At 38.2% G+C, this 144,179-nt stretch overlaps 1 protein-coding gene and 1 long non-coding RNA gene across 2 annotated transcripts; one reads left to right on the top strand and one right to left on the bottom strand.

Moving 5' to 3' along the window:
* Positions 1-239: 239 nt before the first annotated feature.
* CDYL (chromodomain Y like) lies at positions 240-106,653 on the bottom strand. The gene is made up of 7 exons (XM_083855780.1): positions 106,303-106,653; positions 59,021-59,687; positions 11,882-12,138; positions 11,124-11,296; positions 7,980-8,190; positions 3,685-3,828; positions 240-2,643 (listed from the first exon to the last, which is right to left on the bottom strand). Exons 1-7 carry the CDS (start codon positions 106,324-106,326, stop codon positions 2,485-2,487), a joined length of 1,635 nt encoding a protein of 544 aa, XP_083711906.1. The 5' UTR covers positions 106,327-106,653; the 3' UTR covers positions 240-2,484.
* LOC310918282 lies at positions 91,442-101,798 on the top strand. The gene is made up of 3 exons (XR_014591639.1): positions 91,442-91,543; positions 93,551-93,741; positions 100,622-101,798. It is a non-coding gene; the product is annotated as an uncharacterized lncRNA (long non-coding RNA).
* Positions 106,654-144,179: the final 37,526 nt, after the last annotated feature.

Consider the following 144,179-nt stretch of genomic DNA (forward strand, 5'->3'; position numbering starts at 1 on the left):
ATGCATGAAAACATAATTTGTTAATAGTGTCAATTCAGTTACTGACAGTGCATAGGAAGTGGCCTGAATGACTTTTTCCAGTCAGACAGGAATTTAAAAGTCAATAAATTATTCACATCTTGTCATGCAAACTGTAGGCAGCATAACAGCCTGATAGCAACACAAAAAAATGAAGTAGAATTATTTTTTGAATTGCCTTCAACTGATTTAATTCTAAATGTCTCCATTGTAACAGTTCTTTCATGTTTAAAGAAAGCATAAATAATCCCCCAGCTGACACATATATATGAACACTTTGGCCTTAGAGGTGCCAGAAAAGTGATCTTTATACAAAATTGGAGTTGAACTCCAAAAGGTTTAACATTACAGAACTTGTAGATAAAGACATCTTTTCTTCTCCTTTTCACTAACATCAAATTCAACCAAGGAATTCTAACTTAGCCCCCATTATTGTAAGGAAAACAGTATTTTTTAAGAGATTGCAAAAAAATATTTACTGAACATTAGTTTGAAATCTAACAAAATAATTAAAAGTAGAATGACTTCCTATGTCTTCTTTCCCCATCTACCTCCTGTAAGAGGAAAAGTCTATAAAATTTACATCAATAAATTAATATTCAAGTTTTCATTTGAAGAAAATGAAGAGCTTTTTAAACAAAATAAAACAAATATTAAATCCTCTAAGTTAAAAGATTTCTTTCAGCAACTTTAAAATTAGAATGGAAGTGTCTTTGAAAAAGACAACTCTGTGAGAGAGCCACATTTAAAATGTGTTAAGAAATATTAGTTTTATTTAACCAGTTTTCACAGCTGAATATTTATTCTATAAAAACTTTACAGATTGTACAGTTTATATATAGTTCAAACTACTAGAACAAAGAAGTAGGTCCCACAGATGCAAAAATACTGTACCAATCCAAGGTAAAGGCAGATTTACACACTGTACAGCTCTCCACTGGGAAGGGGAGGTGGGTCAGTTCCAAGTAAAAAGTTCAAAACTGTACAAAAATAAGGTTTGATTTCATTTTCATTCTTCATAATACATTCAATAAGATTGCAAGCACAGATACCCAAGTAATAATAGATATCTGCAGTCAGGAATCAATAACCACTCCTGAAAGGAATGCAAAATAGGTCTATTTACACAGGGCACTCTTTTACACCATACTGCATATAGTGTATATTTCAAATAATAAAAAAGCATAGACAAAGAACATTAAACATCTAATATAAGGTAGTTTTTTTTAAAGAGTTTTTTTTTTACTTAATAGTGTGCCAAAAGAATTTTAACTTATTAAATAATATATTCTAAGTGAACCTAAAATTTATGAACATAAAATGCATTTTTGGTGTAATACATCAATTAAACCAGCAAATAGGAAAAAAGAACCAAAAAACAAAACCCAAACTGTATATAAAGTAGTATTTTCACCCAGCAACAGAAGCACTTATGTAGTTATTAAAAAAACCCCAACAAAACAAACAAACAAAAACCCCCAAACAAACAAACAAAAAACAACAACCCAGAGAGGCTTTTTAAAAACCCACTAAAACTAACTTATAACTTAGGATATTCATACATAAGATATTCAGTGATTCACTAATACTGCAAAACAAGCTTTTTTGTGTTGGTTTTTTTTTTCCTTCTCCCTTCCACTTCCATCTGGCTCTCCCTCATTCCCTCTCCCTAAGAGACAGTGGTTTCTTCATGCTGTCTGGGTAAGAATCAGACATACTCCTGCCCCTTCCTTCCACCCCTCTATACCTCCCCCCAAAAAATAACAGAGTGTTTCCTTAGCATTAATCCTGAGCACACTCTCTTTTTGGGGATATGTGTGATTTAGCATAATAGGGTTTAGTTACCCCAAAATTTCAGAATGTTCCATTACTTGAGGTATTTCAACCTTCTTCTGAGACAATGCCTTTTCTCTAAGCTGACTCATTGGGCAGAGAAAGCAAGGGCTGGCTAATACCCGTTTCAGTTCTGTATTCTTATGAAAAAGAAAAGCATTATTCCAGACTTCCCTGCCACACAGAAAATAATGCAACACCACTCACTTTTTAATTAATTCTCTATTTGATACAGTACTAGCCAAAGATAACAAAAACTAGAGCTTTTAAAGAGATGTTTGGTAGTGCACTCTATATTTTTTTTACCTTGTGTGTGTGTGTCTACATACACACTCTCACACATATTACATTTTTTTATATATATATATAAAAGACATATATAGATATATGCACACACATACATTTGGTGTGTGTATATATCTGCATGTAACAATCAGGGAGAAAGGAGTTTTGTTCAAATTTAAGAGATACAGTACTTTTAAACCCCTTGACAATAAAAGGGGAAGAGGGAGGTGTGTCCACTCCTGCTCCCAAGCTGAGCAAGGGGTTAGTTTATATAAGGTTTTTTAAAATGGGCATATTTTGCTTGCCCTGATGTCCAAGAAATACAATTCCAGTGTCATGGGTATCTCATCAGAATTCATCAATTCTGTTCTGCAGATATTTTAACATTGAGTCCATCCCTTGTGCTGAGCCCCAGATTTTCTTCAAAACTTCACACTCCTTTTCATTTGCTTGTTCCAAGTCCACCTTCATGCCGTTACGTACTAAAGCTTTGGATTCTTCAAGTACCTAGGCCAAAATTAAAAAAGGGGGAGTTGGATTAGTATTGCCTGAGAACTGAGCAGCCCGTGTGCTTCTATGGGCATATAACAGGTTTAAAATGGACAAATCCTGGAGCTGATTATCAACTTAAGTTTTCAATTCATGGACGTACCATGACTGTAAGAAATGTTTCTCACAGTCATCTTCCTTGTGGCATCCCACAAAATTTCCTTTACCTTATACCAGCACAATTTGAAAGTGTGAAAACAATGCAAATAATAAAATAACTATGAAAATATATATATATATATATGGTTCTGTAACTACAGGAAAGTGTGAGTCCATAGCAGCGAAGGCTAATTGTATTATCCCAAACCATTCTAATAACTGGGCAGATCTTAATTTCTTGAGCACTTAAAATACACTGAAAAAAAAAAACCTCATTTGTTTTTTCTGTTTAGAAAATGAGTAATTTGCTTTTAAAATCCAAAATTTCTAATGCACAATACAGTTAATTTGTACTGCACCTTTCCTTGTAAGAAAGTTAAAATTGCCACTATTTCATGCTATCTTTGGTGCAACTTCCAGTATTGCACACAACTATGTGTTACCCATAAAACAGCATCCAGCATAATGTCAAAGACTGTATTTCTTAAGTAATTTAAATTAGAACTGAAGCTAACTCAAGATTTCTGTGTTTCTGTGCAGATGGTAGGGCAACTGTTTATACTGTCTATTAGAGTAAGTTGGACTTCAGCAACTATGTTAATACCAAATTATAAAAATCCAGTGTGGGTTTATGTTCTGTATCAAATCCCACAGCACAATGGAGTTAAGAAGAGTCAGATAGAAACTTTAAAAATAATCCAAAAAAACCCCAAATCAGAAAGATACATAAAAAATCTGTCAACAAACATTGCTGTACTACAATGGAGTCCTTGTTTCATGAAAAGACCATTTTTTTATTTTTTTTTTTTTTTTTAAGGACAAAAAGATGCAGTCCAGTACTACTTAGATTAATTCTTATTCATCTAATCATAACAATACAAGAAGATAAAGGAAACTTACAACTGGATTACATGTGACAAGTTCTTTAATTCGAACCATTACTTCCTGTGTGAATGTTCCTGGCCAGAACACTTGGGAGACGAGTCCTTTGGCACAAGCTTCCTGCGCCGTCAACTTCCTTCCACTGAACAACATTTCATTGGCCTGAAGGGATAAAAAGTTACTTCTGGTATGAAATGTAATGAGACAAAACTCATCAAAGGAAAAATGTTCAAAACAAATAAGAAAAATGCCTGCACTGTTTGAAATAGTTTTACTACAGCTCTTCCAAGTTTTAATTAAAAAAAAAAAGAAAAATCCTGGCCTACAGCTGGTTGGTCCATGTTGTTGACTGGTACTAGGTCAGTAGTTATTGAAATGTGGATATCTATGATTAATGGTTAAATGTAGAGATGTCTTTTGTCATTTCCTGGCCATGAATGGTTGTTGGCTCTGGCTTTCTTGCAGTATTGCTGACTTGGTTATCTGTGTATGTGGGAAGAGGTTATAATGCCTAGCAAATCTGTAAAACAGCAATGAATACATCAGCTTGCCCTTTATAATGATGTATTCCAATTTCTGACCAAATTCACAGAAAAAAAATTTCTCATTTTCTTCAAGAGTCCAATACTGAACTAATAATTCCTTCCAGAATCTGATATAGCAGTCTTATTAAAACCCCCAGAATTTAAAAGATTGTGCACATGGTTTAAGGTACAGAACTGAGTATGACCTTCTATGCAACAAGATGCTCTCTCTAGTTCAATAAATGTTTTTGATTTGTAATTATAATGCACTCCACTATTTACCAATTTCCCCATTAAAGCTTTGTCCTACAGTCACTTTAATTCTAGATTAAATTAAGTTTTTATACAGCTTGCAGTTGTTTGCAGTGACATTTACATGGAAACCAGCAGTGGAAATTAAGAAGTCAGAGTAACAGTCAACCTCAAAAAAAAAAAAAAAAAAAAAAAAAAAAAAAAAAAAAAAAAAAAAAAAAAAAAAAAAAATCAGTGTTATTGTTCTGTAATGACTTATTTCCACTGAAAAATATCACAAACTCATTACTGGATTCTTGAAACATAGGAAATAAGGTTGTTCTAAAACACAAACCTGACAGGTGTAACATTTCTGAGGGAAAAAATAGTGAGGTTTTTAATGTTTTCTAATACTGGAAATTTTGGTAATTATTTCAGCAACTTTCGGTTAAGAATCTCAAAATAATTAATTATTAACTTAATAAATAATAAATTATTTACTGTGCTACTATGTTCCTGGTATTCCCATTTTACACACAAAGCAATTTGGAGCACTACAGTCTCTCATTTGTTCCTTTGTAACAAAATACAAAGTCTGGGTTCTACTGGCAGTTTACTTGCTGACTGCCAGTCCGTTAGGAATTCAAGGGAAAAACCCAACCAGTTTCCTAGCATATTTTACTGTGATTTTACCATCAGCACATCTCTCACAGTTACTATGGAAAGCTGAGATCCACAAGTATTAGTTTATAAATCCCCAAATCTCTTGCACTAAGATCAAATTCTATACCCTATAGTTCTACCTTCTGGGAACACAATATCAAATATACAAGGTTCATTAACCATTCCTTCTCATTTTCCAGAATGTATATGAATAATAATAACCTGAAATACTAGCTAAAAATCAGAGATGTATACACGGTTGTCTAAAAATGGAATCCTTTTTCCTACAGAGTTGGGGAAAAATTTTTCTTCCAAAATAGTTAAAAAAACACTTTACATTTCTATGAAAGATCAAAATGTGAAGTCAATCTAACCAGCAGTTAGGACTGGCAAACATTTAAGCCAGGTGGTCAGGTCTACATATTCTTCCCATGTATCTTTGCAAGGATAAAAACAAATGCTAGAAAACCCTTTTTCCCCCCCTAAACCTTAGTTACAACTGCGGAGTGCTCCTGAACATGAAACACCATAAATGAGAATGGTGCACTTATCTTATTTCTACCAGCTCTAACACAGTATTAACGTAAAATCTCACAAGAAATGAGCATTCCCATTGATGTTCTCACTTGACAGGTTTTCAAGGGAAATGTCTTGCTCTGGCATCTTCACTTTTGATCTCTACACAACATCTGCTGGAGACCAACTGCTAAACAAGCTTTCATCGTAATCATGCCTTGTACCTGTCGTAAAAATTAACTCACTTGGTGGTTACTTTCCAAGAAATACACTACAGCAATAGAATTTACTATGATAAAAATATTTCACCAAGATTCTCATTAGGAACATTTATTTTCTACTCTGAGTAGAAAACGTCTCCTTCCACAGAGGAACTTCACTTGGACCTCTGGACTCTCTTTCCAGTGAGGGCTTTGAGGCCCACCAGGGTCTTTTTGTGCAAGGCCACAGGCAGCAGCGTTCATGGTGCACCTCGGCTCTCTTGCACTATGATCAGGAGGCAGCTGGCCTCTGAGCTGCCCCAAATCCTGGCTGTGATGTGGACTCCAGGCGCCATAGAACTGTGTTTCCCTCATGACTGACAGAAAAGCTAAGGAATCCTGCCAAGCGTGCTCGGGCCTGGCAGGGAGACCCAATGTGTGATGTGTGATCACACAGCTCCTTGGCTTTATATCTAGGACCAGACACCCAGAGCAAGAACTCCATGGCAGACACATAGTAGCATCTCCTCCTACAGACATCACCTCAACATCTATTACATATTATTTTCAAAACTCAAAAGCCAAGTTTAGGGACACTTCTAAAATTCTTGGTAATTCCAAGATGGTATCAGTTTCGAATCATAAGGTTTGGGCTTCAAATTACTTTGTAAGTAATAAACCCACGGTTGAAAATGTTTGTGGGAAAAAACCCCAAACATCCATGATAGACCTGCTCACCCACAGAAGGTGACTGACCCCACATGGAAGATATTTCCAGCAATCTTGCAATGGAACATTTTTCCAGAGCTGCAGCTAACAACATTGCATTGTAAGACTGACTTAAAAGAGTCAGGGGTGGCACTACTCCTGCTGAATTGATACAGTTGTAGAAAATGTTATGATGCATATAGAGGTCTTAATTTTTTGTTTTGTATGTTTTTTTCCACCTGAATATTTTACATTTCACTCATAACATCTTCCTGCTGACTTCTCTCTTTCCCTTTTACAGACAAAAAGCATGCTTCTTTATCACAGGCTTCAGTATGGATTCTGAACATATTTCATGAAATCTGCTGAGTAAACTTCAGCTTTGTCTCATAGAGACACTGCTGCGCTGCAGAGAGTCAAGGGTAGTACAAAAACAGTGGATTTTTCCCCTTTCTGCACTGATCATTATGGAATTGTTACCACTGAAAGCTTTCAATTTAAATCTTTATATTTAAGAATGAGAGCATTCACAAACACACATGAAAGAGTACACTAGGGAAGAGCTTCTTGTGTTTTTTTGTACAGCTTCTAAAGAAATGAAAAGTAACAACCACGAGTCTTTAAAGGACGAGGATGGATGGAATGGATGGATGAATAGATGGATGGCCAAATAAAAAGGGAAAGGAACAATCAGTAGTTTGAAACATGCTAAGATATTAAAGATACTCTTATAACTGTTAATCTAGTTCAGTTACCTTTTCTGTTCTCTTCTAATAACTAAATCCTAATATGACACAATTAGCTATCGGATCTTTTAAAACTGGTGTTTTAATATACTGAAATGTATATTTTTAAATCAATAAATACCTACAGGGAAAAAATGGCTTTTATAATAGACAGCAATTTTGGAAAACAGGCGTAGCCACAAGCATTTGTTTCATACAGTCCAAACTGGAATGGCACGTAGGTCTAAGTTTTCAAAGAACACAGCATGAAAAAACACTAAGGAACATGAAAATAATGTAGGTAAAAGATTCTTAAATAGCTTTTTGTTAGGAGTGCATGAAACCTGAAATAGTTATTTTGCACAGTGGCATAAGACTGCTCCTGGCTGGTGCCACACTGGCACTGCTTTGAATGCAAGACACCTGTGGCTGGTCCCCACGAGGCAGCAGCAGGGGAGGTGTGTCTGGTACACAGGACATGATGACCCTTCTGTCACCATCAGGGTCAAAGGTGGGATTAAGTCCCGTGCCTGCTTTCTGTTCCGTGCGTGCAGGTGAAGAATAAGTTGTAAAAGCATGGAGCAGAAAAGCTATAAAGGGTGGCTTCTCATGAGAGGTCTTCATGAGAGAAAGAAAAAAATTAAGAAAAAGACAACACAGGAAGGCAAAAAGTCTTGAAATCACACTGGATAAATTATCCCAACTGAATTGTGAAGCTGTCAGCCCCTACCCTGCAAGCTACTTACAGAAGCCAGGCCCATTATCCGAGGGAATGTAAGGGATGAACATCCATCTGGACTTTGTCCAAAAGTAGTGTATGGTGTCTGAAACCAGGCCTTCTCGTTGGCCCAAACCACGTCACACAGAGGCAATATAGATGCTCCAAGTCCAATGGCTGGGCCATTTACTGCTACAATGATAGGCTTCTTAAACTGAATAAAAGTATTCACAAAATTCCTGAAGAGAAACAGAAACATGCACTCACTACATATATCGAGAGTGTAAAATATACCAGCCCTTGAAAACTCCATAATAATTCATCTCCACAGTAACATCACTTTCAAACCCAACCTGATAACCTTCCACAATGAGGTGGTTATTCAGTGGATATGGGGAGAGAGGTGGATATTGTCTACACAGAGCTCAGAGAGGATTTCAGCACTGTCTCTCATAAGAGTTTCATGATCAAGCTGTTGATGTATGAGCTGTATGAGCAGACAGTGAGGTGGACTGAAAAATGTTGGAATGGCTGGCCCAGAGGGTGGTGACTCATGGCACAGGCCAGTGATTTAAATGTTGCACGCCATGGGGTCAGCGATGGGGTCCAGCACAGTTCAACAGCTTCACTGATGATTTGGTTGATGGGGCAGAGCATATCCTCAGCACGTTTGCTCAGGATACAAAACCACACTGATACACCAGAGGATTGTGCTGCCATCCAGAGGGACCTTGACAGGCTGGAGAAATGAGCTGACAGGAACCTTTTAAAGCTCAACAAGGGAAGTGCAAAGCCTTGTGCCTGGGGAGGAACAACCCCAGGCATCAATATATGCTGGAAGACAAGCTGGAAAGCAGCTTGGCAGAAATTGAGCTAGGGTTCCCAGTGGATACCAAGTTGAACCTGAGCCAGCAGTGTGCCAGTGGCACCCTGTGCTGCTTTAGGAGGAAGGTTGTCTGGCGGTTGCAGGAGTTGATCCTGCCCCTCTGCTCAGCCTTAGTGTCATTGTGGACTTCTCAGTGAAAGGGAGACTCCAGATGGTCAAGCAAAGGGCCATCAAGGTGACCCAGGGACTGAGTGAGCTGGCCTTGTTCAGCCTGGAGAAGAGCAGGCTCAGGGGGATGCCACTAATGTGTAAAAGTACCTGAAAAGTGATGCAAAGAGGACAGAGCCAGGCTTTTTTCAGCAATGCCCATTGAGGCAGTGGGCACAAACTGAAACATGGGAGGTTCCCTCTGAACAGCAGGAAACACTTTCTTACTCTGATGGTGACTAAACAGGCAGCCAACAAAGTCGTGCACTCTCAGTCTTGGGAGATTAAAAAAAAAAGTCAACAGGAAATGGTTCTGGCAACCTGCTCTAGGTGACCTTACTTGAGTAGGCTGAACAAGATGACCTGCAGATGTCCCTTCCAAGCTCAACCATGTTCTGATTCTGTAAAAGCCTAGCACTGCTCCCAATCCAGCACATCACAGTAGCTGGGCAGGTGCAGAGTTAACTCCCCTCTACAAGCACCAGCTGATACGGCACTTTGGTCCCACGGCTCTCAGATAAGGCTGCAGCCTTTCCCCACCTCTGGCCACCACAACTCTAGCACTTCCCTGCTTGGTCCTCACTGTATTTATGTTTGGTATCAGGGTAAGATATTTACCTGTGTTTCTAAGTGACAGTAATAACGTAAAAATAAAGATGGGCAAAGCATTATTGATCTTCCTTTAGGAGGTTTTCTTAAGAAATAAATCTGCTTTTTGAAATTATTAAGATAAATAGTAGAGCTCTATTATCCCATATCACACACCTGTAAACTTCCCCATCTCATGTCCCTTCTTTGGGTTGGTCTGGGTACTACGCTATTCGGTGACATATGCATATTCTCATCCTCACTGACAACAAAAAATGACAATTCATTCCAGTACCCACAAAATACGAATGTTTCTCTGTTCTCAAACAGTAATGCCTCTTCTTAGGAAAGAATAGCCATGCATGTATGAATACATACACAGACAATTTTAAAGTTTGCTCCTAATCTGTGTTACATGTCTTTGTATTTCAGCAAAACAGGACAATTTTACTATGTTGCATTGAGCACTAAAGGTTATCACACTCCTTCTTAACTCATTCTAGTAAGCTGAAATAACTAAATGCAAAAAAACCAAATCTAAATCTGGAACCATCTCTTTCAAGTCACCATACAAACATCCCATCCAGAGACTTAAGATAATTTTAATCATGTCTGAATATCCCAGACAGGACCATCTTTAGAATATATGTGCAAAATACTTCATTTGAAAGGGAGGGTTTACGTTCATAAGTCTTAAGTCACCTTTGCCTACTCTATTAACAATGAATATTAGGTAAAAAACCAGATTTCTGGAAGGGTCCAAATTAAAATAGTGATAGAGCTAAGAGCTTCAGTGCTAAGAGCCTCTGGCCATATCTGAAGTCACTGCATAAGCAACTTTTACATGGAATGACTGAAGAACTTCCTTTAATAAAAAAACCTATAATCATCTTTACAAACCAACTATGCCTCCAATGAAACAGGCTTTACATGTCTATGGCCTTTTTTTAGAAACATGACCATTGATAACAACAACAACAGAAGGGCTCTGAAAGAATATAGGTACTCTGGAAGAACGCAAGAGACCAGGATCTCAAAACCAGTGCTCAAACGTACTTGTTTGCATTGTTAAAATTAAAATCTCCACATTATCTTCTTCTTGGTGGTAGTTCAGATCATTTTGTTTAAATGTTAGGTTTGTTACTTAGTATTGGGATGCTGATCACCAGTATTAATCTACTCCTCTAAGATGTCCATCATTCCACTTCTCTGAACGTACTATATCAATTTACTCATTCAATACACATAATGAATTTTGGTTTGTTAAATTTGTTTTCTTGAAATCCTATGACTATTGAAGTATTTTAATATTGGTTTTAACTGGAGGAGTATTACAATACTCCCAGTTTTCAGAGTTAAATTTTAAAATTAAAAATTAATGAAATGACAACCCAAATAGAAAAGGACAGGGAGCATAAAGAAGTGCTGCACACTATAACAGGTGAATGTCTGAGATCTTCTTGAATAAGAGGCTTTTGAAATAAAGATAGAACAAGCCAGGCCATATAATGAACAATACCCATCAGATAACTGAAGATAGTTCATACATACCTAATAGCTTCTGCCATCTTAGTGCTTTCCTTTTTTCTATCATCCGTTAAACGTCGTATAAAATAAATAAAATCAAGACCACAGCAGAAAATGCTACCAACTGCACTGAACAGCACAAGTTTACTGTCATCTGCAGCTGCTGTGTTCAGTGCACTTTGGACTTCCTTCATTACCTGAAAAATAAAAATTTCATAAGAATCATTTTAAGCCATCATTACAAAGTAGCATGTTGTTCTCTTTCCTCCCTTCCCCTATGAGACCCTTCAATATCTTTAATTTTTCCTTAGGATCCACTCAATCATCTTATTAGAAAAGTTAACTTTCTTCATTATCCAAAAAAGGGGAAGTTAATGCATTAGATGCTTTGCATTTCAAAAATGTAATTAGACAAAGATAATTAAATCATTAAGGAAAGATCTATTAGATGCTATCTGTAACTAAACTCATTCAGCATTTCTGTAACTTGAACAGCAGATGGCATATGCAACCAATATAGAAAAAAAAAGAAGCTAAAGCTTTAATTGAGGCTAAAGCTTTTTGCAAGTTTGTAAATCACTGCACATCTTATAAAAGACCGTACACATCAATATAGTCAGATAACAGAGTTTTTAAATGCAAGTGAATTACACATAAATGTAACATCTTGCAAGTAAGAACCTGTATTGTTGTTTTATGTATGTTTGTGCCTGAAAAACAAGCAGAAATGAGGCAAGGACTTCAAAATTTCCCTCCCCTTCCAAAATAATAATTGTTCTGACCTCTGGATTTAATGAATTATTTTCAGATGATTTTGTTGACAGCAAAATGTGTGTGAATCCATCTTGTTTCCTGACAACGATGTCTCTGTACCGGTAGGCGCTCTCCGTTTGTCTCACGCTGAACCGTAGCCTTTTGTCAAAGGGCTGATCCCTCCTGTCATCAATAAACCTTCGTTTGCTGGCCGTCACTCCTGTTACTGATGTCTGGATGTTGGTTGTACCATTGGCTGCTAATGCTTCCATAAAGGTGGGTGTACCTAGAAATAGTTTAAGCAAGTACAATTACACTCGATTAGCTCACCCATCTCAAAATGCCTATTAGCATGAAAACATAATTCATGCATAATTTCTTAATATGAAACTCATATTAAGGACACACAGTAATTACGGAACTCAGTCTCCTGCGAGTTACTAAAAGACACACTGTGCACGTAAGTGACAAATGGATTCAAGAAATTAATTTTATCACTTTGAGAATATACATTTAGAATAAGCCAAACAGACCAATTGTCATATATTTATTTTTAGAAGGGAGGAAGGTGTATTTATGTTCCTAATACCAATGCACTTTGTAGGGTAACGGTCTGCTTTCTCCCTTTCCAACATTTTGAAGTCATTTAACAGCATCAACATTGCTAAAAGAAAGCAAAAGCCTTTTGTTTCAACCATCAGAAGTTATTATAAAGAAAAAGACACTTAGAATAAACCAAATAAAGTACTTGATTGACAAGATAATAAAAAGCATAATAGTCTTTAACGAAAAATGGAAATGAAGAAATGCAGACTATACTTCTTTGAGAGGAGCACAAGACCCATGCAGTGGTGGATATTTTAATAGATTCACAGACAATGAGATCTTTCTCATGTTGAACATTTTTTGCTATTGGAATTGGCAAATCGACAATTTAATTTTGCAGGTCTTGTTCCCAGTCCCTACACAGAGAGAGCTGAAGGCAAGTAAACAGGCCATTCCTCATGTCACAGAAGGGACAGGTTTTTCTGTAGTTCACATTAGGAACATGATACTAAACAGAGAAAATAAGAGAACACACTGGATCTATAATGCCTCTGTATGTTTAGGTCTCCATGCAAAATCACCACAGAATTTGTCATACTAAAGTAATGGAGTGCACATAGGAGAGGGCAGTTAAAAATATTGGGAAAGTGCGTTAGACTTCAAGACAGTGAAGTTTTGAAAGACTTTTCCTGAAAATTGAGCCCTGGAACAAATCTTCTGGAAAGTCACTGCTCTTATCTCACTAACAGGTACTTCAGAACATCATGCATACGATGTATCAAGAAGCAGAGTTAAACCATGTATAATAAGTTATTAATTAAATGTTATTGTAATTTGTCATTATCTTTCTGAATAACTTATATTTAAAAATTAAATTATTTCAAATTTTGCTTTAACTACAACATACTTGAAAATACTTGTGGGTCCAATGAAGACATTAAAGAAATTCACTTAAGTAACTGGACTATTCAACATCTTGACATTTCCACTGTATTCAAGTGCTGCTTACTTTGACTCACATGAAGTATGAGAGAGACAATAAGAAAAGACAGTACATTTAATTAAAATTTAGAACATTATAATTTTTCATATTTGTATTGCAGAAGCTGTCTCTGGATATAAATGAAGTTTTAAAATCAAATCTTTTAAAATAAATATTTTATTATAAACACTTTATAATTAGGCAAGTAGTCTGTTTAAGGATCTATACAATAATAAGATTTTAGTCTCCTTTTTAAAGTTTTTCTTGTTGTATTAGTGATTTAATCCTCTCATCATCACACTTTTTTGTGAAGAAGTTAGAGACAACTCAGATTTTTTTTTAGTTTAAAGTGAAGAGTAAGAAATTGGATTCAGTTTGTGATCAGTTTTAGATACAGAGATGAACAAAAGAAATGGAAAATTAGTATTCTGTATTGCCAGAAATTTTTTCCATGGCTTATAAAATTCCTTTTTTTTTTCATTTCAGCAGAATAAAAAATATGATGTATATAAAGTTGATGAGGAATGCTTCCAATTTTTTTTCCCTTGTAAACCATATTATGGCAACTACATTCCTTTAAAAGAATCTCTTGAAAGGGAATTTGCAGGAACACCAATGTTGCCCCATATTTCCTTAGGAACACAAGATGAAATGGTATCACTGGCTTGGTTTTCCATAGGAAATGTAAATTAAAATAACTGAAATCACCTCTGATTTTTAAACTCTGATCAAAGCTTTTTATACCTTTTGTCCTTGTCATAGTGAAAAACATGGAGAATTGGGAGAGCAGGAAAGACTGAGCCAAAATAAGGAGTCAGTAAACTTGTGCAAGACCTTTGAGCCTGTATTTTCCCACGACTCATTCTTCCAAAGATATACTCAAATACCAAAAAATTACTTTTGAGATGCAAGAGACAATGATTATATACTCTGAGAGACAAAACTTCTGGCAAGAAAGATCAAGATGTAAACACCACAGGCCAATTTTCATGCTTATTGAACTGGCAAGAGACCTCCTGATTTTTCATGTAAACCCTGTCTACACTTATCAATAGTTGGGAGTTTCAAACCACAGGCAAGGGACAGTTGCAGTTCAGAGGAAGAAGTCTCCTCTTTCCAGTCATGTAAACACACTTCTAGGATACTTAGACTGGCATAAAAAAATCTGTCAGCTTTAGAAACCATAATTCTGCACAGGGAGACTCAGCCAGCCAGTACAGATCAGAATATAGCACCAAAAGTGTTAAAAACAGGTTTGTTAATGTTTGTCATTACCAATGGAAGTTTGGGACCCTGTATAGCTGAAAGCATAGAGAGCTCTTTTCTCTTGGCATTTGGTCCTTGGAAGCGAAGAGAAAACTCAGACAAAAAGCAGTATTTCATTTTGTATGTACACAGGCAAAGGTGGTTTTGCTGCTCAGTCTTGGGGCATGTGGTACAGCAAATCAGAGTGAAAATAAACAAGTTAAATTGAGAGTTAACTGTATTGCCAGAGATTTCCTCACATGAAAACTTTACATCAAGGTTACTTGTCTTCAGAATAATTGCAGCTATATTTTAATATTTTAAAACCGAGTTTTGTAACAAACCAAAAGCAGCTCTGCATTTTAAGACATTAATGGAGATAGTGTAACAAAAATAAAACACCACAGCCCCTCTCCTTTCAAACTGAGCTTCCAAATATTAGTAAGGACTTGGAAAAAAAAGGCAGTTTATCCTGGATATTGTCAACTAATGAAAAACTGTTTGTTTAAGGCGTAAACAAACAGCTTATAGTTATATAAAAACCTTTCCACCTGCAAATTGTTAACAATGTCATCTCAGACTGAAGACAGTACCTTTACTGACAAAGCCAAAGCTTCATTATACAGGTGCAAAAGGAAGTTAAGAGGAGTACTTTGGTCAGCAGCTGCTGACCAAAACCTGGTAACAGTCAGCAATTTCATGCAACTGCCCTTGGAGGGAAAAAACCCCTAAAGCTATGGGCAACAGATAAGAGAGGAACTGGTCTTATCCAAAGGAAGACAGACACAAAATACCAGCTTTGGGAAAGGGGTGGAACGAAGGTGTTTTTAAAAAAACACAAGTTAAAAACACAAGTTACACTTACTTCACAACAATCCAGAATTAAAATCCCAAGCACCTCTCTAAGATATTCATGCCTCACTGCTACTGAGAAGTCCAGTTTAGATTACATACCAAACCTTCAATACAAATACTCCCCTCCCTGCAACAGTACTGAGGATACATCCAAAGAGATGGTCTAAAACCAGCCAAGCTGCTTTTGCATGCTTCTTTTGGGTACATATGTGTTGGTGCTCTTAATTCAAGGTTTGACTGACAGAGTATGTTGTCTCTGAAAGCTCAGCATAGATGCCTAAGGAACAAGCACAAGAACATGAGAGGTGTGAACAATACTGTCTGAATATTTTCTTTAACTCCAGCCACCAGTAACTTAGCAATTACAAAAATTTGCATGCCCAGAATCATAGGCTGCACCAAACCCCATATAATTAAATTCTTCTTCTCCACGGGATTGTCCAATTTACTTTTGAAACCACCTATGGGTTTGTCTTCCAAAGTATCTCTTGGCAGCAAGTTCTGGAACATACATGTTGACTTTCTTCATTCCTTTCATCACAGCCCTTCCCCAGATTGACTAGCCCCAATCTTATTTCCCTTTTCTTCTTCCAGAAGCCAGTCCAAGCCTGCCATTTTTCTCCATGCTTCTTCCTCTTCTACTAAGTCTTGGAACAGGACCCAAAACGGGACACAACATTCAATATGGGTTTTGTCGGGTTTTTTTTTTCCCCTAAACTACCACCAAACAGATGCTTGCAGAAAACTATCCAAAACAAACCCAATGCACTTTCCCTGAGCAGCAACACATAGCCAGGAACCAGTCACTGTTTTATATTTTGCTACAGGCACAGTTTGGTGTGTAAGCCTGTTTTGTCCCTTCCTCAATGCCTGGCATTCATCTGCACTGAAAGTCAGCACTCATTTTAATCATGAAATCACTCAGTATTTTCAGAGAAGCCTGACGTGTTCACAAGGAGCTTCGGGAACTCCCATATATTTCCTGTACCCTCCTGACACCACTTATGTCCTTTCCTACACTAAGTGATGAAGGGGTTAATGAGAAGCATCCCACTTGAATAAGCAAATAAAAACACCAGCAGCAGCAATGTCTTAAAGTGTTAAGTGCAGAAATAAAACTGCAACTGTAACCGATTACAACTCAAGTACCAGACAGGGAACAATATGATCTGGAAAACTGATTGGTAAAAACAACTTGAATTTTCAATGGAAAATAGAAAATAAAATCCGGTGCTAGAACTAGGTTACATTTTTCCCCTAAGTCCTTTCTGTACTTTTACTTCTTCACTGTACCCTGTATATATAATCCACAAGAGTTCAACATTAGTTGCCCAGTGCAGGTTGCCTCACATTCAATTTTTTGCCTAAAAACAGAGGTGTTTTGTTACATGTTCATATGTATTAGCAATCTCTAACTATAAACACTGTTAAGCTTTTCCAGTCTTAACACTGCACTACATCAAATATTTCACAGGAGACAGGAATTCCAGACAGCGATACCACAATGCAAACATAGTACAGAAGAGTTTCCAATATTTTTTCCACTTCTTCTTCAGTGATTACACAGAAAATATCTTAGAATTTAGTGTATTGGCACAGAGTAGAGAAACTAAAAATGAGGGTCCTAAATCTCCTATGTATGCGCCTATTTTTGTCTGAGTATGCATATTAATAGCACTTACATTTTTAAATCAAACAGAAGTTCCACTTACTTTGAAACCTCACAACAAATATTTGCAAGAAAAAGAAGTCTCAATTTATTGTACATTTCAACTAAAATGCTGATCTGCTCTATGTTTCTGAAAGTGTCCAGAATGTACCAGTCACTTATGTAAGAAAGATGCAACTTCAGTTAATTCCTTCCAGAATACGGTGTTCCATTGTTGCAGAGCACAGATCAACAGTGCAACCAGCAATAATCTGTGCACACCCCAGCATCAGAACAGGCATCCCCAAAGATGCCTTGGAGGAGAGAGGGTGGGAAAAAGAGACAACATTCCTTCAAATTACAGTCTGATGATCACTGCAACGCCCTGCTCCTGATACCCTCCTCAAAACTCTTACTGCGGGGAGGGAGTGTTTGTGAGCTGTAACATTATCCTTGCTAAATGAAGTTAACCACTTTTGATTCTGTTTCAAGGAAATAGTTACACAGGAAACCATTAGATGTTCTTCAGCCACCTTCTGTTGTTTTTGCAAATATGTCACACTTCAGTACAACAAGGACTGTAGGTTTTAAGAACAGATTAACTGGCAAATTATGATAGAACTTTGTGGAACATCAGCAACAGGAAACTACAACACAGCAGCAAGCAACTGTGCAGTGGCGGGCAGGCTTGATTGTCATGTCTACCTTCAACTTCTAAAAAGTCCTTTTCTCAAGCTGTTTAATTACTACTATTTTCCATATATTTTGTAAATATATTTTGTTAATCATAAATGTCACTAGGAAACATTGCTCTTATTAAAACTACATTTCTTACAGGACACTGCTGTTGTGGACAAAATTAATATGAGAAGAGAAACACACACATGTGCCCCAGTAATACACCTCTATCCAACTTTTGACGTTTTTCCCTCTTACACTAGCTTTTAATCTTGGCTGACATGTCACATTTAGAATAATATTGTCTATAGCAGCCTCTTCCCCCTTCGTGTAGATAGTTTTCTCTGTTTCTTAGATTACTTAGAGCATCAAATATATTTATATGTTATTTTACTATTATTAGGAGTAGGGCAGCATTAGTGGTCGTATTGGACTTCAGTAAGTTATAGGCTGTTAATTATTTTTGGTTTTGAATTACTTTCTTTTTCAGAGCATAAATCGTCCAAGTGAAGATAAACTCATAATGTCAACCAAAAATACAACTAATCAGAACATAAAATTCTATTACTGGAAGCGGGCAACCAATACAAGAGAAAATAGGTTTACCTCAGCCTGACTGTTTTATATTGTATAAGTGAAAATTAAAAAAAAATACATACATTAATAAATGGGAATAACAAAACACTAGACCTAAGATTTGCTAAGACCATGTTCACAAAACCGACAAAGACAACAATAATAATAGATAAATTGAGAACATATCTTTTAAGGAGTATGATTAAGTTTTATTCTCTTTGAAGAGGAACTGTGCATTTTTATGCATAATGTATTAAGTAAACTTTCCACAGTCTCACAAGGCAAAGAAAATGTCTCCCTCCTAACAACTCCAAATGGTCTTCCAAATACATCTCCATTCTTATTATTTCACCAAAATAGAGAAAAGAACACTCCTCCAGGTAGCAAAATCTTTTTCTCCTATATCACAAATCAAGATAAATTAGAAATATTCTCCTTTCCCCTGTCACTGCAGTTTTAGCCTGTTTTTGGAGTAATTTGTCTTCCACTGAATCTACAGTCAAGATGCTATTGACAAATAGAAAACAGTGAACATGACTGTTCTCACCATTTTAGATGGCTGTAAGGAAAAAATACATATAAAAATGTCTAAGTGCCTCCAGTATTACTGCAGTCAAGAAATCCCAGCCATATTTCACAGTTGCATGCACCAAAGTATTTGATGTAGGAAGCAAAGAGTGAGTTTCTTTTTTTCACTAATAAGTCAAATAAGAAAAACCTTTCACAGGTTACAGACTCCTTTTTGAGGTCTTTTAATCCTGGGAACATTTCATAAGAGAAAACTCTTCTATCTTGATATTTTTGGAGCTGCAGGTTATGATACCACAGCATTCATTCAAAATGCTCTCAAATTTGAGAGTTAAGCAAGGACATCTCTCGGGGCTCATCTACAGAGGGAAGCTACTGCAAAATAGGCTAAGGTTTAAACTTAAAGTATACCCAGCTATTTCACACTAACTCCTAAGGTGAACACATTCTATATTAAGAGCACTTCACCGCAATTTAATCCAATCCCCTGAGTGGTGTGAAAAATGGCTCTCTTTTTGTGGGATATCAGTGTCCTAATGCAAGGCTCATCTAGAACTGATACTGCCAAATGATGTCCCAGTAGTTTCACCTATAGACACAAACATATCCATCCACAGTACACATTATACAATGCTTATAAGGACATTAAAACATTCTAAAATATCTTACCTAGATTATGAATGAAATTTAAATAGATGGGTATAATACTATATCGGCACAACACTTTCATTTACCTCCTTTTTGAAAACCAATGTGAATACTAATTGACAGGTTCATTCTTATCACACAGACAAGGCTTTCAATACCAGAGTTTGCAAGAGCTCCATTCACAACTGCCCCCAAAACCATTTGGCATCTCAACACAGAGTAGTAGACAGGAAAGGCTCAGGACTTTCAGAGGCTCAAGACAGTGACACGCATGTGTTAAACCTTTCAGGAAACCCTGATCCGAGTGCTGGAGTGAGCGTGCCTGCTGCATACCTCTGTTTTTATGTATCTACCTCAAGAAGGTACACGTGTTGTTCCAGTCACTATCTGACAACTGCTATTCATAGAAGCTGTCTCAACCTCCTGTGGGATATTCAACAAGAGGTTCATTAAGAGGTGGCAAATGAACCTGAGGCCAGTACACACAGCTGTGTGCCCTAACACCACCAGCAACACTTTATACTTGAGAAAGCTGCAATACATGGTGTATACACAGGCAAACTGTTTTGCAGCAGCACTCTCTTATCAGAAATTACTGATCTTGGAAGAAATAACTGGCTGGGGTGGGAAAGGGAAGAGCCAAAGAGGAGTCTGACTTTCCTGAGAGGTTCCCAAAACCCTCAAGTGAAAAACTAAACATTGCAATGCTGGGCATTTAGTCCTGACCCGTGATCTTAAGCAAAGAGAGCTGCCAGCTCCTTGACCACTTCTGCTGCCTGAAGGGGTGTGGAGTGAAAATCAAGAGCTGGGCATTGGCACCAATGGGAGAAAATAGAGTGAAAAGAAGATTACAGGTCTCAGGAAAATGTAAACAAAGTTTTAGGGACCTCTGAGGAATGGGTGATGAAAAGTATCTTTGGGTATCCCATGAAACAGATGCTGGACAGTCAGATGCTCTGAATGGAAAAAGCAATTTAGAACAGAATCACCTTGCCAAATCTGCCCTTTTATACTGTTGCAGAGGATACGATCTACTGGCAACAGCTAAAAGGAGGCATGATGGAAAGGAGTAAGTGACAGACAACCTGTGCTTTCAAGCTGAATCTGGTCTCCTGTCTGGTTTTTGGCTTTTTTACTAGCTAGGATCATCACATATATGAGGACCTGCCTCAACTGAAGGCCTTGTGGAGCATATCCAATAATACCCTAATAATAATCACCATCATCATAAAAAGAAAATATTCCACCGAAATAATAAAATCAAAAAAAACCTCAGAGAAAGTCCTAAAGTCAACAGTAGGAGACTACCAAGAGTAATATTCAGATCAGATGCTTTGTATGAAGAAAAAATATGACATCCTCCCCCAGTTGGGCTTTTTCCTGTATCACTGCAGGCAATTCCTAAAAAACACAGGAGGTGTTTGTCTCCACACCATTTTGCCCTGACTGCAGTACAAATGGTACAGCTCTGCACACCTGGGATTTAGAGACAGCGAAGATCTTGAACATGGCGCACAGCGTAAGTAGGACACAGATCTGCTGGAACAAATCCAGAGGCCCTGCAACAGGTTCCCCAGAGAAATTGTGGATGCCCCGCCCCTGGAAGTGTTCAAGGCCAGGCTGGATGAGGCCTTGAACAATGTGGTTTAACAGAAGGTGTCCCTGCCCCTGGCAGAGGGGTGGGATGATCTTTAAGGTCGCTTCCACCCCAAACCATTCTATGATGATTGCCACACATCTTGGGAAAATGCTCATCCTAATAAAGTTCTCATCAAATTTTGCAACAAAGTGGTAAATAAGTAACTCTCCTCCCCCAAAAATGCCCATGATAAATCACAGGGAAATAACCGCAGCTGAAAGCAGTGAACAGAGAAGGCATCTCAGCCAGCAGCTGGAAGGGCTGGAGGCAGTGAGCTGCCCTTACACAGCAGGATGGATCACACGTACGGGTTCTGTCTGGGGGCGTGCTCCTCATACTGCTGAAGAAAGCAGTAAGTGTCTGTGTAAGACCTTAGGCTTTCTACTTCATTGACTGTTGTCATATTTATGAACAAATTATCAAAGGAAAAATCTCCCAGACAAAAAAACTGAACTGATAAGTCCATAAACCACTAATTAAGTAGTTAACACATGCTGCCATACATAGAAAATAGTTCAGAGCTGCCAAAGTGGCTTCCCTCAGGCTACAAAGCAAGGAACATAGAAGCCAGGATTATTAGTTACAGGTGGTCCCTATCCCCAAAAGCTATTTTTTCCTGTAAGAATCTGCTTTCATGAAGTACTGGATTTTTTTTTCCTTACAGAAATTATTAGTATCTAGATTAAAATACAAGTAACAACAATGATACTACTGCTATACAGAAGAGACAGCTAAAGAAACAACAGAACTAGCATGGTGATATTCAAGTGGGACATACCATTTCAGCAGCACCAATGTATAAATATGAAACCACAGTCTCTAAATAACTACAAAGACTAATACTAGGAGGCTGAAATTTTGACGGGGAAGGGAAAAAAATCAAGAAATTAGGAAGTAACATCTGTGACAGAGAAAATAATCATCCAACAGAAAAAAAATGCAATTTAAGGCAAATTTCCAAACAAGTTTCATAAAAGACAAACCAGTTAAGGTCTATATCAGAGACCAGGACTTAGCAACTACTATCAGTCCTACCAAAACCAAGGAAGGTTTAGTTAGGTACCATAATGACTGTTGCTACACAAAAGCCAAGAACAAAGTGTATCATGTCTGACACTTTAAATCAAAGTGTGCAGTGGCCTCACAGAGAATTTTACAGTTTGCGTAGCTGGCAATAGGAAAGTAAGGTTTATTTGACTATTTGGTGACGTGGGAAGGAGAAGAGAATATCTTTTCATGGGGGTCATACTGATGTGTTCACAGATCAGGAGCAAACCCATAGATTTTTAAATATATTATCACTGCAAATTCCAAAGTCCAGTACTGAAGCCTCGTGTTCAGCAGGAAGTTCATAAAGCTGTGCTCAGACTTATATTTACTAAGAGGTGGTTCATGGGTGGCAGGGTCTGAACATTTTTAGGTACAGCAGGTGTCTACAATGCTAAATCCTGCCTCAGGAAACAATCTATTAAGAACACACAGAGAAACCAAAAATATCAAAGGGAGACACTACACAAAAGACAGAAGAATTCTATTGAGTAAAGCAAAGAACGTGTACACAAAAATAATGGAACTAGTACATAAGCAGCCGTAATTGTGAGCTCAATTTTAACTTGGAAACCATTTAAACATGCCATAGATAAGACAGAATGATAGATGAACTACATGACTGGTTGTTTCCTGAAACCTGCCAGGGACCCACCTGTTCATGTCAGATTCCAACCACTAAACAAACATAATGGAATTGAAATTTAATTTCTACTAAGATGAATGCTGTGCAATTTTAGATAGCTGTGTCATGTAAAAAGATATTGCATTAAATACTTTTCAGACAAATAACAAGATACTCCAGACATAAGGAGAGGGTGTAAAAATGAACCTGAACTTATACAGTAATTGAATTATTTTCTTCAGGAGTGAGATGCAGCTTCAATTAACTCCACATGGTTAAACAGGTCAATAGAAACTGAGGGGAAAAAGAGAATATGCTATACTTACAAGAAAATAGGAAGTAAAGAACACTGGGAAGAATACAGGGAGATGCTAAAACAGATAAAGAACGGGTATTAGAAATGCAAAGTAAAACTCTAAAGTTCTCATAGTTACAGATGCTAAACACAAATTATTTTTCCAGTGATAAAGAAAAAAAGAGAGAGGAGAATTAGACCAAAATCAAAAGTGAAATGTAGTGTCAGCTACAAAGTCAATTAAAGTACTAGTGATGAAACCATCATGCCATAAGAAACGAGAAAAATATTTATAATCAGTATGAATATATTGTACATACAACAAATGACAGACTAGAAGGATTGACCACAGCAAGACTGCTGACAGTTAAAAAAGAGAAACAGACAAATGTGAGAGTGTATATGGGAAATGTATCATAAGTGAAATACCTCCAAGACTTGCTTGCTTAAAGACTAGCAAATTTGGAGGTACCCTGGGTAATTAAATTTGTAGTGATGTAGTTTCTGATATAGGTAGAAGAAACAGTTTTTTTAAAGGCAGCCTTAAACCTCTTCAGTTTATTTCTGTTTATAAACAAGACTGCTCTCAAAATCAAGTTTCAAAAGTGTCCTTCCAGGTAAAACCTACTGGAGATCCAAAGCAATACTCAGGAGAGCCATCCTGGGTACCATAGAGAAATTTCATCTATCTACAAGAGGTCACTCATTACTTAGAATATATTTTACCAATATTTTGCAGTTTTATACCATTAAAAATTATAAATCAGAAGCTTCTGTATCATATGTACTTACATGTGATTTTCAGGATTTAAAAACAATAACCTCATCACAGCAGCAACCCTATTTTGCTCAGCATCAAAACTGCATACACAGAATTATTCTTAGTTCTGTCAAGTCAGAAATATGTTTAAAACTAAAAATTTTCTATCCAAAATTAATTTTGCTTCCTAAAAATCCTAAAATGTACTGATGCTCAAAAGTGGAAATTTGCAGCAACCAAGATTTCAGGGTTATTGTATCAGGATGTTCTGTGGACATTCTGTGTCACTGGCAGTTTGATATACAGAGTTATAGGAAACTCTGCATCTCCCTTTGACCTCAGAATATGTTGCCACATCGTTAATGTGTTGCCTAAGATTAACAGGTAACTGGAACTAAAGTTATTGCTTATAGTTTTCCATTTAATTCTTTTCTATACATCAACGTATTTGTGTTTTGCAATCATAAACATCTTGTATTTTCTTAGTTACAATAGCTGATGACTTTTCCATGCCAGCTACATCACAAAAGATACCACACCATTAGATATTTCCCTTCCAGCCCAGTTAAAATATGATCAATCTCAAAGTATTTTTAAGCTGTTCTTTTGAATCATCATAATTAAGAAAAATGTTGCACTGGGATCATCCTTTTCATTAATTTTTAAACAAAATTATAAACTTACTGAAATTTCTGGAAGAATTAATGTGGAATTTGTTTTTTGAAGAGGGGATACTCCTCTCCTGACCGCACCTCTCACCCCACAAAATCAGGTTAAGAGACTACAAGCAAGAAGCAGCACAATCATATCCTTGCTCATATTAGACCAACACTGCAAATAGAGTAACCAAGTTCATTCCCGCTACAAGGAGGAAGTCTGCTGTATGTATGGCCTCGGGCTTGATTGCTCTTGCTACAGACTGGCACTCTGCTCAGTTGGAAAATTCAGGAAGACCACTCCTTCCCTGTGAACCTGGGCAAGCAGCACATACTGAATTACTTTGAGATACTTATGTATCATTCTAGTTTACATAACATCACAATTAAGATTAGTTTCCTTTCACTGCTGTTTCTTCCTTGTATAGTCTGCCACATCAGAAACAAGTCACTCATACCAGGTATTTCCGCCTAACCCAGACTCAAGGTAGGTGGGTCCCTTAATACCATCCCTCCATCCACCAATGCATCTGCTCAACCAAATTCCAGTTTAAAACTGTCACCTGTACTTTTACCTCCTTTGTTTTTCCGTTTCCCAGTCTCAAGTAAGACCAGTGGAATCCTAAACCAAATTTACAAAAAACATTAAACACAGTTCAACTACCACTGAGTATCTGGGCGAAGGTATTAGTGTTTTCCTTCTCTAGGCTCATTATTTGGACAGAAATATCAACTTCTGACTAAGTGTCAAGAAATGAGTAATAAACCGACATAAACAAATGAAGACATGCCAGAACCCCCACAAAAACTGACAAAAATAATGTAACAGCAGGAACAAGCCAAACATTTTTTGCGGGGTGCATTGAGTTAACTTTCAGCCTGATCAATTCCCATGTACAATTCCATGTTCCCTGACCGGGAACTTATCCGGAAGAGGTAAGGAGAAAGAGGACAGGATAACAGAGTAACATGAAAAGCAACATGTCTAAAGATAACATCAACACATTCTTCTCCAAGTTTAATGACTAGCAAATAACAATTAGCGTTTTAAAACCCACTTCCTGCTGTGAATCTATCTTCTCATATTTCAGTTCTGTGGCTACAAAATACACTGCAATTGGGAACTACTTTTGCAAAGACAACCTGACTTGTACTTTGGACCACATGTGTGGACTAGGTTTTTTTCACTATAGAAAGCAGTCTGTGATGTAAACTCCTTAAACTCTCCCAAAAAAATCATGAGAAAAAACTGTTGCAGGTGTCTGCAAGAGAAATACAGGCCATTTCATTGCTGCCATCAATTTGTAGTTTATCAATGCTTGGCTAGAGGAAAAAATGAACAAGAAAAGTTATCCCAGGAAAGAAAATGCAAACAGGATGTCCTGCTGAGGCACAAGGTACAGCGGGAGGTGGGAGGTAAAGCCACGCATCCGCTGAGGCTGCCACAGTCTGCAGTGGGATGAAGCACGAACAGGGACAGTCAGAGAAGTGTGACTATTCATCACCTCCTCTTCACAAGCAGGGACTTCCCTGCCTGCTAGGTCTAGGCAACAAGAATTTTGACCACAATAAATGCTAGAGCAGACTACAAGGGACAGGAAAAGGGACTAAAATTCAAACCGAGGCTTCACAAATCCGTCTAACAAATGCTCCAGTCAGCCCCCTGAAAATGTTGTTAGAGTGCCCTGATATCTCTGAGATTTATATTAGTGTAGTATGTACTCAAAAAGCTGATTTGGGATTATTTAGTTGCCAACTTTGTCAGTCTTCTGAAGGACACAGAAAATATTGCAAAGGATACAGACCCTAAAGCTGTTAGGGAAGGTTTTATTCCTAAACTAACAGCTATGGCAAACAGTAGATTTCACTGCAAAACACATTCCTTTCACACGTCATAACACATTGCCTATGCAGACGTGGTACTTTGGGACACGGCTTAATGGGGGACTTGGCTGTGCTGGGTTAAGATGAACTTAAAGCCCTTTCCAACCTAAATGATTCTATGATTACCAGCTCATCAAACAATTTTGTTTCCAGACAGAGACTCAAATTGTTCCGCCTGGGTGGCTCTCTCACAACTGCTTCTCCCCAAGATGTGTCTTTCACTGTGCATACTAGCCAGGAAGCAAAGCCTTTCCCCTCCTTTTAGGATGGTTAAGGTTTGAAGTTCAAAATATCCCCTTCTTTTTCATCTAGCTTATATATGTTCCCTGTAAAATATGAAAATCCAGTATGATGACCATGAAGTAGAAATTAATCAAATGCAGAAGTGGGAAAATAATGGATTTTGACTCAAAGGGTAGATGAGAAACACAACAAACTTAAACAGGTGGTTCTTTTGTTTTGAGATTTATTCCTTCTATGTATCAGTTTTCAAACTGTTCTGAAGTAAAAATACTGCATCAAAACAGAGTCAGATGTGTATCTAATAAATTGCAGTAATTTGTAAATAGGATTCTATGCTTGCCTGTTTAAAGCTTTACTTCTGCTGCAATTTCTGTTGTGAAAAGGAATGTTGCCTGTATCCATTCAGGAATAATATAATTTTAGCATTTAGTACGGGAGTGACTGTAGTAGTTTTAATTCTTTCGGTGTATGAACATGAATCCATAGTCTTCATGTTACTTGTAGCAAAAATAAATAAGAAGCAATAAAATTTGCAAACACTAATACAGCAGCTAATTCACTGTATTCTCCTTGAGGAAGGTTAAAATTGAAGCAGAAGAAACCCAGCACTATATGCTACATTTAAAATTGATCATAACTTTAGTCTCACATGTGCTTAGCTGAAAGACTGAAATTATTTAATTGAAAAAATGTTTTCTTTATGTGGTAAAGGGAAATCAGTGGCTTGAATTCAGGCCTGTGCTCTTTCTAGATCACCCTTTGAAAGGGTCTGTCAGTGATCTCACTCTGCTTTGGTAACTTAAAAAATTACATGTCAATGGTCACAAAGCAACTAGAAACAACAACTTACACCAATTATTTTCCTTCAAAAAACACCCCCTCTCCTGGTAGGATTCCACTAGTGATTAAGCAGTGATGGCCCTGTACAGTCATACTACACAATGAAGCAAATAACCAGGACTCATAAGCAAAGAAAATGAAGTGCAGTCCATTTAAAATAATGTATATCCACTGCTGTGTGTTGCCATCCACCCTACTATATGCCCATGAGCTGCCTTATAATGTCCTGATAAACCAAACACTTCAATAAGTAAACGCCAGTCAAACACTGAAAACAAGAATTCACCCCCATTTTGTAGCTCTCACAGAGAAAAAAAGTTCTACAGCAACCCAAGCATTTCCAGAGACATGCAGATTATTTTCAACGAAAAATTCACTCATAAAACTCTCTTCCACTACACCCTTGACCAGCCAGAGTTATCAACACTTCTGATGTCCCGAGGGCATCTACAAAAGCAGATGGCATTTTTGACTCCATCACATTGCCTAAAACACCTTCTGTTCCACCAGATGACCCCCAGAGAAAATGCACCTCCATTTTGCAGTTCCTTGCTTTTATTCCTGCACACTGACACCACAGTCACTAGCTGGCACATCCTGTAACCCCAAAGCTACAGGTGTTTCTCAGTGACCCTGATGGATTCCTCTGCATGTGAAAACAGTTTGATTGAATCAACAACGGCATCTGCAGAGCAGTCTGGGGGAAGGAGGATGGATTAGATGACAAAGGTCTTTTCCAACCCTATTTCCTAGCGTTCTGTGATGCATATGATCACACCCTGTAACACTTCTGCCTTTTTTTCCTGCTACCCAAAGGCAGTTGCCTTTCAACAAGCTGGAATACAAAAACAAGGTACCTGGATCCATAGTATCAGGCATAGATTAGCAAACTGTGGACAGTGACAATTGGATTCTCAGCTAACTGCTGCTTTCAGTTGTGACAGGGAGAGCTCTGCCTGTGTCCTTGCATCAGCCCTGGAGGGAAAGAATTCTCTTCTGTGGAGAGGCCTGAATATTTGTCTGGGAAGCCACAACCACAGCTCTAGTATATGTATCTGCACCTCTGCCATAAAGCTTAGGGTCTCATGCTATGTAAAGTCTTTGTAAAAATGTTCCTATTGATTACAGTCTTCAGTCTGAAATGATAATTTCTGCAATTATCTCAGTGCTGTAAAAATTACTCCTGGTTTACACATTATTTGCAAAATACTTCCAAATCAGAAGACTGGATCTATGACTGGGTACAAGAAATGATAGCCTTCTAATAGTTTCAAAATAATGATGAGAAAGGTAGCCTGGGGTAAGAGGAAACTTCCAGATGATCAGATTAAAAATGACAATTCCATTTTTCTTCAAGGGTAAGGAACAAGAACAACCATTCATAAGGGGAAACTGATGAATGTTTCTCCTTAGTTTCAGTACAACCAAAATACTGTCTAAATTAAATATGGGTGATGTTATTGGATAAACTTTGTGCAATACCTTTTGGAATGCCCAAGAGAGTTTATGGTTATCTCTAGGAATCATTCTCTGAGATGACCTTCTGCAATGCTTGGTGTTAAACTAGAATTCGGCAGGGTTACAGATAAAGAAGTAAAGCCACTCTGATTCCCCTAATATACTAGCATTTAAGTGTGGACCATGACGTTGGGGGAGTCTGGACTATCTGGTAAAATAATAGCAAGAGTGGGCATAGCTTAGGAGTGCCATGCTTCCCTGGCTTACTGCATTTATCAAGGTGGGCTAACAACAGTTAATTTTTGATGGTATTTTTTTCCCATTTTTTGGACTTAGAGTGGTTCTGCTACTGCCTGTTTCATCCAGCATTGCTCAGTGTTGCTGGCTACTCATGAATGCTGGAAGTTTTCTGATATACAAAGCATATGGGGGAGGGAAGGGGAAAATTAGTTTTCCGTGAGTCTCAGCCAAAGCAGAGCCAGTTCCCTCTTGAGGGGCCTTCAGGTTCCTCCTTTTTCCCCTCCACTAAATCAAGGAATACTTTGTCAGGGAAACATCCTCATGAGCCACAAGAGTGTTCAGTAGCTGAACAAGAGTTGCAGGAGGGTGTTCCAGACTGGCAGGCAGGAGGTGCTGGGCTCCCAGCAGGACAGGCATGGAAAGGACACAGCAAGGGCACAGACACCCCTGTACAGCGAAGCACAGGGTTATGTTAGAGAAAGGTAGAAAAGGCTGATGAAACTAAACAAGGAGGAAGGAGGTGGATGGGAAAGGAACTGAAGCAGAAAGAGCACTTTGCTGTCTGCCAGCAGAGGCAGCCACAGCTGGCTGCAATTTGGTGAGCAGCCCCTTCCCCACCTGGTCTGCCCAAAGAGAGCCTCAGCTGCCCCGGGTCCAGCCATCCCATAGGAAAAGGAGCTGGTTACAAAACTCAGTCACTTCAAAGCCAAACAAAATCCACCCACAAAACCAACAAAGTATCTTTTTAAGGGCATTTATTTCTATGCTGAGGAGATCTGTTTGCTGAAAAGGAGACTGCTTCCTCTGCTGCTAGCATCATGTTAGTAGGAAACATCTGCAGGCATCGTTACATTCATTTCCAAGCCAGACTGTGCTCAGCGTAGGCGATCTTCAAGCAACGTAATGGATAAAAAACAAAGAGAGTTTTGCTGAGTGTGCGCACAGCCAAACATTTTTAGAAAGACTTAAAAGGTGGCCAAGTCGGAATGGATTATAAATGATAATGACAGCAAAAGCACATCTCTGATACACTGGCCAAAGCTCTGTTAAATTGCAAATCATTACACAAAAGCTTGTGTGAGGAGCAGATTATCAGCTCCACTGCCTTTGATAGCAAAGATATTCAGAAAGCAAACTGCAGAGCAACACATGACATTCTCAGGATACGGGAATTCCTGACATCTCATACATTTCTACCATATAATTTCCTCTGATGCAAGCCAAATAGTCACTGCAGAACTTTCTACTATTGACATTTTCCTTTCCTTTATTCTCTAGTAATTTGAGTTTGGATAATAGGTAAAGACCCTGAGGTTTTTGCCCCTCCTCTTCTGAAAAGACTAAAATCTCAAGCCAATAAAGTTTCATCACTTTCAGAAAGTTTAAATACTGCAAGTAAGATTGCTAAAAACAAATCCAGCCCCCAAAAATGTGACATACAGCAATAACTCCCTGCTACACCTTCAGTGAAAAACTAAACATCAGGCATTGCAAGTTTGCCTGTGTGAACACATACACAATACAAAAGTTCTTTGTAAACCTTTTTTTTGTTTGTTTTAAAATTATTTTCCTGGAAAACATGTTCCTTCATTTATAATACTAAGATGTTAATTTGCAGTGAATAGTGTTTCTTCTCATCTGCTTAGCAAAGCAACATTTATGATTCAAAAGAATCAATTATTGTTAAATTCAGTTTCTGTAGAGAAACTGAATTTTGCCAGTATAATTGATTCTTTTACTATGTGGATTTTAGTATTAAACGTCATTAAAGTAATTTAACATTGTCTAATCTAATTTACATTTATAACCTATATTTCAAAAACAGCTCTTGTTATCTCTTAGTAAAGACTCATTTCTTGGATAATTTAACCATGTGGCCACTAAAAGACGTATCTTCTTTTGCAAAATATGACAAAGCAAAGATTTGTAAGTATTACTATAAAACAGCAAAAATTACATATAATCAAATGTAAACAATCAGAAGCAAACAGACATTTTCAGCATATACACATTCATCCCAAAATTGATACACTTTGAAAATTAGTTATTCAAATTGAGTATTCACATCCCTATTGAAAGTTCCAAGTGCTGAAATTTCATAAAGTAATAAATAAATAAAACATTTAAGAGTAGTCCATGAGCATATACATGACATTTAGAGCAAAAAAGGCCAGTGCAACTTGTACCACTTGCCAAACCATAACCTCATGAGAGGATAAGAATAGCAACATTATGGCAGCACCATGGTTAGGCAAGTCCCAACCACTACAGCCCTGAAGGATAAAATATTATTTCTGCTGTGCTGGTAACAACTGCAATAAAATGAATGTAACAGAATCCTGGGCATTTCAGGCAAACCCATCTGCTAAAATAGAGTGTTTGTCTATGGAATTCCTTTGGTGTGTAACAATGTACAATGTTTTGAGAGAAAGATACACAGACAAAGAAAATAAATACCCTCCAAACTTTAAAATATTTGTGTTTTAGCAGTTCATCTGTTTCACAATTTAAAATGTCTAACAATGGTTGCAAGAGGAAAAAAAACCAAAACCAACAAACAACAAATACAGACCAACCACAAATACTGACATACTACAGAAATCTAAGTATTTTAAAGATGGAACCAAGACAAAACACAGAACATCTTTCTGTAGGCCTAGACAATAAAATTGACTGCCAGGAGAAGGGGGCTGTGGAACAGCAAGCTTCAGATGAAGCAGTGTGTCTTCTGCTCAGGAAACTTAGGCAGGTTTGAGAGAAGAGGCTTTCAAAGGAGGAAATGTTTTACAGAAATCTGCACTCAGTGAAGCCTGTGGCGCTCTTATATAGCATTGCTTGCTGTCTCAAGAGATTTTTACTGCTTAAATCCTCTCAAGTAATCTGGAAATCAAAGAGTAACGTTCTCTGCAGGTTTCATTTCTATCCCACTACCATTCCCTATGACTTTTCACCTCACAGCAAGTCAAAAACTGTTACATGGTAAGAGCCAAAAACATGGACAAAAAAAGAGAAACCTATTAGTATCACAACCCAAACCCATGCTATGGGGATTGTACTGAAAAGCTAAAACAGAAGGGTAGAAAAAGTGAAGATAATATATAGAGAAATAAAAAGCATAAATCTGAACTTAGTTCTGAGGTATCATACAATTTTTATTTTTTTGTTTGGGTAGCAACAAGCATAGAACAGTGTCATCGTATTTGCCTCTACTGTAAAAGAATAAACTCAGTTTGAAAGAAAAAAGAGACAGAGGTGTTCCAAAAGGACCCTAAAATACATCCACATCATCAGTTGAAGTAAAATTCAACTTTTTATTAAAAACACAAAATTGAGCTTTCAAGAAATATTAGCTCTTTTATGGAGAGATCAGAATATGGTAAATTATCCTGCATTATTATAAAACAATTAACTATCAGAATTATACAACTATAATTATGAGAAAAACCACACATGTCAGTGACCTTAATGAAAACTCCTACTGGAAATGAGCAAAGAATCTCTGCAAGTAAGAACATGCCCATATGCTCCAAAACAAAAGACAGGCTACCTGATACTGAAAGAGTACTATGTCCTTGGCATTTGCTTATTTTAAGACAAAAACTGAAACCTCAGGAATGCTATAATTAATTACCAATTACAGCAGGTTACCGGAAGAAGTTTGTAAAATTACTAACTTTATGATCTGTAAGGTAACCAAGATGGCCTTTACCTCCCAGCTGGAGCTACTTATTTTATTTACATTATGTACTGGAACAAAGCTCAGAAACGTAACATCGGAATTGTAATGGGAAAGCTCTGAGGAGATGCTCTCAAAAAATAGTGGAAAAAGTCTCTTTTTCTCCTTTTTGAAACACTCTTAGCTTTTTAAGTCACAAATCATTCAATGATTTGCTATTGAGCTCTTCTCCCACGAGACTGAGTTTCTCAATAATCACCTGAGAAAAATCATGAGAAGACTAAAAGAAAGAGAAGAGGAAGCAAATGCCTTTCATTTCCATGAATGAAATCACAGCATATTAACTGTCTTCATAAAACTTAGGGATAGATCAGCCTGATGTTTTTGTAGCACTTACAACCAACCTAAAGAGCTTTCTTAATGACTTCATGTTGATCTGAGATCCCTGGCATGACCAGACAGCAGAATAGCTGGGAAGTAGGGATTTTCTATACACTTAACAGACACAGACTTGGGATGTCACATTATCCTGATCTTTAGTAACATGCCAAAAAAAATCCCAAACAAAAGAAGCTTCAACCAAATAACAAAATACCTCATCCAATTTATCAAATTATATAGTCTTAAATTTACAGTAGAGATATGGAGATTATTCTCTTTTAGATTTACACATGTTATTAATTCAGAGCAGCAGACTCAGGCAATGAAACTTGAATTCTCCCCAAGTTAGGGGAAAAAAACCCCAAACACTTGATTCTATAGTCTGGCCAGTAAATTTTGTGGGCAAAAGTCTATTATCCTGACAATAAAAACCAAACAGTGTTGATTTACACATATTTCATTTAACTGAGATATAATAACACACATCCATTTACTATTTATTCGCAGAGTCATTACGTTTGGAAGGAACCTCTGAAGATCATTGAGCCCAGCTCCTCTGCCAAGACAGGATGACCTACAGCAGGTGACATGGGAACACATCAGGAGGGTTTGGAATGTCTCCAGAGAAAGAGACTCCACGACCTCCCCGGGCAGCCTGTTCCAGTGCTCTGCCACCCTCAAGGTAAAAACGTTTCTTGTGCTGAGGTGGAACTTCCTGTGCTTTAGTTTATGACCACCACTGAAAATGAGTCTGGCACCACCCTCTTGACACCCACCCACTTTTGAGATATTTATATGCATTACTGAGATCTCTGTCTTCCTTTCTCCAGACTAAACATGCCCTGCTCCCACAGTCTGTCCTCATAAGAGATGCTCCAAACCCCAAATCATCTTTGTTATCCTCCATTGGACCCCCTCCAGTAGCTCCTTGCCTTCCCTGTACTGAGGAGCCCAGAAATGGACACAGCACTCCAGGTATGGCCCCACCAGGGCTGAGCAGAGGGGCAGGATCAATTCACCTCACATTTCATACTGGCTACTCTCTTCCTTATGCACCCCAGGATAACACTGGCCCTCCTGGCTGTAAGGACACATTGCTGGCTCATGGTCAACTTGTCACCCATCAAGACTCCAAGGTCCTTCTCCACAGAGCTGCTCTTTAGGGGGTCAGCCCCGGCCTATGCTGGCCCTTGGGTTATTCCTCCCCAGTTGCTGGACCCTGCACTTACCTTTGCTGAACCTCATTAGGTTCCCTCTGCCCAACTCTCCAGCATATCAAGGTCCTGCTGAAAGGCAGAACAGCCTCCAGGTGTGTCAGCCACTCCCCCCAGTTCTGTCAGGAAAGTTACTGAGGGTACATTCCATCCCTTCATCCAGGTCATTCACAAACAAGTTGGGTAAGACTGCAGCCATTACTGCTCCCTGGGGAACACCACTGACTACAGGCCTCCTACTGGCTTCTACCTATATTATTACCTCTAGACCACAAAAGCTGCCAATTAGCTTGGATATGTATTACATCAATAGCCATCCTGTTCTGTGAATTTACAAGGCAGGAGTCTCTGAAGCAGTCATTCCAGAACTGGGCATCAGTTTCTGGAATTTTATGGGGCAGGTAGTATTAGACAAAGTAAATGTTGGACACAAGTTCATTTTTCATGTAATCCCAAATATATTTCTACCGGTATGTGTACACCTCACCACAAACTGCACTGTAAAATAAATATACAAATATTTCACCTTAGAAAATCCATGTTTAAGAATTCTATTACGCCACTTCCCTCTCAGGTGCACTAGAAGGAAGCTACCCCAGTGCAGCTTTCACACAGCAGTAAAGAGTTGCTGCTGACAAAAGAAAAAGCACACCTGCAATTGCAAGCACAAGAGACCCTAAATTAGGTATTTCTGGTCAGCCTGTAAATGAAGACCATTTTCTCATTTACACAGTGAGCCAGGATACCTTTTCTGTCACTGTCCAATGTCAAAAGTATCACTCTACACTCCAAATCTTCCAGACTACTACCTCTTAGGAAGTATATTGCTCTTGAGGGCATTTTGCCTCTTTCTTCTAGCAAACTGTTACCTCTTACAGAACTATAACGATCCTTGTAAACATCCTGTGATAGCCCATAAACTGCAGACTATATTTAAATGTTGAGACATGCATTTTTGTTTGTCAAATTCTTGTACAAACACTTGAAATCAGGCGGTCTTTACTGGTAACTTGAAAAGGAAATATAAAGGACAAAAACTACCAACTTTTTATTAAGCACAGAGAATTTTCCTTTAAATTTAACAATGAAGCATTCTAACCCATTTCAGTGGTGACCCCGTGAAGTTGGTTCTTTAAAAGCCTGAGGTCGTATTTACCTTGCAAACAAGAAAAACCCAACACAGGCTAGATTTGTCAACTTTCTAGAACATGTTTAAAACCAGAGAGAGTCAAAGGTTTTCAAGAAAGTCTCAGGTAATGCTTTACTGCTTACGGCATTAAATAGGTCCAAATAAGTAATTTTAACAGTCTTAAAGTGAAAAGTACACATGGCTTTTCAAGCCAAGGACAAGTGGATTTTTAGAATACACATGCTGTTTCTTTAAGCCTGAGACAGGAAGCCAGAGCCCGGACAGGAAAAGTTCTTAGCAGAATTCACTTAACTGAAGCTCTGCCAGTTTATAATTAGTGACCTCACTCATTATGATTTGTTCTTTCTTTTTATATCTTAACCAGGCAATTGTTTGACTAAAAACATTTTCGATAATTCTGTACAGCTAGCAAACAAAATAAAACTAGAAGATTACTGTTTTGTATGATGTCATTATTTCAATACAAATTCTAGTATTATACAAATCTGTGAGATATTCTGAGAATGTATATTCCCCTCCACCCTCTGAATAACAGCCTTAATATAAATGAGCTGAGGCCCAGTAATAACAAGGCTACTAGTTCACATACCTAGAGCCCAAGTGATCTTTAAATCATTTACCTTCCTATGGAAAAAGAGATTAAAATAACTATGGCACCATTTTAAAAGAAAGGATGAGGATCACTGGGAAGTATGTGGGAAAAGAAAGGACTGTCACTGCAATGAGGAAGAACAAGCATAGAACTCAGACTATTCAAACAGTGCATAATTTTTTCAAAAGTCTGGAGACAAAAATGAAACAAACTGCAACTGATTCAGCAGTGTCAACTACTGAAACTGCGGGTCACTGTGCAACAAAAGAGTCAGTACACTACAAACACTGGGAATTGTATGTGTGGAGAAAAAAAATCGTAAAAGTAAGAAAGCAGTGAATTTGCTGCATGCTCCAAGTATCTGCAAACATCACCTGACCAGACTGAACAAGCAATGCATAGCAAAGACAGCTACAGATCTTGGACCACTGCTCTTTAAAACGGGACTGCTCTTTAAAATCTAATAGGCAAAACATTTAGCATTTTCAGCTGATTCAGGAACAGCACACACTTCAATTTAAACTCGACCAAAATTTGAGACATGCATAAATTAAAGCAGCCCTCGACAGTGGGATGGACAAACCTCATCTGGGACAGTTCATGGGGCTGCCCTCACCCAGAGGTCATGCAGAGGGAGGGGAGAGTGGGTCACAACTTCCAAGTAGGTCACAAGGCAGTTACTCCCTTCTACAGAGGAGGAAGGTAGGGCAGTGAGCACATCCCAGTCCTGCATGGAGACAGGAAAATGCTGGGCCCTTCTGGTGCCAGTCAGAAAAACATAACCATAATCTAGGAAACTTACTGAGGGAAAAGAAAAAAGGAGAAAACCAAAAAGAAAAAAAAACCCAAACATTTTCTTACCGTAGTGAAATATATATTGGTGCAATGGAAGCAAATAAGGTATGAAGCTGTGCTGCGAACCATGTGAGTCATCTTTAGCACTTTTTTTGCTTTACAAGAATAAAATTAGGAAGTCTTCAGACTCCAAAAAGTCTCACAGGTGCTAATGTCACCCCTAAGTCTGAGAAACAACAAAACAAGGTTAGAAAATCTCAGAAGGTCATAGCTGCTGGATTAGACAAGCCTGGCCAAACGGCTGTGCTGTGACAGATCAGGAGGGTCACTGGGACACTGGTTATAGGAATTGATAGGGGGATGACACTGGTGCAACCTTCCCCAATGGAAGTATTGTTTCCCCCTGTAAATAACTGCTGTTATTTTTTCAATAAAATTTTGGCTCCTACTCCTGGCCACCCAAATTTGAAGAGACACAATCTCCAGCCCCCCAAAAAACCACAACACAAAGTCACCACCAGCACAACCACCATACACACCTACAACCAACCTCTACAGGTTGCTTGAAATCAAGTAAAAAACCTAATGATGAGGAGTAAAGAGGAAAGAAAAGAGAACAGATGTTTTTGAGACTGGTGGCAAAACAAGGAATTATTCACAAAAGGTAACAACCACTGGAAGATGAGAGAAGCAAGGTATACGAATAATTGAAAAATATGTGAAGAAATTCACGCACTATCAAACTACTTCTCAAGTCAAAGGGCCTCAGGCCCAATTCTAGTCAGTACTTTTTAATCAAGACTCAGATGATGGAAGAGAAACTACACTAATGAAATTAACAGATTAATTCAAATTGGAAGGACCACAAATGTTTAGAAGGGGAGTATCACATTTCTAAATTATATACTGCTGAATTTGAAAGACAGCTTGAAAAAAGAATTTTTAGTTGTATGGAAGAAAAATGAAACCTGCATTAAAAATATGGAATAACAGACTACGGAGCAGAACACAGGAAAGTTTATTGGGATATATAATCAATCATGAAGTCTACACCCATTAACAATGTAAATATATAAAAAAAGGCAATACCCAATTCAGAGGCACATTGATAAGGAAAATTTACATGTGCAAATGATGATAAATTCTACTAATTATCTGCTGAAACAATCCAGTTTTGAGAAATGTACCTGAAAAGAGATACTTTGGACTCTTCATGGTTGATCAACCAAGTCAAGAGATCTAAAAACAGTATGTAAGAGGAAAGATTAACAGATTAGGGTCTTTTTAGTCCTTAAGGAGTAAGTATCAAGATCTGACCCTGTTCTACAGCATGTGCAAGTCAGACATCAATTGTTTGTTGGAAGAATCACTACTGAATGGCATTGGCTGGACCTGTACCTATTAGAATATACAGAAGAAAGAAAAGAAGTGGACTTTCAAATAGAAGAAGTATGAAAGGAGAGTTAGAGATGGTTTAATTTCCATTATGGGTGTATTTTAGGAACCGATCATTCAACCTGTGTCAGGGAAAACAAATGCTCAATTCTGCCTTAGAACAAGAAAGGACTAAGATGATCAGCATCTCCTTGAGTCCAAGCTGTAGCCCATACAAGATCCCTGAGGTTTAAAAATAAATTATGCTTTCCACATACATAGTTCAAGTTTCAATGCTATTGTACTTTGAACAAAGGCCAATATTTATTGCTTCAGTGACATGTTGTTCTACACAGCTCTTAAACTTAAGATGTTTGGTATTTCCAACTGGAGAAAATGTGTCGGAGTAACAGGCTTACTACAAACAGATACCATCTTGCTAGTTTGAAGCTATTGGTAGAAATCAGCGCCACTAAAGACAGAGCCAGTATGGACATTAACTCCCTAAGAGATCTAAATCTACACTAGACCATACACCACAGAATTCCCACCTGGTAACAACACCTGCTTGAAAATTCCTAATTGCCCTCTCAAATTCTCCAAATTTGTAACAAAGACTGGAAGGCTACACATCCAAATAATCAAATGACTCAAGCATGACTAATACTTAAAAGGTCTGAATACAGTTTGCAAGCTCAAATTGACTATTTGCTGAGGTAGATGGGAGATTCTCAGAACTAAGTCCCTCTTTTCCCTCTGAAATCAGATTTCCAATGCTGAAACTTAACAAGTAAAAACTATTCTGATTTTGGTTCCTGCAGTTTATGAAGGATGACATGACACATTAGAAAAAAGCACTTAACAAGAGCTGATGATCATGGCTGTATTTAACTACCAAACATACATCACTGCAGAAGCACAACCAGATCATTCTTGGAGGTGCACATTAAGGTATGTGGGGCAATGTTCCCATTGTAACTAGCTGTAATGTTCCCGTTGTAACTAGTGAAATTTTGACATTATGTTTAAAAAAGAGTTCACAAAGATGTAAGTCAACTACTGGAACAAATGTCCTTGCAAATATTTCAAACAAGCCCTGAGCAACCTTCACAAGGACATCAAAATATATGATGAAAAGCAAACCAAAAAATCCCAGAACTTTATGCACAAGATAGAATCACATAAGTTTTTTCAATAATCAAATACAACCCAAGATATCCTGTTCATTGGACTAACTGCTAGATCTTGGTAGTTATTCTTTTTACAGAGCTGAGTAAAGAATAGTGACATATTTACCTGTTAAATGCTGCCTTTCAAATTTTGTTTAGCCTCTCTCTATGACCTACTATCACATTATTCTAAATTAAGTCAAAAGGCAACTTCCTTCATCACTTCCAAAAAGTTACACAGACTAATGGCCCATGCTGCATTTTTCTGGGTTTGAATTACAAACTTCGAATTACAAACTTTTCATCTGCAGCAAAGGTTTGAATCAGGTACCTTCGTTCTTACCATCCACAGGGACACAGCTGTCAATGCAAAGAATGGAAATGGCTAAACTAAATTGTCATTAAAAAGGCTCTGTATTAGTTGAGTTGAGATAAAAAGCAATCCTTCCACGGCTGTAAGAGTTCAGAGGTTTCTATGTTCATATATTATATATTGCCAGTATTTGAAGAAGCTGCTTAATGACACTGATTGCATCTATAGGGGGGGAGCAGACTGGTCTATTGCATCAGGTTATGGCCAACTCAGAGATTGTTAATTAGGGGGCCTCAGAGTCATCTCTGTACCTCTACTCACTGTAATAAGGGCTTTTGCTCAGTGAAGAAATCAGCTTTGGTAACTCTCCCCACTACTTTACCAGCTACTTTTAGGAGGAAAAAAAGAAAAACTAAACCTTTTCAAAATTCACCTAGGGCATGCTTCAGTAAGCAGCCCGGCCAGTTTCAAGGTCCTGCTTCGCCCAGTTGCCAGCTGGTTTCAGTCTGTGCTCAGTCCCTTTAAATACGCTGTCACAAATTAAAGGATATGGACAAGAACAAGCAGCCAAAACCACAGAGTGATAAGCGGGGCAGATAATAGGAAAAAAGATATTGTGCAAGCAAGTGCAGAGGAGCACTTCTACTTAATGTTTAACCACAGTACGTAATAGGGGGGAAAGTATGGCTTGGGCTAGGTTGCCTAATAGAAACCTGTGGCTTTATTTCTCCTCCTTTTCAAGAAAGCAGTACAGAATTAAGATTTTGAAGAGGCTGCATACAACATACAGAATGAAACTGAAGAAGACACTTAAAATTTTCCCTACTTTGCAGAACTTCACAGCCTAGACAATGCAAGGGGGAAAAAAAAGAAAAAAAAAAAAAAAAAAAAGAAAAAAAAAAAAAAAAAAAAAAAAAAAAAAAAAAAGCAGTGTGTTTGTGAGACCTTCTATCTTAAAATCTATTCACACGGGATCTCCCTGCAGGTATCTTTCCAGACTACAGCTCAGCCTGACACATTTAAAATTAAGAAGTCTCTCTGGTGATATGCTAGTCTATAGACAATTGCAACAAAAACAAATCACAAAAAGATCACATCAAAACAAAACTACTCTTTTTTGTTAAAGGGTGAAACAGCAATTTAAAAAATCCTCACTCTTCTCTTGTATTCATCAAGCCCCTTACACCCCTGAGCTTTCACATCCAAGAGAAAGTCTGGAGTTTGAGCTGCAGAGGTCTACCAAGGTATCATATAAGTTCAGCTCTGCTCTCATCTTCACCTGAGATGAAGGCTAAAGGAAGAAATGACAAACGGCAGAGGCAAGCCCTTTATTAGGATGACTCAGCTGAAGTTTTAATAAGCAGCCTACACAGTTTTTCACTGTCAGCACACTCAGGCATTCAGGGAGGTGTAACAATCTGCACGGGTCTTGGTGGGAAGAGCAGAGGTTGCGAGAAGGAAGTGTTTGGAGGGCACATTACCAAAGCTGGGCTATGTGTACATGACTGAAACATAAGCTGCTTTTCTGCAAGCAAGCTCTTTTAATAGGAATCCAGTTTATTTATTTATTCAGAAGCAGATGGCATCCTCTCAAGATGTTATGCAGAACATGACACACAAAACAAGTATTTTCATCTGAGCATATTTTTTCTAATCAACTCCCTGCTATTCATCATTAAGTGACAAACAAAAATTTAGTCTCCAGGGTCTGATAATACTCTAGGCTAACTGAAGCTAACTCAGGATACAGCAGTAAGTGATGAAATGTAATGACTTGTAATGCACTGGAGTGTGGACTAGATGACCTCAGTGTCTTCTGACTTAAAATGTTATATAAAAAAGCATTCCAACTGCTGGAAAAAAATATTACAAATTGTAGTCTCTGTGCTGACAAGCACAACTGATAGACAAGCCCCATGACCTGTGGTTACTCAGAAGTGCCTAACGCGATTTTTTGCATTTGTATAAAGGAGAACAAAAGGCAAGAAATCTTGTCAGAAAATGTTAGTAAAACTGCCATGCAATCACTGTATGGTAGGATTCTGTGTGACATTGCTGATAGCTTTCATATGAAGTTTTTATGTAATTCCTGCTGAATCATGACCTTTAATCTCCATTCATTGCAAAGTCTAAGCAACCACGACAAAGACTTGTGGTGTTATATATCATGTTAAAGAAAACATTATCACTTCACACAGACAAAACACAATTTAGAAGGAAATCAAGTACTATCAAATACCAGCCTTTCTCCTGACCCTTTGTACTCCACACCTCAACTCAAGATACCACCGTGTGTTGTCTTTTACAGTTACTACATGTTTTCCTTTTAATAGGGAAGTCATACATATCCAAATGTATTGATGTATTGAGGCTAATTTGCCACACAGTGGTACAATGCAGTACACTAAAAGTGAGTCATCCTCTCATTATGGCCTCATACAACACATAATTAAAATATAAGGGACTCCCACAAACTAAAGTAATTTTAGAATTTTCTGCATGAAGAACGTAACCAGTCCTAATATTTTCTAATAATTGAACAATTTGCTGGTTTTATTTTTAAATAAGAGCACATTGAAAGAATACTAATACCAAGTCAAGGAATTTTTAAGTTATGTATTTTACCAAGGTTGTTCAAACTCGGCAGCCATTGAAATCACATTAAACTACTAAGGTCCCTTTCTTTACCTGTCAGCCTTTCCAGTTTGTTTTCAACACCTCCCCTGCACCCCTAACTGAGATCATCAGCTTTTACTCTCTGTGAAAGGAAGTCCTTCCCACTGCTCTTCCCTATGCCTTTCATTTCTGCCATTGGCAAGGCAGGGGAACGAGAGGACTTGAGGATTTAGATTTCACCTGGTCCCATCTCTTTAGGAAAGGGAAGAAGACTCCAAGAATGGATCCTCTGGGACCAACTCAGACTGTTAGGATGGAGTTAAAGATGATAAGAAAAAAAAGAAAAGTTGTATCTTTTCTCAAACTTACTGCATCACAAGGTAACTCGTACCAAAAGTTCTCACGATAAAGAATAATAAAATTTACAAAACTGTAGTAGTGTTATGAAGAAATTTTATCATCCTCTTTCTCTTCCTATATTTATAAGGATAAATTGAGTAGGCAAATCTAAACTAGTTTTAGTGTAAACATTCCATATCTTACCAACTACTTACTCTTACTTTACTTTATTGTGCCTGAACATGGGTAAGAGAATAAAAGCTAGGTTTTATATTTTTTTATTTACATGTGTGTAATTCTTATTTTTAAGAGTTTGGGCCATCATTATTTGGATGATTTTGTCCAACTCAAGTGCCTTGGGAAGATTAATCTGCATCCTTACTTTCCCCCTCTGCTACATCTAGAATGCTGAAGAGACTTAACAGGTACTTAAATATCACTGGAGGTTGGAAAGGAAAACTGAAAATTCAATTTTTCATACTTTTTTCGTTCTACAGTTTTTCATAATGAAAACTGTTTCCAAGCATTGCCAGCTGGTCTGATTTTGTGTTCTCTGTCCCCTTTTGGGAAAGAGACAACAGCTGAGTTGATGACTGAGCTCCTACAGCTCCATATGAAGGAGCCACCAAGCTTCAAACTCTCTCCATGGCCTGGCTCTCCCACAACTACTTCCATGGAAATGCAGCCAACTGGCATCTCAACGCTAGTGAAAACCAGCCAGTAAGGGCTGTTCAAACCTGTCTGCACTTCTTAACTTTTTCCTAAAAGAAACCCCAAAAAACAAAACAAACCCAAAACAAATTCTGAAAGTGCATCTCATGAGATTCTAAGATAAAGAGCAGATGAAGACTTTGGGGCCTGGGCCTCCTGCCCTTAAGTTAGTAGAAAAACCCACTTGCCGAGTCAGAGATTTCCTGTGTTTTCAGAGATTAACTGTTTGTGAGTGTGAAAAAACATATAGCTGGAGAAATTAATGGTTACAGAATGTAACATATATAAAAAAGTAATGAATGAGAAAATAATTCCTTCAGGGAAGTGGAATGATGCTGCTGTCCTTTCCAGTACTGTAACTGAAAAAGACAACAACAAAAAGCATTTCCCCCTTCATCTACTGTAACTGAGAAATCCTGAAATCAAGGTAGTCACTTCTTGGCTTTAGTCTTTGTCCTGGGTTGCAGTGTAGGATGTACACAAAGTATTTATTCTATCACCATCTTCATGAACTGTTAAACAAGTGGGGCAGTGCTCTACTGTTTCCCAAGCCCCTGCCTTTGGGCTGTCTTCTGCTAATGGCCCATTAACGCCCTGCCCATGAGTCACAGGTAACTCTTCCAGGGGTTATCTCTGTTAATGGGCCATCAAGGACCCACTTCACACTCCTCATCCCATTGTGAGATGCTCTGCTCAGGGGGATGAGCCAAGCATTCTCACCTGGATATAAGCTGGTATGTGGGACAGTGCAAGGGCACTTATCCACTGGATTCCCAGAGGAGCAGAGCTACCAGACCTTTCTACAGGATCACTGCTTCAGGAAGAGCACCTCACCTGGACTGCTTCCACCATCCTGCTCAGGTTGTATTCTGACTCTGTCAGTGGTCCTTTGTGTTATTGCATATATTTTATTTTTACCTTTCTTCTTATTAAATTGTATCTCTGACTTGGAGCCTCTCACTCATTTTGCTTTCAAACCACAACAGTCTTTTATTTGATCCCTGATGAGAATAGTTGGGAATCCTGTGCTAACTAGGGATATTACAATTTACTGTGGTTATAAAAATTCAGAAGAGAAGGAGGACATTACATCCTCCATGAAGGGAAAACTAGAGTACAATCTCATTTTCATCTGTTTCGCTAATGGGCTTTACCCAAACTTTAGATATTTTTCCATGAATGTAGATATCCTGTCAACAAAATTTCAACTGCATATTTTTCTTCATAAATCTTCAGCTTTCTACACCACATTTTTAAATACATAAATTAATTTTAAACAAATCAACTAAATACCTAAGTATTAGAAATTTCATCACTGAAACAGTACCACAGACTCACAGAACACCAGAGGTTGGAAGGGACCTCAAGGATCTTCTGGTCCAACTTTCTTGCAAAAGCATAGTCTGGACAAGAAGACCTAGCACCCTGTCCAGCTGACTCTTGAAAGTGTCCAATTCTGGGGAATACACCACCTGCCTTGGGAGATTATTCCAGTGGCTGATTGTTCGTATTGTAAAAAATTTTCCTCTTGTGACCCAGGAGCAACTTGTATCCACCCATTACCCCTCGTCTTTTCCATGTAACTCCTTGTTAAAAGGGAATGTCCATCTTCTTTGTACCCACCCTATAAATATTGAGACATGGTGACAAGGTCTGAGCCTTCTTTTTTCAAGGCTGAACAAATCCATTTCTCCCTCAGCCTTTCCTCACATGTCAGGCTGCCCAGACTTTGGATCACCTTTGTTGCTCTTCTCTGGACCCTCCCCAGCCTGTGCACACCTTTTTGCACTGTGGGGACCAAAACTGAGCACAATATTCCAGGTGCAGCCTGACAAGCAATGATTAGAGAGGGACAATGACCTCTCCATCTCTGCTGTTGATGCAGCATCCTGCTGGCTTTCTTTGTTGCAGCAGCAGCACATTGCTCACTCAGATTGAGCTGTTTGTCCACCAGAACTGAACTCAAGTCACTTTCCACAGAGCTGCCCCTCAGCTGGGTAGATCCCAGCCTATGACATACTCCTGGATTATATTTTCCTTACACAGGATACCAGGCCAGACTGTCACACATTACTTTCTTTGGGAGGAGGCTGTAGGAAACCATCTTGGAAACCCTAGAGAGATCCAGGTAGACAATGACACCACTCACCCCCCACATCCACTGAGCAGGTTACTCTGTCATAGAAGGTGGTCAGGCTTATCAAGCAAGAATTGCCCTTGGTGAATCTGTGCTGGCTCTTCCAAATGACATCTTCATCTGAGCTGTGATGGCTCCCAGCAGGACTAATTTCATTGCTTTCCCAGGGACTGAAGTTAGACTGACAGGCCTATAATTTTCTGGATTCTCCTCTAAGCTTATCTTTTTGATGAGGGTGACATCAGTCTTCTTCCAGTTTTCTGAGACATCCCTAATCTCCACAACTTCTTGACTTCTCTAAAATTATGGAGAGTGGCCTTGTGGTGATGTCAGCAGCCTCCTAAGACCTCTGGTGGACAGTGACAGGGCCCATCAGTGTGTATGGGTCTAATTTCTGTGACAGGTCCCACACCAACTCTTCCTTCACTGATGATGGGTCTGTGTTTGCATCCACCTGGATTTTCATTCCCAAGGCAACGGACCCAGCAGCATGGATAAAGATGGTGGTGAAGAAAGTGTTGAGAACCCCTCTGCCTTTCCAGTATTGTTGGTGCCTGTTCACTTCTCCTGTTTAACAGTGGGCCACTATTTTCCTTCTGTTTCTGCTTGTTTTTTTCTTACCTAAAGAACCCTTTCTTGTAGTTTTTCACGTCTCTGGCCAATTTCAATTTGAGCTGAGCTTTTGCTTGTCAAACTGCATCTCTGCATCCTGGCAATGTTCTTGTAATTCTCACTGGGTGTCCGTCTGCTTTTCCATCTATGGTGCACTTCTCCTGCCTTTGAGCAACTTAAAAGCTGGAAGTTAAACCAAGGAGGTCTCTCCCTACTTCCCTCACCTTTAAAGGACATGAATGGTTTTTGTGCTTCCAGGAGAATGTGCCTGAAAATCTCCCAGCACTTGCCGTCTCCTTTATCCTCTATGGAAGCTTCCCACAGAATCCCTCCCAGTCAAGCTCTGAGCAAGCTGAAGTTTTCTCTCCTAAAATTCAAAACATTTGTCTTTATATTAACCTTCAGAGTGCTCAGCAGGATCCCAAACTACAATACTGTGACCAGTGCAGCCAAGGCTATCAGTAGCACAGATATTACAAAGCAGTACTGCACATAATTTGTTGATTTGTTCAAAACAGTCATTTCACAGTATCTAAAGATGTAAACAAGACTGATCTGAAGTTCAACAAACACTGGGCAGAGCACTTCTAAGATTTTACAGCCATTTCTGAAAAATCTAAATTAAAAGAAACTTAAATAATATAAACCACTTCCCTACCTAATTTCACCTTCTACAAAAACATTTTACTCATAAATGAAGTCACAATACAATTAGAGCAGAATTACAAGAGTATCTGTGAGAACTGGACACATACCAAGGAATTTACTGACCTATAAACAAGGTCTGTAAAAGCACACAAAGATCATGTAACAAACAGTTCATATCATCCTGCAACCAACAGAAATCCTCCTGAACTGCTGAGGATTGCCAGGGATGCTGGAGTAGAACAGTTTTCCAAAAGTTTCAACAGCCTCCCCAAGGGCCTTCCCTAACTCTGACATAGTGCTGCCCAACTCACTTCTATGCAAGAGAATATAAATTTGCCTCAGAATACGGAATTTTTCTTTTTAGTCTTCAAAGAGTATGAGGCCTGTCCAAAAAGTATATGTAGCAGTTACAGGAGAAAGACAGAATAATATTTAAGTATATTTAAAAAGTCCCAACACAAAAAAGACTGAAATGTTTGAAAATCTGATCACTGAATTTGACTGAGTTGTTAGAAGATCATAGTACAGCTAATACAAACACTGGCTAAGTACTAAACATCAGACAAAATTACAAAACAAAAAGTATAGAGATGTTAATATCAGGTCGACTACAGACTCACTGACTTTTATACAGGTGTATCCTGAAATAAATGTTATTTATTATTATTCCCACTCTTTTTAACCTGAACATATGTGAGTATTTGTCCTATCTGTACTACAGTAGCCTATAAGGTTTGTGATTTAAAATACACGATAGTGTGGTGAAAATGTCTTCATATTACACTTTTTAGTCAAAGTCTCTAGAGTTTATTACCGCTTTTTTAAAATTGTGTGCTACTGACATGCCTAAAACATTTAATAGAGAACAGACTACTCCTTAACATGTCATGCACCAATCACTACTCTATTAATATACCTTATTAAACTACAAAATGACATTTAAAACTGGACTACTCCAACAAAACAGTAGCAGGGAAGCCCTAACTATTACAAGATATAAGAGAGGAACAATGATTTCTTGAAGATGACCACTGTGCCATGGTAAAACTTAACACTAGAAAAAAAAAAAGGCCTTCAGAGTAAAATAACATACTGTAACAAGTCCATTTTCTTCCTCAAAGCTTCACAGGAAGCTGAAAAACAAGGATCAGTGGGCAATACTAATTGTTTTGGCTTCTACAACTTTATCAGAAGACTTAGTGCTCAGTCTTTAATGTTAGCTAGTTACATCTGTATTTGGAAATGCAAAAAGAAAGCTGAATGCAAAGCATCAGCACTTTCCCATTAGGTCAATAAACATAACAGGTACCTAAACCCACCAATCTTATGTCTCTTAAAGGTACTCATAACTGAATAACTTCACCCATTGCTTTTGAAACTGATTAAACATAATACACTTGTTACTTTGTACTTTTTCTTTAGAGCATCTAAAGGGTTGTGGAATCTAGCATTCCAGAAAGAGAAAGAAAATCCTTGAAATAAACATTTCCTTTGATTCTTAAGAACAGAAAATAAACCAAGTTCAGAAACTCCTATTTTCAGAGTATTTCTTTCAGAAGAGGTCCTGGCTCCTGGCCCATGGTTTGGGCAAGCCCTCCACTTCCTATCATTACTATCTGGTACTATATGACAATGTGACAAAACCCATTCTCTTACAGAGTTATTACATAATACATATTAATATTGGACATATTAATGGTAAGATCTCTAACTTGTTTACTTTTTACAATTTTTTAAATGGAAAACCTCCCATTTCCTACAAGGACATGGAATAAGAATTGCTTAAATTTCAGTTTTTTCTCCCTCTTATCTATTTAAAAAGGTTTTTTCCACTGCTCCACTCTCTGTGCTCAGAAAGATCTTTTGTAAAAAACCCCTCCCAAACTTGACTGACTATACAAGACCTAATAAAGCTAATGGAACAAAAAGGACTGTCAATGTGAAAAGAAACAAGAAAACAAAATGCCTCACCAGCTTTCAATAATAGGAAAGATGTAACTTGTATTTTGTATAAACTTTTAAATATTTAAAACAGGTTTCCTATCTAATTGCTTACCCATGCACAGAAGGTAAAAATAGATGATTCTCTAAAGAACAAAGAATAATCTGTCATTCTTTCTACTCAGAAGTTGAAACAGAAAATCACAAACCACATAGTAAGTTATCTGAAATACCCATTATGACCATATTGAGTTTTCCTGCTCATACTAATGGAAGAAAAATCCCACTATCTTTGAATTCCTTGGTGAAAGGGTGTTACCCTGCACTGCCACAAATACATCTTCACACAACAGCTCTGAGAGAAGCCCTGGCAGGATATTCTTTCTGTTTGCTGAAAATTGTTTTTAAATTAGCTCTGTCAATAAAGTGTCATGTCTGGTAAAATAAGCTTTGCATTTACTATTGCTTCCAACTCATTCCTGTATTTCTCAAAAGTGCCCACTGAATTTGAAATCCATCCAGAAAACAGCAGATGAGGGGAGAATACAACACAATAATTCTGTTTACACTGGATGAGGTTTTGAGCTGACTATACCAAACCAAAAGAGGAGGAATGACAATCAGTGTTCTTTACCTAAAGCATCTGAACTTTGAAGCTTTTTTTTCCCCCAAAATTATTGTTTTATACATTTCTTTTAGCAAGTTTTGTAAAGGAGGGGTGCTTCACATAAGGACCTCGGCAGGAGCCAGACCAGAGCTCCACCTTCTCACTGCTTTTCCAGTGTCTACCCTGATGCCTTAACAGGGCAATGATTAGGATCTCTGAACATGTGCACAGTAAAAGGCTAATTCTATGAATAATATTTAAGAGAATAATTCCATAAATAATACTGGCTAACGATGTAGAAAAACATAAAAATAACAGAATCACAATTTTCAGATATGTCACAAAAAAGTTCCTTACTTCTGAGGAAAGAGAATTTACATTCTTTGTAAAACTATACCAGGCCTATAAATACAGTATATTCCCATTATCCTAATAAACACCTGAGTTTTTTTTTAAATGGCCATTACCTCCCCCTCTTGGACTCAAATATGTTTTAGCAAAGAGTTCTCAGGACTAAATGGAAGCTACAACTAAAGCTATAACTAAATCTTTCTCTTTTGAATTTGACACCCTTTGCTTTCTCTAGACGTCTCCTTGTTTTATTCGTTCAGTTCCAGAATAGAAATTTCCAACTACACCAGTCAGTATTTTATCATGTCTTTAATTTGTTTCTTCTCCAAAATATTTACTGTATTTCCTTTAGATACAGGATTTTCAAACAAATGACTTAATATCGTCTTTGTTCCTGTTGTACCAGCTTTCACCAATGGCTTGGCCTAGATTCTCCAACTGTGTATGCACTGGAAGTACATTGAGACACCTCTCATAGGGACCCTGTCAGCCACTTACTCCTTTCCCTCTCATTCTAGCCCATCTCAAACAACACAGGAATTCAAGCTGAAATCCAAAGGATGGCAGTGCTAAGGCATGGAAGACATTGTGCCAGGCAATGTGTTATCTACAGTTTAATCACACACCAGGCGTGACTGAAGAGTAGTAACAAATGTGTGTGACAAACAGAGAAACCTTGAGAGCTTCTGAAGTCCAGTATTAGGCCAAGTCTTCTTGGAGTTGCCCTCAGCAGTGTTCAGGCATTCCTATCTGCATCCCAGACTAATAATTTCATTTAGGAGCTAGCAAGAAAAACGATCAGCTGAAGTTATCTTCCCGCTGTCCATCACTTCACTTAGTCTCCTGCTTTAGGTAGTACCTCTGAAATTTCTGTTTTCTTGTACCTTAGGTAATGAAGTGTTTCTCTGCAAGTTTTGTACCTTTGTTGCTCACTGCAACATTTTTTTTAAAAGAGATCACTAAATACAAATAAACACAGATCCCACTGTCAACCTTTTGATACAACTATGATGAGCCACTAAGCCTACTCTGTATTCCTTCTTTCCAGTCAGTTTCAGAGCATTCTTTTGAAGCACTTTCTTACGTTCTTTGGTTGCCTCTTTCAAGGAGTATTTTCAAAGAAAACAGATGACAGTCTGTACTTCTTTATCCACGTTTCAATAAGATGTTTAAAGAACTCTTAATACAATAGTATAATGCTGTCTTTCCTCCTCTTCTTCCACATTAAATTTTAGGACTTCCTAGTTTTCAGATGCATTTAAATTTAGAATATTAGAGTTCAAAGTGCCATTTTGTGTTTGTTTCTTAAAGGTGTCTAAAACACAATAAACTTTAAATTTTACAGCATTTTAAATTACACTTACTAAAGAAAAAAGTTTTCTCATTCATTCTAAGACTGCAAAATTAAGAAAACTGAAGAAGAAGTTACTGAAGAAGAAAACAGTTACTAAAAAAAATTAACTGTTTGATAATTTGTGGCCTAGTTTGCATTTCAGTGTGTGTTTTTAAATAAGTTTACAATATAAATAGTATGTAGAGCAGATAATGTACATATTCTTGTTTGGAAAAAAATGCATCAAGTATTACAAACATACAGTTTCTGTACTTATTTTCTTTTAAATAACAGTACTTCATTGTATTATTATCAATAACTCACTGCAGCAGCTCCAGATCATGGTTATGCCACCTTGAGTACTGAAATTTCTCTGGATGGGTAGGAAGTAGAGTTGTTCCAGGACAATATTTTATATATATATATAAATATATATATATACACACATAAAAATGAAAGGTATTTTTATGAGAACCTCTAACATTCAAGAATGTATCCAGCTGTTATCCCAAAAGCTAGCCTTAAAAAAAAACTTGGTTTCGAATCTTAGTTTTGCATCTTCTTAAATCTATTTTCTCTCTTCCACAAGCATTGGGTGTAAACAAATCATTTCAGAGTTTTGTCCTAATTGCATGATACGTTATCCCACCCGTAACAGTGTCCCTGTGAGGATGTTTTGTTGACTTTATTTTACATAGACAATGTGATCTAGGCAAACCTTCCACAAACCTCATTATGGTTGTTTTAGTCATTTTTTTAACAGATTCTGGCATCAAACTATTAAAATTAATCTTCTTTTCCAGAGAACACAGATTCATAATGACAGTTGCCTTAGCAAATATTCGTTCCATCTACCTCACAGCTTTAACAGAGACAGGAGATGAAACTTCTTGCAAACATTTTAACAGCAAGAGACAAAAAAAGTGGCTGGTTACTCTACCAGGCACAACTGCAAAAGGCACCAGAAGAGTGTTTCTGATTGCACTTCACATTTCAAAAACTGCTCTGAAGTTCTACTGTTTTGACAAAGTTGGATTAAAAGAAGTATCTAGCTCAACATTTTCATTTTATCCTTCAGTCTGATCTTCAGCACACTTTCTCTGTGCAGATGTATGCAAAGTAGGTTGAAAGAGTGCCTTGTAAACAGAGGCTCTGCTTCATTGTGCTTCATCTGTCCTAAGTTTTGGCACAACAGATGTGACAAACCTGTCCTCAGAATTTACTTTTGTCTCATGTAGGCACATGTGATGGCAGATCATTACTAACCCCATGTGAGCAGTCAGTCAGGAGAGATTGAGACTCCAGATCCTCAGCTCATGTAAACTGATGTAACATCAGAGGAACTGCACAACTATGAGCTTTATGTTTACCAGTGGGCTACAGCTGTAAGACCAATTCCAGTGAGAATAACACAGGAGATTTTCTAGTTTAGGCTGAGGTTTTTGTGTCCAAACTGAGAATTTATTGAGAAATTTCTTACCCTTTTTTTTTTTTTAAAATATGTTTCATTCAGAGTTTTCTTTAAAGGTTTTTCAGGGACAGAATTATGAAAGGAAGAAAGTATGTGTATGTCTCCCTCCCCAGGGACATATCCTCTACCTCACTGTCACTTCCAGAAGGCTGCCCTTAAAGAAGCAGTTGGTTAGGCCATATGTATATATGATTGATCATATATAAAAGCATATCTCCCACACCTGGGATTGGGGAAAAGGATCACTCTTTTCAAAGTAACTACATTCTACACTAGCTCAGCTGAATTAAAAGTCTACACCAATGTAGCACTCAACTGAGACATCTCCATTTTGAGTACTGGAGAATCACAGCAGGCAGAAAAGGAAAGAAACCAGTCACTTATGCCTTTTGTTTCTGAGGAATAAAGCCTTAAAATGAAAGCAAACTACACACTTAGATCCTGATTACTATTATTATGATAATTTGTTGACATTAACCAATACGGTTCTAAAGATAAGAGATTTTCACAGCCAGTTCTCAACCCTGAAGCTCCATGTAAAATAACAATATGTACTATAAACTACAGAAGCAATAGGGCAGAAATAAGACAAAAAACCAGAACATTAACAGATCAATGTTCCACACAACACAGACCATGCATTCTACCATATTGCTTAAAACTTCTACTAAGCCAGAAAATATAGATAAACAAGAAATTGGCAACCATTCAGATTATTTTTAGTTAAGAGTAAAGAAGCTGAAGAACATGGCATTGTAAGACAGAAGGAAAAACTGATGTTAGGTTAAAACACTGCAATATGCTGCATAAGGGACATAATAATGTGAATTCTTAAGAAATAAAATTGAAACAAAATTCAACCTCTGGAGAGAAAAAAAGAAAAAGCAACCCAAAGGTGTCTTTAAGCCTGATTAATTGAAAATGGCTTTCCTCTTTAATCTTTAGTGATTTGCTAAATGGATACACAACCAAAGACAGAAAATTACAAACTCCTGCATTTGAAAAAGAAGTTTAACCAGTAATTTCAGAAGTTAAGAGGGCTTTGCAAAGGACTTTAACCCATTTCATTGGCTTTTGTTTGCACTAATAAAATATTTGGTTGCTTTCCAGATCACTCAACAGAGATCAAGCCACCATCCAAGTGCAACGTACAAAACACACTGAAAAAGGAAGTTCTTCTCTTAGGGCTCTTTCCTTGAATCACGTTTTACTACTTAACCAAAAAAGTCTCCCAAATAACAAAAGGAGGGCTCAAAGCTGCTCCTGTCCTTTCAGGATGCTAAAAGGAAATCCAAACAAACTGTAACACATCATCCCAGCTTTCTTTTTGTTGTACTCTAAATTCACAGCAATGAACTTCTTCAACCCTTCTCTTAATTCTGCTTTCTCAGAGGGTTTATATGCATGGCTTGTGGTCCATCTGGACAACTCTGTGGTTCACAGCTCTGTCAGTGCAGTGCTCTTCCCATGGGACTCTTGAGCTTGGCTAGTTATGCTGGTGACAGCAGAGCTTTCCTCATCCAGAGTTCAACCCCAGGCACACACAGGCAGAGGTGAAAAAGTAACTGGGAGAATTTGGGAGGGAAGTGTGTGAGCTTCCCTTACCCCAATGAACAGAGAGGAATTGAACTCATTTCAGCTGGGCTTGGTATTGCATTGAGAATGGATGTTTCTCCTCAGTTCCAGTGGCCTCTATAATCCCTTCCATGCTTGCTTGATTCCTTTTGAGACTAAAGCTATCAGACACTTAACCAAACAGATACTATTTTCCTTTTGTGTTTGAGTAGATTTTTATTTTTCCAAATCTGTTGGCTTTAATTCCATAAGCTGCTTTGGGGAAAGGAGAGAACAGGTAACAAACAAAACTTAAGTTCAGTCTTTTCTTCTTGTTTTCTTTCCTGATGCCTGCTTTTCTTTTGCTGACAATAACATTGTTTTGAGATAAAAACAGCACCATTATCCAACTAAAAAATCAACAGACACCCTTGTTCCTTGAAGGGTGCTACACTGCAAGCATCTTTGTAACGTCAGCCTACTGCTCCTGCAAGTTGTTCATCTGAACTAATACGTGCAAGGAGGGAGATGCTAATGCCACCGTGCACACTGGGGGTGCTTGTCTGACTAACAAGTGATGTAATTCACTGCATTTCTCCTCTTTCTTCTCTTCCATACACCAGCACCAGTCTGCCTCATTCTAATTTTGACAGCATACGCAGCTAGATGTTCTTTTCTTCCTTATTTTAGACTTGGAGCTTTGCATGCCTTTCTGCCCATAATTTCCCTTCCTGTGGCATTTATTCTCAATTACATCCACATGTTGGACATTGCTAGCTGAATAAAAACTGTAGCAACTATAGAGTACCCAAAATAAAAAATACAAGAATTGGCCAAGAAATGGTATTCCCCTGGCTTATGGTCCTTTCTAAAATTTCAAGACAACTCTCTAGCCCTGTATGACTGACAGATCAGATTCCCTTTACAGCTTCTCTTCTTGTGCTCTATTAAATAGAACCTCCCTGGTTATTATGACCTGCTATGCTGAAACCATTTGCAATAAGATTTCAAAGCTACTTTTTAATACCACTTTGATGAAGGAAACTTTCAGAAACTTTTAAGGTATCAGAACCTGTTGTTAGACACAAAGCCACTTTTTGTCTTGCCTAGTTTTGAGTAACATGCCTTACTTGTAGGTGCCACTAACATCTTTTCCACAACATTTCATTTCTTTGGTGTTGTCTTTCTGTTTTGTTCATCTATTTCAGGACTGCTTTTATTAACTTCTAGTAATGGCTAATGATACCACATATTTCAAAATACCAGAACCACAGCAGTGTTCAATTCAGTGATCTGTCCTCACTTCTTCTATATATCACCCTAATTCTTAAACTTGTACATATATTACTCCATTGACTCAGGTTTCAAAGCCAAGCCTTTAAAATATGAACATTCAACACAATGCTATTCTTTTTGATAGCAGCTTGATTTCAGTGTGCTGAGACCACCAGCTCCCAGAATAAACATTACTGTTATTTTATTCCTCAGAACCGCTGTGTATTTATACAGATATGTGACAACTGCCTTTTCTGAGACTGCAAGATTTTGGAACATGAACCGCACCACTCAAGTATGTCTCAGGAAAAGCAGGATTAGGTGCTACAATGACACTAATATTTCCTAGTAATTGCTGTCATGGTATTTTCATATGCATACACATTTCTGAGATTTTTGGTATGCACTTCTTCTAAAAATTAAACAAAAAAAGGTAAAACAAGGCTGGGGAAAACTAACAAATAACAGACTAAACACTGAGGAGTTTCACCATCCTGAGGTAGGACTTAAAAGATCAACCTGAGTCATACATATTCAAAAATTCATAGCAATATACTCAAAATCAAGAACCCTGTTTTCATGTTAGAATCTTGAATTATTTTTCCAATATTACTTTCAAAAAATATAATTCAGTTTTCATTTTAAAAGACTTCTAAAAATTTTTGGAAGTGCAATATGTCTTTTTCTAGAATCCTTCAAAATGATGCTTTATGATTAGTGATTTCTGTTTTGACTAATTCGGTTTACCAACAAAAACGTCTTGATAAAAAATTCCTAAACCAACTCAATTAAAAATTTATTTTTCAAAACATGCTTTTGTCTTCCTGACAGTGTCCTCCAAGTGGTAGTAGGAATTCTTTAAATTAACAGAAGGTGTATGTGGAGGAGGTGGGAAGTTTGGAAAGAGTGCTCCAAATGCCAGATCTATCATCTGTATCATTAATATGTCAGATCTGGTGCATATGAAGATGCATTTCTGCGCAATGAATACCCCTCCTGATATATGATTCCTGAGGTCGTGCTGAAAATGTGATGAGGTGTCCATTTAAGACTGAAGGAATGTCCTGAGTAAGGAGCAAAACAGGATCCTGAACTGCAGCAGCCCCATGCAGGGGAGGGAAGCACCTATTTACTACACTTTTAATGAGCTGCAGTGTGTAGTTAAAAATAAAAACAGCAGGGAGAAGGGTGCATCTTCAAGGAGTGAGAAGATAGCAAATGTGTCAGCTCAGAAAGCTCCAAGGCCAGATAAGCTCTAGAAGACAGGGCTGTCTCTCTTTGCTTCTCCCTAAATAAATCTGCTCATGCCACGCATAATGGCTGAGTTGGAGCCTGGGCTTCCATGATAAAGATATGTCAAAGAACCTTAGGACAATAGACTGATGTCAGAAAAAGTGCAAAGTATTTTTCTTCTGCAACTTTTTTTCTAAGTTTTATAATAACAGAAATACAGCATGATGGGAAGGTTACCCCCAAAAGTGCTGCAGATGAACAAAATAAAACCCCAATATATATGGACATTTAGCATCCATTTCCCAGCTGATTGGCACAGCCCAGCTTGGGGATTGGCAGTGGTCTACCAGGGAAGACAGGGAAAGCCTCAGTTAATGCACTGATATGCCTCCAGCAGCAGACAGAAGGTGGAACATATTGTGTATGTTTCATCAACCACGTATTTTGACTATCTCCTTGGCTCTCCTTTTTTGATCTACACCTTAGGATCTCGTGAACACATAAGTGTGAGAAAACTTGCATTGCCATCATCCCTGGAGCCAGTCAATAGCTTTCCTTGTTAGTTGCCCAGACAAATGCCTAGGAAGAGTTGAAGGAGGTGGTGGCAGTTGAGGAAATTTTCACACCACAGTGAAACAGGAATGTATCTCACCCAACACCTTCTGTGTCACTCCCTTTCCTCTGCAGGCCTCTCTGCCTCCACTTGATGCCCTGTGACTGGGCCCTTGCCATACCACTATTACCAAAGTGAGAGGTTGGTGGGAACAACTTTATCTGATCTACCTAAAAAGGTCCTTCATGTCCCAGGTATTTTTCCTGGATGCCATGAGGCAAAAAACAGTACACCAAAGGCAGAACTTATCTAGTTATTCACTAGGAACCCCACCATACTCCAAAATGCCTGTTAATTATCATAAAACCATCCCATGTGAAAACTCCTCTACCTCACCTACTCAGAGAACTCTCATCCTGGCATCTCTTGCATCTTCCCCTTCAGCTTTGTTTACATCCTCTGAGATTTGCATTCCTTCTTTAGACCATGCAAAGCAAGAGATATTCCTGGCATCCGTGTGTGCATTGCCATGGTTACCTAGTTCATCTGCAGTAAAATGGGTTGGTCCATGACCTGACACCACAGCTCCAGGAACACATTCCTCCCTTGTCCACTGCTTCTCAACCTTTCTGGCTGCAGCTGCTCTTTTGGAAAATCTTAATGCAAGCAACAGTGGGGTACCCAAAACAAACTCTCCTAAAGTCTTCAGTGCATTTTTTCCCTATACAGTGTCTCTAAGTGTGTTTTTTGGCAGGCCCAGTCCTTGAAAAAATCCAGACAATTTTTCCAGCAAACCATCATCAATAGCACACCTGCACATTTGACCTGCTGCATTTTATTTGAGGGTGCAGTCTTTACTTGAAATTTTAAACTTGGAAATTTAGCCTCAAGAGCATGCTTACAAGGATACTTGTGACCACACAATTGAGTTTGTCAGGGAAGAACAAAGGTTTGGGGCACAACAATAAGGACCAAGAAATCTTAAACAAGGGTCTCAGCTGGATGGGGGACAAACAGCTCCCTCCTAGAAAAGCAGTCTGGGTTACTTTGGGGTCACAAATTTTACAGTACAAATTGATCAGCGATCTACTGAGGTATTAGCAAGCCTGACATCGCTCCTAAATAAGTGCTTAATATCAAATGAGGTATAAACAACAAAATATTGATAAAATATAATGAACACAAATTTTAATCCAGGCAGAAGGCATATCTATTTCCACAACTGGCTCAAATTTTCACAGAAACAAAGCTTATTAACTTTGTTTTTTTTAAGCAACATCACACTCACTGGTTTTCTCTCCAGGCAATATTTATAACAAAATATATAAACTGTTATGAAGAATCCCTGCTCACACCATTCATCTCGTCCTGTAATTAATGTTTCTAATATTCATATCAAATTTGACCTATTTAAATAACCTTAAAGCAATGATGTAATATCTGGAAATGGTACACTATATGTGTACCACACAATGTCAAGCCAAACACAGATGTAACTTATGGTGATTCTGAAAACACAAATACCAATGAATCTCTGCAAGGAAACCAAAAGCTGGTAAAATTCCAAATGGCTTTGTAGTTATATAGTTATGTAAAATAAAGTGAAGTTCTCCAGACTCGATTTAGCATGGCTGAAACAGAGTGGGTAATTTTTCTGCATCTTAACAGCAAAAAACGCCCCCCCCAGTCAAATGAAAAATCATCACCAAAATGACAACTCGTACACCTACCTTTTCCATTTATTGTTAATGCTGATGCAATTGTGGCTGTTACTGGCACTTGCAATTGTGGCACTAATGGATGTATCCTTGGTCGGCTCCCCATCCTGGCACGCTCTGCACCAGGTCCTAACAAAGCTCCCACAGGTTTTTCTGCTGCTACTTCTGGCGCTACAGAGTCGTCTTGATCCTGCTCTATATGGTCCATTTTATCTGGGCTTTCATTCTGGAACCCATCAACTGTTGTCCGGCTCTTAATTGGACTTTTGGGCACTAGGATTTTAATACCCGATTTTGCAAGGTCCATATTTTTACGTCCAGAAAGCGACGGTGAATTGTTTTTCCGGAACTTCTGTGTGGCAGAAAAAAGTTGACTATTTTTTGACTCGTGTTCTTTTGTCATAACCAAAGATTTAGAAGATGTCTTTGAAAAAGAACTATTGGTAGATCTAGAAATTTGTTTTCTGGCATTATTTGGAGAGGTCCTGTTTGTCCTGGTTAATGTGCTTTCTTTCTGCTTTTCATTGTGGCGTCTGTTAAATTCATGTATATATTCCTCACAATTGACAAGGTGCTGTTCTGGCTCCCACGTATCATCTTCGCTGTCGTATCCTTTCCATCGCACCAAATACTCTGTTTTTCCTTTCTTGTTTTTCCTCTTGTCAACAATTCTCTCTACCTGTTAAAAAGCAAAAGTAAGCATTAGGCGTGGGCAGATAAACAACTCAAGAGAGTGACCCGCACATAAATAATTTGTTAAGTATAGAGAGATTACAGTCTTATAGTTTTGTAATTCTGTACTGTAGCTCTATAGTATTATAGTCCTTCACTGCTGACTGGAAATCCTTCACTTTAAACTTTAGACTGTTACTTTTATCTCAAAAACATATTCCAGAATACCAAAATTGTTCACTAAGTATTGTGCATGCACAAGAATCTGAATATGATATATTAAAATTGACAATCAGCATTGGCTCAGAGAAGCTCTTGCACCACCAACCTCAATGTGGACATGATTTCCCTCTCTCAATACAGAAGTAGTGTTTAAACATGCTGTATAAATACAGTGTGTTTACCTTACCAAACTTATCAATTTGATATTGTTTGAATAATTTGCTTGCTTAGCATAAGGCATATGTGAGAATCTCTTACTTACAGTGAGCTAACCTTTAGCTACCAGGGACACTATGGAACAGCTTAGCAACTGGGGCAAATTCAGACAATTTTTTTAGAGGCTTCTAGTGAAAACAGAGAATTTGTTTTTGCCAGAGCCTTTGATACACATACTTGAACAAATTACCATGCCTCACTCATCTGCAAACAGAGATGATATTTATGTCACAAGTATTAAGCATGCACATTCTGCAACTGCATGTGGGACCCACAGGCTGGAGGAATTCAGGCACTGGGGTAAAGCAGGCAGGGCAGACAGCAGCAGCTGCAGGAACAGAGGCTCATGCCTCAGACTAAAACTTATGCCAATCACGCTAATCCTCTGGAAAGGGAATTCTTTTACAGAAAAAGATATAAGTGCAAGGCCAGTCTTAGGGTGTCCTCTTTTTTATTTCTTTTTTCCTACCCAGGCTGATTCTTCTGGTAAATCCTCCATCCACTTCATTTCAGTTATGGGACTGATACAGCTTTCTTACTCATCACACTCTTCTTTTTGGTAATAATAATTTTAAAAAAGGCATGTGTTTGGGGTTTGGACTACTACTTATTAATTTAACTCCCAGCCTTTCATGAACAAAAACCATGCATAGAAGCCAAGATCACACCTACCTAGAAGAACCTCTGAAGAAAGAGTGACATTTACTGGAGTGGTATTAACCAAATGGAATGTCTACAGAACAGTTTAGAAGCATGGGAGGATGTCCTGGGTTGTAGCCTTTCACTCATTTTGCTTTTCAAACCACGACAGAGGAAAACAGAAGTATGTATGGTGCACATATAAACGTGTACAGATACGGTACATGATTCATTACCAAATCACGTGGCTGCTGACAACAGATTTTCTTAAGAGTGCATCTCAATTTTACACGTGGCATGCTATCATAATGTACTCCCTGGTTTTCAACAGTAAGGGTAAATGATTACTATTATTAATCTTAGCAGCAACACAAGGACATACCCTACAACTGCATGTGATACCCTGCAGGTGTTGTACTGTGTCATCAGGATGTTGCTCAGCTCTGTCTGCACAGGTCTTAAAAAAAAATCACCCAAATCGACAATACAAAAATAAGAACCAAATGCAAACAAGCTCCACCTTTGCCTTGTTAATCAGTTCAATACATTCTATAGAGACACATGCAATATAAATTGTCCAAATTTTATTTAAAATCTAAAAATACATTTCAACTATTTTTATTCTGATTATTTAACCTTCCAGTAGTTACTGGGATTAAAAAACCATGCAACTAGAAAAATGAAACTTGTTTTTCCATGAAACTATTTAAAGACACCTTACAAGCAAATACAACTCCAAGAGTTGAAGAAACTCACGATGGAGAACATGCCTTCAATGTTAGTAGAGACTGAGTAAAAAGACCTTCAAATATTAAGTCAGAAATGCTAAATTAAAAACTAAGAACAAACTCATGAATCAAACTTCCTATCTTGTCAAAAAAGCAGTTACTGATAGCCTTGCTTATCCTCTCTGCCTCTCCTGACCTTCTAAAATAGACTTTAAGAGCACAATTCTCAGAGAAAGGTCTCTACTATTACCAAGGTATTTTTCTTCTCTAGTACAAAATCTTTGTAACGAACAGCATCAATTACTGAGCACAAAGTTCTACCACTCTTTCCATACTGAAAGGCCACCCATTAAGGACATGCCCTTTTCAAGTAGGAAGCCATCCCTCTCATCCAAAAGAAAGATACCTCGCAGAGATAACAGATGAACTCTAGAACAGGAGACACAAAATCCATTCTTAACCTGATGATTTATGGAGCAAGCAGAAATGCATAAAGAAAAGTTATATTTAGCTGTATTGTCCAAGCCTGCAACAAAACCTACTTTGACAGTGCCTTTTTTGATTAAAAGGATTTTTTTGTGACCCTTTATTTTTTCTTGAACACATTTTTTATTTACAGCACAAAAATTACAACAATTAACCTGTGATACACAATTTATCATGCAGCTTCAGAGCTCTAGTGAGGGACCTCTTTTTTTGGATTGACTCAGTTCGGTTAGTCTGACTCTCCTAGAAGCACTCGAAAAAGTGCTCAGGAATATTCTACCTCAATACTTTTGCTGATGGTAACAGCTGCTTAAGTGCTTCTCATCCAGGGCTGGGAGCAAGATACATCCTTTGCCACAATCACACTAGAAAAGCTGACTAGTACTTTGTGACCACTACCATTTCTACAATGTCCCATGCCCTGTGCCATGGGGTAATACTTATTTTTAGAAATTAAAAGGCTCTGTACTGCAGGATTTGCCATTAATGGTTAGTTTTCAAGTGTTTTAGAAGAATCACAACAAGAGAAAAAATAACACAAAAAAAGAAAGAAAAAACACGTGTGAGGGAAAGTTATCAAGCAAACTACCTGGGTGGCAAAAAAAAATAACATTCCCCAGTTTATTTTAGCAAGCTAAGTTATCACTTTCCCCACCTGGGGGGTACTGATCAATGACACTCAAAAACTCAGGCAGCAGAAGAACTGACAGGAAAACAATTAGCTGCTCAGAGGTAGGATCCAATGCTAAAATGCACAAATTTTAATCCCACCCACCACAACTATACCTGAGATTTCCAATCTGTAAAACGGTAAATTTCACTTCTTTCCATGAACGTGGTAAAATTGGTTCATGCTTGCTCTCCTTCCCTGAGGATTTTAATTGCTTTTATTAGCAATTAAATTTTACAGAACTTACACAAAAAAAAAAAAAATCCCAACAAATGAACCAACCAACAAGCAAAAGCAATATATGGTTGCAGGCTGAAGTGCTGTCTGGCTACAGCTGCACCAGGTGAAAATGGCAACACTGCAACTCCTCCTCCCTGTCCTGTACTCAGAGACAGCAGCTCCTCCCCATCTGTCAGCACACCTTCTTCTGTAATTATTCCTTAATGTAGGTCTGTCAAAGTGACCTGGTTTAGATATTAAGAATACCTGAGTTAATGTAGGCATCCTGAAATAACTGGTTTGGAAAGCAGCCACATATGCAGTACTTTCTGACACATCTAAGGGGACTGCAGCTCTCAGCAGGGGACAACAAACACCTATAGGCTGGACTGGTCCAGTAACCTCACTGTCAGGAAAAAGACATGCATTCTTAATCCCTGATGAAAATTCTAGCTCAGTCAATAAAAATAAGCATGAAATTCAAAACAACATTCTCAATCTAAAGCATTATAATTTGGGTACATTTGTAAACTCAATAGAAGGCATGCTCTCAGTCATTGTATACGTATATATATTAAAAAGATCATACTTTGAACATTTGAAGAAATTAAACTAAAGCTACATCTGTCAGGGTGTGGGAAGGCAACAAAAACCAGAAAGACCAAAATAACCACATGTGGGCATGTATATAGTTAATGAGTATTGTCTTGTTTATAATAAATCCATTGTGCATTCCCATCATGTCCTCACATTCATGTCAGGCTAAATTAATTTAAAGTTTACAGAATAGAATCTATTGGAATTCATACTCTATCTGTTGTCTGTGAACTACAGGAGAAGGCCTTGTTCTGTTGGCTGAAGGCTATGTTTACATTACTGGTTTTGTTCAGAGCAGTGGTGCAATTTGGAAGCAAATCCTTCCCTCCTCTGCACTATTCCTGCTTACTGTGGAATGGTTTTATTCACAGACCAGTTTTGGTATACAAGATGTGGATTTTTTATGGAGAAATATAAACTGGAAATGGAAATGTACCAGTGCATCTGTCACACTTCAACCCCTAAGGGGGCACACAGATCCAAGCAAGTAACACCTCTGAACACTTTCAATGCATGTAGTGGCATGGATATTTGATCCTGAGAGGCTCCACTAAATCTAGTCCAAAATAAAAGTGCTGCACAGCAGAATATGCAGAGGTAGGGGGTCATAGCACCAACTGCTTCACTCTACTGATCTTCTCCACTTGAGCCAAATTACTACTGGAGATATTCCCCAAGTCAGAGACAGAAAGCTAGAATAAACCCAAATCTTATATGACATATGTATGCACCACAAGTGAACAGTCACATTTTCTTAAATTGGAAACTATTTCAAACACAAATGGGACCTAAATGATCCCCCATAATCAAACAGCAATGCTTACAAGTGGTTGTATCTTCCATTTATAAAAATCTTCCAGAAGTCAACAATAGTATTCAAATACTTCTCATTGTAAGTAAAATAAAAGCATTCTACACTAAAAAAAAATCAACTAATAAATAGAAGCATACCACACAAAAACCATTAAGTGTCATGCTTAAAGTAGTTTTGGGAAAACAGTTATTCAAAAAAATATTTGATGAGGATGCCAAAACACACCTGAAGGTCTGTAAAATGTGCACTAAAATCTTAAGTATGCACATTTTATTAGAAAATACATAATTCCCCATAGGATGACTTAAGGTCAAGTCAGAGTATTGCTCACTGCAGTTAGCACCAGCAGGGAAATTTTAAAAACAGCTTAACACATACACCTAGAATATCAAAATCTGTATCAAAAACAATATAAAAAGCAAGTATTGTATGGTTTAAGTTCAAACAGCATCATTAAAAAATTAACTAGGATACCATATAAATCCAAGAGCTCATCTTCACTGCAGCAGCTCCACTGACAGGAGCCTGGGAGAGCACACATAAGCCTGCTGCCACATGCTCCCGGAGCTGACTGATTTGATTAGCAGAACAGACTGATTGGATTAACAGTCGATGGATTGCTGTAAACTGAGCTGCTGCATCCTTATGGCACGACTGACCAGTGTCTGTACAGTACAGGACTGGCCATGGAGACGGCTGTATTACATATATGTTGTTCTGGAAGCCAGAGCTGTACAAAATAAATGTGGATCAGATGTGGGGAGATTATTGCCTTTCTGTCAAATTAGCTACAGCAGATGATGCAGCTTTTGTGTTGCTTTTTTGACAGCTCTGCAATGAGGGATGATACCTCATCTGGCCCAAGGCCTGACAATACAGAGTCCACAACTCAGCTGTCTTCAGAGAACTGGGACCAGCAGGATGAGTTCATACAGGATCATCACTCTGCAACCCACAGCCACTCCCAACTTCCTTTGGAGGCAGCAGTGTGTGCAGTGAGGTTGGAACACATTCATGTCTATGAGCAGGAGTCCCATAAAAGACCAATGCACTTCCTGTGGTCCTTCATGCTAGCAGTGTGATAAAGAGAACTACATAGCTCAACCCTCCTTTCAAAAATTAAACAGTTGTGCTAAAACAAATATTAAGATTTCTCTTTTTCCCAAGCTCTATTTCAATCAAAGGCTGTCCATTCCTTTAGGATTCCTGGACACAAGTCATGCAAGAGCTAACTTTGAGGCTATCTGTAACATTCAATTAATATAGCGGCCTGTGGGTTGTAATCTACATTTTAATTCACCCTCTATATAAATTTCTAATCAAGTTGCCTGTAAAATTACAATTGTCCCAGTGAAACTCATTATTTCTCATCAGCTTTAAGTTTTACATCTTTTCATGGTCTTAGCAAAGACAATAGACAAAATAGTTTAATTACTGCATTCTCATCAATGCCAGTGATTCCAGGAAATCACAGCTGTGGTGCATGCCATGCCTGGCTGCACAGCCACCTCCTGAAAAAGCACTTCAGAAAGTTTTATACCTTGTACCTACATTAAACAAACTAATCACTGTATGTGCAACTTCTTCATGACATATTCCAAAGTGCAGATCACAATCAGAAAGCAGATCTTTTTAAGAAGCCTTTTCCGTACAGAACATCAGGGAAACGGGTGTGGAGGGAGGACCTGTGACAAAGCCACTTTGCTTTAGAGAATTAACTCCCTGGATAAACAGTTTGCCTGAGATTTACTTCCTCACAAGTCACCAGTGATGACTGATGCTGAACTGTCAGCATCTCAGATCTTTCCACGTGTAATTTACAGAGAAATAGTTACAACAGTTGTGACGCAAGTTACAGCCTACTGCAGAATTCATCAGCTGCTTTACCTTAATTATAGTCACCTACCTATGGCAAGAATGGTTCGAAAATCTTAATCTTATTTCATCAACTCACGGTTTGCAACAGTTCTAAACTTTTATTTCCACTAAGGTAAGACAGACATACATTTTCTACTTTGCACAAAAGCAGAATGAAAATCCATGCAAAGCTATTAATATCTGTACAAACATAATATAAACAAACACCTGCAACAATGGATTCTTACCAAACAGGCACTCTTTTCCTCCTTTTGAAATAAGATCAACCAACATCAAACAGGCTTATCAACTTAAATGGAAAAGGTCCTAATTAGAAGACTCTATTAAAAACCACTAGCATTGGATTTAGGATACACATTTTTGGCAGTCAAAGCTATTACATAAGTATTACTATGTTATTATGTTACTAAAAATTTTATCATTACTAGAAGATTTCAGCATCACCCACATATAGAACACCAAAGGAAATTCTTCCCATCTTCAATTCATTTGTAAAAGCTACATGTCAGGAGGCAAATCCTGGATTTTTTTCCCAGAGGTAAATATTCTGTCTGCACTTGCTAAATTCTCTTGCTTGTACCTCTCTGCTTCAGTACAAGAAGTGAAGGTCCAAAACCTGGTTTTACCAATGTTTTGCTAAATAAACAAATATAGAAAACCAAAATGCGTACTTATTATTGGCAACTCTGGCAATGTGAAAGAAAAAACTCTCACCTAAAGATGCCCATATTTTGGATGTGATAATTTGGGAAAAGGTAGAAATAATCTAAAGCTACCTCACAGCTTCAACATCTTGACAACTATTTACTTAAAGGGTAAGGCCACTTTGTCCTTCAGTGAGAATAATAGAGAGTAGCAGGTAAAAGAATTTGTCAATATTAAGCATCAAGACTATGGACTTGCTTTCAAAGCAGGAGAAACTGGACCTTCAACAGTGCTCAAGTACGAATGACTGATAAAGATTCAAAATATTTTATCTAAACAGAGTGTCTTAAGGAGAGAGCAGGTCACAGCAAAACTGCACTCCAAGTGTTAGAGAACACCTTGTCACAGCTAAGCAAACTTCACAAATGGGAAAGAAAGAGGAGTACAAAAAAGAAAATCACAGGACAGCTGCAGCTGAACTTGGTATGCTCTAGTTAATTTATCAAATTTCATTTAATTTTACAACAATTTCATCTACTAACACCAAATAAGGCTTTTCAGCAGCCTACTGCTTGCAGAAGCAGCAGTGACAAGTCTGCTACTGCAGATCAGGTCTAGTGCAGACGTGACCAAGCCTTAGTAAGGGACACAGACCTCAGCTCCTAGAAGCTTATTCAGTAGCAGTCTCTTCTTCCCTTTTCCTTTTAGAGGTCTTGGTTCTACGGACCAGTTCTAAGATAGTTCTAAATAGTCCTAAATATAGAACTATTCTGTAGTTCTATATATAATAGAACTAGTTCTAAATATAATAGCAAGAGCTTTCTCTGGAATCATTCCATCCAAGAAGGCACAACACATACTTGGAGCCTCTTACCTGGCTCCTCTCACCCTTGCATCAAAAGCTTATTTCCATAAGAAATAAAGGTCCTGGATACAAGACCATGACTGAATTTTTGTTTTCAAATACAAAGATGCTAAACAATTCTAGATCACAGTTAGGAACAACATTCTTTGCTGGCTCCTTCAGTATTCCTTACCTCAATGCCAACATGTCCTAGAGGAATGTGTGTCCCTGGTCACTCTGCCTGCAACAGGACTTCTCTCAATACTTAATTTAGAAAAGCTGGTGATACAGAACTTTCCCCTAATTAATCCACCTCAGTGCTTGCACAGCTGCCTCTTAGTTCTGACATTCTATTTCCTTAAGAGATTTATTAGTAGATGAACTATTTTTTCCAAATGGAAAAAGGTATTTCTCTGTTTTGGGTCTCAAGTCCCTCCATCTCTACATCTTTAGTCTGAACCTGAACTCATTTCTTATTTAATATCACTGCAGCTTCCATGACTACACTCTCCCATTTGCTTTGTAACCAGGGGACGAACAAAGCTGTGGGATTGCTGGTAACTCTGCTTAGCAAGGATTCTTCCAAATTTCAAGGTTTATTCATAAAAACAGGTTTGACAACGTTCATTCATTATGTATCTTCCTAACAGAAAAAAAAAAAAAAAATACAGTAGATACAAATAAGTTCATCTTCACACATAATTAGCTTTTTACTAGGCCTACACACTGCACATGAGTAGTACAATTTCTGCAGTAAGGTGTGTATTCAAATGACTTTCTTGTTTCACCAGTATCTGTAACTTCCTAAGCTTTAGCCTTCAAACATGTGAATCAGGAATAAAACTACCCTACACTGCATCGCTGGTTTTAACACACATATACCTCCTGCTGGTGTAATTTGCATGAAGACATATTCCTAACAATTACCATTTTCCTGAAATACATCTAATGCTTTCATACATTTTAACATCAAATCACTAATTACTCAACCTAACACATTACACTGATGTTAAAACTCCTGAATCAAAAGAATCAATGACTAAGATTGGGTTTTGTTGTCTTTTGCATAAAACATGCACTGTCTTAAGCTCTGTTACTTACTGATCCTATCTACCATCAATTCATATATACATACTAAAAATACTAGGTATTAATCTGATTACTCTGACATTGGTCAATAAAACACCTCCCATTTCAAAATCCTTCATGCTTTGGCAAGGAGAACAAAGCAGAAAAAGCAAAGTGTTTTAGGCTAGGAAAACGTGAGCTTCACTAATAGCAGCTTTTGTTGAGGTAATTAAACTCATCTTTCAATTCAGATTTTTTAAAAAAAACTTTTAAAAACTATTTTTTGAAAGTTACTGGGTAGCAGTAAGTTCTCTATTACATGGTTAATACGAATTTCTGAAGAAATATACATATAAAAATCTTCTCCATAAGCATCTTCTATTTCCTGTAATTTTGAATGAAGTAAAATAAGAAATAAACACATGCAGTTTCCAGAACTGGGTAATAAAATATTTTAAAAGGTTATTTTTTACTCAAACCACTTCTTCTTGAACATTATTTTTCTCCAGAAAGCATCATCTCAACAGTGGCTGTTGCATGAAGTAGCCATTGAACTCTTGACGAAACACTTAAAAATTGTGCCCTTTAAGGTCACAACACTGATTCTAAAGGTACTTGAACTATTTGTACTGATTTAGCCACTGCTCTTTAAAGTCTGTGAATAGTTAGAGCTTCTTCCTAAAAAAGGACAACTGAAATCTCCACTTAGGCAGAAATGATGTGGCACTACAACTTGCTAAAGTCCTTCTCAAGAGTTACCTTCTACAAGCACAAATGTCCTTCTCTGTCTGCATTCCAGTCTTTCCCTCTGCACAGATGTCATTCAAAATAATCTGCCAACTTTCTATTATAACTACAAAAACATGGTAAACAAACTATCACGTGCTTTTTGCAGAGGAAGAACATATTTTTCTTCATTTTCCTCCAGATATGGATACTGTATTGGCTTTTGGTGCATCCTTACCCATCTGTGGAACCTCTTTTGTTCTTTGGAAAACAGTAAAATCACCTCTCATGCCGTCTCCCTCACTTTCAGTTGCTTTTTATTTCTTTCCCTCTGTCCCTGTGTGAATCTCATATTGCTATTTGCAGCACTTTTCCTAATCCCACATCACAGTTTGCTCTCCAAAATATGCTTTGAGGATTACTTCCTTCGTAATTTTACAATGTAATGGTGTATTAAACTCATTTCTCCAGATTTAACACTGAAGTAATTTGCAAATCAACACTTATTCTTTAAAAAAAATTTAAATCATCATGTTCACTTCAATCTATGCAGATGTTTGTAGTATAGAAACTGTTCACAAAGAGGTTTTTATTATATAGAAAGTATTTCAATTTAGACCCAAACTTTTCTTTTTGCCTTAATTATTTCACTGATAAATCTCAAATAATTTCTAGAGTGTAGAGAAAAAATGACTGTCTCACCTCTTTATTTATGAGATAGACAAATTCACTAATTTGAGGTGTGCATGGAGTATCAAGATTTAAGTATATACTACACTGGCATCTATCTTCCCCTCCACAGTGTCTTTTAATATCTAAAGTCAATTTAAGTACGCACTGTAACCAATAACACTTTTTACTTAAGAGGTGTCTTTTATATATGACATCCTAGCCATATTGTTCTTTCTCCAATCAAAAAACTCTGATATCCAAAGTAATACCACCAAGAGAACATGAAAATTTACATAACGTTATCTTCACGTTGCAATACAGGCATTATTTACAGTTGCCTACGCTGAGAAAAACAGTCACCACAGGCCAGTGTCACCAGTGGGGAACAGCCCTTCAGAAACAGCTATGACCTCACAAAACCTCCTTCCTACAGAAGCAATGCCAGTCGGTTTCTTTGCACAAACAAGTCCTCAAATTCACAGTATGCTCAGCCAAGGCTGAGCTGGTTGGTCTTCCAAACTTCTAACCTTGGTAATCCTTACCTCCATAAAATAATTTATTTGTAAGTTTCCAAATTATAAGAATATGGCATCAGTTGTTTTTTCACAACTCAGTTACAGTAACATTGAAATATAAAAGCATGTTTTGCTTTCTTTAAAATTTGCCTGGAAGGACAGGTGAGAGCTCCCTTTATTATATACATTTGTGCTTATGCTTAGCATTAGTATAGTGTATCCAAAGAAATTCTGCTGCAAATTCCTTGTCAAACGTCTGTTTATAGAAATAGTCACATTTTAAAAACATTTGGAATTCAGAATCTTCATTAAAACAGATACTTTCTCTTTTATCAGATGCTGCTAATTAATCTAGTCATTTGTTGTCAATGCCCAGTACCATCTGTAAATTCAAAACAGCTACTGATTAACTTCAATATATTTTAAAGAAAAAGGTTTTTTTTAAAAAAATTTATATAAGAGGTCCTCCATGATCATTTTGGATAGCATTTTTAATACTTTAGCACCATAATATGCTCAGCATAGAATTTCATCCTACCTACATAGTTACGAAAAATTAAACTAAATTAATTCATATTGTTACCCTTACAACAGCGGTACAGAGAACAGAATTTGTCTCTAAAACAAATGCACAAATTTAGAGGAAATCCAAATCATTAATACGTGTGTAAAGGGATTTCTTGTAAACTGTGTCCAGTACTTTATCATATAAGTCATGAGACTGCATCTTTCACACCTTGCTACTTGAGTAACCCAAAAATTCAGATTTTTCCTTGCTATTTTTATAATTACTAATCAGTCACCATGATACGGACATATGGACAGACCATTCGGTGGATAAAGCACTGGCAGGATGGCCACATGCAAAGAGCTGCAGTCAATGGCTCGATGTCCTCGTGGAGACCAGTGACAAGTGGTGTCCCTGAGGAGTTGGTCCTGGGGCCAATGCTGGCCAGTATCTTTGTCAGTGAATGGGCAGTGGGATCAAGGGCACCCTCAGCAAGTTCACTGACAGCACTGAGCTGTGTGGGGTGGTTGACATGCTGGAGGGGAGGGATGGCATCCAGAGGGACTGGACAGGCTGGAGAGCTGGGCCTGTGCAAACCTCCTGAGGTTTAACAAAGCCAAGGGTCCTGCACATGGGTCAGGGCACTCACAGGAACACCCACAGGCTGGGCAGAGAAGTGTTTGCGAGCAGCCCTTGGAGAAGAACTTGGTGGCACCTGACAATAAAACAACATGAGCTGGCAGTGTGCAGTCACAGCCCAAAAAGCCAGTAGGTGCCCTGGGCTGCATCCAAAGGAGACTGGCTAAAAGGCTGATGGAGATGATTCTTCACTCTACTCTGCTCTCATGAGACTCTGCCTGGAACACTTTGTACAGTTCTGGGGCCCTCAACATGAGGAGATGGAACAGTTGGAGCAAGTTCAGAGGAAGGCCACAAAGTTGGTAAGAGGACTGGAGAAGGTCAGAGAACAGGCTGAGAAGGTTATCATAGAATCACAGAATATCCTCAGCTGGAAGGGTCAACTCCTGTTCCTGGCCCTGCACAGCACCAATCCCCAGGCTCACAGCATGTACCTCAGAGCACTGTCACTACATTTCTTGAACTCTGCTAGGCTTGGGGTTGTGACACCTTCCTTGGGGAGCCTATTCCAGTGCCCAACCACCCTCTAGGTGTAGAAAATTTTTTGTAATATCCAACCTAAACCTCCCCTGACAGAACTCCAGGCCATTCCTGTCACTGGGCACCACAGGGAAGAGATCCATGTTTGCTCTTTCTCTTCCCCTTGTAAGGAAGATGTAGAGTGCTGTGAGATCTCCCTTCAGTCTCCTACAGGATGAACAGACCAAGTGGCCTCAGCCACTCTTCATACAGCTTTCCCTCTGTATCCTTTAAAATCTTGATAGAGGAGAGTTCAGCCTGGAGGTTGCATGGATATCTTGCAGCAGCCTTCCAGTATGTGAAAAGGCCTACAGGGAACTGGAGAGGGACTCTTCATCAGGAACTATAGTTAGGACAAAGAGCAACAGGCACAAACTGAAAGAAGAGAAATTTGGGTTAGATATACAGAAAAAAATTCTTTACTGCGAGAGTGGCGAGGCAATGAAACAGGTTGCCCAGAGAATTTGTGGATCCCCTGTCCCCAGAAGTGTTCATGATCAGACTGGATAGGGCTTTGAGCAGCCTGGTCTAGTGAAAGGAAGGAACTCCCACAGCTATAGGGTTGGAACCAGATGACCTTTAAAGTTCCTTCAAAAGGAAACCATATTCTATGATTCTACATATTATCACCGATTTAATTTAGATTTTCATTTTAAAGCTATGCTTTTTATAATATTGAGTGAGATTAATCATGCTATCAATGGGAAATAGATTTTTTTAGCTCAAAAAGAACAGTTAAGTGTTAGGTAAAGTTAAATACCCTTTAATAGCTCTTTCAATTTTTTTTCTTCAAGAAAGTTTTTCTCTTAATTTTTTCTTTAAGACCTGGTAGTAATGTATGAACATAATTTCTGGGGGAATATAATATTTATTTAGGGCTTTTTCCCTTGAACAGATAAGGTCTTAAAAAACCCCACCTTCCTAATTTTCATAATTATAATCCATGACAACAAACATCTTTGTTTCATATTCTATTGAATCTGGAACTACTTGGCTCTGTTACTGTGAAGAACATAGCTGATTCCTTCCTCTTCCAAAAAGTAGCAATGTTACAAATTAAACTGGTGAATGAATCTCCCTGAACTTAAATACATCCAAATTGTTTTGGCTTTCAGCTGGTTTATTGTGTAATCATCCCCTTATGTGATGCAAGTGAGACAGAGGAGTGAAAAAAGGAAGTGGTGATACAGAATTGGTAAGTTTTTCTGGAATAATAGAATGTGGAATTATGGTGAAAACTGATGCAGTTCCATAGCAGGTTTACATGGGTTTGTCATGAACAGAAAGGAAATTTAACCCCAGGCACCTTCCCCTGAAAAAAACCTCAGAGGTGAGCAAGTTACCTGAAGGAACACATTATTTTTGGAGACCGTTTTAAAGACTGAATACTGAGTTTATATGCATGAAAATAATTACAAATTATATGTAAGTATCATATATAATTAAATGCATAATTGAGAACTCTTAAAGACTAACTAATTACATTTTAAAAGTACTGGGATGTGTATGAATTAAAAATTTTCAGTTTCTTGCTTGCATGTTTGTCTTTTACTCCTTGTTTTTTAAATGTCTTCAATTACATGAGGATATCAGAGTTTTGAAAAGTCACTCACCTTCAAAAACTTTTCTAACCAAAGTCTTTGTTTTATGACATGAATCTTTTCATAGTAATCAAGTACAATGTGGTGTCAAAAGAAAGGATTAGGACTTTATTTCTTCTCCTATGTATTCCTTACATTGACTGCTGCATGTTTAAAGAAGCCTTGCTTTCTAACAACTAAAGCAGAGAATAAGTAAAAATGAAACAGATAACAAATAAACAAAAAATTGCAAGGAACTTCCATTAGTTTTTGCCATAAACACAAGAAGGGTTAAGTAAAAGGTTTTATTTTTGGTCTATAGACACGAGGTAATTTAACTTGTTATCTCACATTTAGAAATAATTATTCAAGGGCCAAAGTAGAATCCTCATTCAGAGTTCTGTTTCACAAAGAAAAACAATGCATGACTGCTTCCAAACTAGAAAAGCATTTCAGTCAAGCTTTTTAAAATTTTTTATATCTAAATACTCAGATGCAGATTTCTTAAAGAAATTATTCTTCTGACAGTTCCATAAGTCTATGACATCTCACAGGAGGGAGGAAAAAGGGAAGTGAAACAAATAACTCTTTAATTCTAAAGAATAAGGTTACTGATGGATGTGAAAATTCATTTTGGTTTCCACGATACATAAACACCCAGCGTCACTTTGAGAAAGAAATCTGGGGGAAATGGTTTATTCCTATAAAGGATTCTGTATGCAGTGGTGTGTATGTACCTTAGAGACAGCACCTGAGCTTGAAATGGGCTGCTTTTTTCGTGTACACTAGTTTATGATAGGATATGAAAGAGATACTGACGCAGACCAACAACTGCTAAAGCACATTTATTTTGCCTTTTCTTTTTTTTTTTTTTTTTTAGCTTAACATTTTGATAGCAACAGCCCTTTTGCTGAGTAATGTGTGTATTAGAAGCAGTCTGAGCTTTCTCCTGCCACCAGCCATGAAGTTACTGTTTCAATCTGCCTCCTTACACCCAAAATCGCTACTGCATAAATCATGCTGGTTCTTTCTTACACCTTCACAGCTTTCCACAATAAAGTGCTGTGATTCTCTCTATCAAAGAGTTTGGAGCAACTTCTGAAGAATGAAAGTGGTGACATCCAAAATTAAAGTCAAAAACTTCAAGACTTTGCTAAACTGACAACTGAAATTAAGGTTCTGCTGACAGTATTTAAAATTTACGTGTCTACAGGATGGAAATGCCAATGTTCTATACCGGTGGGACTGGACAGACAACTTTACACTCTAACTTCCTGGAACAGAGGGTGCTCTGAGGGGCTTCTTTCTGAAACTTCTGACACTTGCAAGGAATGGCAAGATGAGCTACACTAGCCCATGTGTAAAACTGAATCCTCTGCCAAAACAAGCTTGAGAACTCAAAGCCTCTAAACAAATCTTTATGAGGACCAGTGATCTTCTGAGTGTGCTTTTCTCTTACGTTTTGTCCAAACTTATTTTAGTTCACCCCATCTTCTCCTCAAAGACTAAAGCACTATCTTTTTTTGTAGTACCTATTTGCCATGGGGTTCATCTTATTTAAACCACTTATCACAAATACAAAAATGCTGAACAGTGGGGATGAGACCTTTTTCCAACGTGGAAAACTCCAAAACATAATTAAAGAATTTTATGAAGTTTGCCTCAATTTCTCAGGAACTACATGGTATAAACTCAAATACCATCCGCATCATATGCACAGTTGTCTTTCCATCTTTTTTTGAGAGCAGATGATCTCAAGCAGCAAGAACTATCTGTTTCCAAAGAAGGAAAACCAGAACAGACTGATTCTTCAGTTAAGATGTGTATGATATGATAAATAAGAAAATGAATAGGAAATGTTTCCTATACTTCCCATAACAACAAAAAGAAGGAAATACTTAGTGTGGGGTAGAAACCCTATTAAAAACACAGCCAAGTTGCAGAATTTATTGTCTCATTGCATAGTGGTGCGACTAGACAAATTCAGGATCTACAGATCCATTATAGATTAGTAAACACTAAGTGCAGACCGTAACTCAGGAAGCTCTTGAATTACTGTTCCCCAGTGACAAGAAGGGTAGGCCAATGAGGACTCACTTTGTGCTGTCCTATTAGTCTTTATCTGTTCATTACTACCTAGGTGGATTTTTGGGCTAGTCCCGTAGAGCATTTCTTGTATCAAAAGCTACTCGGCATTTTTAAGAAGTAAAAAGATAAGGATTAACACTTCACTGACAGCAGGGTACAGAAGCTTTATGGAAAAGCTAAGGCCACCAGCAGATCAATCAAGTGCTTGAACTGGAGTAGTAGCCCTTATTTTCTGTTTCATTCAGACCAGTGACATTTCAGAGTCTGAGTTACAGAGGCAGTTTTGAAAATGTAGGCAACATAAAGACAACTACTTTGTAAATTTAACAGTTTAAGGAACTTTTCTAATTAAGTATTTTCTTATCAGTGAGGCTGTTTTCATTAAATCGACGCTATCATGAGGAATTTCAATTCTTCTACAAATTTTATTTTCTCTGATCAATACCATCATAAGACACTTTTTCATTCTTTGTCTGATATAAGTTGTAACATCTCAACGTGATACTTAAAGCAACTTAATGCACTCTGCCTTAATGTAATTCAAAACCAATTTAACCTCCTTTTCCTAGAAAAGTTGACATGATGGCCTCTCTCTGGAGCTCCTAAAGCCCCTACTCTTCAGAGAATCACAAGTCCTTCCTCAGAAAATGATCCATTTCCTTACACTATGAAGGCAGTAATCCCCACCTGCCCTTCCAGGAAGCACAAGAGACAAAACTCTCTGCACAATCTGGGAGAAATAATTTGGCCGAAACTCTCAGTTCGTTTGGGTAAATAATACACTAAAGTTCCTAAACAACAGCGCCCTGAAGATGATATGCCACAGAGGGAAAGTGCAGGTTGAAGGATCAAAAGCCAGCTCAATGTCAACATTTCCAAAAAATATGAGAATTTCTACTGGTAAGAAGTTAATTTCAATTGACTTCCACCAAGAAAAATGCTTGCAACTTACTTCTATGATTCCTCCCAAACTCCTCAAAAAAACAAATCTTATTTGTCAGAAATTCCATGCTGAAAATTCTAAGTATTAGATAGCTCTTCACAGAAAAGCTTTCAAGATAACCCTGACGTTTGAGGTTAATTAGCTTCCTACCTGCAAAGCAGAGGACCTGAAAACACAACACATTTAGGAAGAGAAAGCCACCACACAGATCCAGATTACCGACCCCAGCAGTGAGGGGTTCCACTCAGCCCCAGCACTTCACACCCTCAATGGAATTCAATCATACCCTAACACAAGGCGATATTCAGGCACATACCTGGGATACCAATGCCAGTGACCTGTGGCAAGACAAAAAGTCTTGCCTTCTAAATTAAAACACAACCCCCACACACACTTCCATAAGAATATGTTAAAAATACCAGGATAACGGAGACAATGGTATCTAATACAATTTCCTTTTGGTATGAATGCTGGTGCTAGACCACCCCCCAACATTAGCACAGGGTTTTTTAGCTACACAACAAACTAGTTGGGGAAACATATCTATATTTAAAATGTCACAACAAACAAAAAAACATTTTCAACTTAACTTTGTTTCCAGTATCATGTTGCATCACCACTGATCAAAATCTCTGCCATGCAGAGGGGCAGGAAGGAGTAGCCAGGCGCAGGCAAAGTGCATTCTGTGGTACCTGTGCTAACTTATGCCAACAAAACATTAATTTTAGCTGCTCCATTTAGGGCTGACGGAACAGCATAAAGGTCTAAAGTTTACAGGTAAGCTGTTATGTTGCAGGTATACTATAAACAATAACTAAAACAGGCCATCATAATTTCACTTTTTCCCATCACTTATATCAACTATAAGGATATTACACCTCCTGAAAAATCACTTTAATTACTTTAATCAGTGGACAGCTAGTCATTATGGGGAATAACTGGGTTATTTTCCTTTAATTATTTTTTTTTCTGCCAGCTAACAGGCATCAGAAAGTTTTTTTGTTTTACTCTGAAATGAAGAACTTTGACAGTAACTAGAAGATGAAACCAAAACAGAGAAAAAGGTCTTTGAAAAGGATAGGTGGGTGCAGCTCAGAGACCTTGTTGGGTTTGATGGCCTTTGCAGGCATCAGATACAGTTCCCACTGTAGACAGCTCTTCCTTAGAATTGCATTTTCTCCCTTCTCCTTGACGTCATTTCACAGTTCTCATGACTCGTGAGAAACGGCACCACTCAGTGATCAATTACAACTGTTCTTGTGCAAATACCTTTGGACAAGGTATTTGCCCCACTGTCCCAATATGTCTTACAGTCTGGTTTTATCTTCCCTCTTCTCCTCTCTCCTTCCCCACAATCACCTGCCCCCTACTAACTGAGCCCATAGAAAACTAAATAAATTCTTAAGTATTGCAATGTTCCTATTGATTCAGCAAATCAAGTCAAAGCCTTAAAGAAGATCATTTCACCACATCACTATTTCTCGGTTTCTCCTGTAAGAGAAGTCTCCCGACAAGTTTCCACAGTCCCACTGTTCCCACCCCGAGGGTGTCCCAGACCCTTCCCTTAGGAGTAGCACTGGAATTCAGCTGATCTCAGAGGGAGGACTTAGGAATTTTTTATCCCCCTATACTCGCATATTTCTTAAAAACGGTATAAAACTCACCAGCTGTCCAAAGGGCCGCATGACTTCACCGGCAGCTCTCACACAAAGCAAGAAACTGGAGCTTGGGATGGGTCAAAAGGGAAACCTCAAAAAGTGCCCATTCAGCTCCGACTAAAAGCTGCAATTGAAATGCACCTGGAAGCCACTCAGGCTCCATCCTCTATTGTCTGGATAACCGGGTCCAGCCCCCTGTAATTGAGGACATTTTCAATTGTCCTCAATTGAATCCAAGCGTCTCCTGAACCATGAGTCATCCCACACTTTGATGAGGGGTTAACTCCACATTTGCTTTGTCAATTAAGTTCGAATTGAGTTTGGTGAGGCTTTTTTAGTGTTGGTTATCAGAAAAAAAAAAAAAAACCAAACACAAAACCTAACAACTGCAGACAGAGAATAAGAAAAACTAAACCACACCAAATAGAAAGCCAACTTTAAAGGAGAAAATAAAGTAGAATTCAGGTACTGCAAATGGGTTAGAACAAAGTTCAGCTAGCTCTTGCTCAACCTGCTTTTTAAATTTACTTTTCCCACTCTATCCTCCTCTTCATCTAGCCACTAATCAAATTTGCTTTAACTCAATTTCGTTCCCACCTTCTTTCCTACTCCTTTTAACTCCCCAGGACACACACACACAATGGGAATGAATCAAATCAATCCAGCGAGAGCTGCTTCTCTGGTTCAGTTCAATAATCTTTTTACTCCTCTTCAACCATATCTGCAGCTTCCAAAGAGTCAAGATCCAGTTTTGTTTCTCTTTCATTACATTTTGGGAACAAATCCTTTATGATTCAGTTTGTTCAGTTCTTCTTTACAGGTATACCCTTCCCTGCTGCACCAGAGAGGTGCTTTAATAAGAATGAACAAACTGAGAGGCATGGGAGCAGCAGAATAAATTCACTGGAATTAAAAAACAAAACCCAACACAACCAACCAAGATGCATCTAAGACCACCACAGATGCAATCCTGGTTTCAATCAAGGTTTTCTGCTGGCTTGAATCTTACATTTTAAAAGCAGCTGCATCCCACATATTAAGGAAAGGCCTGCTTTTGATGGTTGGTATTGTGTAATCAAAATTATAAATACCATCTTTTAAGCATAGTTGGCAGGCTTTTCTAAACAGGACAACACAGTGTGATGTTAAAGGTGTGAAAAGATTTAACTGCTTTTTTTACTTCAGTCAGGAAGTGCATAATTCTTATCCTTAAAGAATTAAGGAAATTCAGGGTTTCATTTATATCTTATTTTTAATAGAATGTAAACTAAAATTCCATAACAATGAACAAAGCTTACATATCTGATTGTTTATTTCAGTCTTATTGAACTAAAAATAGGTTATGCACTTAAATACTTGATTTTTTCTTCAATTAATATTATTTTATTATAAATCATTTTAAGAACATAATCCTTATCAGGGAGCTAAACTTGGATTTGCATCTATGCTTCAAGATTTTGGAAGTAAAATATCTGAACTCATACCTATTCTTTTCTTTAGACAGGAATATATAAGACATGGATTTCTGAAATGTGAAATGTTTTCCTAGCTTTTAGTAAGTTACTCTATTGACAGCTGAGTAAGTTGGAATGAAGAAGGTGTACATCTACAAAAGGTTTGCCACTACCGCTAAGAATGGATCAGGTACTTAAAATTTACCTGCCCATGACTGATTCAATGATGTACGTTCTATGCCAGAAAAACACAGTATTTTATATTTTTCTGCTGCTTCTTATACCTTGGTAAATCATAATGAATTCAGACTTTAATGCATGTATCATATTTTAAGTAAGTTTTTCAATGAAGTTAAATACTTATTTAAAATACACCTCATCATATCATCATCTACTCAGATTTTTGTATTAATCTGCATTTTTTTGTTTATTTAGCATAATATCATTACTTTAATGTTCTGTCAAGAATAATTCTTTTTAATTCCTCAGATTCAGTTTTCCTACAGCTACACAAGAGCCACTGTATCTGTTAAATGTTATTACTTCACTGCCTGAGCCACTCTCCAGAGAAAGAGAAGTTATAGTAGTAAACATTGCCTAAATTAAACTCAGAACAAATTCTAAATTTAAAGAACAGTTTCAGCCAATTTTTTAGACTAGCAGTGAGGATCTGCTAATGCACAACAGCTGAGGACAGCTATTTAAACCTAGGAAATGAACAGGGAAGTATGTCAAGGAACATGAGGAGACCCAAGCACAGTATATGAGGATTTGTTCAGATAACCATCTTCAGATCCATGAATCAACATATGCTTCTTTTACATATTATTATGAAGTGTATTCAATCCATGCACACCTCTGTAACTTCTTCTGGCCTAAAAAATACGTACATGTTTCACATATGAGAAAACAAAAAACAAAAAAAAAAAACAAAAAACAAACAAACAAAAAAAAATTTAATCTATTGTAAAATTGTTGGGGAAAAACCCAAATATTCAGTCTAAACAATGGACGGTTTGCTTGAGTATGCATTTTCCATATAAGCAGAAGTTGCAAGATTAGCTTTGTATTCTTTAAGAAAACAGAAATGGACGACCTACTACCTAGCAAGACACCAGCATTTACTTTATTCTGAATTATTTCAACTTTAAATACCTAGTTTTAGAATCGGTGTTGTGGTTCAATCACACCAATGCAGTTTGAGAGAGATTTTGCTGACTACCAACAACACTAATGCATCAACTCAGAAGAACCAGATCATACTGTGACACCAAAGGGAATCTAAGAAAATGCTCAGCTTGGCACCTGACAAACAACTTGAAATCCTGCTGGTAAGCACTTAGTTACATCGTTGATCCAAAAAGATTGAAAATACAGTTAAGAGAAAGAAAAGAGAAAAGAGGACAAGAGGGTCAACAGAAAGGAACAATACTGTACACTCAGAAAAAGAACATTAAAGACAACTCCAAATCCCTTGCTGTGTTCAGTTCTTAAGGTTGAAGAATAGATGGTACTTTTTTTTTTTTAATCAGGGCTTAAGGAAATATTGTTTGAGAATAAGGATTCAAGCAGAAGAGAAGATGGAACAATGTCTGTGAAAGAAGCCAAGAGAAAAGAAGGTGAGGATTAGGATGGCACAAAGGGTATGAAGGTTTCACACAGAAAGTACAGCAGTAGTGTCATCAAAGAGACAAGCAGGTGACTTTTTAGCACTGCATGCAATGGCAGATTTACAAGTGACTTGGAGTGGGAGGCGGGAGTAAAATGGCCAAATGTAAAAGCTGGAAAAACACTGTGGATGAAGAAGTGGGCTACGGCTGATGCTCCATGGGTCAGTGTTTGGACACGAGTTCCTGGCTACACTCAGTCATACTCAGAAAGGATCAAACATGTACTTAAATTCCAGTGACGATTGTGGTCCAGCAGATAGGCTCAGACTACAAGTAACACTCAAATTTCACTGAAGTCTACACAAAACTCATCTGCTCAAGATGTGTCTAAAAATAATTAAAGCAATTCTGAAAAAGAAATCAGGTAAAGGACCATTTTGAGAAACAGAAATGCACCACACCCCTTAGTTTTTCTCTCAGGCTAAACAAGAATTATTTCTACACAGTGAAACTGGACAGCATTGAAATTATCATCTTCTTTAAGTACTGCCTTCCAGAAAGGTGTTTTTTTCTCAAGAAAAACTTTTGGATATTCTGAGGTATATTTGCAGTTGTGCAATATATTCTGAACACCTCCTTCCCCCCAGCAGCCATTTTTAGATCTGAATTTTAATTCTCAACATAGAAGAATGGTTTTCATTATTTGTCTTGCAGTGCAATCCTTACTGTGATTCCCAGTTTAAGGATCTAGTGCGGGTATAAACAGGTAGATGGACAATTACATTTCATACAACTTTACCATAATCTGGCTCTGACAGAGATTTAGGTATCTTCCATCAATCTTTTGTGCCTTCTTTATTTTATTATGAAGCTATTTTGAGCAATATTCCTTCACAGCACCGAGTGCATTTTGAGATCACATTATTCTAGAGAGGGTTTCTCTGATTCCAAGACACTTTGGAAGCTTATAAACAAACAAATTCTTAAAGCAATTACTTGAAGAAATGAAGTTTTCTTAGGAAGGAAATGAAGGAGTAAGGTTCAAAAGCCCTATAAAATTGTCTGAGCTGCCAGGACAAGACAATTATTTATACCACTGGAAAACTGAAAGCGTTCCAGGCGATCTTTTGCCACCGCTCCATGTACATCTGCTACCACTAGGACACAGATAGTATTTCTTTCAGAGGATGTTTAAATTCAAGAGCAGAATTTAAGGAGGTACTAAGTGCTAGCAGTGAGGATGTAATCTAGTGCTCCGATTTGCTCTTAGAGGAGGTCACTGACCCGCCTTGGAGAACAACACAATTACAAAGCATTTTGAGGCAAATTTATTCCTTTTGAAAGCAGATGTGGAAAGTGTGAAATAGTTTCTTCAATGCTTTGTTTTGTTTTCTATTAAAGAACTTTGAAAAATATGTGACAAGAGGACAAGACAAGGACCAGTTACATCCAGATGCTCAAGCTGAGAATTCGTTCTACTGGGAATGAACAGAAGCCCTTTAATGGCAGCTTGCAGAAAAGCATTCCCCACTGGGTGACCTGCTACCTGCTCTTCCTTGCTTTTTTTTTTTAAATTATTAAATATATATATATATATAAGGACATTGGCATAGTGCTTGAACAGATGCATACTGTACTCATTCATAGAACTAATTCTGCTGAGAAGGATAATATTGATATTTTAGCTGAATTTCTGGACTTGGTTTATATCCAGCCATAAAAACAAATTAGCCAGCACACTGGAAGCAGCACTGGAATAAAATCCCCAAAAAACAAATGTCATCTCCTCCCTCCATTCCCACTGCAGTATGGACTGAATACATAAAAAAACCTATGGCCTAACAGTCAGGAGAAACACTAGTTTTACATAAACAGAGTAGAGAAATACAGGGAGACTAAAGCCTGACATCACCCCAGCCCCCATACAAAACCCCCAAAGAACCTGATCATCATCATCCTCTGCAGATTTCCAAAGAGCGAGTCAAAAGATTACCTGGCTTCTTTCCAGGGCTGCCAGCTTGTCCCCCACATATGAACACCAATGAACATCCCAAGAAGATTGGACTCCCCACAATGAACTCCTGTTCCACATGCTTCCTTGTCCCTCTCCTTTAGAACTAAGCATCCTAAGCCTCAGCCAAGCAGGCTGTTGCTCTGGACATTGTCCCCAGAGATAGCCCCAGGCAAGCTTCAAACGCAGGATTAGGCTGTGCTGTAAGACTGTATCAGACAGGTGACCTGATGGGGGGCTGCCTTCAGCTTATCATTTTTAAGCATCAACCTGACCTTGGCTTATGCTGGGCAGTCCAAACTAGCTCTTTTATGTTGCTTTGTTTCTCATACCAGGGAAGGGTTTAGACACATGTTGATCCACAACAAAGGATGAAAAAATCATGTGCCTGAAACATTAACCAGAATTCCTCCAGAACTGTAATCCTAAAAATTTGTTTGAGGCATTTTTAGAGCAGGCTTGTATCAGGAAATAGCAACTCGCTGGACTGAGTCATACACATCACTTGTGTTTGTTTGAGAAACCCCTGCTGATAGCGGGTGTTGTCAAAGTACCCTCTGTGTCAGCAAGGTACAACCAAAAGGTACCAAGTCCAAAAGGCAGGGAGTTCTTTTGATGTATGGCATAACCAGGATCTTTCTGAGAAATATTTGTGCTGTGTGTTCTTGGGAATATGAATGGGAAAATTTACACACAGATAGCCCTGAGTGGTAGGACTGATAATGCCAAATGTGGTTCTCTGAAAGGGGAACCTGAAGTGGAGGGCGACGTAAATGAAAAATTTCTCCCACAGTGATGATGTCAGTTTTCAGTATTTTGTTGAGGATGTGTGGTGGTGAGCTCCTCTCAATGTACCAATGTCTGAGCCTTTCCACCTGTGGGGTAAGTGTTTTAAATTAGATTAAAATTCATCAAAGCAGAAAATTCTGGTTGTATTAGAAAGATCAATGTTTGTAGGTTCAACTAATTTCCAAAAATGAACAGCTAAAAGGAATCGGTAAGAAAGTAAAAAGGTTAGAAACTGATGAAAATTTTCTGGTTTTATTTCCATATATGCATCTACATCCAGATATCCATTACCCATATATCCACTTACTAACAAACACACCTCCCAAAAAGAATATTTTGCTGTTAGAAGAGGTGCAGAGGATGAGCACTGCTGCAGCTGACAATGACTACAGAGTCCTGAATGTATGTGCAGATAAGCACTATGTACCACAAGGAAAAACTAGTCCACTGTCTAACGTTACTGTCAGTGCTCTCAGAACTGCTATTACCAGGACAACAAAGAGACCTTTTTCTTTTCATACAGTTGGTTTTCAATTGCTCAGCCCAATTATAAAATCTTGTGCTTTTACAAAGTAGGCACCAGAGGGAGACCTGCACTTAGTTCAACTATGAAATAATGCTGGCAGGAGTCATTCAAAAGTAGACAATCAAAGCCTCTTGGCCAACATGCTCTAGGTGGTTCTGGGTGAAACTGTGGCTAATGGGAGCACTCAGACAGGAACTGGCACAGGAAGACTTCTCCTTTTTAATGGCCCAAAAACCTTCAGGCTGCTCCAGGAAGAAAAGCCAGGTTCCCAAATTTCAGGCTGTAGATGAGTACACATCAACCAGTTTGAGCATAGCTGGGAAGGACCTGCTCTTTGCCACCCACTGCCCCAGCTTATCATCACATCCTGCTGACGGTCACCACTTCCCAAATCTTCTGGCTGAGCTGCATATATAAGAACTCCCTAAACATGTCAGTCAAAATAAGCTAGATCAGCTTAAGTAATTTAAATAACAAATCTTTCCTAACATGGCTCAATTTGACTGAATTGGATTAAGGAGAGCTCCCATGAGCAGCTCAGCCAGCAGACCAGAGAGGGCACTAACCCCAAGCAAAGGGCAGTGATGAATGCTCTGGGGTGGACTTGCTCTTCCATTGACAAAGCTACTGCTGAAGAAGGAAGTAAATATATATATTGTAGGCAGGTTGCCGCTGTTTTGTAAGCCTGGTAAAAGACATCAAGAGAAGCTACATGGACAGGAAACATATTACTCTCTTAAAACCAGGTACACTTTAAGTTCAAACGGCGAAAGGGCTTCTATGAAGCAGGTAAGAGCCCACAAAATTGATCCCATGAACATGAAGTTGGGTACACTAACTGCAACCTATGTAGACAAAGAAAAATAAAATCATTATGATGAATTACAGGTCTGATAGTATGGAAAAAATTCCCAACTCCTTACCAGTACAGCTGGATCACCACGTTGTTTGAAACATAGCCATGTTACCTAGAAGTAATCCCCCTACTCCATAATTTTTCTCACTATGCAAAGGGAAAAAAAATCCCAACAAAATCATCAGATCCTCATATGCTAATCTAAGAAAATTACTGAAAATCAAAAGAGTAAAGAGCAAATGCTACAAGAGAAACAAACTTTGCTCTCTTGTGATGAAACAACAGGCAGTCTTAAGTCAAATTTCTAGGAAGTTTTCTTAACTTCAAAATTGAGAACTTGGGCTTTGCATTTTTGTTTTAAGTAGATACAACTCCAGTTTTTAATTAACAAATTCTAGATGCTTGCAACCAATACAAAAAGTTGGTATTTCTACTAAAAAGTTATTTTATCTTTAAAGTAACTCTCATGCCACTTTAAAGACGTTTCATTATAAGAGAGTTGGTAGTGAAATAATGGCAAATATAAAGTTTCCTTACAACAGCAGTCTCGTTTAGAAGTTATACCACCTCCAAAGTTGTCAGCAGCTTCTGAAACCCAGCAGATTAATAGTCCAAGGATGCTTTTTCACAGCTCTTTAAAGTAATATGCATGGGATTGCCAAAATTCAAACTGAACCTGTTTGTGGAAGAAAATCTAGCCTGCAACTAACCCTATTAAGCAAAACAGGAGAGAAAAAAGAAAAAATATTGAGGGTTATGAGAGAGACTTTTCAGCTGGATAAATTCCCTAAGATGTCTCTGTATGGAATCGTGACTACACATGTTGGTAGAGGGAATACCCAACTGAGGAGATGAGGAAAGGGCAGGATATCAACATACATTGCCTTGTAAGTATATGGGGAATCTCTTGTCCTCGAGAATAAGGACAAACAGGCGAACTTAAGCATGGCAGGTTTTTGTTCATGGCTTATGCTTCTCCTCTGGGAGCACTAAAGGGGAAGAACCCCTTCCCACTAAATGCACCCAAAAGGGTAGATTAGCTGTGCTAATCTGTAAACCTTCCAGTTCTCTGGCAATTATGATTGCAAATGGTTTTATTCCCTGACCACAAGACCTATGATCCAGTCTGTGCATAAATTAGATATAAAGAGAATTAAGAACACACAGGAAACCTTTCATCTGGCATTTCCTCAATTGAAAGTGTTTCAATTTGTGACGTAAATAACAGTATTTTTACAATGTGGTACAAAATCTATAAAGAAAAAAAGAAATACGCTTAGGCACAGTCCTTGAGTTTAATCAGATTTATCTAGTATATATGAACAAGGGGCTAACCTAAATTTGTTTATATTGTCTTTATCAGGCAAGCAAGAGTAATCATCTCATAATTTGATGGAAGCTGAATTTGAAGTTTTTTGTGGGTTTTTTGTGGTTTTTTTTTGTGATAACACTTACGTATTGCAAATTAACTGTATCAAAGAGCAGACTCAGTATAATTTCACTAATATTGTATCTCTTTTTTTGGTTAGTCAAATGGTCTTTGTCTAAGTAGTTATTTAAAAAGTTAGAGTGAACTATCAAAACGTGCCCTAACATAAGGAACGTTTGTGTGTGTGGTTACACTTTCTAGTTCATTTCCATGAAAAATATTCAAAAGTAGTCTGGTCTATTCTCAGCCTGCCACCAAATCATCAAGTTATCACGAATTTAGTACATCGTGCCTGCTTCCTATTGTCCCACAAACATTAGCATTGGAGTGGGGAAGTGATGAGATGAAGAAGGAAAATATTAGGCCTGACCCAATTTCATCATTTTGATAGATACAGTGAGTAAACTCACTAACTGCAAAAGTGAAAGGAAGAAAATTCATTGGGCTTTGCATTCCGTGCAATTCATAGTTATTTGTCCTGTTCGGGTCATGTTTTTTTACACATTTTCCACAGTGCAAGGACTGATAATTAAATAGGTAAGATGCTTGTTTTCTTCCCAAAACAGGCAGTATCTGTGTATGCAAACATACACAGATTGAGCATAAGATCTGCAGCATGTCCCAAAGAAACCATATAATATCTAAATACACAGTACACAGTCTCAAGAGTTATATCACAAAATAACATTCAGAGATTGCCACAAAAAACTACCTACATAAATAAATAACCCTGTCCACGATGTCCATTTCTGAAGTTAAAATATATTTACCTGGATGTATCATTTTCCTGTCTAATGTCTTTGAAAAATGAGACATCTTAAATCTACTATGCATGTAGGTCTTAAAAACAGCATTTCATTCCTACAAATATTTTTCAATAAGATACTAACTATATTACAAACATATCTTGTGAAGAACCTTAACTTGCAGACATAATTTAGGTAACAACTTTACTGTTGGAAAGCACTGAAGTAATCCAGAGACCTTTATCATAGTAAAAAAAAAACCCAAAAAACATCAGCATTTAAAACAGAAAAACCTAGAATACTGGAAATCAAAGATTTTCTAATAAAGACTTTAGATGCCCAAGTCAAGCATCCAAAAGACTCTAGGCAAGCTCAAAAGTTACATATTGAACTCAAATTCTTCTGTGCAACTGCCACAAAACAAAACTGGAATAATACTTCTTAAACCACAGAAGTGTTCAAGCTTTTTTGGAAGGAAGAAGGATTTTATACAGACCCTCCACTTTTTTCCTCTTAGCCCATAACAACCTTCATTTCACATGCAACTTCATCTTTTGCTCACATTTACTCCCGTGCAATAGTGTTCCTGGAGTTTAACACAACAGAATGTGGCAGATACTGACAACAAATGACAAAAATCTATGTCCAAACTGTTAAAACCAATGTAGAAATTGCACAAAATAAACAAAAATTGCAAAAAAAAGGGGGATTCTGACATATTCACCTCTACATTCATCAAAAAGAAAGACCTACTTAGTCTTTTTTACACTGTTTATGAACTAAATTGAAGACTAAGCTCAATAGCTGTGACATGGTTAAAAATAGCTGTAGGGCTTTAGCACGGCAACTCATACTGCTCCACAGGAAGAATTATTCTCCTGGTCAAAATATTTGCCTTTTCAATGAGCTGAACTTTCAGGTCATCTGTTAACAATGTAGATTCTTTCCTGTCTAGAAGAACTTTTTTGTCTCTCCTTTAACAAATAGCAGGGTATTGTTCCCAGCTGGTTGCTAATTCACACAATTAGCATGCAAAAACCTTTTGAAATGCTATATGGAAGATGTATGTGTTGCTTGGGATGATCACATATTTTGATTTAATAAATCTCACACTTAATTCCTCTCTATAAAATAAAATTTAAACTCCTCTTTATTATATCCTCTCATTACATCCCCAACCTTCCCCTTCTTTTTCCAACCTTCCCATCAAAAACACAGGCGTACGTTACAACGGAGCACAGCGTGTCTTTGATGCTGAAAACACTTTTCAAACCAGATTTTGTAGATGACCTGTGTAAGTAACAATTACTTAGTCTGCCTTCCTATGTAAGAGAGAATTTCACCCCAAAATTCCTGCATCAGAGCATATTATGCTAGAACTAAAGGCATCTTTTTGGAAAAATTCACAGCTTTTTTTTTTTCCTGATGATCCAGAACATCCTTAAATGCTGTTCTGATAGATAACTGACTTCAATTTTAAATTTATTCTATTTCTAGAAGTAATATACCTGAGTTCAGCTTTGAGCTCCTGCATTTTGTCATCCAAAACCTAGTGGGGGTACTTTGTCTGAAATCTTTCCCCATGTAAGTACTTACAGGCCATCAGTCACCTTTGCCAAATACTGCACAGAGTGAGCTTCTCCAGGCTCCTGCTGTACACCAGGGTTTGTTGACTTATTTGTTTTTAAGGTTTTTAATTTTTCTTGACATGTTTTTCTAAATCTTGGTAAGTTCACCTAGGTTTTAGTGGTTTTTTTCACTTTAACCTCAAGTAAGATGCAATTTTCTAACATCTCACTAAAAGCTACACAGCAAGGTAACAGCACACCAAACTCCACTTGAGATCCCCAATATCCATACTGAGAGATTGCAATGTGGATTTCAGCTGCTGTATTTTATCACCAAATTACTCCTTTCCAAAGCACCACTCTCCATTCTGCATGTATGACCCTACTGTCAGGACAGGTATCTTCAGCTATATTAATGTGGGTTCAAATGATCCCCATTAACTGGGTACAGACCACCCCTCACACTTATTAATCCATCCATTTTTCCACATATGCATTTTACCAAAGATTACATTTCATTTTCCTGCAGATGATTATCCAAATCCTCAAAGTAATGGGCTGTAAAAAACTTCTATAAAATCCAACATAAATATCCTTAATCTATTACTGCTTTATGATCTGCCAGTCAACCAGTTTGAAATACATTTGATATGGACCATGTTGTGTTGACTTAGCAAGGAGACTTATTTCAGAAGTCAGAATACTGTGCAGTACTGCATCAGGTGCTTTACAGAAGCTTACTATACCTACATGAGTATCTTTGTCAATGAGAATTTTCAGCCTCAGAATAAAGAAGCAAGTATAGATCAGTTCAAATGGTCATGAAAACTTGGGCAAACAGTGACTCTGTTTTAATTTTCTGCTAAGCAGTTCTCATTTCAACATTTACAGTTCTTTTTGCAATCAACCTGCCCAGTCTAGTACTTATGTTACATCCTGGTCTATCCCATCTAATTTACACTTCTAAACAATTAAAACTAACACAAACCAAAATACAAACCACAACACCTCAGATATCTTCAACTGGTCGCAGTTTTTTGTTTGTTTATTTTAAATCCAGTCTCCTGTAGACTAAAGAAAAACTAAATTTGTTTGCTTCTATCAGAATAAAGAAATATTTATTTGTAAGTCACTGTAAATTGATAACAAACATCCAGATTTTGGCCAGGAAACAACAGTAGTCTGACTCACAGCATGTTTTTCAAAAAGCCATAGAATAATATTTTTTTCAGCATTTCTGTCTCAACTATTAATGTTCCTATCTAGAGGACACATGTTTTTACTGGCATTTTTTTGCTCTCAATAGATAAGAGAATTTTCATATTGATCTTAACTCCATGGATAGAAGGTTTATGATTAATGTCTATATAATCTACTATGAATGTTTGTGGGGTGTTTTTTTGTGACAGCTAATAGCCACTACTGTTCACGGCATTTTCTCTGAATCTTCATATATTTGAATATTCACCTCTGCCTTACTGCACTATGACAGTTTCATACCTATCCCTAATGACTTTTCATTATAGGAATTAAAAAACACCTGAGTAGCTTTTATTTGAAAGTAATATAACTTTGAAGCAAAACTGCATTCTTTATATTTTCAGTAAAATCTGTATTACATTGTTTCTAGGAAATCATCCCTTTAGAGTGATCATGTATTATTGACAAAGCCAGTATTGGTAGAACATTGAAATAAGCAATGATAACTATCAGTGCTGATTGTTTTCATGGAAATGATCTTATATATCATCTCACTTTTGTCAGAAGAGTAAAACTGAAGACAACACAGTTGCTTTTTCTCAGAAAAATATGATGACCTACACATATCAGTAATTCCAAGAAAATGTCAATAATCATCAGCTAATGTAATCACTTGAGATAACAGCGCACAGTTTCTTGCATCTAGACATTTAGAGAAAAATTACTCTGTCTCATAAATATAAGGAAAACCTGCCTTAGGTCTAAAAAAAGAAAATGTAGACCTTACAGAACTTGCTGAGGTAACTTTCTATCCTTAAGTGTATACTTTTTTTATTTACTTTTATCTTGTGAAAATCAAAACCAGAATGTTTTATTCCTTGTTTTCTGTGTGTAATGAACCTAGTCTAGGCCAGGCTGGCTGTTAAAACTATGTCACAGCTGAGGAAGAGTGGAAGGGCCAATAATAATGGACAATTTTATAATTTCATTCTGCTCTTGCTGAAGTGGGGCACTCAAGAAAAATTGGCACACTGAAAGTTTATTTGATTTAGTAATTTTCACATAAGTAGTCTAAAGTATTCCCTGTTTGTTTTGGGGTTTGTTTTAAATACTTTGTTGGCAAGTAAATAAATTTGAATATATTGGACTGAGTTTCTAGACAATAATCAATAGAATGGGTTTTTTCTGACTGTAGTCTTGTTTTCTACTTTTAAATTATTTATTTAATAATTTTTTGGTTTGGGTTTTTTTAACCAAATGAAGGACCAATGTCAATGGCTGGCAATACTATTACTATTAAATTGTACTGGCTTAGAAGCTAAGTATAGCTTTAAAACTTATTGCTACATGCACCTGTTAAAACAGTGAGTCATCTGAATGTACATTCAGGCAATTTTAATTTTTGTGTGTTACACCCCTGGATAACCAATATTTTAAGCTATTTCATGTTTTCAAACTGCATACAAATGCAGAATTTATAATAACTATATTAAATCTTTTTAATAAAATTGTCTTTAAAATGCTGAATACATAGTCTTGTATTTTATAATAATATTTACCATACAGAAATAATAAATTTCTTAAGTATTACCTATACCTAAATAATTGAGATAACATTTTTACTTAATATAAGCAAAATAAGGGGATTACACACACACAAAAAGAACTGAGAACATTGGATTTGGGGCACTTAAAAGCACTCAGCTGCTTTCTAAACTCTCACTCAATTATTATCTCTATATTCTCAAATACTTTCCTAACACAGTACTGGCCTTGTAGTCTTTAGTATTAATAGATATTTTTTTCTTCCTAACTGTTTTTTATTTACGTGTTGGAAGGGCTTAGAGAGCAACGCAGTTTACTTTCCTTATCAGTTTTCCCACCTTCATGTAAACACACTCAAAACGAAAATAATTTGTTCCTGCTCGTGAAACTGAAACCAAAAGTAATTAAAGCCTAAGTTTTTCTACCCAAAACATATTGACGGCACTTACACTCTGAACTTTAATTCCATTGGAGGGGCTAAAAATAATCTTTATGAATATCAGCATTTTAAATGAAATGCAGCTTAAAGCGAGCTCAACTACAAGGAGACATCCTGTCTCATCCCACTCCCTGCCCACTGCCCACTCAGTGAATAACCAGAACACTGAGAAATAAATTATACTTTTTAACTACGCTTGTATGTCACCTGCATCTTCAAACTGGGTTTGCATCAACAGCCTCAGAGCATGTTACAGTATAATCAAGGTGGACAAGGAAAATACAGCCTTACCCTGCTGCAGAATTACCATTACTTGCATAGCACACTAAAGGTACTAAGTTTCACCAAGCTTTGCAACTGCTATGATGAAAGTAAAATTCAGGGAATTGTAAGTTTTGCAACACTGAGAAGTAACTGGAATCCCCAATTCGTGCAAGCACAAGTTTGCCATTGTCACAGGCAATGGGAGGGTGAGCAGCCACTAAAGCATCCATTCAGAGCGCCTGCAGAGCTCTGACCGCGCTCCAGCCCTTCTCCCCCACGGGCGCCGCTCCTCGCTCCATCCCTCAAGCCTGTGACCTCAAGGTGGAGTCCGGGGACACGGCTCTGAGTCAGCTCAAGCCATGGGCAAGAAGCTGTGCAGTCGCACTGCAAGTCTGTCCAGCGAGTTGATCCAGCTGAAAATTAAGCTTGCAGTTTGACAGATTCTTTTTTTTTTTTTTTAAACAGAGCCAAGTCACTGCTGCAACCATCCCCCATATCTAACCCATTTTCTCCTGCCTCTCTTCAAATATGCCATATATTTCTGTTTCTTCCTTTCCAGTGGCACCTCTTGGATTTCAACATTGGCCAGTCAACAAATTGCCAGAAAACTATTTCTGTAAAAGCAGTGGGCAACGTTCAGCTAGGCAAGCTTTCTTAATGAGCGTTCACCTCACCCAGCGACAGGAATCGGTGTGGGTGCAAAGGAAGGAGGAAGAATGAGCGGTTTCCTGGAGAAGACAGTGGTGGCAAGTAAGGCTTGTGGCACTTAAATTTGTTTAAGCTGCACAGAAGAGAGCCCTAGTACCCACAGCTGAAAGTGGACAAGGAATAGACAGTCTCCTAAATGTTAAATATCACACTATTCAAAGAAACATTACAGGAAAAACCAACACAAACACTGTCAGGACAGTTTTCCCCCTGGTGTCAGGGCTTGCTCACTGAGGCTGTTTTTTTGCGGCCATCACTCAGAAGCTCAACAGCTCCAATAACCTTCCACACCTGCTTTGTCATCCTGGCTAGTACATGTATGGCCACGCACAGAAACAGGCTGAGGAACTGCTTCAACCGAACAAACATTTCTGAGCCCGAGGTTTTTGTTTGGTTGTTTTTAATGATGCCAGATCAATTTTCCAACCCTCTTAAAACATGGCCAAGCTGCTGCTGTGGCTCAAACAGAAGGAACTGCAGAGCGATCCCAGCAAAGACTACTGAAGGCAATCATAAAGTGTAGCCACCCAAACACCTTCCAAGATTTAAAATAAAAGGAAGTAAAATACAATTATTTAAAAACATTACTTGATCAGTCATTGTCACTCAGATAACAAACCTTAGGTTACACCATAGTAGTTCAGTGCTGTGCCTAAACTCTTTATGCTTCAACAGTACAATCCCTTAGCAACATTCACCTACTAACACAGTTTACAGCCCCAAGGGAAAGCCTATAATGAATGAAAAGTTGGGTATTATCCTGCATTAGGATCAGAAGACTGTAGAAAAAGGAAACAAAACCTTACTGCTTAGGAGGCCAGATTTAAGTATATTTAACTTAACTGACTAAATTAACCCAATTAGCTTTTTGATATTTTTTTACAGAGGAAGGGGATGAAGTCTATGACCTTTCAGAGAAATTTCACGTAGATGGTCTAAAGGGCCTTCTGGGCCTAAAGTACTCACTTACTGCAGAAGACATCAGATATAACACTGCATGCAAATTGAATACCTCTCTGCAGTTAGCCCCATGAAAACCAAACCAAACACCGACATAAAAGGGGACGGGTCTGTCTGTAGCTTGTACTTGCAGCATAGCTTCTCTTTATCAGACCCAATTAGCCTGCTCTTTATTCTAAGATGTTCTGACAATATTTACTTGGGGGGAAAAAAGAAGCACAAAAAAGAAAAAGGATTTATTCTGCTTGTGCTTTGGCTCAGGGATTCAAACTTTGTCAGGGAGATGAGCAATCATCTCTGAAATACCGAGTCTGAGTGATGCGCTCAATGCTAGACTGCGACAGAGAAAAGGGAGAATTACATTTTTTGAGACAGCACTCAGGTGTCCTAATGATGAGAACCTCAATTTTCACTCAACAACACCTGCCTACCCATCTTTCTACAAAAGATAAACCAATTTTAATGCATAGGCCTTTTACTCACTACATAACCGAGTTCTAGATTCTTGCAGAAAAACAGAAAACATCCTTATTTTACAATCAATAGACAACTAATTCCACACTGAAAGTGCTCTCTTCTGAACAAGTTGGATGGAAAAAGAATTTTCTGGTGGTTTCACTGAAAATGAGAGAGGCAGGTATTGCAAAGACATTGGGAAGGTAGAACTCAAATACTGGACAAAAGAGACAAATGAATAGGAAAGGAGCACTAATTTTGTGAAAAGCACAAGATAAAATTCCACTGCTTCTAGAGTCAAGCACTATTTACCTTCTTCCCCTTCTCATAATTTACTGTCTCAGTATACTTTAAGTCTTTATTTGGCATATAGAGATATAAAATCCCTTTTTCCAAATTAATCACCTTTAATCACACACTTTCAGTTCAAGCTTCATAAATATAAACAAGTGCACATAAGAAAAAATAAAGGGCCAAACAAAGCATTATTTTACTAATAGAAATAATAAACCCATATATAGAGATATATAGGCTAGAATGATGACACTCATTCATTCCCATTATTTTTGCTTGACGGTAAGAATACCATAATAAAGAAATTAGTTTGTGTGTATGCAAGGAATCAGTCTTGTTACATTTCTTAGCTTTGATTAGCCATATATATACACTCAGGTGTGAAGAATTGCATTTTTTAGAATAAACGCATTTGTAATTGCTTAAACAAGGAACTTAAGAGTTGGATAATTCACTTAATACTGAATATATTTAAATAACACACACCAATAAAGAACTTCACATTTTACAGACCAATACCAGCATTACATTTAACTAAAATGTTCAGTTGTACTGAAAAAATACATCTCACACTCTAAGTATAACTTAACAGACAGCTGTCCATCATTGCTTTCTTTTCATAAGTATCTGAAAGTATGAAGAACAGAGCATAGCAAGTGATTTTATCTGGATAAATGTAGGAAAATAATATGGGTATAGACACACATGAGTAACAGTAAAGTTTCATCTGTCACTATGAGTGGCTCAAAACCTAACATTCATGGGGACAGAAACCATATCACGTCCCAGTGCTCACTCTATCTCCCCACTAAATCCACGTTTTGTGGCATGCACAGATAACACCCAAAACACCATCTTACTCAATATACCTGTTCTGCATCACACCAGTTTCAGGGCAAAAGTGAACCTAAAATCCAAATCAATCCTTGTAAAGAACTGGTTTTAAAGATAAGGTGTTTTAATGATTTTCCTCAAGAAACATTTTAAATAAAAATCCAATAAAAGACAAGCAACCATGTCATTAAATCTTTATTGTTAAGAAAGTAGAGGAGCATGGTACAGTTTGCATACACCTGTGATGTGTATCCTGCTGATGAAAAAATGAACAAGATCCCACCTTTGTACAGTTTTAAAGTTTTGTGAAGTCATTATCCTTTATATCTATGGGGTTTCTGTAGTCATGGGAATTTTGACATTTGACATAAGCTGTCAAATCAACATCTGCTTGATGCATCAGCTTCCATGTTTTAATAGTCGTACAGTGTTACATCTCAAAGAAGCATCCTCAAATATAGTGATTTCCATCTTCTCATTCAGAACCTAAAATTTTATTCTTGGGTAGTTTAAATAAATAAGCACAAACCTCAGGAGAGCTGATGAGTACAATGCGGGAGAGAGGAAAAACAAATCAATTAAGGAGCTGCCCTGATAGAAAAGAGATGCCTCTAACAGGAGTGAAATAGAATCTGAAACACTGGCAGATCTTTTGAAACAGGAAGCTAACTTACTTGCCTTCAGCATCTGGAAAAAAAATTCTTAGTTGTTATTGATCATTCCTTGATGACCTGGGTAAAAATACAGCTCATTCTAATATTAATTCTCTGGAAGCCAATGTCTTCAAAAGTCATGTAATGATGAACCTGTCCTAGACTTCCGTATTATACTGTCTTATGGAAGTTATTTCAGATTAAAGCCAAATAGACATCAAGTGTCCTTTTTTCCTCCCACTCAACACATTCCCTTTTGTACAATCAAATCAAAATCCGAAGCATATAACATTAAGCATATGAACCAGACAAAGCAGAGAACAAATTTCAAAGCTGGGCTTTAACCTTCTCTACATACGTATATTACCAAAAAAAACCTGATGCGCACCGACAGTTTAAATTTCCTCTTTGAAACTTCTAACTTTGCTATATCACAAATGAAAACTGACTGATTGCTCTAAAACTGCACTCCATTAAATCTTCTGTTACACTTGGGAATGCTTGGACATTGGCATTATCCAGTTAGTTACTCCTTCAGCTGCAAGAGGGTGGCAAGCTGGGGCTGAAGCATCATTTTCAGGAAACATTACAAATTGTTTTGCTGGAAATGCTCACTCAACTGACACGTTGCTTTGAATATATCTATTTAGCATAACTATATTTACAAACTAATTCCACAGAAAAATACACTAAGAACAAAAGCTAAAGATTCTGTCTGACATAAACGTCATTGCTCTTACTCTATGTTTCTTTGTTTTTAGAAAGCACTGCTAATCCAAGATCAAGTTTGGTCCTTATCTGTGACCTAAACAACTGAGAAAAAATGTGCTAGTCTTGAAAACATGACTGGCCACCTAGGAGTTATATTATGAAGTAACTATATGGCAAAAAGCCTACAGAGGAGAAATAAACACTGTTTTTTCGTGTTTTCAGTCTCCCTAATTTTATATATTATACTTCAGTACAATCTACTGTGGTTTATACTTACAAAATAGTAGTAACTTAAAACAATGAGATTAATTCCTAGAGTTATTATTGCAAGTGCTATGACAGTTTGTCTTATTTTGTGGGCACATTCCTCTCTCCAAATTTTCTAGGCTGAGTGTACTCACACAAAGCTTCCAGCTAGACCTTATTTTGGGATACAGTCTTTAAGCACATCAAGTCTGCGCTGAAGACTCTGTAGGTTATCTAGAGCATACACTGCTGATGACCTGAGGTTTCACACAGAGTCAGTGTTTGTTTTGTTTGATCACATACACTAACAACCTCTTCTTGAAAAATCTGAGTTCAAGTTAACACAGAATTCAGGAACAACGTATTTGTGGCCTGCAGCCACAACCCCCTGGCAGATGTGTGCAGGGAATGAACGTGGGCTCTGAACATCTGGGCAGCTCAGGTTATGCTGCCAGTACTTTATAACCAAGACTGAAATCTGCCTTCTCCCAACAAAGCCAGCCATGAAAGCTCCCAGTGACTATTGCTGTGCCACATTTCCCATTTTTTTGCTCTACAGTAAGACATTATGGACCTGTGATAGGAATTGGGGTGCTGAACTGGATGGATCTTTTGTGTCAGTACATAGAGCCTTACATTTCCATTATTTCTTACAGACACAATCCCAAGTCTGTTGGTTTTAACTCTCTAAGTGACCTCACCGAGGAAGCAAAATGGAATTGTCACACTGTGCCATCATGAGCTGTGTTTTATATACACAAAGAACTGGGGAAAATCAGGTGCTGAAATCAAAACAAATAAGCATGACTTAGCAACTATCCAAGCTATATTCCAGTTAACTCTCAAAAATTTACTTTCAATTGTTTTGTACCCTTCATACATCTAGTTCTTGGTAACAACAAAATGTTAGCAATATCCTGATGATGCTTCATTGAAGAATTGCATTTAATGGAACTTCATAAATTACAGACTTATGAATATCCACTGAATACAACACTCAACACATCATAGTCTTGAAAGTATTTTGAAGTTGATACATATCCATTTCAACACTCTTAAGAATGTACCTCAATGGTTCCCCTACATACGTACTTACAAAATGTACACATAACATTTTTTTGTGATAAATACACCATAATATACTTCCCACAACTTGCTTTAAACTGTGGCATCTCCAAAGTAAAGTAATTTTTTCTCATTTTGCCCTAAACCAAGTAAATTTTCATAATCCAGTATTTTACAGGAAGTGGAGATGCTTTGAGAAGTATTTAAATGTCTCTGTAAAATGAAAATCACGAAGTCACTTAAAAAAGGAAGAGAGGAAGAGAGGCAGAGAGGACGAGAGGAAGAGAGGAGGAGAGGAAGAGAGGAAGAGAGGAAGAGAGGACGAGAGGACGAGAGGAAGAGAGGAAGAGAGGACGAGAGAACGAGAGGACGAGAGGACGAGAGGACGAGAGGAAGCTCCTCCCTCTCCCTTCAATTCTGGATATTTAAAAAAACAAGTCTCGATTTTTCATGTGCTACTATGACAATCAGACAAGAATGAGCATTTACACCTAATTTCCTTAAAAGGTGTAAACTTTAAGAAACTGTGGGGGCAGAAGAGTTAGAGAAGCACAACTACAAATGTGGTTAGGCCACTTGAAATACATACTTTATCTTTCCCCACAAAAGAAACGAAACAAACCCTCACACTTTACGTGGCCAAGAAGAAAGATTTGATCAGAGCTTTACTAATTTATCGTATGTGCTGTGATAATAAAATGTGAAGCCTCACTGAAGAATCACAACAAACGTGAGTTACAGTAGTTCCACTATTCAATACAACTAATTTACAGTTAAAAGATACTAGAAAACAGTTACTTTATTTTGTAATTAATCCTACCAAAGTGGCTTTAAAGTAATTTTAAAATCTATGATTAAGAAATGTTTTTCAATCCATATCCATCCTATGTATTCATGCATATTAATAGATGCCTTGAAAAATATCTGCCACAGGTCATCATTAAGGGACACATGTAAATCTCCTGAGGATGTTTATGAAAACAGTAAATATTTTTGCCTTTATAGTGTAAAGTGTACACTGTATAGTGTACTATAAAGCTATATACACTATAAAGTGTATACTGTATAGTGCTTTATAGAGCCAGTAACATGCCAGTTTTCTTTTCCTCTAAGTAATATGGAGAGAAGTTCAAAGAAATTATTTCAAAGAGAACAAAATTCTTGTGTGTAAATATTAAAAGCTCATCAGAAATTAGAAAAATAAAAGCTCTTCTTAGAGAGATACTACAGTTCTGGAAAATACAATTAATAATATAGAATACCAAACTTTTAAGATATTTTCTGAACTAACAACATACTGTCAGACAAACCACATGGTATGTTTAATATGTGAATTATAAATACTTTATTCTAAGATGAAAAAAATAATAAACCCTGTATTTATTGACCCATAATATCTATCACATGGCATCCAGCCATTCAAAACCTCACAGGCACAGAAGAGAACAGGGAGAGACTTGTGCATCCCTTTGTACCCTACAAATACAGTTTGTGGAGCTTGTGCTTCCAACAGACAGACAAAAATAATACACTGCCCAGTAACAGCAGATTCGGAATCTATTACAGAGGAGTAAGAGTGGCATTATAGAGCTGCTTATCTGTTATATCCAACAGATCTGCAAATCCAGTTATCACATATTCTGGTTGAATAAGATGAAAGCATAACTGTTAGTAACTTGGTTTTTTTTACTGCTTTGGCACAGATCAGAAATGCTGCAGCAGTCAGGAAGAAATGAAGCTGCACCTACTGAGAGGTCTAAAAGGGACACAGCATCACTGATGCTGTTCCAGCTATGCCAACCTTCCTGAAGAACAAGGGGCTGTGGCATGTCTCATTAAGTTCTTTGTGTCCGATAATTTATCCTCATTCAAGAGGTACTGAACATCAGCATAGTGGAAGCAACCTTCTGTGATAGTACAGTCTTGCAAGTTGGAAGTAATTGTTCTGTAACTCTAAACGTGACTGGCACGGCAGTAGTAAATGTCTGATGGACCAAAAAACTCAAGAAATTAAATCACAGGAAAAGACAGACTGTGAAGGTTAAGAATTATCAGAGCCTCAAACGCTTTATGGATAAGGCATCTCTTTCCCACTTTCTCTCCCTTCCATCCTTTTTTTTTTCCCCTGTGATTGACATGAGCAATTCAAAAGAGAAAAAATTAAAACTTTTTTTTACTGTGTATATTTTGTACATGTACATACAAAAGAGATTTGTGCATAAAACCTGCTAAGACATCTCTATATCTGTGAACCATTTGCATTCCACACGGGACACAGACAGAGGTTCATTCCTTTGCTTGTCTGTGTTTGAGCTCACTCTGGGAGCAGCCCTGAGCCTTGCCAGGCCAGTGGCACCACGGAGGGCAGGGCACAATGGAGAAAAGCCCAGGGGCAGCTCAGGCATTTCCCCTGCAGCAGCACCAAAAGACGGGGCACTAGTCCTCAATTTTGTCCAGAGTTCTGGGGCAAATCATGCTGGTGAAAAGCAGCTCGGCAAGGGACATGGAAAAGTCAAGTTTCTTGCACTAAATGTGATGGCTCCATTCCTGCAGTGCTCTTGCATTTGTGCTCTGATTCAAAGAAGTGAAAGTCACCCATGGAGGATGAACAGCTAATCCTCAATTCTATTTTAAGTCATATGTGGAGTTCCTAAAGGGTGGACGCAACACAGACATGTCGGATGTAAACTCCTAGTCTTAGTTGGGTAGGGTCAGTCAAGCAAATTTAAGTCTCTTGCCAGTCCTGAAACAAGCAATAACATTTCCACTAGTTGTCAAAATAAACTCATAAAAACTCAGGCATTACACTTCAATGACTATAAGACCCTCCTTATGAACAAATCTTTAACCAAGGTCTTGGGAATCAGCACATCGGAAACAAGCAGCAGAAGACAGATCCCAAGACAATCTGGACTTCCTGCAAGACGGGTTGAATGAAAACAACCCATTTCAATGAGGAAAAAAAATGGCTATTGCCTGAACAGCCAATTCTAATTTGGTGTTAATAGTATTTTTTCACCAAATAGCCATAAAAAACTACAACTCCAAGGTGTATACTGTAGATAATGGATTTACCCTTTCAGTAAATCCATTTCATTTAAACAAATGTTTAAACTTTCCAGTAAATGCACACAAAACATGATGAAAACTTGATTGCTGCAGTGTTACTAGGGCTGTGAGAGAAACTTTGGGTTTAAGTTGCAATTCCTAGGCAGTATCAAATTTTAGACAAAATGACAGCATTTCTCCATCAGTTTTCTACAGTCTATCATTTAAAAAACTAGCATACTAGACGAAGAACAGCCCATAGGATCGCTTTTTTTTTGACTTGTGGCCACTACTCTATATACAAAGCTTAAATTTTCTTGGAATATGTGTCTTTGGGTTTACTTATTAGGTGATTAAACCTGACACATAGCTTAATGCCAGGCCATAGAACTTCAGCCAGTTGCTCCTAAAATTTGTTTCAGTTTGTAATTTTACTGTATATGTATAATTTAATGTCAAAGGCTTTAGTTCTAAAAATAAAACCAAAAGTACTGAATCATCACTGGAAGTGAGGTATCACCTTGAGAATACTAGACACAGTATGAAAAAATGCAGATGTTTTCTGCAAGGCACTGAAACAATTTTAAAAAATAAATATATATTTTCCATTCTATAAAACATACAAAAATGTGTAATTTTGAAGTACAGGACTTTAAATATGTTAATCTGTAATATTTTAGTGGAAACTGGTTAAGACACCTTAAAACACTAGGTTTATGACTAATGAATGCCAAGATGAAATACAGAGTGAAGAAAAGGCATCATGGCATAGTTCGCACAAAATGTTTTGCTTATTCATCAGCAAAACCCAATAAAAATGTTTTGGTATGAGTAGCAATGGTGACCCAAGCCTAGCCAGAGCAACACACATGGATCCAGTGGGCCATGTATATTACGGGTATCAGGTGTAGCAGTAGTTCCCTGAGAAAAGGCAGAAACACTCAATAATTTGATTAGATACAATGTCCAACAGCAGAGAACTTCAACGCATTTCCACCTCACCTAATAGAAAAACAAATTATTAAATTTTAAGAGAAAGAGACTCTTCCAAACTCAGCATATATTAGTAGCTGTCTACCAACTGAGACTTGGTACATCTGACCTGCTAGCTAGCACAGAGTTCTCCCACAGAGCACTAGTATGGAATCATTTCCACATTTCATCAAACAAACTTGTCACGCCAACCACAACTCGGGATGACTTCAATCCCAGACATTATTTGCAAGAGTTTGCCAAAGGAGGTCAAGGGATTTGACTGCAGAGTGAGCAACCATAGCTTGCTTCTGACAGAACCTTAGAAATGAGGTCTACTTCTAATTACTCCCGTGAAGATGATGAGGAAAAGTAACGTTTCCGACTAACAATGTTTCAGTTGGTGGGGAACAGGTCAGTAAACCAAAGGAAAGTTGTCACACTGAAGAAGGTGGTAACCCTACCATTTGCCCAAAGGCTGTACAAAGTATTTTTCAAAAACCACACTAACGAATTGCAGGAGGCACATACAGAGAGAGGTGCCATAAGATGTCAATGCTTGGTGAAACAAGCTTGGGAAATAAAAACCCAATGCAACTTTTCTTATGTTTTCCTTCACCTGTGTTTTTCACCAGCTTCTCCATGTCTGTCCACCTCACTAATAAACACACTGTCGCTTGAAGAAACAAACTCGCAAACAGAAAAAGTATCTTATTTGCTTCATTCACAGAGGCTGACAATATTGCTGATTGTTTGATTTTCCATCTAGAAAAAAAAAGTGTCTGTTCAATGTTTCTACCCCAGTAAAAAAGAAGGAAGAAACAAAAAAGGCAAAAAAAAGGAGTGGATAGTCATCACCACAACCTCTAAAATGCACAGGAACAAATTACACTGAGGATATACAGCCAGCCCGACAGTCACACTGCCAATCCATTAGTAAATTTCAAGGTCTTGATCTTTGAATTCCAAATCACTGGCCTACATAGAGATCTGCTCCCTCTCTTCAGGGATGACATCCAGAATAAAAAGAATCCCACAAACAAGTGAATCCATTAAGATCATTTTTAAAAAAAGAAAAATGAACTTACCTTCATTTTTTTACAAGAGCATTTCTCATTTGTTTTTTGGAAGAACCATGACACATATCAGCAGAAATAGTTGGCATTCATACTTAAGCTAACAATTGCAAATAGATTACACAACATTTTTTTGATCAAGACACCAGATCAAGATCCAGAAGGAAAAATGGAAGTATAACAAATGGCACCAGATTTCAAACACCAGATTTAAACAATATTGTATGGCATGACTTATAAATACAACAACCATGAAACAGAAGTAAAACCCACAGTCAGTAGCACAGGCAGTTCACAAAACAGTTTAAATCACTTAATAATTAATATTTCAGGTCAACTTGCAGCTATGTCCTTCCCAAATTAGTGCTCACTATATTTAAAATTTTTATCATTTTACGATTTTTCAGACATGGCTAGAAAATTCATTATAAGACAAAACTTGTCAAAAATGAACAACAATTTAGAAAAAAAAAGAGACAGCTTGACCACATGTGAGTCCAAAAGCACTGACAATTTTGGCATCTTAAATAAACTTCACAATTGAACGATTAAAGAATGTGTCTGATTTTTAAGAGTATCTGTTCAGGTGTTTTTCAGAAGCGGCCACTGCGCCACGGCCACTACGCGCCACCCGCACCCCACAGACCCCTGAGCCAACGAGTCAACACTCTGAACACAACTGAAGACAGCCAGGAAGAGTCATGCACAATGGTCATTCTTAGTCTCAGTCCAATGCCCAGCAAACAGAATTTTGTCATTTCTTAGCGCCCAACAAAATCGATATCGCATTGTCCATCTTTGATCAAACACGGCAACACACAAGAGCGAGTGTTGGCCACAGCGCGGTCTGCAGGCCCAACTCCACAAACCCAACAGAACTTCCTTCAAATTCAAAGCAAGTCTTTGGCAATCCTTTGAGACGCAGAGTGGTTCCTAAATTTCTCTCCTGCTTCCAGGGATGATCCCTTCAAGACTGGCTTAAGGCACATTGTGAGGATGGGGAAACGCGCCAAAGCAATTAACCATGATTTATCTGTCTTGGGAAGACAGGCCTTTGGTCTTCTTTCTATCTATCAGTTCAGCACCTCGGCTTGACAGTCAACTTGCTTAAAAACACAAACCCCCCAGGACACCTTTCACTGACTTCTACAGGGTCTGCTCACCGATGGCATCACAGATGTAACTCCATTAACGAGAGACACATGTGCTCCACTGCACAGTAAGACATCTTCTGTCAACTCTCCTGAAGGCTACCTGCCTCCTTTTAACCTTAAGAGTTCCAGCCTCTGGATATATATTTTTAATAGATCACTATCTGGATGCATATTAACTATCAGATAAGAGCATTTTTGGTTTTGGGAGGCCACTTCTCTACCCAAAAGGCAAGAACAGCTCCAAAACAACAATGGCTTTGCACTCCAAGGGATGACTTCTTGCAAAAATAAAAACAAGGAAGTTCAATCCAAGAGAACCATGATGCTTTTCAGTTAAGGGCAAGGATGTGAAATCGGCAGACGTAAGATAGGAAATCCAAAGTTGGGCTGTCACCTTGTTCCCCTGCTCACCCCCGACCTCCCTCTCCCGTCAGCACGCGCTCTGACCACCTCCCGAGCGCCGAGCCAAGGATGGCGTGTCACAGCCTCAACTTTCAATCTTTCTGCCTCCTCTCGCAACCTCAACCCCACCGTTGGAGCACCAAGAGCCGAGGAGTTTAAATTTTTAATATTTTGCACGGCGGCAGCTGGCCGCACGGCCGAGGCACACGATGGTGGCACGGGACTTTGGCACGGACACGAATCCAAGAGGAAAGCCCCTCTGCCCTCCTCCTCCTCCTCCCGCCCCCACCCCCGGCCCGGACAGAGGCAATAACTCGGCTCGGCTCACATTTTCGCCCAGCGCCGGGCTCGCACTCCGCCGTGCTGGCTGCCGGGGCTGTCAGCGCCGCTCGCCCCATCCAGCACCCCCCTCCTCCTCCGGCAGCCCGAGTGCTGTGCGAACGTGGGGAAAGGACCGGGGGGGAGCGCAGGCCACGGGAACACTTTGCCGTCTCCTCCGTTCAGTCACATTTCCGTCCTCCTCCGGCGAAGCTGGGGAGGGCCGGGGGGGCGGGGGGCCGGCCGGGCACAGGGGCAGGCGCCGGGCCCAGCGGGAAGGGGCACGGCGCGGCCGGGGTGGGTGACAAGCCCGGCGGCGCCCCGGGGAGGCACACAACGCCCGCGGGTGCGGCGGGGCGGGGTGCGCTGGCCGCGGGGCCGGGGGCAGGGCCGGCGGGGCGCGGGGGCTCTTACCTCGTAGAGTTCCTCGGAAGCCATGCTGGGGGAGCCTCACAAGGTGGAGTTGGGTGCTGGTTTGGAAATACTTTTGTTTCAGTTGCTGTCCGTTTGGCCTCCTCCTCCTCCTCCTCTTCTTCTCCCTCCTCCTCGTCTTCTTCTTCTTCTTCTTCTTTTTCTTCTTCTCCTCCTCCTCCTCTTCCCCTCCTCCTTCTCCTCTTCCCGTCCTCCTCCTCCTCCTCCTCCTCTTCTTCTTCCTCCTCCTCCCTGCGCGTCTCTCTCCAGCGCAACTCGCAGCTCCGCTCGTTAAATGCCAGTGAGGTGCTCCTGTTCCTGCCCCTGCTGCTGCTGCTGCTGCTGCTGCTGCTGCTGGCGCTGGCGGCGGCGGCGGCGGGGGGGGTGCGCGCACGGCAGCTGCGCAACTCGCCCGCTCTCCCCGCTCGCCCTCGCACAGCCCGGCGCGCACGCACCCGAGCGCGCGCCCGCCCGAGCGCGCGCCCGCCCGCCCGCGGGAACACGCCGCGCGCGCCCACAGGGCTGGCAGGCGTGCTCGCCCCCCCGCCCCCCCCACCCCTCCGGCCGCCGCCGGCTACACTCGCTCGCTCCCTCCCCAGGAACACTAATCGAGCGCAGAGGCAGCGCCACACGCGAACCGCCGCTCTCCGCCCCGCCGGCTCCGCCAGCCGAGCCCCCCCCCCCCCCCGCGCCCGGCACCATCCTCCTCCTCCTCCTCCTCCTGCTCCTTCTCCTCCTTCTCTCCTCCCCCCGCCCCATCCCGGCTTTGATCTCCCATTGTCTGCTCAGCTGAGCCCGGCGGCGCGCGGGGGGCAGCGGGGGCGCGCGCGCGGGGCCGCGCCCGGGAGGCCGCGGGTGATGGCAGCGGGGGCGGGCGGGGGGCGCGGGCTGTGTGCGGGACGGGCCCGCGGGACGGGCGCGGAGTTGGGAGCGGGGCTCGGGGGGCGGCGGGAGGACACGGGGGCCCGCGCACGTGCGGGGCGCTGGGCACGCCCCCGAGCCCCGCCCGGCCCGGCCCGGCCCGGCCCGACCCGGCCCGACCCGACCCGCCGCCACCCCCCGCGCCCCGCGGGCTCCGCCATCGCCCCGGCCCGCGCCCCGCCGCAGTGCCAGATATATAGATATAGATATATATATATATAACGCGTCCGCTCGCGCCTCTGCCCCGTCCAAACTTCCTCGGTTGGATGCCTCCGCCGTAAAAGAAACTAAGCGGCCCTCGAAGGTGGCTGCCAACACCGGATATGTGCCTTCCATCTCCCGGCTGACGGTGTTTGCCAAGCCGGGAGGGCCCCGCCAAGGCCTCTCTGGGATGATGGGCCAACAGAAAGTCGCTGAAGTGTTGACTTGGTTATGATTCCATCGCGGTAGTTACACCCCAACCTGTTCTTGTCACCTCGTGTGTCATCTGGGGGTGCCTCACGTGAGGCGCTGCTCAGCAAGCCAATAACTTGGTGAATGGGAGGCTTCGTTATGCAAAGGGACACGTAATGAGTTACTTCTTGGAGAGAAAATTCTTCAAGGCGTAGTTTCTGGTCTCAAAAGGGCTGAAGGGTGGGACAAAACCAGTGTCAGGACAGGAATGCCAAACTGTGCGTTCTGTCACACCACAGTGTTTCCTATTCCGTGCCACACCAGGGAGGCGTCCTCTGCCACAGAACAGCACAGGCTGATGTAGAGTTTGTCACTTTCATGTGACCAACCAACCCATTGAGTCAACTCATTTTTGACCAAATTTGGTTTTTAAGTCTTTCAAAGGTCTTTCAAAGATAACGTTCTCAAGTGTTCTATTTTGACGGACAAGTTTTGGACTGCAGACGCTCATTCGGAAAACATTGGTCCATTTATGGGCTTTGGATGATTTATGTAGAAAGAGCTGGAGATCCCTTTCTCAGACTTGATTAATCTGCCCATTCTTTATGACAAATATGTTGATGTCTCCAAGGTCAACATCCTTCATCTGGATGACTGAAATTCTGTACTGGACTTTGAGATGGACATCATTTGTGCAGATAAAAACATCTTAGAACTTTCATACTTTCCATACTTTTCTAATCTTGTAACTTGTCTACAAAAAGGTTTTTAATCCACTCGTTGATATCTTTAAGGACCAGGCTTAATCTGGGGTGGTGAAAGAGGGGGTCATTCAGTGACAGTAGCGGGATCATTGGTGGAAGGATGGGCCTACCTACAAAATTAAGATGGTTAAGATGTAGTAACTCTGTGACTGCCTTATGGAGATAAGCATTTAATCACCATTCCTAAGAGGTGGGCCAAATTTTTTTTTTACATTACACAGTGTAATGTGTAAAGTCACTGTTGTAGCATCCCTTTGAAGAACAGTCTTTGACGGTAATCAGTACTCACATGATAGCAAAGAGATGGCAGCAGTAGTTCCTGAAGATGTTACTTTGCTTTGCAAAGGCATAAAAATAGAACATCTTAATCTGTACTAAGCATCTCACCATTGCAGTAAACCAGGTCTTAGGCATTTTGATTTAATGGATGATTGAGAAGAAATCCTGTTCATCAGTACTTCTCCATTTTGAGTACTACAAGGAAAGAGCCAAAGCTCAGTTAACATTAGTTTTTAGTGTTCTGACCACGCTCTACAATTCATCTTCAGTGAAAGAATTTCTTCTTTTACACATATTCATTGCTTGCGTTGCCATTAATTCTTTTTTGCCTTCCATTCTAACCATTTGTCCTTGTTGCTTGGTGAGACTTTTCAGGAGAATCAGTCACACTATTCAAAAATACCACGTGATAGTGCTATGGTTCAAGCATCTGAGAGGTACCAGGTTTTTGTGACCAGTTTTTGCAGTTGTATTTTGCTACACAAGGTTCCATGTTAACTTACTCTCATCTTGCTTTCTTTGGAAAAAAAATCCAGTTGTCCAGCTTTTGCATGATGAATTGTTGAAATCATTGTTTCTTTCTTATTTCTTAAGGTGTTCCTTACTGGAGCCAGAACGCATCAAATTTCAGCAATATTTTGTTTGCTGAAACCAACCTTACTGCCAGCTTCCTAAATAGCTTTCGTAACATTGCACATAAATACTTCCAGAAGAGAAGCTGTATGGAATGCAGTAATGGAGCAGTCTAGGAAGACTGGAAAGCCAGGCCAGTTTGAGTTCCGAGAGTGGCAAATGTTTTCAGAGGTGGTTGAACAGCCTCCGTTAACCCACCTTGGGAAAGAACCAGACAATGTCAGCCAGGCAGGAAGTGTTGCAATGTGTGTACAGAGCTTCCAGTTTGAAGTGGACAATTGCCTTAGTCGCACTCCTGGTAAAGTCAGGAGGACAATTTTTCGTCCGTTTAGCAGAATAAAGAATATTCTAATTTATGGGTGAAATACAGATCATGGAATCAAGTTCCTTTGAAAGGTCAACTCAATTTTGACCTCGCTGTGTTCCACTGTAATGTCTATAAAGATCTTTACAGATGGTGGAACAGCTGAATTTGCAATAGGTGTGGTGGTAGGTCACAGCTAGCTGAAATTTTACAGTATTGAAAATATCATGGAGTTCTGTATTAGATGGGAATGGGTCTACATCTCTAGGATTTACTCTAACTGAGGGTTCACAGATGTGTTTGCAGAGATTTATCCACAAGATCGTAAGGCTTGATACTACAGTGACTATCAATAACTTATGTTTGGTTATATTAAGGTGGTTATCTGCCCTTTAGTATTCGGGAGTAAGGCTTTGAAAGGAAACATTTAGTCATTGAGGTACAGCCAGTGATTAGCTAAAGGATTTCAAGAGGCGGGATTGATATGGGTAAATGAGATGGTCTGTGCTGTAGGCGTTAACAACTGATCCAATCATCCTTGGATGCACTTTTTCACAGTCAAAGGAAAGTCACATCGTTGGTGGATACTTCATCTCATCCTGATGCAGATGCCTATGTCTGGTCATCTGAATGAAAGTCTAAATTTTATTGCACCTGATATCTTTTCTCTCCTATTTTGATCCTATGCTCATTTGCCCTCAACTTCTGGGGTGTGTCTCATCCTTGGAATTAGTTATTCTCTGTAAATTCTGTCCCTCTTAGTTTCCTCACCTCTTCATCATCTCCATCTCAGTCTGTTGTCTTCTAAATGGTCTGAGATGTTTAAGTTAAAATGGAGAAACAGAAACAATAGAAAAATGTATTTATTGCAATCTGTACTTCCAACGCTCCAGAGCGGAGAGTTTCCCATTTTGCAGTGGGTACAGTTTCAGGAGAGGTCATTTCAGGCAGATAAAATGGCTTAGTTTTCAACACATGGAGGAAAGTGGGATCACTTGAAGGAACAACTATTGAACAAGATTCTTTATGAAAGTCTGGGAGAGAGGACCCCCTGTTTCTCTAAACTACTGAGACATTCCTTCATTGATCTGAAAAACATCGATTCTGGATGAGATTAAGACAGTAACACAATCAAGTTTAAATAAGTGGAGAAAGGAATGGCAATATTTAGAGTAATATATTCTTGGTAATTTTTCGGACTGACATTATGATATTTAGTTCTTTATTGATAAGGACACCTTCTTTCCTCAAATTTTGCTTTCAAAGAATATGATCAATACCCTACTGTTTCCTTGATGGCTTCAATGATAAACCCCATGTAGTCTCTTTTTTTTTAAAGAACCAATAATTTTTCTTTGCAATATGCCCATTAAAAAAGGAGGGTTTTATTATCCAATCTCTACTCCTGTAGAACTAAGACATGAAATTACAGCAAATATTGTCAGAGTTGTCCACTGACTTCTGCCTTTCAATTAAAGAGGCCTAGATTTAAACACCTAATAGAATATAGTCTCTTTTATTTTTAAAGTAGCATTTTAATTGATATTTGCTACAGGTGTAAATACTAGATGCTTTTGTACCTCTAGCTGGATACCCAATATCTTGAGTTGACTTTCCAAAGTTATAGAGTCCATGCTTGACTATGTTTTAATGGCTTTCTTAGTGTCAAACAGAAGCTTTACAACAGAATTAGGACTAAATTACACGGGACAGAATGCACATTTTATCTACAGGACCTGCTTTTCTCTTCATGCTTCTCTTGACACTTTCCCCACCCGCCTTTCTAGTTCTGCAACACTTGAAACTGGAATCTTACATGCAACAACTTCCATCTGCAACAGACATAGATAGCCTGACTATGGGCACTGTGAAGCCAATGCTGACAGAGACGAGATCAATATCTTTACGTCCCTGCTTATTCTACATATGTTCTACACGTTTCTGATTTATTCCTAAAAGAGGATTTGTGCTTTGAATGAGACAAAAGTGCCACGGAAAAGGCAATTTGAACAGCTGATTGGAGAACACACATAGGGAGTGAAGATGCACCAGTATTACCTAACTTAAAATGAGTTTATGTTTTAAAGCTTCAAACTGGAAATATAAAATAAAAATAATCTTGTGCAATCACGTTGCTCACGCTTTCAGCTCACCCTATTGGTTACCAGAAGAGTTTAGATGTTTACATCCACATCAGAGATAAAAACTTTTAGCTACCTCCTTGAACTCCTTGGCTCTATTCAAAATAGTACTGTCTTACCACTGGAATGTAGCTTCCCTTGTCATGGTGAAGATGAGAACAGGTTTATAAAAGGACTAAGAAAACAAAATCCTAGCTTAATGGTTGGGTTGGGATGGGAGCATAGAATGAAGATGAAGGATAATTTTATCCTTAAGAACACTAAATGTCTGATCGGCCGTAACAATTTGCTCATTCTCATAGTCAATGCAATGATCATTATGAAGAGTACATTACCTGAACATTAAATTAAGGAATGTCCTCTTCATTTTTTGAAAGGAGGTGTCATAGTCTAAGAATGGGGTAGGCTGAGGACTGATGCAAATGTAGGTGCCATATCTGAAAGACAGACATTCTTTGCTTTTCTCTTTGAATTTGTAATTTGCGTTCTCATGACTAAGTACACTTCTAGAATGAGTAAGTACGTGGAGAATAGGGACATCTGAAATTCTGTGTTTTTACAGAGAATGCAGAGAGCCTTACAGATTTTTAATGAAGTATATATTCTGTTACAGCTCATGCAGGATATTTTTTCATAAAGAACTTTGTGGTTTTTTTCTGGTTATGGATATAGTATTTACAGGTTGACTTTTCAAGAGTGTAAGTGTCTCCAGCATTTTTTTCCTCAACATGGCCTGTCAAGTATTTTCTGAATCCTATAACCAGCGTTTTCCAGTGAAGAGAATGTTAGTTTGGGTAGTAAAGTGTTAGTTGTTTTCCTTTAGGAAAATAAGGACATCTGTAAACATTGAGAAAGAACAGGATGTTTCTTCTGAAAATTGGAGAAAGACTAAAAACCATCATTTTTTTCCATTCAGACGAGAAAAAAGAAAAAAGAAAAAAGCCTAACAATCGTTTCTTCTTAAATGACTGAAAAAGGGAAACTGAACCATGCAGAGGAAAGTTATCTTCTAAAGCAAAATAAATGCTTTTTTTATGAATAAACAATATGAACTTAAGATCTATGGATTTTTTCAGTTTGAAGATTCAACACCAATTTACTGGAAACAGCCATGAGCTAGGAAAACAAACACTATAACCAATAATACTAATGACAGAGGGCACAAAACCCAAACAATTCACCTGGAAATGCCCTGACAATGGACAATACCCAACCGCTCCCTCTGCCACACTGCCAACTCGGAAAGGAGCCCTTCCCCATCCCTGGTAAATGATGTGAGGTGGTACGGAATAACCTCTGGGTCCTAGCCATGCCCCTCCTGGCTACTGTAAAAATTATCCCTGTCCTGGCTGGAACCAGGACAATTTAGTCTTCCTGTGATCATCATAATGTAGATTTTTTCAGTACACTGCAGTGCAGCCTAGTTCTACCAGTACTTCTTACCAGAAGTTTGACTCATATAAGAATATTATGCTAATGTTAGGCTTAATGCTTGAAAAACTTTTCACAAAACTGTTCAAGCTGCCTTTCAGCATAGAGAAGGGAAAGTAAAATGTATGCTTGATTCATCATTAGCCTGCAGATTTCACTGTGGATTCAATGTAGCCTGAACAAAAATAATACTGTATTCTGTAAAGGAAGAAGTGGAAAAGGTAAGGAATCTTTGGTGGCTTGTCTTAGAGATGATTCACAAACAGTTCCTTTTTGGAGAAGCATGTTGATGTCAGTATATCGCTTGGTAAAATTGTGACAAAATGGAAGAGGAAGTGGTCTGAATGCCTTTCATTTTGTTTCCTTTCTGTTGTCTAAAGGACTTACTGATTTGACTGATGTTCCATAGATGAATTAATGGCCTTTTGCAATAAGTATGGCAATATGAAAGTTCAAAACTATGATACAGCTTCTTGAGACTTATTTAGCACTGGCACTGGAAATTAATTTATTTCCTAGGGATAGACTTTGACAGCATGACCCTTTAATATAGAAGCTTAAGTCAACAGTCTACTCCTCCTGGGTCAGTTTACAGATGGAGGTTTTGCGGCTGAGAATTGATGGATCTGAAATTGCAGATTCATGCAATTTTAATCTTTTCAGGTAGCCCCCAGTAACAAAGGCTGGCACATGCAGTCAATAGCCTTGTTGTTTAGACGCGGCACTGGAACAAAAGGCCTTGTTCCAGAAGTTTGCCTGTATTAGGATAGGCTGAATTCTACTGGATTTGCTCTGTTATATTTTAGCATCTGCTCACTGGCAATCATTTGGTATTGTAATACAAGTTTTGCTATCAATAGACAAGGGTAAATTCACTAGTAAACACTTTACTAGGTTTTGCCATCAAGCCTCTGTGTCATATTGGACTGTGTTCATTGTCCTTGCACAAGGAGATCGTGTTTTAGAAGGGCATGGATGTGTTTCTATCAGCCTTTCTACAGGAATGTAGTGGGGAATAAGTTTTCCTCTAGAAAGTCAAACATACAAAGTCACAATTACTATCCATTTTTTGGCATTAATTTTTTTGTGTTGCAGCACATTATTATTTTTAAAAGCAACAAAATAAAGTTAATAAAATTATCTCAACTCATGCCTAATCAAACTGAGAAATTAACTAAATGCCTGTGGCAATTTTGGTTGATGTTACTGTATTTTTGTCATATTGGCTTGCTGAAGTGAGCATGGTTTGAACACAGTTTGTAAGGAAATCCTGCCTTTAAAAGTTCCTTACATCTACCTTTTGTAATCTTACCCTAAGATCACTCAGCAGCAGTGAGGAAAAGAGATGAACAAAGAAGATACCAAGACACTCCAGTGAATACTTTCTCAAGGAGTCAATCCACTGTCAGGTTGTATTGTTGGCACATCCCAATAATGAAAACTACAAAAGCTATTCAAAGAATAACATTTTTTTAAAACATTGTTCTGGGAAAAAAACAAAACAAAAACAAAACCAAAACAAAACAAAAACAAAAACAAAAACAAACAAACAAACAAACAAAAAAAAACCAACCCAAACACACAGATGGAATCTTTTTGGGAGAAGTATTCCTTCAAAGAATTCGTCAAGGGTCATATGTTGAAAAGTTGCAATCCAAGTGCTTTAACGTCAGCAAAGATAGCAATGTGCAATGTCTTACACTAGCGTCAAGCAGCATTAACGGTAGGCATTACTATCTGTATTGGCTATAATAAAACAGTGTAACAGTCTCCAAAGATACAGTCTTAGATCATCACAGGCATGCATAAGCACTACATATTATAAAGTTCTCTAAAATAAATATGGGATTATGCCATTACTCATGAATAGCATAGTTATGAATTAGTCATGCAGGTAAGCCCAAATGAGGGCAGAAGATAGTATCTTTATATGTAACATCAAAGTGTTAATTTTTTCCCATATAATATATAAATATATCAGAGAGGAACTATTTGAAAAGTATTGGAAAATTTGTAAAAACAGTATTGCAATTGTTGTCTGAATCTTTTGAACCTGTAAAGGCTGCTCTAATTAACTTGACTGCAATCGTTCAAGGTTCAGACAAGAAGAAGGCTTGAGAGGAATATCTGCAAAAGACCTCAGAACTACTTGAAATTGTTTCTGTATATGGAAGTGATTCTAAAGTGCAATAAAGGATTTTCTACATCTAAAAAGTCCAGAAACTTTGGGGATTTCCCAAAGGAATAGACTTTTTTGCTAAAAGCTCTGCAGAATGGCAAGGGAAAAAAAACCCTGTCAACCATTAAAAATGTATCAGAAATCATTTATATTTCTTTAAAAACTGTCTAAGTCCAGAGCAGAGAACAGTAACTGTTCATCTTCCTGGCTCTATTCAAAGACTCTGTCATGTGGAACATGTCAAGGAAACTAGAGATGGCATCACAGAAGAAATTTCCCTGCTTCTGCTAGAAACTGGAAGCCAAGGTCTCAGGGCTTATTTCAGATCCTATTCTTTACATTAGTTGTTCTTGAGCCTGCTTGAAACAAAGAAAATCATCAGCAAGTGGCATATAGTAAGACAAAACTGATTTTTATGCTTTATGGACATACTCATTTTTCAGGTGATAATATTCTCATTGACTTCAAAGGTCAAAGTTTTATAAAGCAACTTCTAGAGTCAGCAAATAAAATTTTGGTGAAGATAAGTATTCATTCATGGGCAGAGAATGTATATGTATTCAAGGGGTAATAAACTCTAAAGTGTTATGGGTTTGGGGGTTTTTTTGGTTTTTTTTTTTGGTTTTTTTTTTTTTTTTTTTTTTTTTTTTTTTTTTGCAGAGAGTTGTAACTGTAGGAGTAGACAATGAAGTTGGTATCAGCCTTTTCCAGAGTCCTAACATGTCCTTTCCAATGTTACAGGAGTGACTTCACCTCTGGCTCTTCTCTGACTTGTCTGATGCTGGGTTTGTGTGCCATCTTGCTTTTCTTTTATTTTCATTCAGGAGGCAAGTGCTACCCTGTATATACCGATGTCTATCATGCTGCAGATCTGACTGGTTTCAGGCACCTGTTTTTCTTTCGATATTGACAAACAGCTCCTTGAAAGAAGACATCTTTATTTAGCAGTTGGAATAAAGCATGAGAGAAAAGGAGATTTTAGAAACACCAAAGAGCCTAAGCACATATTTAGTTCAATTTTGGTTAAGGTCCAGCTGGAACTAATCCACTGCATAGGGATATGCAGAAATAACATAGTCATGCTGATAGTCATCAAATGGCTTCTCATAATTCCTTCACCACCAAGGACAGGCAACCTGTAACAACTGACACAATCAGAAAAGGTATATTGGCTCAAATAACCTGATTTAACAGGAGTGAGTTTAAAAAACAGTGGGGATATTAATGATAGTAGTGCTCTATTGTGGGAATACTCTCGTCCACAGAACGTTAACCCAGGTGTTCACATGTCTGTGTCTGTCATCTGCTGGAAGTGAAAATTCACATCAAGATCTGAAAGTCACATGTCCAGTGCTTTATGTATATAAATACAGAAATCTCGTATTAAAGACAGATCCAAATTCAGCATGAAAAATTATTCAAAGACACACCCGCACTTGTCACTGTTACATTCCTATTACATTGTGTAAGAAGAAAACAATATCTGACAAAAATAAAATAAACACAGACCCATGAATGAAAGAACTGACTACAATACTTTCATATTTATCTGATATTCTAAGGTCAGTTAAAACATGTGTTCAGTGTTTTCATGGAAATGTCACATAAGGAAATACTAGTTTTCTTAAAGAAAGCTGAAGAGAACAGCTGTAGGTATGTTCTCAACAGACATGAAACAACACTAGTTATTGAGATAAATATATATTTTTTCAAATTCCACTTTCCTCCTTCTTGTTTATTCTGGCCACAGAAGTCCTTGCCATCTTCTAACATGGGGTACCTTCTGAGTAACATGAAACACAATTACATTGCTGCTGATGAAAATGTAGCAGCAAGCAAGGTACGTAGGCTTGTTTTCTGTCCAACTGGTTAAGGAGAATTTTTGACCCTGTCAGCTAATTTGGAATCTCAGGGCGTGAGGGGAATTTATGAAGCTGAAGATTAATAACCATACTCTCTGCAATTCTTGACACACTGAAAAATATTTAAAACAGTATTTGCATGGCTGTTAGGATCTTTGGGTTTTGAAGAGCAGCCCAAGGTAAAAATTTGGTTTGCATCCTAGGATATAAAGAGAAGAACTTTTGTTTTCAGTAGAATATAAACTTTAAAAGCAAGACACCTATGCACATACACAGATTTTCCCCTTCACTATAAATAGTCTTCAACATGTATACTGATGTCCTGCTGATTCAGGCTTGCCGAAGAAATGCAATTTCTATTTAAATCTTGTTGGGGAATTATAAATTTTTGGGGGAAGTAATTGGAAAAAATTAAGTTTCCACATGGATATTAATTTAGAAAATAATCATATGCCTGTAAAGAGGGAAAATAATTCCATTCCTGTGTGGAATTTCAAGTTCTGGCTGTTAAGAGTGTACTAAGGTAAATTTGATGAGAGATTTAAATTTTTGGATTACTGACAAATGGTAATCAAGCATCAACGTAATTTATTTCTAAGTCTTCCACTAACACACAGAATCTGAAAGATCAGATTGTCATTTCTTGGGGTGTTTTGGGCTTTTTTTATCACCTTGTCTTCTGATTTTCATAATCCTGAAACAAATCCTGTAATGAAGACCCATGTCAGCTTTGCTTAAATTTGTTCTCATTTCTTCTCTCCTGCATGCAACAAAATCAAGTGAATTTATCTCTAGTTTTTCTGTTAGTGACAGTAGTATTTAGAGATATGGAATCATAGAATCATAGAGTATACTGAGTTGGAAGGGACCCAGAAGGATCATCAAGTCCACCTCCTGGCTCTGTACAGGACCATTCCCAAGAGTCACACCATGTTACTAGGAATATTTTCCAAACACTCCTTGAACTCTTTCAGGGTTGGTGCTGTGACCATTTGCCTAGGGAGCCTGTTCCAGTGGCCAACCACTCTCTGGATGAAGAACCTTTCCCTAATATCAAATCTAAACCTCCCCTGACAACTCCATATCATTCCCTTGGGTGCTGTCACTGGTCACCACCAGGAACAGATCAGTGTCTGTCCCTCCTCTTCAGGAAGTTGTAATGAGGTCTCTCCTCAGTCTCCTCTTCTCCAGGCTGAACAGACCAAGTGACCTCAGGCACTCCTCATACAGCTTCCCCTCCAGACCCTTCACCATCTCTGTAGCCTTCCTCTGGATGCTCTCTAAAAGCTTAATGTCTTTCTTGTATGGTAGGACCCAAACCTGCCCCCAGCACTGGAGGTGAGGCTGCCCCAGAGCAGAGCAGATTGGGACAATCCCCTTCCTTGCCCACCTGGCCATGCTGTGCCTGATGCCCCCCAGGACAGGGTTGGCCCTCCTGGCTGCCAGGGCACTGCTGGGTCACGTTCAACTTGCCAATGACCAGGACCCCCAGGTACATTTCCGTGGGCCCCCTCTCCAGCCTCTCATTCCCCAGTCTGTCCATATGTTCAGGGTTGCCCCATCCCAGGTGCAGAATCTGGAATTTTCCCTTGTTGAACTTCATACAGTTGGTGATTGCTCAGCCCTCTGATTTATCAGATTTTCACTGAAGGGCCTCTCTACCTTCAAGGGAGTCAACAGTTCCCCCAATTTAGTGTCATCAGCAAACTTACTTAGTATTCCAAGTCCTGCACTCAGGCAGTTTATGAAGATATTGACGAGTACCAGGCCTAAAATGGATCCCTAAGAAGAACCTTGGTCTAAAAGACTAAGACTGGTCAGCTTTGACTTTCATTCAGAGATGAACATTCTCAGCCAGATTTCATTGTGAATAGAGTTTTGAAGAACTTCTAAGTTTTGAGGACCTCATTGACTCTTTAAGACTCCCTTTTTTCCCCTGGCTTTTGCAAGAGGCTGTTATTCTCCTTCAAATGGCATGAAAGTCATTATTTTCAACATCTTTTAAATATCTTTTCAAGATTCTTTCAATCGGAAGAGAAAAAAATATTATCATTTATAATAGTGATTATAATTATTGTTATACACAGAAAAAAAAGTAATTTTTTCCAAGTGTTACTTGAGGAATAAAGTTCCATATACTTTTTTCCTATTCTGTTTAGACTGTGGCATCTTAAACAGCAGATGATATATCTTCTGATGTCAGGAACTTAGTCCATTAAATTCTAGAGCAGAACAGTTGCACTTCAGTATTCACAAACAATATTGTGGAAGCCCACACTTCCACCACTGTAAGTGATTTTGCTCAGAAAGCATATTTTAATTAAGTTTAATTTATATATGCACTTGAGTTAGAATACATAAGTTCCATTATTTTTGCAACTCTAACCAAATAATTCATTGTAAAAAAAAACCCCAAAAAACACCTTTCAAATTAAGTCTGATGTAGATAATTTTTTTCTAAGACTCTTTTCACATTGGCTTTTTTATACTTTTGCTATATATAGAGTGAATCAAGAAATATGTAATAGAGATTTTCATCACTGTCCATACTACCAAGCTGCTATACACTTGTGGCAAATAGCTTTGACATTTCTGGTTTTCAGAGTGTGAATAATGTGAAATTTGCTCTTTAGAGATTTTCTGTTGATCTTTTCAGACATAATCTCCAAGTGCAGGTGGGCATGACATACCTGGTGACACATTCAAACTATTTTACCAGATAATGCAATGCCTTCATAGAAAATAATGACACTTGGCAAAAAAAACCCTGTACAGTTTGTTCTGACACTTTCCCTGAAGCCTTTTCTAGTTCATTCTGTGATACAGTAGTATCCACTGAATCTGCTTTCAAGTTACAGCTCAACAAATGTTTCAATGTGTCAGTCTTGAGTTTTTTACTTCTAATTAAGTGGGCTTTTACACACTTGGAGCAACTACTGGAGTGGTGGAACCATTTTCTAAAATATACTAATATTCACAGGTATTTCAGAGAGCCTGCAGTATTGCTGACGAGCCATGAAAATTGGTGTAAATATTTTCTTCCTCATCCCCAAGTGAGTCTACCTTTTGTTTAACCAATTTACAACTTCCACAAAATAATTTTGGTTGTGTTTTTGTTTTAAGTTTCTGTAATTATGATTTAGAGAGGACTCTTTTGATCAATACACATTCAGTTGCAGTTATCTTCCAATGTGTCATCTGCTCCAAGATAAGCATATTAATTGCATTTCACATAAATCATATATATAATGTATAACAGTTTCAAAACACAGAAAAATGAACATGTCCCACAATTAAATCACTAGGACAAGTCTCTGATTAAAAGAGCTGCTAAGTCAGTCTTGCTAAGTCCTACAATATGTCTCTTCTACTATGTGCCAGATCAGCAACAAAGGCTGAAGTGAACTAATCCTATTACTCTGTCTTAAAAACAAAATAACTAAATCCTAGAGCCTTCCACTTCCATTTCATGCAGTTCATTTTTGGCTCTGAAAGTTGAAGCTAAACCTTGTTAGTTATCACTATAAATTCTTTTTTTCCATCTAAAATATCCTTTGAAAACATGAATACAACTAACTGTCCTTTATTTGGAGAAAAGTGGGAATAATTATTGTGCAAACAGCACAAAAACTTTCCATCATGCATATGTTCAACCTCACAAGTGCAAATAGAAGTCCTCCTACTCATCAATCTGTTTGACTTTGGTGATATGAAGAGTAGCAAAGGAAGGGCCTCTCCTTTTCTGGTCCAGTCTAAAAATCACTTCTAAGAGACCAAGTTATTTGAGCAACTAGCTGGTTCAGTATTCTGCTCTGAGTCAGGCTGTGACCAGTGTGACAGCCTGGCCATCATCTACCATCCCTCTGGGGACAAGCCTGATATTTCTCCAAAGTCCACTCTGCAAATGCAGCTCCAGCCTGCTCCAGTCAATCTCACTTTATGCAGGTACACCATCTCCAAGGAGATATGCCCGTACAAAGGAAATGTTTCCTCCATGAGTGTGTTTGGTAATGAATTGAGTTACCAAATCAAAGTCCACTACTTATAAAGGCACAGTGATTCTGTTGGCTTAGAGCCATCTTTTGCAAATTTCACACATTTTCCCTAATCAATGATTAAAATTTTATTAAGATTTATACAATTCAATCAAATTCTAAGTGCAGCAAAATGAATTCTGTAAGTGGAATTTCAAGTAATTAATATAATAGTTATTTTAAAAAGCTGACTGGTACAGACTATTCCCCTTCTCCCTCAGAGTGAAAAAGCAAGTACTTTTGCATTATTTGTAGTGGTACAGAGAAATTATAATTAATACAATACAGAGAGTTCTTTTTGCTTTGCAGGTGCCAATAAGCAACCTCAAGGGAATATTCAAGAATCCTTGGTATGTTTAGAGTTTTATTTCAGGGGAGCTGTGTGATGTAAGTGCCTTTAATTTCATTTTATTTCACCTATGGTGCCTTTTGTCGTTTGCTTATACCTGTAAAACACACATCCCTCTTTATCCTTTTTTTTCTCATCCTTTCTAAAATACTTAATCAGAGATTCAAACGAGCTTGTATTGTACTACATGGGCACAGGAAACTTTAAAAGAACATTATGGAAGCTGCAAAATCAAGAACTCTGGAGCTGCTTCGAGGGAGCTCTCTTTTATAGCTGTTGTGATACTGACTTTAGTTATACAATTACATTTTGGTTTTCCACCAGGCAACTTTAATTCCTTATGTCAGAATCTGTATTTTACAAGTTTCATAACCTGCTAACTCAGAAATTTTTTTTTAATTTTAGGATTTTTTTCTAGACAATTAAAGAAGCAAATGAAACTCAAGATCTCCTTGTGTGGCACCATGCAGATTGCAGCATTACTATTCATTAGCAGGGTTAAAAATTTAGTTACTGAAAGGAGATTCCTACAATTCAGTTAGTGAGTAAAAAGTATCCTTAAGTTATCCCCTCCATAAAGTCCATAAATGAGAGGGAAAGAGGGTGTCATTTCAGGGTTGGTATAAGTGAATCTGGGGTCAGAGAGTCTAAAAAAATTGAGAGTGGAAATATTCCCTGCATTGACATCTGTCTCTGCTGCAGCTTCTGCCATTTTAAGTTTTGTCAACATGAGCACTTGAGTGGCAACACTCAAAGTAAATCAGATCAGCTTGCCAATCTTACTGAAAGCCACCTCTGCGAAACAGTGTCCCATATCTGGTTAGCTCTGTGAGCTGTGTCACCTCTTCCTGTGAGCCCACACTCATTCTACTGAAGCAAGGAAGGGGCAGCCATAGACAAAAGAGAATGTATGTTCACTCTTTTCTGTGGGAGTGTGATCTCAAATCCACTGAAGACCACATAGTCACTTACTCAAACCTTGGTGACTCTCACAAGTGTTTGCTGACAGCAGAAGAATGTGAACAATCAAGAAACCTGAGTTCAGGTCTAAGTGCTGCCAGGGTGTGATCTACTAGAGGACTTTGTTCAGCTCAGGTAGATTTTTGCCATCCCCATCCACTCAGATCTGTCTTGCTGGCTCTTTTCTTTTCTTTTCTTTTCTTTTCTTTTCTTTTCTTTTCTTTTCTTTTCTTTTCTTTTCTTTTCTTTTCTTTTCTTTTCTTTTCTTTTCTTTTCTTTTCTTTTCTTTTCTTTTCTTTTCTTTTCTTTTCTTTTCTTTTCTTTTATCTGAGTATAGTTTCTCTGTCATTCACTTACTGCCAAAGCAGTATGACTGCAGTTGCAGGATTCATCTTGCAGCTCCAAACCCCCACTCCTGCTCTGTATTTTTGGCTGTGGATCACCATTAGGTTCCTGCTCTGGTCAGAGTGCTTTAGCTATTTGCAGGATTAGGAGCCCTGACTCCCTGCTCCCTATTCTGTATAATTTGCATCAAACACACACACATATAGGATCACAGCTGCTTCTCTAAGTCCTGCTACAATTTTCCACAATCATTGTTGTCCTTGCCACTTCCAACCTCTCTGTCTTTCATACCTTCAACTCTTGCTCCAGTTTCTTTATTTAGTCTCAGGATTCCCTTCAACTTCCCATTCTGTTTCAGCCTGCTCATCTGCTAGCTTAGTCCCAAACTCATTTCCTTTTCTTAATTTACCAATAACAACAACAAGTTTTCTTCTCCCCAAAGTCCATCCAAACTCCCCCAATCCAAGCTTTTGCTATATTTTGGCATTTCAGACAGATTGACTTTCCTATTTTTCTAATGTATTTCATTCAGGTTCTTTCTCTGGTACTGACTGGTCAATGCAAAAAGATTATCAAGACCACAGAGATAAGTCTTCCTGTTTCCAGCTCTGATCCCAGCTCCTGCAGTGCTCTACAGCAACCTCGAGCAGCAGCAACAGGGATTGTCCAGCTCAGCACCTCAGTGCAGAAAGGCTCTTAAGGGACTGTAGCTGTCAAATTGTGGTAAGGCACTGCTGGGCATGAGCAAAGAGTGGTTCTCATAAAAGCCTTATCACTGTGGCAGTTCATCAGGGAGATTACAAAAGGCTCATCCCTGACACAGAAGCTATTTTGCTGCCAAATTTTGAGACAGTCGCCCACATAAGAGATACATATGAGAATCTCATATAAATAATTTTGGTATTTTAAGCAGGTCACAACAATTTAAAATAAATGCATTAAAAAGCAAGCATCACTTATCAACTGGTAATCTATTTATTTCTCAGAGGAAAGTTAAGAAAAGAATACATAATACATTATTTTCCAGTGAGGTTTAGAAAAAAGCTGCTTAGTAATCATCTAACATTTTTCACTATAATGGTGAGAGGGAGACATTCCATTAGTCACTAATGAATAGTTATTTTACAGTGGAAATATAGCATAAGTTTTTGTCACAACAGTTTTATTTCTATTTTAAAAGAGTTACATACTAACTTATTTTATTTGCATCTGCATAGCAGAGAATACACAGACTATCAGCTACTGCATTTTATCTGAGAGCTGGTTTCCTAAGAAGCATCCTGGTTTTGTCCAGGTCTTTTCCACTGGAGTCTTGCTACCTAATTGAATCCTAACTGTCTACATAAGAAAATTGCTCTTTTTATTAATTGTATAAGCTGTGTATTATAAGGCACTCTCTCATAAGGAAATCCCTCATTTTGGAAATGAAAGAATGTTTTTATTTGGTAGCTTGATAAATTACAGCTTATGTGATATATTTTATTAGAGTCTCTCTAATGACCTATAAATCTGTTAAATAATTTCAAATGAAATAAACAGAAGGCTAAAGATCTCAGAGTTCCCTAAAATGTAGTGATAATCAGCAGCAAGGTAGCTAATTCCATTATGTTGTCTCTGGGAGAAGAACTGTGATGTGGATGTTTAGGGACAAAGGACTGAAGCAAATAGAAAAGCAAGCTTCCTCAGTACTCCCCCTGCTCACAAAGAATTTATTTCTACATAGCTTAACCTCTATCTCAAGGCAGGCAATTTAAGAAGTAATTTTTTGTTACAGAGAGCCTCAGTAGTTGCTCAACATGTTCAATTATGTGTTTATTTTCACTTTCCTGTTATTTTTTAAGAAACCTTAAAAGTCATCTGGACTCAAATTTGGACTTACCTTTTTCCAGAAAGTTTGTTTCATTTTGAGATTCTGGGGGAAGTTTCTTCTGAAACAAAATATAAAACCTTTGTGGATTTTTCTCCCTCTGTGTTAGAATAAAACTAGCTAGCTGGATGTTACATTCCAGTAATTTTGGACAAAGAATTGAATTTGGCAAGGTTATGACTTTTTCTTGAAAAATTTGCTCAGTGGTTATTAGGCTTTCTTTGGAAAAGCCTGGAGAACATTGCTAGCTAAGTACGATAACACTCAGTTCTGTTTCACATACTTCTGTTTCATACAACTTCCTCTCCAAAGCATCTTGGCTCATTCCTGCTCAAAGTTTTAGGAAAATCTAAATACTAAATAAAGTTCCTGCTCCTTGCTGTGTGTGTATTATATATGTCTACACATAGAAATACTGATAGCAGGAAAACAATCACTCCTTTGCTTTCAGTGTTTCCCTAGCATTACTCCAATCCTCTATCTTTTGGTCCCTTCAAATTTAAAGTCTTTATTAGTATTATAGATTTTCAGTGATATTCATTGTAAGTACAGCTCACACTTGGGAATAATGTAAAGAGCCACTGTTTAGGCTGAAGGTTAGTAGGTAAGTTTTGTGGCAATCAGTTTCCCTTCTTTTCAGTAAAGTGTTGCCTGTGAGGATGCACACCTAGGACTTACACATGGGACACCACATGAAAGCTTCATGAAGGACAGTGGATGGTTATTTGAGTAAACTGACCTGAGTGAACTTTTTGTATGCGATAACTTTTCCATCTGGACAATTCCTGGAACGTTGGCCAGATGACAATTGCTCCTGTGAAATCTGAAATCACATAACTGCTATTATTTATACTGTTATGCATGCTATTATACTGCTGTTACTGATATGCAGCTTTCCTACAGTTTGAAATGTATACCTATTTTACCCAATTTCAAACCAAAACTCTAGTAAGCATGGGGATGAGGAGAGAGGAAGAAGCCTAGAGACATGCATCTCATTGGGGAAAGGTGAAATGTATCACTGTCAAGGTTCAGAAGATGTACATGCCAGCACAACATTAGTTCAGAACATAAAATCAGGTTCTGCTAGTTAAATCTCCAATCATACTTCAGTTCTGCTTGTTGCCAGAAACATGGATTAGGGTAAAAACCACATTAATTTTTAAACTCAGATTACATTGCTGGTCCATGTTATAACACAACCTCACAGTCTTATTAGCACAACAAAACTGGGCTGTGAACTCCTATGAGAAATGCAGAAATGAATGGCTCGAGGTGAGGTAGGATAAAAACTCTTCCAGCTGGTTTTGCCACCATGAGAAAGGTTTGTGTGCTGAAGATGGACTACAGCAAAGACTGTACATAGTAAACTGGCAGGCCATGAGGCAAACATCTTCTGATCATTACAGTAAGGATAATGACTGTATGAGAGAGGCCTAGATCCTTTACTTGATTTTTGAATGGATAATATTTAAGAAAGGAACCTTAGCCCCTCTGGAGTAAATATGAAATAGTTCATACGTACCAGTAGGAGAGGAGTCAATAGAAATTAACAGATTTTCACATGAGTTCTTAGGGATTAAGACAACCTGTCGACCTAATGTATTCACCTGCCTTTGTTCAAAGTCTGTCGGTTTTCCAAACAATTGCATTGTCAACATGGAATTTAAAGTACTCTTGATAATAAAATCAGCTATTTCCTGAAGAGAGTTACATCTGAAGAATGCTTGGACTAAATGTCTCAAGATTTTCCTGCAGAAGAAAATTATTCATTGTCTGGACATATCAGCATTCAGTTATTTAAATAGACTTCAGAACACATTTAAAATTGAAAGGTGTTCTACTGTGGACATTGCATATTGGAAGTGCCTTAGTCAAAAGATCTCAAGTTTCTACCAGTAGTTCTGCTTCGGCCACTACTATTGCAATTTTCAAGGTAATGTGCTTTTATATTAATCAAACACCTTGTTTATTAATCAAACACCTTGTTTATGAAAATTAGTCCCTTTGAGCAGAAAGGCAACTGAAACAAATTACCTTAAACTTGCACTTTTAATTCTTTCCCAGGCACATAAATTTTGAGAATAATCTGGATATGCACATTGATTAGAAAGCATTTTGAAATACTGGCTCTTAAACCTGATTTATTGTGTTCAGTACAAGTGTTCCTGAAAGAGCGCTTTCAGAATGCAAACTACACACATAAAAATTCTTAACAATGGCAAGACTTGAATTCATACTATCCAAGTGCTGTTTGGGTTTGATGACTTTAGCATGTTACCATAAGCCACCTATTTATTCTGTACTACCCTGTCTTGCAAACAGGCTTGTAGCTGGACTCCTACTCTTGTTGTACAAATTGTTTTATTTGTGTCATTACCTAGACATGACTCCCTTCTTATCTCTCCTCAGGATCTTTTAACATGCTGCTTTGCCTATTGAATTTGACCAGATCTGAAACATACAATTATTCTAAGAAGACTCAGCATTAAAATTTGGGCAAAAAATATCTGAGAATATTAAAATATCTATGCAGTTTGATGTTACATGAGTGTTTTAGAGGCACTGTGTTTTTAGGGAGTCTTGTTCAGTCTCAGGTTTTGTCATAAACTTTAGCTGAATCCTTTGTAGGTTAGAACTGTAGTACACCAACACAGAACACAACAGACACATAATCACTAACGTCCAGATTTGTAATGCTCATTGGATCCAACCACATTGGGTACTTACGTAATTTGTGATGTTACATGACATATGTAGGATAAAATTTGATGTGATATGAGAATAAGGGTAAGAAGAACCTTATTAACTGTTGTCTGATAGGACAGTTTTCACTGACGTGTTTCTTCACACTCTTCCTGGGGAATAATGTAATGATCTACACTGTTTGTGGTACAATAATGAGGTGAGAGTGCGGGTCTCTCGGTGTAGTGCAATTTTATTCCGATATTCCTTTAATACTAAATATCTTTTAGTTAAGAAGAAAATTAATTAACTTTGGATGTATTCTGGGTCTTAGCAGCCTTTAGCAGAATCACCTTCCTTCAGTTTTTCAGTCTATCCCATGATGCTGTCTTATGTTTAGAGAATATCCCCAATCATCAGCAGACACTTTGCTGAGTGTCTCACACCTCCCTGCAATAGGCTTCCATTGTAGAAGTAGTGAAATACTTCTGTCTCTAAATATACAGGTAACAGATTCTGCAAAGCTTTGTCCCTTGGATCCAGAACAATTGTGGATAAGATAGATCAAGATCCAATCAGAAAAAAATATTTTAGAGGCTTGAGTTGCCCAGCAGACTACAAAGTGTGCATCTGGAAGGGGAACATGCATAGGAGAGCACAAACTGGCTAGACCCTGCATATGACTTCAAGCGTAAGTTATATCCAGCTGAGTGAGATGGATGGCTGTTTTTGACTGTTTATGTCTCAGACCAGATGAGCACAAACACCAGTGCTAATGATTAGCCTTTTGCCCTTGTCTAGCAATTTTCCCAGAGTAGCATCATAACACATGCAGCCTCCAGAGCCGCTACATGATTTGTTTGGGGTGATTAGATTTACATTCTCTTCTGAATAGTATGTGACTAAAGCCAAGCACAAAGATAGCTACATTCTCTACACCACACACAGTTTTGGCAAAGCATCTGTTTCTGAACCATATCACATTTCTTTCCTGGTATTTCTTCAATGCCAGAACTTCTAACCCATGTTTACTTCTCCATCTTTATCGCTCAAAACTTAAAGGTACTTGAAATGATCTGTGTTTGCAGTAAAACAGGACTATTTTGAAATAATATATAATCCATTTTAGTAAGCAGAGCTCTGCAAATTTCACAATGATGACACATCTGGGAGGACAAAGCAGAAGTTAAGGCATAAGCCTGGGATAGTCGCCAACATATGCATGAGAATCAGGTATGTATCATAGATAGTTTCCATATTTACTGAGTCAGCTTCTATACCCTTTGATGTAGATTCCTACATCTCTTAGGTAAGTCATCCACACGTTCCAGGCCTATGGGTAGCAGCAACTTAACAGGAAACTTCCTTATTCTTATACTAAGAACATTTAAGATTGGAATGTTGATAAAATTCATTGCATGTCACAGGAAGGGCTTGGAAACAAATAGACAACATAACAACCTGAAGTGTACTGGCTCTTCTCAGTGCAGTCTAACTCTAGAGGCACTGAGGAAGTATGGGCTCTTTATGTCATGGTCATGATGTCATCATGGGAAAAAAAAGGGGGAAAAGAAGAAGAGGGAAAGGGTTGAAATCGAGCCAGGGCTGATGGCTTTGAGCCCTGTGCTCAAGTTTGCACTGACACACTTAAAAATCTGCTACATAACTACATGTGTAACCTTTGGGTTATATTCTCTGACTACCTTTTCTTCCTATTTTGTGATCTTTTCTGTCTTTCTCACCTTTTGAATCACAAACAGCATTTCTTTGTTTTCTTCTTCCCTAGTCTCTTCACTTCCTTTGCTACCAGTAAATATCTTCCTCCCCAATCTATCCTAACTACTTCTTCTGTCCCACTTGTTCCCTATCCTCACTTTTCCAATACACTAATCTTAGAAGAATAATAGTTTAATTAGCACAGTCACTTTTACTTTGCAAGTTAACCTAATGACTAACTTGTATATCTATATGGGTTTTTTCCTACCTGTTACTTTAAAGGCTTAGTGGAGTGTCTGGTCAAAGAAAATACTTTTTCTAAAAGTGGATGAGGATCTGGCAATAAACACCTTTTGACTGCAATAGCAATTCCCTGATTTTATTTAGCAATAACATATGAAATTTAGAATGGGAGTAGAAGTCCTCTGACTTGTCAATATTAGTGGCCCAATTATGTAGCTCCTTTGGCACCTAGTTCACCTAAAGCAGAAAACATTTATTTTTCCTCCTTTTCTTTCTTCAGAAAAAAAAAAAAAATCAGAAGTGGAAAGGGAGGATAGAGAAGTGCATAAAAGTGAGGTGCTAATTCTCAGGGAGATCCTACCTGCTTCATTCGTCCATGGGGCTCTTGGATAGAGCTTAGGCAGTTCCTAACCTGTACAGTAGGGACAGAGTCTAGAAGTTAATTAGGACAATATTCTTGATAGTGGTGATATTCTATTCACTGCAACAGGAAAAGGAAAGAAGCAGGGTGAGAACTTGTCAGTAAGTAGACTTCATTGATTACACAGAGCTTGTTTCTTGTGATCTACTTCTTTGGCAGTCTGCTCGAGGTCATAGAGCTTTAAAGCTCCAGATTTGCAAGCTCATCTGGTGGGTCGACTCTTGACAACACATGAAGCCCCATTAAAATCAGTGGGATTTTTTGCAGGTGTAAGAGTCATCTCTAGAAAATTTGCCCAGTATTCATTGTTGCAACAATTTTTTTTTTTTTTTTTTTTGCAACCAAGTATGTAATTTTCCTACACATAATAACATTTTCTTCACCCTTTGGAGAATTACAATCCATCCACTGGAATATGTTGACTCCTAATGCCAGTTATAAAAGTTTAACCACTGACATCACAAACAGTTATAGAGATTAACTGAAATACAGTTGTAAAAAAAAAGTAACACGCCATGGGTGTGCCATTTCAGTAGTGCTGGGAGATAAAATGTGTTTGTACTATTTCAACCTTTAATTAGGATGAATATGACTTTCCTGAGAGCCAGATTCATTGTGAGGATTGAATTCTATTCTCAGTCTTTCCACTTTCCAGATGGAGACTGTGCTTTTGAAAGTAGATAGGAGCCTCTGCCCTTCCCCCAGCTTAATCATTTGCTCTGACTTTGCAGAATTGTGACTTATGCAATGTCACAGAGAGCCAATGTCAGAGCTGCAAATAGTTCTTCCATTCCCCTGTCCTGACTATTAGATCACTATTCTAACAGTGCACTTGATCAAAGGTAGGTGTGTTTTGAGGGCCCTCCCTTATCACACCTTTAATTTCATGTTGTAATTAAATTGGCATGCTCCAAGAGCAAGACTCCTTTGTGAAATCTCTAAACAAGCCAAGGGAAAATTCCTTATTAAAAATGCGTTAAATGATTCACAAGTGTTTCTCTTATAATTCCCTAACATTTTGGATAAAATTTCTCTAGCTAAAGATAGCAGGATATCTTTCACAAAGTTTTTTTCTTCTGAAAATAGTATTTAAGATTCATGCGTGATGATTATACTCTATTTTCTGCCTCAAACAAATGAAGTCCAGATACTCTACAGGTTGTTCAGTGAATTTTTTTCAACTCAATTTTTTTCTACAATAAGCATGATGAAATGATAAGTCTATGGAGATATCCCTAATATCCAGATGGCTGTTGTAAGTTGACTTTTTAAAAAACTACCACATACTACCAAAATGTTTCCGTCCTATTTATCTTTGCCCAAATTCTGGTAGCCATTACAAGTTAACAGTTACTACATGAGTAAGATAAAATTTGATACAGCCTAATTTCTTATCCCTCTATTCATCTAAAAGTTGTTTATTTACTCTGAGATAGTCAGGCAGATCTTCTTTAATCAACAAATAGAGTTAGAAATTTCAAAAAGGACTCAGCTAATGCCTTTTAGACATTTATTCTACATTTTGGTTAATCATAGTTGGGAAGTGCCAGTCTCTCTCTGTATTGACTATAGAGGGAGCCTTGACAACTCACTTAGATAGGAAGTCTAGTCAGCTGAATCCCACCGTTAGTGAGATCAGAAAAAGAGCTGATACATTTTAATGCTTTCTTTTCTAATCCTTTGATGAAAGTCACATAAGCATATTAGAACCATGTAATCATAGAATGTTAAGGGATGGAAGGGACCTTAAGAATTATTTAGTTCCAACCACACTGCTGTGGGCATGGTCACCTTCCACTAGACCAGGATGCTCAAGGTTTTGAACACTGCCAGGGTTGGGGCATCCACAGCCTCCCTGGGAAACCAGCTGCAGTATCTCATTACCCTCACACTAAATAAATTCTTCCTAATTCAACTTAAATTTTCCCTCTTTCTGTTTGTACCTGCTATTCTTTGTCATATCACAACTGTTCCTCATGCAGAGTCCCTCTCCAGCCAGAAGAGTAGGTCCTCTTCAGATTCTGGAAGACTGCTGTGAATGCACCCTTCTCTCCTCCAGGCTGAACAGCCCCAACATTCTCAGCCTGTCTTCATACAGGAATTACATCAGTCCTCTCATCAATTTTGTGGCCCTCCTAGGGATTTGCTCCAACAGTTTCATGTCCTTCTTATGCATTCCATGTGTATAACTTCAAAAATAAAATTAGCATATGTTAACATAACCAGAAACCTTGCTGCTTTAGCAGATATATTTTGTCAGACAAATAACCAAAATTCTTAGCCTATTTGTTTTAGTCCTCAGTATTCTCATCATCTCTAGGTAATTTTGAAGTCCTTAAAAAGAGCTTTTGTAAGGATATCAAATGATAGAGATGATTCCACTTTTACCTTCAAGAGATGTGCTGGAAGAATATTAACTGTACATGTGAACAATACATAGAACAGACCACTTCATATCTCTCTGGATGTTTACTGAAATGTTTATTTTTCTTAACCATTCTGCATATCTGAAAACTATCAAACACAGCTCATCCACTCATCTCTGAAAATGATGACACAAAGATGCCTAGACTTTGGTTTATGAAGATGTGAAAACTTTGGTTTATGAACCCTATAAAGAGAAGCATTATTATTCAATATATTTATATATATAAAACATTGTAGAATAAGAATATATAAAAGGTCCACCATACCAATAAATTGAGCTTGGATCTCATGTGTTTAGAGTGAAACATTTGACTTTTACCACTGATGTCCCTGTAAAAGTAAAAACGGAAGAAGATGTAGAATTTGTCTGACCAGAAGGAGATGTCAACAGTGTCTGTGTTTTGAATTTTTGTCTAGACTTCTTTTATAATCAATGAAAGAGAAAATGACACTCCTGGACCTGATTTGCTTAAGCATAAGGTAGATATCTAAAATAGGTCAAATGAATCATTCCTTATAAATTCTCTTTCTTTTTTGACTTGAGTGAGCCCAATATGAGTAGCTCAGATAGAAAGGCTTATAAGGTAGAATTAGGTGAGATTGATCATAAGCCCTGCTGAAGCATTACAATTTCATTATTAAAGGTGAGATTTTTAGAGAAGCTGATCAGTGTTAAGACAATGGGAGAAACATTAAGTCTTGTTAGTCCCTGACAAGCAAAATCAATCACTCAGCACTGAAGTGGCAGCTCTCAGGAGCAGACAACTAATGTCAGAAGCTTTTGATGAGGTGCTGACACGTAGAAAGGAAAGATTTCCAAATAGTAAATCACCTACCAAATTGTTTGCTCTATTCAGCTTCTGAGCAGACATTTGTATTTTATATGACTTCATATTATCTATAGACCTCTCCAAAGACTTTAAAAGAACTGTTGGTTATGGACAAAGGAGGAGCCTGTCACAGATTGGATGATGATAGTGAGTCAGGAAACAGGGAATAGTCTGGGAGTGAACAGATTTTGGTTTATTTACACACAGATGTGGAAGCATCGGTCAGTAGAAACAGATTCAATGTATTTTATTCTGTTTCATTTTATCTTAAACTTAAGGTGCCAAAGAATTTGCAAAGAGGATGAATTTGGTCTCTTTTGTCCAGTTGAAGAGGAGAAGTGATAGACCAGCTTGGTAGGTACCTGACATCTGGCCAAGGTTAATCCATCACAAGAAGTTAACAAAGGATATGGCTTTGTCTTCTTTTCTCATTTACCTTCTTAACTGAGAAACCCTGAAAGTCTAAGTGTTCCTTTAAAAATTGTGTTGCAGTACCATGAGTTTAGGGCTGAAAAACACTTCATATGAATTACCTGAGATTATATCTTATGTATGATATGGACTGAACAGTTCCACTGTTGTAAAATCAGATGCCTGGAACAGGAATATTAACATTGTCACATTGTACATTTAGAAAAGTCTGTTGGCTTCAAGTCACCTCCTTTTTACTTTCAGATGTTAATGCTAATGTTAAATGTTATAAAAAAAAGGAATTAGCATTTCAGTGACCTAATGTCTGATTTTGCATTTTGATTTTTTTTGATAATGCAAATAAAAAAATCTCATCTTGTAATTTCTTCACCAAGACCTCAACATTTCTTTGAGACTCATAGAGAAAGACATTGAACTTTAACTTAGCTCACAGATGACAAAGATCAAACATATCCTTCCAACTTGTTAATTTCCAATCAGTTAAAAATATAAAAGAACATACCCTCTCCTACCTGAATATATTTCATATTTACTTCAAACTCTAGATTTCTATTTACTCATTCAGCCTAGAGTTTTATTTGTAAAAAGAGAAGTTTGAACATATTTTTGCTGTTTACAGATACCTGACTGGGGGGCATACAAAAGAGGAATCTATGCTCTTGGAGGGACACTGTAAAAGGGCAAAATAGCATGAAAATTATTAGATACTGAAGCAGATATCCAGAGGGGACAAGGTGGTCCATCCCTTGGAGGGATGCAAGACCCATCCAGACACAGTCCTGGGAATCCTGCTCTGCCTGGGTCTGCTTTGAGCATGGGGCTGGACTAGAGATTATTGTTGGTCTGTTCCAGCCTATGTGATGTGCTGATTCAGTGACACATATTTGATCTTGATTTAGTGGGTTAAAAATTTATGTGGTACACATTAATCATTACTATTTCCACAATGGGAGCACCAGGGACTCCTATACTTAGCACATCCACTGGTGCAGGAGTGCTATCCTTTTGGAGGACTATCCTTTCAAACATAGGAAGAAGAAAAGGAAAACTCAAGAAAACTCCTACAGGTAATTAGTTGCAGACAAAAACTGACATGCCAAGAATGAACAAGACAGCTTGAAAAGTGGAAATATGCCTGGAAGGCATTGTTTAGAAAAATCCAACAAAACCCAGCTAATTTTTTGTGATAGAAAAAAAAAAACAAAAACAAAAACAAAAACAAAAACAAAAACAAAAACAAACAAAAAAAACCCACCCAAAACCAAACAAACAAACAGCTAGAGGAGAGAATCAAAAAGGCAAGCCTAGAAAAATGATCTTTGCGACAATAGTGCGAATGTTATTTCTGTTAAGAGCAGCAGGAAGAGGTTGTAGGGTTTGAAGGCAAAGATTGTAAAAATTTGGTAAAGACTTAGAACTTTCTAGCTCCAGAAACAAGATGCAAATGGAAACTTTTTTGACCTAAAAACTTGTTTGCACCACCTGCCTGTCTGACAAGTCTGGTGATCCCATTATTCACAGCAGTTGTAAATGAGGGAAGTTGTAAGGACTGACTAGGGAAGAGTGGAGTGTGTGTGACATGCTTGAGTCATACTGCATTTGAGCTGATAGCTATCAGAAGAGGCTGAAGTTGAGAGACAAGCCAAGATATTTCAGATGAAGCAGAGGTACAAATTTGAGTACAAATTTGTGTTTCTCCATGGAAATGGCAGTTGTGTTAGTGGATGAGACTACCGAGACACAGGCAGGCGCAAAGGAGGGAAAGGAGACAAAATCAGAATTCCACACCATCATGTGTGAACATACATGATTCTTGAAAGTACAGACTAACAGAGTAATTGGCAAGAGAAATGTGAAAGGACAAAGCTGCTGAAGTCTCTGAAGCTAGGGAAAGAAAATAATTCAAAAGGGGAATTCGGCTGTTGTGATAAGGGCAAGCAACAAGTGTGGAAGGTGAGGAGAGGGGTCTGATTTTGAGCCTCAAGCAGATGTGGATCAGTATAGTAATACTCATTGTAGGTTCAATTGAATAAAAAAGTGAAGAGAAAGGTTCTGAAACCTCAGGTGAACTGAAAAGAGGGTGGAATCAGGGCATGACACACCTGATAGAAATTACCATGTGATCTTTGAGAGTGGAAATAAGGAGGAAAGACTGGACTTTTTTTTTTAATGGAAGAAAATAAAACATAATCTTTATTGTGAAAGAAAGGATGACGAAGAATGAAAAGTGATGAGAAAAGCAGGGAGATACTATAAATGGATAAGAAGGCATCCTGACCTGCAAGGAGTCAGGATTAGAGAAGGTCATCAGATGAGAAATCTGATTATGAAGATATAACTGAAGCAGAGGAAGAACAGACTAGACAAAATGAGGGAAGAGTATCCCATCATTTGTAAATTTCCTCTTGGATTAGACCAGTGACTTCCATCTCAGAGAAACAAGGAAGAACATCTGAAGAAAGTCTTACAAAGCAAGCTGTAGCTAGAAAGACATGTAGAATATGCGAGTGGAAGTCTGTTGAACTGGACAAGTAAAGTTGTTCCAGTTGAAGAGAGCATAACTGAAAGGGAGAAAGTACATTTTTACTACAGGAAGTTGAACTCTTCACAGACCCTGCCCCTGAAGATACCATACAGCATGAAAAGAGGAAGCAGAGAGTCTGTGCCCAAGAAGCTGGCATGCTGTGGCAGTTCACGTCTTCTGTGACACTTCCAAAAAGATTTCATATTTTCTTCAGGTCTTTATGAAAAATAGTGGCTATTTTGGGACTCTATGTGGGTCTTTGATGAATATACAAGTTATCCCCACAGTAGGGTGGCAGCTCACCATTTACTCTTACCACAGGTTGCAAGGAATCTTAAAAATCATCCATGTTTTTAATCTTACTTATTGTAAATTTCCTTTATTTTTTTGTTTTGAACACAAATTGCTCCAATGAGAATGCTATGCATGACAAAGTTAAATTCCCTGCAGAAGTCTCAACAAATGATATTATCACTGTACCATTGTCAGCAAAGTCTGTAATCCCTAAAAAAAATTACTTTTAAAAACAAGATGTATATTCTACAAGTTGTACTGTATTAATAAATATAGTGACTTCTAAAAATTATTAGAACAGACTCTTCTGACAGTTTTATTTCCACTGACTTGCCTATTGACCACAGGATTTTGAAGTACTCTCTGAAGACTGATGGGTCAAACACTTGATCTCCTTTGGAGTGTGGGTGTGAAACTGCAGACACCTGTATGTGATACTCCCTCTGGCTTTGTTGGAATGTGAAGAGGCTGGGTTTCTAATATGGGGGGTGTTTCCTGCTTTTTTGTTAATCCACTGTTACCTCCTAGGTTTGGAATAGAAAAGCACAGCAGGTGGAAGCATTATGTGGAATGTGCCTGCTATTCTGCTGGTAAACTAGGCACTACCTAGCCACTCTGAAGGCAAAACCAATAGTTTACATTTATATTAAAATAAGTAATCTGATCCAATTAATAGTCAGATCTTTTTTTTTTTTTTTAGGACAGCAGGCAGACTGTGTCTTAATTACAGATGCAGTTACAAGGCAGGTAGATAACAATTTTCTCCTGTTAGCTCTTTTCCATTTTTTTATACATAAGCAGCCAATCGTGTTTACAACACTCCTTCAAATATAAGTGCTGATTGTTAACCAATAGCAAGACAAGAAAGGATGTCTAACACATTAATTGACAGCTATGAACACTTTTTTTATAGCTGGAGAAACCACAGTGGCAGATTCTGCTCATTCAAAATCCTATTTTAAGAACAGCCTTTTCAATGAAAACCGCAGGACTTGAGTCGATATAGTTTGTAAAAACCCACAGCTGTTAATTGAGTTATCAAGTTCTCTAAATGCTTGAACAGAGTAACCACATGGCATTATTGTTATAAATCTTGAACTGCATCCTCTTTGTTCCACTTTTTACATTTCCTTGATGTAGCAAGAATTTAACATATACGAGCACAGCAGACTGGTGTTTGCAAGTGACCATGAGACTGGTGTAAGGTCTGGTCATGAGAAAATGTAGACAAGGGTAGTTTCATGGGCTGCTATTTATTTTACCTTCTTATCACAGTATTACATGCTGTGTCATCAGCCAGATTTCAAAACCTTCCTGCAAAATTAAAAATCACTAAGGTTCACAAAATGGCCATCCAGTGTTCCTTGTTGTCAAGTCCCATAAATCTTCCATCACTGAGAAATATTTGCAGGACTTTGCCTTTTAGACTCTTGTGTTTGGTCCTTCATCTTCTCAGTGAAGAGGTTATAGCATATGCTTTGGCTTCATTGTTAACCTGTACTCTAAATATTTCCGTTTTCCTTTTTGGATAAGTTTGGAATGATGGGTCTGCCAAACTTTCTGGTGAATGCAGGTATGTAATATCTAGCATTCTTTTCAGGCATTTGATTTTTTTAGAGGCTTAGATGTTTGGTTTTGCCCATTTTGGCTTTCTAGCTTTCACGTACATGTCCTGTGGTAGAAGAAATTTTCAGCTGGAAACTGTTAGGTAGTCCTTAGGCTCTAGATTCTTGATGACCGAATCTTATTTAAGTTTATAAAAATACAGATGGTAACATTTCATACCATCCTTTTGGATGTTCTCATGTCTTGCATGGGTATATTACCTCAATGCTTAATAAAGAGTAAAGAAAGTAAATCAAATATTATGAATTGTTAGGGGAAAACCAGAGAATACAACAGATGATTTAGTATGACTCCATGATTCACTTGTTTCCAGGGTGCTGTGTGAAGACCTGCTGACCCCTTTGGCCAAAACCCCTCCCCACAAAAAAGTGGAGAGTAAAATTGGAAAAGGTTTAGACACCAGCTAAAAGAACTTGAGAATAGCTTTTACAGAAGCAGCAAATAGGTAGATTAGTGCTTTTCAACCTGGAAAAGATGTTTGAGGAGGAAATGTCAGAGTCTGATAAAATCCTGAGTAGTATGGACAAGATAGGAAATGATTAATTATGTTATCTCTTCATATATAAGAATTAGAAGGCAACAAAAGGAGGTGGCAGATTCAGTCTAAGGAAGAAGTGATTCTTCACTAAGCATGTTGTTAATCTGCAGAGATGTGAAAGGGTGAGAATTACTGTTTACATTGAAACAGCCTCAGGCTCAGGGTGTCCCTATGCTGCAAATTGGAAATACAGAAATATCACACAGGTTTGGGAGCGACCCCTTCTAGTCCATCGAGCACCCTACAGGCCCAGACAGAGGCGGCTGTCCAGGACTGTGTCCAGGTAGGTCTGACATCTGAGTCTCCAAGGAGGAGATTTCACAGCTGCTCTGGGCCTGCTTCACTGTCTGTCCACCTTCATAGCAACCTGTACTGAGTGACAATTTCACAGGTTTCACACTGTGTCTTCCACTGTGCACCTCCAAGAAGAAAGTCCCTGTCTTATCTAGCTTGAAGGTGAGCTCATCTCCAGCTATTAATCTGTTGACTCATTGTAGTGCTGCATGGGGTTATTCCATTCTTGATGCAGGACTTTGCCTTTATTGAACTTCATGATGTTTCTCTCAGCCCATTTTTCTAGCTTATATGCCTATAAAATTACACAGGAGCCAGGCATCTTATGCACTATCCCCAGTCTTCTACCATCTGGAAAAATTGCTGTGAGTACACTCTGGACCATCATCTAGCTTGTTAATAAAGGTGTTGAATGTTCTTGCTATTGATATTTGCCTCTGAAGGATAATCACTAGTAACTGCCATTCTGTTTGGATTTCTTATTTCTGATCACTGTGATTCAAGCCCCAGCTACATTTTACCCACCTTATCCAGTCCATATTTAATTCATTTTTCTAAGTGTTGCTATGGGAATGCCATGTCAAAGATCTGCTAAAGTCAAAGTCTAGGACATTTCCTCCTGTACCATTATGTTCCGCCTGCCATCTCACTGTAACAAATGAGTTCAAACATGAATTGCCCTTGGTAAATTCATCCTGGCTGTTCCAGTCACCATATTCTCCTTCTCAAGAGGACTTGCTCCTTCACCTTCCCATGGACTAAGGTAAGGCTGACCAGTCTGTACGTTCCCATACTTCCTGCCCTCCTTAAACATGAGTATGATGTTTGGCTTTTCTCAATACCCTTCCATGCAGCTGATCTGGTCCCATAGACTTATGTGTGCTCAATTAGCTTAAGAGCTCCCTAATTGTACCTCCCTCTACACTCCTACTCTCTCAGTTATTAGGCAGTGGAAACTGGGCTGTCAGAGGGAAGAGCTAACTAGTGAAAACTAGAGCAAAAGAACATTGAATATTTCAGCCTGTTCCATATCCTTTCTCACTAAATTCTCCCTCATTAAGCATCCGTCCTTAATTTTCTTGGGCCTTGCTTTTTCTGACAGCATGGTTGTGGAAGTACTTATTCCTTGCCTTTCATATCCCTTGCTACTTTCAGCTCCACTTGAGCTTTGGTTTTCCTAATTCTTTTCAACTTTCTGCTCATTGGAGTAGACCTGTCTTGCATTTGGAGTTCTGCTAAAAGCTGAACTGTTGATGTTGGTCCCTTTGCCCTCTAAGATAGTTTCCTGTGGGATTCTATTGACCAGATCCTTGACTAACCCAAAACTTGCTCTTCTGAAGTCCAGAGTTGTGATCCTTCTATTTATCTATCTCCTCTCAGGATTTTAACTCTATGATCTAATAGTCATGGCAGCTAAGTCATCTCATCTTTATATGAGTGACTTGCCTGTGAATATGAGGTCCAGGAGAACACCTTCGCTAAGCAGCTCCATTATACCCTGTGTCAAAAAGTGGTCATTGATGTGTTTCAGAAACCTCCTGGGTTGCTTGCCCAGCCTTATTGTCCTTCCATCAGGCATTAGGGTGGCTGAGCACCTAGATGTGCAATCACGGGGTTTCTGGATGTCTAAAGAAAGCTAAATTTATTTCCTCTTCTTGATCAGGCAGTCTCTAGCATGTTTACCACAATATCACCTGTGTTGGTCTGTCTCCTGGTTCTTAGTCATGAGGTTTCAGTTGGTTCTTCACCTAGTCCAAGGCAAGTCCATGCACTTTAGCCACTTCTTTGCATAGAATATAACCCCTCCTCCTTGTTGTCTCAGCCTGTCTTTCCTGAAAAGCCTGTATCCATTTACTGCAACATTCCCAACCCATGAGCTATGCCACCATGTCTCTGTAATCCCAATGAGGTCACAGGTCTACAACTGCATGAACTGCTAACTCTTCTTGTTTGCTCCCAGGCTGTGTGTTTATACATAGGCACTGGGACAGGGCCCTAGCCATGCTGCTTTCCCAGAAAGAGTTGTGATAGCCTCCCCAGTTGCGTTGTCTCCCAGATGCTTCCTCAAATTGTTGGCTGCTGGGAGAGTATTTGGAAAAGTATCATCATATGCTTGTTCCATTTTTGTACTCTTCCCCAGCCATCTGCTTTTGATCACCGACCTTGGTGTGTACCTAAAGAACTGCCACCAGTAGGAGGGATTACGTCTGCTAAATTTGGATGTCAAGAGCAGGACCTGAACCCAAGTCTCCACAAGAAAGCCAGAAAATATGCTGCAGAAAAACTATCTTTGAGCCTCAGACCTCCACCCGCTCTTGGGAATCATCCAAAAGTGGATTCTGGGCTACACAGACCCAGTACTACCATGCACGTGCTCTTGGGTTGGTGCCCAGAGTAGATATGAAAACCGAATTACTTCTTTTGTTCCTTTGCCTTTTAAGATAATACTTGATTTGCAACTGCTAAAATTATTGCTAGGTGTTTCTCATAATTGTTTCATAACTCAATCTTTTTGATGCTGAGTAGTCCTCCTATCTTGGCTTGCATGCTAATTGAGCTGTCCTCTAGAAAAACTGTTTTGCCAGCGATATCAAAGTCTCCTAATGCACTGTGGTTGAGGTAGGCAATGTATGTGCTGCAGCAAATCTTGTCTTTTTTTTTTTTTCATAAAGAATGAATGCCAAACCCAACAGAAAACATGAAACAACAGTTTCCTATTAACAGAATCTATGTTAAAACTATTAACATGTGCTCACCTTGAGTCTACCTTAGGCCAAACCTAACCTTTTTTTACATACCTAGGGTTTATTTTTTTTTAATCTCCATGCTGAATTTCATGACTGCTTTTGGGCTGAAAAAAAATGATTAACACATGACTTTCTGAATCAACCTTGCTTGCTCATCCTTTTGCTTTGTTTCTTTCATGTCAGGATGATATTTTTGTAATATACATAATACACTTCAAATGCTGCAAAGGCATAGGTAATTTTTTCGGTATTACTTTGATTGTGATGTTGTTTCCTTATTGTTCTGCAAACAAAATAAGATTGATGGGGCAAACCAAAAATAAGCGTCAGAACCTCTCCAAACAAATGTTGATTAAGAAATTACATGATGAAAGTGCCATAACAATATGTCATAAAGCACAGACTTTTAAATGTTTACTAGTGCTAGTAAAAAAACCCAGGCAATATCAAATGTGTTTTTAAACACATTTATAGTTTAAAATTTATAGACTCCGGTTGTCAAAGTAATGACTTTTGAAGACAGTCCAAATGTCTGCATTATTAATAAAATATATCCTTGGATTTGTCTCACTAGATCTTTCTCTTTCTTTCATTATTTTGAGTGTGCAAACTGGGATTCAAACCTATCCAGTTCATCGCTTTTTGATCCTCCCAAAACTTCTGTTCAGAACTTCAAATTGAAGTATCTTTTTTTCCTCTTAAATTTCACACTGTTGAACTTATTCTAAGCACTCTCCAGAAAGGGTGGCAGAAGCTCTCATCTGATAATGAAGAAGCTGCCCTCAGCACCTCTTGTACAGCATGCCTGGGCAGGTCTTTCTCTCACTTGTACCTCATAAACAATGAGTGGAATGAAGAGGAGTGCAGAAATGGGTACAAAAGTACGAGAGCTGTGCTTGCCCTGCTTACATTGTGATCCATAAGCCCTGGAACTTGTACCGAGTGAGTGGTTACTTGATTTTCAGCTCCAGCTCTTCCACTCTACATGTCCACACTACTTGCTCATGTAGAAACAGCATCAGTAGTCCCTCTTCTACAGGTACCTTTCTTATCTCCCACCTCTTTAAACTGGCAGCTCCATCAAATCTTCTGCACTCTGTGCACAGAAAACATACACTGAACTTGAACAGATATTCTCTCATCTTCACTTGATCTGACACTTGAAACTCAAGCTCTGTACTTAGAATCATTTAAAGACAGTTAAAAACATCTGAGACTTACATGAGTAGGATACATTTGGGGAAGGGAGAAAAAAGCCACAGCATTAAAAGACAGAATAATATGAAACCAAAATATTTGTAATTAATAGAGACAATTCAAGGTACATTGTGAAAATTCAGATGTCACTTGTTTTTGGAAGATATGTAAATCAACACAAATGACCTAAATAAAAAGGTCATAGAACCAGTGGGTAATTTGTACACAAAGTAGATGAAGAATACCTTGACTAAATAATTTTGCATATCAATAGCAGACTGACCCTCCTCTGGTGTGTCTTCCTCTGCTGCAGACTATTTGTACAACAGGATGTACAAGAGTCTAAGAGGAGGAATTTCAGATTCAGTTCTTTTTCCACTCCAGACTCCTGACAAATATAAATTGCATACATTTTATGTGACAGGGGAAATATTGTATAAGATATCACAACCCAATTATTTACCTACCATTTATTTAACTTTTAATATTTTCATCCCTGAGTATCATTGGTATTCCTCAGAGTCTAGAAAATGGATTTTTAATTAGCTACCCAGAAAATGATTGTGGATGATGAATGTGAAGGTGATTTTAGTATTCTGCGTGACTCCTGTCCAATGATTTTCACACTGTATTTTAAGCCAGAGTTTAAAGTCAGGTACAGTCAGTCCTCTGGACAGTCACTGCTCTGTCTAATCTGGCTCTGATCACAGAATAGAAGACAAGGAAGAGTGAGGTGAGTGGGGACAGTAATTTCCATGGGAGCTTGCTTGGGAAGTTCTATTTCTTCTTTCTGGAAGGCCAGCAGGACTGAACGAACAACTAGGTGTTTCTACTCAACTAGCACTGAGAAATTTCTTCCACAACAGAGAGAGATGGAGGACTCTAGAGTTAAATTAAGTTTTCCTTCATTTCTGAAGTTTTCCTTAATTTGAACTGAATATTTCCTATTACCAGGATGACACTGAGAAGAAGCATGGTGATAGGGAGAATTGTATTTGGGTCTGAGGATTTTTTTCTCCCCACCTTGTCTGAGGAGGCAGAGCCCTGGAATCAGCAGACAATTTTGCCCCTCAGCTGATAGAAGAAGCTGGTATGGAGGCAAGAGATGTTCCTTTGGTTACAATGACCTTTTACTTCCATTCATTCCCAAAAGGTACATACTCACTCATATAAATCCTAACCCTAACTTGTCACAAAGAACTGAGCTTTACAGGTTGGCAGGTTTGGGGGAGTAATGTAGGGGACAGTCAAGCTTAGAGTCAACAATGTGAATGTAAATTGAGTTACATTTGCATTAGAGAATTGAATTGAAAGTAAAATGTAGTGAAAATACAAAAAAAAAAAAAAAAAAAAATTATACCAAAGCTAAATGAAGAGGTTCCTCTTAATCTTGTTCAGATAAGTCTGCACAAGTGTTGCTAACAGCCTGAGTTAAACAGCTCTA

Source organism: Zosterops lateralis, assembly GCF_965231275.1.
Source record: "Zosterops lateralis genome assembly, chromosome: 1".
Lineage (NCBI taxonomy): Eukaryota > Metazoa > Chordata > Aves > Passeriformes > Zosteropidae > Zosterops > Zosterops lateralis.

Bases quoted from the DNA above. Each gene is read 5' to 3' on its own strand.
- CDYL (XM_083855780.1), bottom strand. From the start codon at position 106,326: ATGGCTTCCGAGGAACTCTACGAG. The intron at 59,688-106,302 runs GTAAGAGCCCCC...GCTTTTTAACAG, and splicing joins CTTCCGAGGAACTCTACGAG to GTAGAGAGAATTGTTGACAA. The intron at 8,191-11,123 runs GTATGTATGAAC...GTTTCTCTTCAG, and splicing joins AAGATGGCAGAAGCTATTAG to GAATTTTGTGAATACTTTTA.